Source organism: Mesocricetus auratus, unplaced genomic scaffold (genome assembly GCF_017639785.1).
Source record: "Mesocricetus auratus isolate SY011 unplaced genomic scaffold, BCM_Maur_2.0 Super-Scaffold_100003, whole genome shotgun sequence".
NCBI classification, from domain to species: domain Eukaryota; kingdom Metazoa; phylum Chordata; class Mammalia; order Rodentia; family Cricetidae; genus Mesocricetus; species Mesocricetus auratus.
Genome location: NW_024429188.1, coordinates 90,347,294 through 90,491,472, shown reverse-complemented (window position 1 = coordinate 90,491,472; position 144,179 = coordinate 90,347,294).

The window sequence follows — 144,179 nt, the reverse complement described above, 5'->3', positions numbered from 1 at the left end:
ATCCAGTGATTGATGGAAGCAGAGGCAGACACACACAACTAAACACTGAAATGAACTCCTGGAATCCAGTGACAGAAAGGGAGGACTGATGAGTAAAGGGGTCAAGACTGGGCTGATTTAACCCACAGAAGCAGCTGACTTGTACTCTGCTTTTTAACTGGATTATTTTGGTGTTTTGTAGACTAGCTTCTTGAGTTCTTTATATATTTTGGAAATTAGTCCACTGTCAAATGTGGGGTTAGTGAATATCTTTTTCCATTCTGTGGGCTCCCATTGTGTCTTGGTGACTGTGTCTTTTGCCTTACAAAAGCTTCTCAGTTTCAGGAGGTGCCATTTATTAATTTTTAATCTCAGTGTCTGTGCTACTGGTATTATATCCAGGAAGCTATCTCCTGCACCAATTCATTCGAGGATACCACCTACTTTCTCTTCTTAGAGGTTCAGTGTGGCTGGATTTACGTTGAGTTCTTTAATCCATTTGGACTTCAGTTTTGTGCATGGCGATATACATGGATCTATCTGCAGTCATCTACATGCCAATATCCAGTTATGCCAGAACCATTTGTTGAAGATGCTTTCTTTTTTCCAATGTATAATTTTAGCTTCTTTGTCAAAGATCAGATGTTCAAAGGTGTGTGGGCCCATATCAGGGTTTTCAATTCTATTCCATTGGTCTACCTGTCTGTTTTTGTGCCAATTCAAACAGGATTCTTTTCTAATGTGCATTCGTGTTTTGACTGCAGGTATATCTTTGTGAGTGTGTTGGATCCCCTGGAACAGGAGTTACAGAAAATTGTGGGCTGCCATGTGGGTACTTGGAATTGAAACTGGGTCCTCTGGAGGAGTAGCCAGTGCTCTTATCTATTGAGTCATCTCTCCAGTGCTTGGTGTATATTTTATAATCACAGATATGGGAGAGATTCAAAGTATTCTTCCAAAAATGTCTCCAAATATACATAATGGAACAGAGACAATACTGAAAAGTCCCACATTTTGCATCATCAGATTCTCAAGTAAGGTTCAGGTTCTTGTAGTATCTAGTTAAGAAATGTAGTTAGCCATGCTAACCACAGAAGAACCTGGATAATCTTTGTCAACTGAGACATGAAGGATGGTTATGTTTCCCTCTCCTCCAACATCTAGAGAAATTATAGCACTAGATAAAGAAGAGAATAACAATCAACAAAAATGATAAACACCATGAGGTATGATAGAAATATCTGGCTTTGCATCTTACTCATTACTGATATGTAGCATGACCTTGCACGGTTTTACTTAAGCTTCTAGCACTTCATTTATAAAAATAGAGATAAAAAATCAATTTCATGGGAATGTTGTGAGGACTCAATGAGATTATGTGAGAGAGCCTTACAGAAATAATCATCACAGAGTTTTCTCAACAAATTACAGTGTTATTTCATAAAAGAACATCTGTCTTTCAGCAATATGATGCAGTTACAGAAATAAGCTTAACGTCCTTGAAATAAATAGAGGGCATTAGAAAGCAATGTGAAGTGTTACACAGAATAATGTCAGGTTTCAAAATCTGCAGCTTTAAGAAATAAATACTTTGTGGATTAGTCATTTAATTACTAAACCATCAATTCTCATATCCTGTGTACCTGTGTACCACATAAAATAAGAGACATAACTAAATATACAATATAATGTAACTATGAGACTTGTATTAAAGATCGATAGATGAGTAGCTTCTCTTGGATTGCCTGTGCAAATGTTCTCCAATGAGTAGAGATAATATATTAAATTGGCTGGTTTATCTCTGTGCCTAGACCAGCAGTCTCAGCCTGCTAATATGTGATTTTTCAGGTGCTAGCCAAAGTGTTAGGTGTCTGTTAGCATCTTTATGATTTATGATATGATTTACAGTTTCTAATGTGATATGACTTGCATCTAAATTTCCATTGAACACTGTAAGTAGGACTTACATATTTGGTTGGTATTAGATGAATGAAGAGATATTTGTGCAATTTCATCCCCTCCACAAACACAAGATATTAACTCAGCATGTTCTACATACAAATTTGAATAAAACACACACTAAACATCTTGGACCATTAATAGGACACAGCAAACTCATATTTTAATATGCTGGTTCTTAGCAAACTGAGGATCCTAATATACTAAGAAACAAGAAATCATGTAACAATAACTTGTATTAAGATACAGAAACATGTTTTAGTCCAATAGAAATTTGTAGTTAAGAAAAATGATGCCAAGCAGTACCTTTCAAGTGGGAAATAGTAATGGTAATCATCTATTATGCACAATCAAAACTAGCAAGTGGAAAATTAGGTTTTCAACACTGCTACAAAAGACTCAGGGCTTGTGACCTATCTCTTTCTCTATATCAGTACCTACACTAAAGCATCATATCTGTCTCAATCCACCCTCTAGTTCTCTTGTAGATTTGTTTCTGTCAAGATGCAATGTTGATATTCAAACTCTTCTATGGCCTTTATTTTCTTCCAAGTATCTATGTTTAGTTAAATACTTGCCAATTTTCAGATATCACAGATTGAACATGTTTCTTCTGGAAATATACTTGCTTCTTAACAGGTCTTGATCCAAAGTATAACATTATTTCCAGTCTCTCTCTTATAGCAACAGTCCAAATGACCCACTAGTTTCTTATAATCATAAGTACCAGGACCTATTACTGAAGTCACCGTGGAAATATGTTCCTTTTCCTTCAATGAAAGATCACCCAGTCTCTGTATTATTTATTTTGTCTCACTGTGATAAAACACATAACACAAATAACTCAAAGGGTTAGTCTTTTGAATTCACAGTTTGAAAAGATTCGGTCTTTGGTTACTTGATCAGAATATTCTGACAAAGGGACCATGTAACAAGAAGAATGCTGCTCACCACCTAGTAGGAGCGTAGTAGAGACAAAGGGCAGAAAGTGGACCACAGTAAGATACCACCAAAGACCTGGAACCAGTGACCATTATTAATTACTGCAGCTCAGTTCTATCTCCTCAGGTTTCCAGAATGTCCTAAAATAGTTCTACCTGCTTGGGACCAATTATTCAAAACATGTGCCTGTGGAGAATTTTGCACATTCAAACAAGTCCTTTTCAAAGCAATCGCCTAAAAATTCTGAATATCTCATTTTTGTTTTGATGTTAAGTAAGGCCCAAGGTGGAACATATCCCGTTCATGATATTTTACAGAGCTTTATTTTGGGTAGACAGTCTGCCTTGATCACAAAGAAAGAATATCTAATAATGGGGACTTTAGTTGCTTGTGACAGGTGAATAGGAAAACAATTTTAGGTAGTATTTTCACCTATCTCTAAATTCTTTGCCACTTGTGTACTTTGGCTTGTCATGTTATACATGTTCCTCCTAAATTTTAAGTCCTAACTTTTCCCTATATACTTAGGTTAAATATATTCATTATATATTTAGCCTGATTATTTAATATGTATTGTTTCTGGTGTCTAGTCCAAGACTGGCCCCCTCAAAACATATATTTCAACCACAACCTCAAGCTATGTCTGCCTACCCCTATCTTACCCATAACATGAGTAATTCCTTTCTCCAGCATATCACTCATAGTCTTTCTTATATAATAGTATCACAGTGTACATGTACAAGATAGCTCTATGTATTATCCTAATCCTGTCACAATGTCTACATCATTCCCTGTATTTCATTTAATCATATAAATACTATACAATCTTATCACAATAAAATGGGTGATTATAGTAAATATGATATACCAAAGACTGGATAGCCCAGAGACCTAGGATAGAACCCTATATGACTGGCAAGAAAAATATTAACAAAATTATTCCTAATGATATTATGCTATACTCATAGATTATAGCATAACCCAGTTGTCATCAGAGAGGCTTCATGCAACAACTAATGGAAACAGATGCAGAGACACACAGTCAAACATTAGGAGAGCTCAGGGAATCTTGCAGAAGAGGAGGAGGAGGAAGGATAGTAGGAGCCAGAGGAGTCAAGGACATCACAAGAAACCCACATAATCAACTAAGTATGGCTCACAGGGACTCACAGAGACTGAATTGACATACATGTAATTGATATAGCACATATCTAATCCCAGAACCCCTAGGCTGAGATGAGGTTCAGAGACAGGAGAATCTCCAGAGTCTTAGAGTGCAACTAGCCTGGAAAATATAGGTGTGAATAAAATGCCCTGTCTCAAACAAGGCGGAAGGGGTAGATAAACATTTGTGGTTGTCCTATTATCTCCATACATGTGCTATGACATGCACACACCTGCATTCTCATAGTTACCCCATATCCCAAATCCCATATAGAAAGACAAAAATCCCCTAGGCATAAGGAGAGACTACAGTAATGAAATAGCAAAGGGTCTTAGTAAACCATTCTAAGGAATATGAACTATATTCTGAATACATTAGGAAAATATTTGAGATTGATAAGTTTAACCAGGAAAAGGTTATTAAATTTTATTACTATACAAACTGTACAAAGATTCTCAACCTGATACATTAAACCTTCAAAACTAATCACACCTCTGCCTGGGTCTTCTGCCTCCCTAGACAAATCACAAACTTTAGAAAGTAGAACTTGTGCCAGTATACACTAAAAACTACCCAGGGTGTTCCAATGTGTAACTAAGAGACCACTGCTCTAAAATAGAGCTTCTCAAAGTGTGACCTCCAAAATAGCAATGTTTTCTGGGAACTTTTTTAAATATCCAAGTTTTCAGTGCTCATCCTGAACTCATTAAGAAACTCTGAATAGTGATTGAGTCTTCTGTGTCTTAATAAGATTTCAGATGTTCTTGGGGTGTGGTAAAGTTTGAGACCACTCACCTATAGGAACTTCAGGGTGTTGGGATTGATTAGAAGGAACAGGGAGAAAACTTTGATGGAAACGCCCATGTGTTACAGATTTTAGGTCAGGGAACAGATAGAGTGAGTATCCGGGATGTGAAATGAGGGTTCATAATTATCATGGACGATCTCAAGGAAATCATCCTTAGGAAAACAAGTAGAATTCATTCATATTTAACTAACTTAAAGCCATAGAAAGTATGGGACTAGAAGTCACATGTATACCAACATGCTTTCTATGTTTTAAACATGGTTACATTGATTACTCTCCATGTGGATCAAGTTGAAAAGGATGGCATGCAAATAATATGCTACAGCCAGCATAAAAATAGCTGTTCAAAGAGGACTTATGCTAAATTTTGAAGTCCTGCATACAGCCTAAGGTGTAATCAATCCTCCCCACATTCAATGCTGTCTGCCTAAAAAAACCTTTGCTTTTCTATGGGCTGACTGACAACTTTCCTGATAATACATCACCCTATAAATGAGGGAAAGGTAACCTTCCAAATAAATAAACAAATGCCTTTGTTATGGTTGTCAGATATCATGACTAAATTCCCATGTGATTTCTCCAGTCACACGCAGTGATGGTATATTTACAAGACTTCTGCCTTAGAAGAATGGTTCTCTCTAGGGGTTAAGTCTTAAATTACCTCAGAAGAAGCTTAACAGCAAGGCTTCAAACACACTAGCTGTCTGCACTTCAATGTGTATGTGTTGTCATCAATCAATTTGACTGACAAAGACATTTGCAATCAGTTTGCTAGGGAAAACTTCAACAGTCTTTTGGTCTTTGAAGTTCCTGCTGTACTTATGATTTGTTTGAAAAAAATTAGAGTATATCTTAATAAAGTTTTTTTTCTTTCCTAACACAAGATTGACAGTCTTTTTTTCCTGCAGCATTTTAGAGTTTCCTCTTGGTAAGTAAATGTAAGCTCCATAGAAATTAATTAATATGATATCATCAAAATGACTTAAACATATATTGAGTATTACTACAGGCTTAGCTTCATACCATCAATCGGAACACAAATTAAGCCCTGGGAAATTTTATGTAATCAAACATTAGTTGTACTCTCTGAGATTCTCATAAGCTCAACAAAGGCAGAAATGTGGTACTGAAATTTTTAGATGCCCTCCCAGGTAATTGTTACATAAAGCTATGGTTCTTAAATGATTTGTTCTTTTGAAGGCTTTGGGATACAGCTTGGCACTAGAATATTTTCTTATCATGTTCAATGCACTAGCTTTAAGCCCCAGGACTGAGGCCATTTTCTTGTTTTTTTCTAATGCGAACTAGTTGGTTTCTTTATATATATAATATATAAGAAACCATTATCTTATTTATCCCCACTGACATGTCTTTTGTAAGCAATAGTCTAAGCCAGTATTCTACAAATAACATTGGATTTATACAAAGTTATACATGAATAAAAGCAATAAGCAGTTTTAGAATTTTGATTGAATTCATGTTAAGAAAGGATGACTTCCCAAAGATTTTAACAACCCTACTTTGTCAACCAATATTTCCTAATGCAGACTTGTTCACTGGACCATGTGTTTCAGATGGTTCTGTTCTCAGTATTACTTTTCATTTTTGTTTATAAATAAAAGTTACTGAACCACCACCTTCTGTTCCATGTTCTAATTGGCTTTCTTTTGCTTCAGCTGGAGCACAAACCTTCAAAGATCATATGAAATACTGAACAGAATATGAATTTTAAAGTTAGGATATAATTTTTGACACAATATCTGTCAATCCAACATAAAATAGCCCTCAAAAACATTCTTGAGGTTTTTCCCTCATCACCACACGCATGGTCTCTACTATTGTATTTCAAAAGACAAACTGGTAATCACTTAAAAACATAAATGCCATCATAGAGCCTTCATCCAGTAGCTGATGGAAAACAGAAGCAGGGATCCACAGCCAACCACTGAGCCAAACTCCTGGAATCCAGTTGTAAGAGAGGGAGGAGTAAAGGGGTCAAGACCACACTGGGGAAACCCATAGAATCAGCTGACCTGAACAAAGGGGAGCTCATGGATTCCAGACTGATAGCTGGGGAAGCAGCATAGGAATGAACCAGGCACCCTGAATGTGGGTATCAGGCCTGGGAAATCTATGGGGCCTCTGGCAGTGGAACCAGTATTTATCCCTAGTACATGAATGGACTTTGAGAGCCTATTCCCTATGGAGGGATACTCTCTCAGCCTAGATACATGTGGAAGGGCCTAGGTCCTGCCATAAATGATATGACAGACTTTCATAATCCCCATGAGAGAGCTCACTCTCCCTGGGGAGTGGATGGGGGTAGGATGGGGGCATTGGTGTGGGGAGGACAGGAGGGAACTAGGATTGGTATGTAAAATAAGATTATTTTAATTTAAATAAAAACTTATTTAAAAACATAAAACATCACTTAGCCATTGAAACTTATCCATTACTTCACACTTAGGCTGGTTTAAAGAAGATGTAACTGCTGAGCAGTTAAAGGGAGATACCTCTATTTTTAGCCCTACATATTTCATCAAAAACTAAGTCCTATTGGCACTCCAATGGAAAAAGGTGACTTTCAGATCTTACTTAGTTTGCCTGGAAAAACTGTTTCTAGTTGAGTTGGCATGCGAAGTTTTACCCCAGGGATGGTTTTATATTTTAAAAGTTGAGATAGAAATAACCAACAAGAGTTGTATCATTGACACCTCCATTGGCAGCAGCTGCCGAGAGGTAAAGTCGGGTGAATGTTCTCAGAACCAAGATTTGATTTGATTCTCCTACAGAGGGAGGCACGGGGGACAATGGAAGACATTTTATGACCTTCACTTAAGTGAAAAGGTTCAAACAGGAACATATGCTACAGAAACTCCTTTATTTCTTGATGGATTTTTTAGATTAACATGTCTATTAAAAGATAAGCTATATGTCATCATTTTTACTAGAACCTTTCCTCACCTTTTAGATATACCAACTTATAAAAACTTGTTTAGTGAGTAGTAAGTGGTTAGGTATAAAAGCAAAAGCCATTTCAGGTATGATTCTGTCTAACTTTATTTATATGATTAAAAGCAAGTCACTTTTCCATCAGAGGTCTCAAATTATAATTTCTAAAGCATATAATAAGTGTAAAAGGCTTTTGAAAATACATTATAAACTTTTGTGTACCAAGTTTTAATAATTTCCAATATAGGTCATACATACAATGGGGGAAATTCACCCCGAAAAAAAAACAGACAAAAAAACAAAACAAAACAAAATCTTGGATATTCAAATAAAATCCTCTTTCTGGAGTAGAAATATGGGTGGACATAATAGAATCTACAAAGACCAATGGTGGCTTGTCTTCCTTTTTCTCTTTCTTTGTTGTCTCTGTGGTCTCTTATCTCTAAATACCCATTTTACTGTTCTACCTAAGCAACTTATGCATATTCTGATCCAACAGTCAAATTGAATCAGCCTTTGTAATTGTAACTCAAGCATTCTTGGTGAATCTGTTATCCACGTAGAAGTTTTCAGTCATAGCAAGGAGGAAAAGACCACACGAGATTGTCCTGGGGTGCTCACTTTTAGTATGAACAAATAAAGTACTCTAAAAGATATACTAATGGGGAAGAAAATGTTTGGCAGTTTAGAGAAGAAATGTGATGACCATAAAATTACATAATTCTTCACTTCATTAGTTTCATTAACAGCAAAATTACTCTTCCCAGAAGCTAAAATGAGATTGTCTACTTGTACCAGGCAGAGGAATATCTTTGCATCAAAAAAGGGGACAGATGGTGGATAATGGTGGCACACGCCTTTAATCCCAGCACTCAAGAGGCAGAGGCAGGAAGTTCTCTGTGAGTTCGAGGACAGTCTGGTCTACAGAACTAGTTCCAGGACAACCAGAGCTGTTATAAAGAGAAACACTCTCTTGTAAAACCAAAACCAAACAAAAAAGAGGACAGACATAGTTCCTCATACATTACTAGAATTAAAAAAGAAAAAATTGATTACTGTCAAAACCTTTCTATTTCTCTGGCTCCATTATTCATAGCAAAAGCATCAACGCAATAATTTACCTTCTTTTTCAAATTTGCTTCTGAAAAATAATAAAGTTAATAAAGGTGATGCTTTTCACATGTTTGTAGAAACTTTCTTATGAAGTTAGACTTTTTAAATGCAACAAGTAAAATCAAGAAAGCATTTCTACATGATGTTACATTGTTAAGCCTTAAATGAAATTGTTCTATGTAGAGGTATCTAGAAGCATTGATAAAAGGCAAAGAAAAATACACATAAAAGTTTCCCACCTGATCTTTGACAGGCATATATAACTGCTTCATACTTTTGTGTCAATCACAGTAATCATCAGTTGTACCCCTTTATTCAAAATCAGTATGGTGAGGTATACAAAGTCAGTGATTGATTTGATGAGCAAGGAAGAAAAAAGAATGAGTGCCCACATGTTTGCAATTATACAGTGGACCAAAGTGTGCCATTGATCACCCTTGCATAAACCCCAGCATGGCCAAGAAGCTCTACAGCTTACAGTGAGAGCAGTGAGCTCTGCAGAATACAAGGAGAGCAACAATACATTGCTAAACCAGCTTGGCTTCTCTGAAAGCTGAGAATCTACTGCATGAACATGAATATGAATAAGTTATCATACCAACTCTCTGAACAGGCAGCAGCTGCAAAGTAGAATTTAAGTCACATTTTTATTTGTTAGGTATCTCGTCACTGAATCTAGATACCTGAGTTTGAAAACAACTACCCATGTGAAAAGATTACACTGGTAACCAAATGAAAATGTCTCTATAACCTACTCTGGTTTCCTTCTTTCTGTTTTACTTTTCATGATACCCATGCAACACGAATCTCTCCTGAGAGCAGAATAAATCTACTATATAGAAAATATGTCGTACTTTAAAGACTCTTATTTACCTAAAAATCTCGCCTCCCTTTCATCTTTCAAGCGATACCTGTTTTTTAAATAATTGAATTCTGTTTTAAATTACATATATTTATTGAATTATTTATGTTATATATTTAATATTTATATTATATATATATTTATATTTTAATGCTTAATATTAATCATCATTGTTAATTAACTGAAGCAAGTTTGCCTTTTAAATTGTATTGTGTGTGTGTGTGTGTGTGTGTGTGTGTGTGTGTGTGTTATTTTGGTTTTTCAACACAGGGTTTCTCTCTACTTTGGAGGCTGTCCTGGAACTCATTTAGTAGACCAGGCTTGCCCCAACTCACCTGTCTCTGTCTCCTGAGTGCTGGGATTAAAGGTGTGTGACACCACTATCTGTCTGTATTATTTTTATATGTTTGTATTATATTTGTGTAGATGCCTATGGATGCCAGAAGAAGGAATTGGATATCCTGGAAGTGTTATATTTGGTTGTGAGATGGCTGCTGGTAACTGAATTCAGGTAATTCTGGATAAAATCATGACACACTCCTGACTGCTAAGACATCTCTTTAACCTTGAGTTCCCAGTTTTTGTGATGAAATACAGTATTTTCTGCCATGTATAACTTACAGTATACAGGCACAGACACACACACACACACACACACACATATATATCTTCGAACACAAAAGACAATCAACCAACAGTTCTTGGAAGATAAATCTGGACTCTGATCAAAATTCTGATGGACTGGATACATTTGGTGACGTAGAAAGGAGGAACAACTATCACACACACACACACATACAATTTTAAAGGCAAACTTGCTTCAGTTAATCAAAAATGACGATTGTTCCACCTATCATGTTTGCATATCTGCAACTAATTTTTCATTCTAAGCACTACAAAAATATTTTTTAAATTTTCTTTTATATATTTTAATTTAAATAGAGTTACATCATTTCCCCTCTCCCACAGGATACACACACACACACACACACACACACACACACACACACACATATGCACACACACACACACATATATATCCTATGTCATATATAGGTTGTATGTAACCTATATATTGTATGTATTATATAACCTATATATAGCATAGGAGATTATATTCACTTTTGTAGTTTGTGTTTATTTGGTTTCAGGACTGACTGCTCTGCATTGGACAATCTGGAAGGAGGCTTTCCCTGGGAAAGTTTAATTCTCTTTCTCCTAGAAGTCACTAGCTGCCCATAGTTCTTAATCCGGGTGTGGGAACCTACAATATTTTATTCTTTGCATGTACATTGATATTGCCATTATTTTGGTATTGTTCATACAGCCATTTCTAGAAGAGAGTGTTTCATAGAAAATGTTCTGGTATTTTGACTTCAACCTTTCTGCCCCATCTTCCAAAATGTTCCCAGACCCATAGATGTAGGAGCTGTGATTTAGATGTATCTATTAGGGCTGGAAAGGGGCATTTTAAATACTCATGCTTTCAATACTTAGAGTCATTTAAGAATTTTATTGAAATTCATATTCACAAAACTTTCCTTCTGAACATCTAATAAAAAGTAGTGTGGTAAACCCTAATAATGCATATTTTATCTCAAGCACTTTAAGTAATTGAGATGCGTTCAGGTAAGCTGTTGCCTCTAGGAGGCCACTGTTAACAATCATGATATAAACATATAGGTCTATGATTACTTTACCCCCCAAATTTGGACAACTAGAATAGGCCTACTGTTGTGCAGGATTCTGCATGAACAATAATAAAAAGGAAGACTTTCTGGTCTTAAGGTGCAAGGAAGAGAACAATAGCAAATAAAACTCAAATCAAGTCAGTAGATAAATGTACATAACCAGAGATGGGAGTAATTAAATCACAATGAAGACAGCAGTAACTGGGAGCAAATGATAGTGAATTGAAATTCACCTGGACATCCTTTGCATTAAGCATATCTATAAGAGAAAGTACCTAAACATCAGGGGCTGTCAAGTCAATAAATTACCCTAGCCACAATAAATTATCCTTGCTGTCATTTCTGCTATTGGTATTCTGTGCCTCCTAAGTAATGGGACTGGCAGCTTCATGAGTCAAATTAGATAGGAACCTAGCCTGGCATCATCAGAATCATTCCCATGAAGGTTTTCAGCAGGATGCTGTCACATAATCCATGGAGCCTTGAGTTCCAGATCTGGCTTACCATTCATTAGTCTATATTATTTTCTTGATGATCATTCATAGTTATTTCCATCAGGGGCCATAATTCAGTCTCAACAAGCAGGACAGCTGAGGCAGCTGATGCTACTGAGGCTGCTGAGGGCTGTGGCAAACAAACAGCACACTGAAAGCAATAGGGTTTAATACATACTCCTTTCAGCGGTGGGCAAGAATAGAACAGTGCTTTTCATCACTCAGCCTGCTGACTGACCTCAGTTGGAAACTGCAAGATGGGAAACAAAGAAGGAAATAGACACACAGGCAGATTCTTTAATACTTGAATGTGCCACAAGGAGTGCAGCCAAATTTATCAATGTCCAGCCTTTAGAGAGAAGTATGCAAAAAACCATACTGCCAAGAAAGCATTTGTGCAGAAGGCTGAAAAAGCAGAAATGCAAACTAGAGAAAAATGGATGGGCACAACTGCCTCTGGAAGGAACTTTCAAGGCTAGATCAGTGTCTGAATGTGAAGAGGGTTACAGGTTCCAGCCATATGGACAGTCATGCCTTGGGCAGCACCTTCCAATTGCTAAGTAGAGAACCTGGTCTTCAACTACTCACTTGTCTTCAACTACTCACTTCCTCCTATTCTGAATCTTTTTACTGCTTTGGTTACCCCCTCCCTCCAGTACTCACTGTCCTCCTGTTGCCCACTCCTAGCAGCACGCAAAGGGCCTCAGCACCTGCCAGAATCAGATTAATAGCTTACTTAACTCAGAAGATGAGTGTATCCTACATAGGAAAAATGTACATGTTTCCAAACATCTCCAATAATTATAATAGGTCATTATTTCATGGTTCCTTTGAAAGGTAGTTAAAAGCAGATGGTGTATACCTGACTGCCCAGTGCAGAAGGTATTTAATTTGTTAGTTAATCCTTTCTGCACTGCTATCCTTCCTATATGCATACTTCTAAAATCAACCTTTACCTAATGAAGGAACCAGTCAGCTCCTCAACTCTCCCTTTCTTTTCATCAAAATCTGTCCTCATTAAACAAAACTGAAATGTGCCAATTTAAGTAGTATACTTTGTTCTTTTCCTAACAGTGGTTAAAATCAAAGGCCTCTCTATATCTTTAGAATGACAAACTTGATTGTATTTATTTTATTTTATTGAGGCAGTCCCCTTATTATAAAGGAATTTCTGACTTCAGTGAGCAAATGGGTATTGATGGAATTAATTACAACTGTTCTTATGGTAACATGAAGTAACTGTGTCTAACATTAGCACTGGATTTAAGTATGATCCAATAGGTAAGATATATCTTCATTTTTTAAATGTTATAAGCAATTAAATTTTAGAATACCTAAATCACTTATCAAGTTTCTTATTTCTAGGTTATTTATAATTGTATAATAAAACTGTTCTATAGAATTAAGAACCTTATAGTAATAAGTTGCATGTAAACTACTTTCAAGTGTTAGATCAGAAAAATAGTAGACCAAGTAATTATTTATTGTAAAAGAAATTTGATGATATCTTTGTGACCAAATTGAAGAAATTAAGGATTTATGGATAACAATGTGGTTAGGTAAAATCTCTCTGTGTTCAATTGAAAAAACAATTAAATTATGAATTTACAGGTAAATAATGGAAGTAGAAAACATTGCAGTGAGGTAAGCCACACCAAGAAAGACAAATGCCACATGTTCTCTCACATGAATAGATCCTGTGCCCAATGTTTAGATGTGAGTATATAACCAAGAGTCACTGCAGATACTAGGAAAGCATCCAAGGAGGGGGAAGAAAAGGAGCTCTAGAAACTAGAGTATACAGATGCTATTACAGAGGGAAAGGGGAAAATTGGGGTGGGAAGATTTACTTGTGAAGGGGTACAATATAATGACAAGGGAGAAGAGTTAACCATATGGATGTTTGAAAAAGCTATAGGTAATCATATTATGTGGTGATACGCTATTTGTACAAATATGTCTGACAATCACAGGGTAGAAATTGCCACTAGCCAGCCATACATATCTGCACATCTGTACAGACAGACAGAAGTGAGATGGCTGGGCAGAGAAAGGAATACAGGCAGGAGGAAACAGGAATTTGCTCTCTTTTCTGCTGGGAAGCTACTCAGGTTAAGGTGGCTTTGGCTTGTTCCTTCTTCTCTCTGATCTCTCAGAATTTCCTCCTATATCTGACTCTGGGATTTTAATATTAAGGTCTATTAGAACATGTATTATAATATTATTAATGTTTACTTGAATATATGTTTAATGTTATTTTATATATTTAAATGTATTTAATACTTACATTAATATATATATAATGACGTTATACCACTTGGGATGATAACACTCTTCCCAAAAGCCATAGACTATCTAATAACATGAAAATTTCTTTCCTATTGTTAGTCAGGGGAGTCCAAGAGCCCTCCAAAGTACTGCAGGCTATTATCCTTATATTGGATAACCTACAAGAAATTGAAGTTCATACCTTATTGCTGAAGACACCACACATCTCAGACACAGGACTTGGAGGAATGTAGCTGGCACTCTCCTGGAAGCCTTTTTCCTGAGGTATTATGTAAGCTGTCAAAATAGAAAAGCAATTAACAGCCCTAACCAATAGTAATGCCTAGAAACCGTAACAATGAACAGAATGGCAAGATATTCCAAAAACTGCAATAAGGGCACTGATAGTTATGGTGGGGGTAAGCAACTTTCGTCTAATTAGATGTAAGGTGCACTCTTTGGGGGCATTCTTCTCTGACACTTTAAACCTAGTCCACTTCCTGTAACTGATAATGCCATCAACCCCAAAAGAACCTACTACTGACACTTCACTAAACCTGTATAATTTCTAATTGCATTCTAAATATCCATAGAAAATTATATGTCTCATTACTTGTTAAAGAGGCTTTCACAGCAGCAGAAGACGAGTACAGAAAGCCACAGCTGCTCAAAATGCAGAGAACAGCTCATTGTAGGGTGCCTACAAGACATGTATCTATAATACAGCCCCTGTAGGAGACATAATAGAAGAGGGAGTGAAAAGAATATAAAAAGTCAGAGAATCATGGCATCAGCTCTGGGATAGTATCTTCTTCACATGACAGGGCAGCTGTACCTATGTGTTAGTAAAAATATAATGGCTTAAACAAGATCTGCAAAGAAAATGACAACACTAGTTGGCATGTCAACTTGAATGCCCCCTTCTCAAATTCATTCCTCTATTCTTTAATTATTATTATCACATACACATACATTTATAAATATAACTTTATGTGCTATTGGGGAATATTTTCTCACACTGTGAACCCCAATCTTGCATTTTTATTATTTAAATAAAGTTAAGTTTGGCTAAGGAGGCTGAGTCAGCAACTAGTTGACATAACATAATTAGAGAGCATCTGGAAGAGATAGAGAGACATACCAGAAGTAGTAGGGAGGAATTTTGAGTATGCTAATATTTCCATATTGGTTCACTGAAGAAGAAAGAATGATTCATATTTTTTGAATGATTCCTATTTTTGCCTATAGGGAAATGAACCAGAATAAATTACTTGTTTAAGGACATACTGCTCAAAGATGGCTGAACTCAACCCAATAAGTCTGAGTCCATATTTCATACATTTAAAACTATATTATATTTGGGTAATTCTGGGTGGATTTATTGCCTTGTAACAATTTGCATTTTGTAATAGATTGAAGTGATTAGTTTTATCAATGATCCATGTATGTATATACCTGGAAAATTCACATAGTAGTAATCATGACTATATTCTCTGAGTTCAATAGCCTAATCTTTATTTTCTGTACATACTATGAAACTGTGCCATGACTCTTGAGTTCTGAATCCCATTTGTATACTTATTGACCAACTAATATATGCCACCAATGTCTATTATGCAACTACAGGGCATTTAATCTAACCAAAATAAGATGTATTCAGAAATGCTAGTTTTATATACTTTATTTCATAGGTTTTCTCTAAAAAAGACACAAATTATAAGGAGGAAAGGTGGATTAGTGTGTGTAATAGGGAAGCTAAACACTATCTCCTTCCACCCATTTTTCTACAAATGATACTTTGGTTCCTCTTAAGGGTTGACTAATACATAGTTGTGTATATGTTACACTTTCTTTATCCATTATCAATTGATGGGTACATAGGCTGATTCCTTAACTTTGCCACTTCGGATAGTATCACAATCAGCTTAAGTGTACAATGTGTGCAGGTATCCCTATCGCATTCTGCCTTTGATTCCTGTCAGAATACCTGACAACAACAACACAGCAAAATAAAATGAAATGAAATAAAATAAACAAAGGGTTATAGAGACTGACCCATAATTAAGACCATTGGCTGCTCTCCTAGAGAACCTGGTTCAGTGCCCAGTGTGTACAGTGTAGCTTGCTATTGGTTGTAACTCCAGTTGCAGGGGATCCATACCCTCCATGAACAGCAGGCATGTTGGTGACACATCAACATACATGTAGACAAATAACCAATGCACATAAAATAAAATTTTACTTAAATACTAAAAACAGAGAAAAATAACTGAAGATGTAGGGAAACAGGAAACCCTTAAACACTGTTGGGAGAAATGTAAAATAATATAGTCCCTGTGGAAATCATTGTAGATGTTAGAGCAAGCAAGGGGCGGGGAAGAATGAGAATGAGGAAGGGAAGGAAGGAAGGATGGAAAAGAAAATAGCCATATTACTCTGCTATTCAGTAATCCTTGTTACCAAAACTTTTCAGGTTCTTATCTCTCATAGAATTGATGCTTACCTGAAGAGATATATTAAAGTTTGTCTGAGGATTCAGAAATCAAAGTCAGCCACAAGCCTTAGTAGCCAGGCACACACCCTTAATCCCAGCAGCCAGAAGCTAGGAGGTGGTAGTACACAACTTTTTTTTAATTTTTATTTTTAAATTTAAATTTAGATTAGAAACAAGGTTGCTTCACATGTCAATTCCAGCTCCCTCTCCCTTTCTCTCCCCTTTTCCCACGCCCTCCCACAAACTGCCCAAATAATCCCTGAACTCCCCATGGAGGGTGAGGCCCTCCATGGGGGTATCCAGAGTTTGTCATTTCATCCAGGGCAGGGCCTAGACCCTTCCCCAAGAGTCCAGGGTGAGAGTGTATCTCTCATTGTTGGATGGGCACCCAAAGTCCATTTGTATTCCAGGGATAAATACTGATCTACTACTCAAGGTCCAATAGATTATCTAGGCCTCCTCCTTGTATAGATGTCTGTTAATCTCCAACGGGTCATAACTTCTATTAGCCCCTTTGCTTCTTTGTTAAGTTTCTCTCTGGTATTCCTGTATAGTGGTGAGAGTGGGGTGTTGAAGTTTCCAACTATATGTGTGTGGGGCTTTATATGCGATTTGAGATTTAGTAATGTTTCTTTTACAAACATGAATGCCTTTGTATTTGGGGCATAGATGTTCAGATTTGAATGTTCATCTTGGTGGATTTCTCCTGTGATAAGTATGTAATGACCTCCTTCATCTCTTTTTTTTGTTAGATATTAGTATTGCTACCCCTGCTTGTTTCTTGGAGAACTACCAGAGTATTGGACTTGCTTGCACCCACCAAAAAGGAACTCTAGTCCCCTAACCACCAGACAAGGAAGGGGCTCTTTCTGCACCCACTAGAAGAAGGGATGGGAAAGAGACAATACTAAAGCACACTCTGAAACAGAAAAACAAATATGACACTGCCAGATTCTAGATACTCCACACCAGCAAGATTCCAACATTCGAATGCAAATGAAGCAGAAGAGAATGACCTTAAAAACAACTTCAAAAAATGATCGAGCCCCTAAAAGAGGATGTAGGAAAATCCGTCAAAGAAATGGAAGAAAAAAACACAAAAATATGCAAGAAATGGAAGAAAAAACAAGCCAAAAACAGCAAAAGCAACAAATTGACGAAAAGTCAATACAAAAATTGACACAATTCAAACAGTGCAAGCGTTGAAAACTGAAATAGAGACAATAAAAAATACAGTCTGAAGGAAGGTCTGGAAATAGAAAAGCTGGGCAAATGATCAGGTACTACAGATGCAAGCATAACCAACAGAATACAAGAGATGGAAGAGAGAATCTTAGGTGTTGAAGATACACTAGGAAAAATTGATTCATCAATCAAAGAAAATCTTAAATCCAACAAATCCCTAACACAAACATCCAGGAAATATGGGACACAATGAAAAGACCAAATGTAAGAATAATAGGTATAGAAGAAGGCGAAGACACCTCAAAGGGGCAGAAAATATATTCAACAAAATCACAGAGGAAAACTTTTCCAACCTAAAGAAAGACATGCCAGTGAAGGTACATGAAGCTTACAGAACTCCAAATAGAGTGGACCACAAAAAATGTCCCCTCGCCACATAATAATCAAGACCCCAAAAATACAGAATAAAGAAAGAATATTAAGAGCAGCTAAGGAAAAAGGTCAATTAACATGTAAAGACAAACCTATAAGAATTATACCTGACTTCTCCATGGAGACTCTGAAAGCCAGAAGGTCCTGGATAGATATTCTACCAATACTAAGAGACCATGGATGCCAGCGCAGACTATACCCAGGAAAGCTCTCACTCATTATAGATGGAGAAAACAAGATATTCCATGACAAAACTAGATTCAAGCAATACATATCCACTAACATAGCCCTACAGAAAGTTCTGGAAGGAAAACTCCAACCCAAGGAAGATAACTAACTACAACCAGAAAAACATAGGCATTAGATAATGCCACCTTACCGACAGCCAAAAGAAAAAAGGGGTGGAATTCCACACATAATTCCACCAACAACAACCATTCCAAATCAAAGAAGAATGAGCAATCAATGGTCATTAATATTCCTTAATATTAATGGTCTTAACTCACCCATAAAAATACACAGGCTAACAGAATGGATTCAAAGACAGAACCCATCCTTCGGCTGCATACAAGAAACATACCTCAGCCTCAAAGACAGCCTCAGAGTTAAGGGTTGGGAAAAGATTTTCCGATCAAATGGTGGTACACACCTTTAATCCCAGGATTTAGGATTAAGAGGTAGACAGATCTCTGTAAATTCAAGGTCATTCAGATCTAAACCAGAGTTAGTCAGTCTTAAAGAGAATTATACCTCACATCTTTAATCACAACATTATGGAACTATATAAGACAGAAGCAAGGTCTCAGAGAGGCATTCATTCTCCAGCCACACTGAGGAAAGACAAGCTCTTACGTGGATCAGTCCTTTCAGCCTGAACTAGAGGTGACAGTTAGTGGCCAGCTGCTTTGTTTTTCTGATATTCAGTTTGAAATGTGAACACCACTATCATACTCTGGGTCTTTTTTATTAATTTTACACTTGTCTTATGAAAAAGAGATTCAAAAAAACAGTGGCTAATTTTTGCCCTTTAAAAAAATTAAATGTTTGTTTCATTACTAATTCTGGATTGTATTCTTATTTTCCCAACATAACATTTTTATTGATTATTTATAATTTTGTGCAGTGTACCCTATCACACTTGCTTCCCATTGATCTCAGGTCCACCATCCTATCCTCATGTCCCCCCCCCAAAGAAAAACCACACCAAGTCCGATTTGTGTTGCCTATATACTCACTGGAGCATTGTCAAATTCTTAATAGCAAGCCTCTCAAAGATAACTGAGTCTTTCCCTACCCCATCTCACCCCACCTCTGCTAGTATCCATCAACTGTGAAGAGCTATCCTTCAGAATCTTTATCACAATTTTAATGACTCTCTTTAAGGACTCTCAGACTATTTGATCTGTCTCTTTTGGGGGGGTTGCCACAGAAGCCTTCAATGTATTGTATTCTTAACAATGAGTCCACAGACGCTGATATCACAATATCACTGCAAAGAAGCTTCCTTGCCCTTAACAAGCCAGCAGCACCACAGGTCATAGACTTCCACAGGATTTCTGGCAGCAGCACAGACTACAGACATCCACATAGCCTCCAGAAGAACATGGACCTCACCATAAACCTTAATGTGGCTTGTGGCTTCTGGTGGCAGCATGTACCACAAACATCAATATTGCTTCCAGCCACAGCAGGAATCACAAACATCAACAAGGTCTTCTGCAGTAGCCCTGGTCACAGACATTAACATGGCCCCTGGTGGTCTCTGAAGGCAACATAGATCATAGACACTAGAATGATGCCCCCCTCCACTGAGCACAGAGCAGGGCTGGGGATAAGGCAGCAGCCAGATCCTTTGTGATTTCCAGGCTGCTGCATACCATCCTGCTGGCCCTACTTGACAATGACATGCTCATTTGCCCACCACAGCCATGCTATGCTCCAATATCTGTTGCTGCTGTACCATTGGCTCATTGGACATGACTATCATAATTGCAGCCCAAAGATGGCAGTGCCACTGTGCCCTTCTTCTCCAAGCAGGAAGAGAAGTAAGAGCTATAGCAGCAGCAGCCATGTGCCACAGGCCTGGCCACACTGGCCTGAACCTCCCAGCAGACCAAGGACAGGCCCTACTCAGCAAAAACATGGTCTTTTGTTCAGTTTGACCATGTTCCCATAGACATCATCACCACTAACACATCTCTACTTTGCTTTTCTAAACTGTACAAGGCAGCTAAACTCAACCATCTCTTCTTCCAATCCCATGAGACCACTTTTGAAAGTCAGTTCTGCACCTCCACAGGTACAGGAAGACACCATCATCTTGAATCAATGTCACAGTAGCTAATTTTTAAAAACTGTGTATCTTTTAGGTTATCTCTTGTAATGATTGAGACATATACAGACTAGGTCTGGTATGATAACTATATAGTGTCAAGTCTTATCAATTGCTCTAATGTCATAGGAGTTGTCAAATATCAATGATGTTCCATTATAACTTCCATATCTTCACTAATGGAAAGAGCAAATAAAGGGATCTCCTTCCATTTAAAAGCAAAGCAAAGAATCACACATGTCTTCATATCTCACTGACCAAAGTTAGTCATATAACCACACTTCACTACATTATAATCATTTTTAGGTTGGCATAACTTCTAGATTTTCTTAAAGACAAGAAAATTATTTTTAAACACAAGAGCAATGATCATGTAGAGATATCTAGTAGCCTATACATCCATCTCAGAGTTCATTGTGTGATATCTTGGGGAGGCAATAAGGCAAGGATGTATTTCAAAGGCCACAACTAATTAAACAAACTATACAATAGTACCTAAAGGAAGCTATTATATCCCTTTTCTAAACAATTTGGATTGAGAGTCAGATTCTCATTAATGTTTATTCATATTTAGACCAGAAGATCTGTTGGATCCTTGGCAGTTACCTCTTCCCACTAGAAAAGGGCAATGCAAAGCCTGTATTTAGAGATGAGACCATGTAACTGCAGATATACAAAAGTAATTCCTATAAAGGAAACCATTTAAATGTGGGTGTCTTATAGTTTCAGAGGCTCAGTCCATTATTGTCATAGCAAGAAGCATGGTGGCAAGCAGGCAGGCATGGTGTGCTGGAAAGGAGCTAAGAGTTCTACATCTTGACTCACAAGCAATAGGAAACTATGTCCCTCACTGGGCATAGCGTAAGCATATGAGAACTCAAAGCCTGCCCCCACAGTGACACACTTCCTCCAACAAGACCACCCCTACTCCAACAAGGGCATACCTCCTAGTAGTCCCAATGCCTATAGGCCAAGCATTCAAACACATGAGTAAAATTGGGGCCATCCTATTCAAATGACCACAGCATACATGACAAGATAGGCGCTGTTTGATGTGTCAAATCTATGTCCTATCACTCATAAATCTGGTGATACCTAGCCTTTACACATCAAGGGAGACTTCTGTACAATTATATTACATTATTTCATGTAAGATTATCTGTAAGAGATACACTGTTCCTTGTAGCAAAATAATTCCTGAAATTAAGATAAAAATGAACATGAACATGTTCATCAGACATAGGGTGAGCAGAGTCATTTTATGTATCTACTTGTATTATTTTTGTATTGCTGAGCATAGCACATGGTAGACAAGTGCATTCCTAGTAAGCCACACATCAAATCTACCAGAGTTTTTGAAGAATTTATCTAGGAAATTAGAAAATCATACTAATACTGTAAGTTGAATTTGAGAGAAGTTTAGCAGAGGAACACAGGGAGGGCATCTCAGGCAAAGGTAACTGAAATGCCTAAAAATACACAGATTTGAGATATCATAACATTTTTATACTGTCCCAGTCTCCAAGATGATCCAAGTAAGATGCCTTTAAGATTTGGAAGTTATAATAAGAAGCCTACATTACATAACTTAGAAAGTCCATGTTTTCTTAATTTTCATGCATATCAAAACAATTCCCTTACAGACACTGAAGCCCTGGAGGGTGCTTGAATTACATATGGCTTTGAATACCAGATTTGATATTATTTGAAATTCACCTATTTTTAATAATGTTCTCAGCTTTTATATGTGTATAACTCTGTGTGTTATACAGATGCGATAGTACCCATGGATATCAGAAGATGGCATTAGATGCCAGAGAGCTGGAGATTAAGGTCATTGTGAGTTGCCTGATGTGGGTGCTTAGAACCAAATTCTGGTGCTTTCCAAGAACAGTATGTGCTCTTAACTGTTGATAAGACCTTCACAACCCTGTTTCCGTTCTTGGCTTACAATTATTTACCTTTAAAATCACACTACTCTCTTCTTGGCTTTTCTTACTCTACCTGTTCTTGGTTTTCATGATAGTTCTGAAACAGACATCTCTTATCTGAAGCCCAAGAAAAGACAGGCCCTAAGAAATTTAATGAGCATTGTTTTGAGGTCACATTTTTAACCCCCCTGACATGCTTTTTCTTACCTCCTTGTCTCCAGACAGCTTCAAAATTCCCATTCCCCTATATAACCTGAATACTTTCCTAACTTCTGTCACTAGACAGCACAACTACATTAGCAAAGAACTGTTAAGCAATGTGCAGTCAGGGATACTGATTGTATGTGAGGTGGAGAGAAAGAAATTTAATAGCGGTAATTTTGGTTATCCAAGTAAGCCAACTACTTACAAATTAATAGACATCTCCAGAGAATGCTAACTATGGACCACATAAATAGACATGAATTTTTCAAGGACCATACTGAGTTACTCAGGTTCTTCAACATATACTCAAGTCTACCTTCATATGTTCCTGATTTAAGGTTAATACAAATACACCGACTGGGTCTTATGTTTGTATATATAATTTATGTATGTCACAGTTCTCCTTTACTGTCATTACCTTTATTCCCATTCATGATTTCTCTCTCTGAATTATCACCTAGTGTTGCCATAAGTCAGTGACAGGAAACTACACATGTGTTTATGTGCGCATTCAACAAATAGAATTAGAAACACTAATCCAGGTAAAGTCTTAAAACAAAACGATGGAGCAGATGGCAGCAGCCAAACCATCACTAAATATATCATACTGAGAGGTGAGATCAATTTCGCTCAACAATCTTCTTATAGAGATGGATTTATCAGGCTTAGTAGATGTAATGAAGCAAAGCACAAATAGAATGGGTAGCAGAGCCCCCTATTGCTGGAGGTGTTTTATTTATAATCTGTTCATCCATAGAAAAGATTCTAAAGCCTGGGGAGGCCGCTAGTCACATTTCCATATTCATAGAAAACTCAGAGATAAAGAAAAGTCAAGTCAAGGACATCAATCCCAGCACTGAAATTACATCCGTCTTTCAGGAAGATGACATACAAGCCAGGCAAACAGACAGAGATGGTCAAAATGTTTCTTAAAGAAGTTGATACAGGCTTGACATCTGAGCACATCTCTGGAAGACAGAAGTAATTTCCCTGGAAGATAGAAAATGAATTTGGGGGTTTAAGGTGATTACAACCTTAGAAGACAGTAACAACAAAACATATCTCTGCCAAAATTTGCCTAAAGTCATTTTACGCTGATTAACAAATATAACTTGAATAATGTTCTACTCTTTATTAGACACTCACATATGGATACTAAGCTGTGCGATTTTTATGACCATTATCTTCTTTAATCTTCACATGGCCTAGGGAATCCCATCCTTCTCATTTTTTAGAGGAGAATATCAGAATCCCAAGAGGCTAAATGCATTTCTTGGGAACACAGACCTGCTATTGAAACTGAGATAGCTCTTAATATCTGTCAATCACTTGTGATGTGCGGGAGATATCTCTAGAGGAAAAAACTGACTGCCATATTCAGAGGAAGGTAACCAAAGCTATGGGGAAAACATCAATTCATTCCATGCATGGCAAAAATTCAAGAAACTTAAGATATTCAACATGAAGGAACAAAAGCCTCACACAGACAAAAGATCTGTGAATACTATCATTTAGTTACACATGTGCCCCTAATTTCTACCATAATGTCAAAATATAGTAGGTTCTCAAGAAAATTAACCAAAATCAGGTGAATAAATTAACAGAAGAAAGTATGAATTCATTGCTTCCACATAACTTGATTTAGGCAAAAGGAAATCAAATAGAAGAAACTATATTATAATATTCTGTGTGTTGCCTTAGGGACAGAAATTACAAAGTGCCAAGAACTAAAAATGAGAAAGATTTTTTTCAGACTTATTGTGGCCAAGCTGAAGAATTAGGCTACATGGAAAAATATAATACATTTTATAATTGAATTATTCTCCTTTAATTTTTGCTTTTGTTTTTTTGAGACAGGGTTTCTCTGTGGCTTTAGAGGATGTCCTGGAACTAGCTCTTGTAGACCAGACTTGTCTTGAATTCACAGAGATATTATTTTCCTTTACTGACATTGTTTTTACAAATAAAGAATAGACAGAGAGATGATAGTCTTACTAAAGGTCATCAATATGAACTCAGGTTATCATTCTTACATTTCTGAGCTTAATCAAATGCTGATCTTAAAATACACATCAGACTTTAATGTAAAGGAGTTGATTATCTGCATTTCTAAATGAAGGTTTTGGTTATTTTTTCTAATTTATCTCTGTCTGAAAGCCTAACTAATGCACAGAATTTTTGAATACTACAGCACTGACTAATGCATTTGAAAACCATGGGATTAATGTGGTTTGAGAAATTTTGATACCCCATGCAAGAGACTTCTAAATTTAGCTCTAATGATGAACAAGGGTCCTTTTGCTATATATTTAGTGCCATATTTTCAGTAGCATAAGATTTTTAAAAAATAATTTCTGTATTTTATATATCCCTCAAGTATAGTGTTGAAGTACAATCTACTGTTTCTACATGCAAAATGTCTTGCCTTGTGGACAAAATATGCTCAGATAATCTTAACTCAGGCATTCAAGTTGTTATTGGCTATGAGTACAGTGTTAATGACTCAACAAGATAGGCTAAATGAGGTGTCTTTAAGCAGAAGCACACATAAAATCAAAATTATATATTAATAGGTTGAACAATTTGGCCATAGTAACTCAAACTAATTCAACTGTCTTACTGTAAATAATGATAGAGTTGTATATATGTCTAAGGTAAACGTTGCTCAACTAACTAATATTTCACTCTGAACCCCTAGAACTATGGGAAAACAGCTGTGGGTATCTCAATCAGCATATGTGAACAAAGAAAAGGTCCCAAATTCATCCTTAGGATACAGTGTTTATAATTCTGAAAATCTATTAAAAAGGGGTGCCAGTAAAACCAACTTTTGTTCAACCTTATCAATTTGAACCAAGCAGCCAACAATTATCCCAAGGATGGCACTATCTAGTGAGTGAAACTTTTCTTTCTTCCTGCACAAGCCAGAAAGTAGGCTCCTTACATAAAAGAAATACTCTTCAATGATTTCTACTAATATATTGAGAATGAAGCTCTTCCATAGATGGGCTTTGCCGTGTAGGGCAAGGTGCAGAGACACAGTGTGCAATTTATTCCTGTTTGACACAGGGCATTTTGCTATGGCAGTCCAACCTCAGTCATGGTAAATATGCCATTCCCCAAAGTTGGAAAGGAACCTGACAGAGCTGACCACTAGGTCTTAGGAGCCTCCTCTCTGAAAAGGAAACCACTAAGACTTAAAGAATTGTTCCCTATTGATTAACTCAGCAAAATAACTCCTACAGTAGGTGAGGCCAAAATTCCTTCCATCACAGGCAGGAAACTGCATACCTGCCAAGGTATCCAGCTAATAGCAATTATTCACCAAGCTTCTGAAAACTTCAGATTAGGGTACTTGCCACAAAAATATGACACTCACTACTAAGAAAGAAGTTTCTAAAGAAATGAAGCTTTTTGCTGTTGTTGTTTTTATTGTTTTAAGTAGCACTTGACTAAAGGCACTAAAACACTTAGAAAAAAATCTCAAGTCTTCTGTCAAAGACATCAGGATAAACACTCTAACCACATGCATAAATTTGCTATGTCTTCAAATCAGACCACACTGCCACCTACTGAACCTTGGCCTTGTCTATACTGAATGTTTCCTAAATATTCATTCTGAGAATGTGTCCCATTCTCAGGGCACTTTGGCAGAACAACAGCAACCTCCTCGGTGAGCTCCCAGCACTATCTTTTCTCGCACCCACCCACCAGAGGAAATCGAAAGCCAACACCATTAGATACTGACTCATTTGTTCCATGACAGAAGTTGGGGGAGGTAGATCCCAAATGAATGTGAGGAGTTACATACCACACCAAAACAATTGAATCACAGGGCAACCACAGAGAAGAAACTGCTGACAAGTGTTTGAAGCAAGGTACCCATAACTATGAATCATGCAACATAACAGCTGGGTACCAAATGATTCGTAAATCTAGAAGATTCAGAAATAGCTTTGCAGGAACTACCCATATGAGATGCAGTTCTGAGCCCAAATACCATGGACTGAAGCAGCTCAAAAGCAGGACTGTGCACGGGATTAATGTCTTTCTAAACCGTTACTTGTCATCAAGTATCCATAAATAATACCCCAGCTTTCAAGGTTGAAATACCAATTTACCTGGAGCACAAAGTCCAAGAGAAATCTAGATACTTAGACCGAGATGTGACTATTCCATTTGCCAGCCAGCTATTTTATATAAATAGACTCAATTGATTTTGTAAAAATGAAGACAAATTGCTGGGTAGGTAGGGAATAGGCATGGATATAGGAGGAGGTGAATATGATCCAAATACATTGTATGAAATCCTCAAAGAAGTAATTTAAAAAGAATGCTGGTTAAGAATGTTTATCTTTTAAAGACAGAAATAGGAGGCTGTTACACATTACAAAGCTGAAAACACTGTAGCCATATTCAACTGTGTACTAAGGGAGAGTGGGAAGTGACTTGCATGGTATATCTTGGTGGGTACCAAGACAATAACCTGCCTCAACTTATCACTCCCAAACTCCTTGAGATGCTTGCTATCCCTCTGTTATAAACCGTGCTCAAATTATCCTAAAATTTCAGCAATGAAAACAGATATTGGTTTCAAATGCAGATCACTATGAAGTGTTACCAGTATCATATTCCTATAAAAAGATTATTTTACCTCTGTAGTCAAGTTTGAATCAAGAGTATTATGGGAAGTTGGTGAATGATAGTTCACTTCTTCCTGCGAAGTGTCTAGATGAGCTATATCAGCAGTTTGGTAGAAATTGAGAGAACATGAAAATATTAGAGGCACAAGAAGCAGAAGAATGGAAAATAAGTAAGGGTATAGAAACAGTGTCAAAGGCCTCACCCTCCCTGGGATGGAGGGTCGGTGGTGGGCATGGGAGAATGGAAGGGAGAGGGAACTGGAAATGGTATGTAAAATAAGATTGTTTCTAATTTAAATAAAATTTATACAAAATAAAAAATTGTGTCAAAGACAGAATTCACTAAAACTAAATTTTCTTAGTACACATCATGCTGTAAAGCATATTGATAATACACCACACTGCATTAAGTGGTATGATATGCCAACTAACTGGCAGAGCACGTGAGAAAAGAAATAAAACTCCGTTTCTAGTTGGACTATTAAGAGAATATCTCACAAGGAAATAGGAGTACACTTAACTTTAAAGCAGAGGTTAACCCTTTGGGGGTTGAATGACCCGTTCCTAGGAGTTGCATATCAGATATTTATATTAAATTCATAACAGTAGCAAAATCACAGTTATGAAATAGCAACAAAATAATTTTATGGTTGGGGGTCACCACAACATGAGTAAGTGTATTAGAGGGTTGTAGAATTAGGAAGTTTGAGAATCACTGCCTCAAAGTATAGGCAGAATTGAGAAAAGTGAGCAAAGTGTGTTGAAGTTTTGCAGTAAATCATTGTGATAAACATGACCATGTGTTTTGTAAAGCTTTGGGACTGTATTGTTGGAAGATTGTGGAAGATTTAGGAACACTGGGCTAGAAAAGCTCTTGAATATTGCAAACAATTTAATGAATAATTATGGTATGCATTAGTAACATGAGAACACTGAGAGAAATTTGGACAATGGAGGCCCAGCTTAAAAGTTTTCAGAGGGGAAAAAGAACTCTCTAGGATCTGACTGGAGGTCATTTATATGATATTCTGACATGGAATCTAGCTACATTCTACCCATGTCCTAAGAACTTAAGAGGATCAAATAGAGGAGGAGTAGACTAATTTGCTTTGTGGATATATTTCAAGGTAGGATAATATGCAAGCCATGCACATATTTTCCAGTGACAGAGACAAAAATAGAAGTAGAAAGACGTTTAAAAGATGATCTGTTGATGAAAAGATGGTTTAAAAAAGGTTTAATCTTACAAACAATGTAGATTTAAAAGCAACTATAACTCTTAAAGAAGTTAGCATCATTAAATATACACCTGGCACTTTGCACCAAGACAACAGGAAGGGTGTCCCATAAGTAATACCCACCTGTTCCCCCTAAAAAAATCCATCTTGGGAAAATAAAAAATAATGAAAGGAGAGTGCCTAAACTCAGAATGCTACTGCTGGTGGTGGCATTGGGGGGAATTTCTCTAATTTTCAAAAACCACTCATCAGGGAGCCTGCATGGGACTGACCTAGGCCATCTGCATATATGTGACAGTTGTGTATTTTGGTGTTCTTGTGGTACTCCTAGCATTGGGAGTAGGGGTTGTCTCTCTTTTGCCTGCTTTTGGGCCCGTTTCCTCCTACTGGGTTGCTTCATCCAGCCTTGATAGGCCTTGATAGGAGGGTTTGTGTCTAGTCTTATTGTAACTTGTTATGCTATGTTTGTTTGATATCCCTGGGAGGTCTGCTCTTTTCTGAAGGGAAACAGAGGGGCAGTGGATCTAGGGGAGAGGAGTCGTGTGACAGGGAACTGGAGGGAGTGGAGAGAGAGGAGACTGCAATTGGGATGTCATATATGAGAGAAGAATTTTACAAAGCCACTCAGTGGAAGTTGGTGACACCATTCACAAGGAACTGGTTTTACAGGGATGGAAGATGTAGGATTATAGTCAGATAGTCTCACACTGATCTACAGAGGCTAGGCAATATCTGAAAAGGTCAGAGCTGCTGCAAAGCAGCCAGAAAAGTCCACTGGATAAGAGTTTTTAGTCACAGTCTAAATTTCAACAGACACCAGTACAATTGGAGCGGCACTGAGTAAAGCTGAAGGCATGAATGGAGTGAGTCTAAAATAAAAGCTATATATGATACAGGTAGCTGATCTGGAAGAGTCAGGATACTCAAGTTCTTTGGAACCAGATGACTCCTCATGATCCCCCTAGATATAGAACTTCAGGATTTCTTGTTTGCCCTGCTAGGTTTTGGATTTGTTTTAGTGAGTAATTCCTTTCAATATCTTATTCCTATCTTTCTGAATGAGAATATTCATTCTGTACTACTGTGTATTGGAAGGATTTTACTTGACTTTGAGTTACGATATTGCTTTGAGTTTTAAAGGAGACATAGACTTTAGATTTTAAAGTGTTGTAACTGTTAAAGACTATGGGGAATTTTCAAGTTAGACTGAAAGCCCCTGGTATTATGAGATGGCCATGAACCTATGGTAACTGAAGTGGGAAGAACTGTCCTAAATATAGATGGTACACTGGGTAGACTGAATGCTAAAGGGAAAATGAGCTAAGCACAAATATTCATCACCCTCTGCTTCTTATCTGTAGATATAATGCAACCAGCTCCCTGTTTTTCTAGCACCATACATCCCATGTGATGATGGACGGTATTACATGAAGTTGTTTTTCAAAAGAAACCTCTCCTGCCTTCATTTGCTTCTGTGAGCTATTTTGTCAAACATTGAGAAAAGTAACTCATACAGGAAGTTGGCAATGAGGCCATGGAGATATTAACATAAAAACTCCAAACTGCAGGTTTGCATTATTTATCGATTCGAGGCATGGGTTTTTAATATCTGAAATTGAGATAGCAGCATGACTGCATTAGATAGTTGTTTGAATTAAATAAGTTATTCTCCATCAAGTACATTGGCACAATGCCTAGCACACAATAGTTTTAAATTGCAACTTCTTATGCTATACCATCATTATTATTATCACAAAAAACAATACTAGAATACCAGAGGGAATAATTTTGAGGTTCAGTCTAATATTTAGGTTATATTAGTAACCTAATATTTATACGAAGAAGGCCCTACATTAAGTTATATGCTAAGGTCACATAAAAACGCGAGTGGCTCCTAAAGATATTACAAAGAGAAATTAAAATAGATTTGTGAATATCCTAAACATTAAAATACAGAAGAATGAGAAAGACCATCCTAATGCACAGGGATTTTAGATGACAGAAGATAACCAAAGAAGAAAACTGAAAGAGCAGATGGTTTGGGTAGCAAAACAAATGATTAATTTCTTGTGTAATACATTTATTTTTAAGTATTTATAATATTCCCAAGTGATTATACATTATGAATATTTAACAATATCATACAGTCCATGAGATAGAAATGAAAATGTTTACTTATGAAGAAAGTTAAGGAAATCATGGTTGAAGCCCAATAGTAGGTAAATTTGCCATACTGTTGAATGTACAAGGAAAGCAAAGTGCAAATAACAGAAGCTGTATGAATAGCCACAATCATGGAATAAGACAAGGAGGGGTAGGAAATGTTTAAGAAATGGAGAAAAAAAATTAGCATTGCTTTCTTTTAAAAACATTTATGTTCATTGGGTGTGGTAGTACACACATTTAATCCCAGGTGGGAGGAAGAGTCAGGCACATCTTTGAGTTTGAGGCCAGCCTGGTCTACAGAGCAAGTTACAGTACCTCCAGAACTACACATAGAAACTATGTCTCAAAAAAGATAATATTTATATTAATGTTATTTGTGTACATTATAAAGGATGGAAATTAGCCATAAGATATTTCCAAATCTAAATTTGGAATGGTCTTTTAAAATTTTGCTAATGTACCTGGAATAATTTAGGATCCACTGATAATTTAAAAGGGAATTACAGCCTGGCGGTGGTGGCACATGCCTTTAATCCCAGCACTCAGGAGGCAGTGGCAGGCGGATCTCTGTGAGTTCGAGGCCAAACAATACAGAGAAACCCTGTATCGTAAAAACAAAAAAAAAAAGGAATTACAATTTAATACACTCAAAAAGCATCTACTGGGGTCCTACAAAGTAGGATGCCAAGAATTATAGAGAAAATGCTATGGTATACAAACTATGTCCTAAAGAAGTTGGTGAGACACAATGATAGATGCATACAGAAACATTTAAATCACAGTATCTAAATAAATTAGAAAATTGAAGCAGTATTTATCAAGGCTAACATGCAACTAAGTGCAAAGGAATTGCTAAGAGTTCAGAAAAGATTAAAATTTATTCATTTAGAGTCTAGAGGCTATAAACCTCAACTGGAATTTTTTTAAGCCATGGCTTAGTAAAAATGCAGTTAGGACAAAATTCTGATAAATAAATAATTAAGCTTGACCACCAAGCAAATGTAAATGGGTTCACACTGAATTGTAAGTACCCGAAAGTAAGAAATCATAGGCATGTTCAAACTGGTGTTCAGCTCTTTCTCAGTGTGGCTAACACCCTCTCCCCAACTCTACCTCACAGGGCTCTCTATCTTAGGCACTTAGTATGCCAAAATATTGCAAGGTATATGGCTTCATATTTCCCAAACCTTGAAAATGTGCTCAGAAGAAAAATAAAATCTCATAAACAAAAGAAAGTGCTAGCCTTGGTCCACAAATTTCTCAAGTTTCATATTTCTATACACAAAGCAAAACTAGGATTCATTAAATGCTTCCAAAAATGACCAGGGAAATAGAATTAAGTAATGACCTAAAAAGGCTGAAGAGGGACAGGAAATTGCCAAAACTAAAACAGTAATAAAATTTGTTTAATCCTGATCCTCTAGGATAACTGAGAGAGAGGAATGAAGAGGCAAAATGAAAAACGTCTGGGTGAGTTTGGCCTCTAGGAATATTGGCTTTGAAAGGCAAACAGGTCAGGAAAAAATGGAGAAGAGGGACTCTGCTTTTCAAATAAAGGTTGATATTAAGATGCAAGAAATAGCTTTTAAATTATGCACATGTCTCATTATTTAGAGCACAGGACTGTGTGTCTGAAATAGAAAGGTGACCATAACCCCAAGAAAGTATTGCCCTTTAAAAAGAATATTATGTTGCTGCTCTTTTGAATTTCCCAAAGACAACCCACTGGAATTTCCCAGAACAATAAGAAGAAGAACAGCAGGGAAGTCTGTGCTGACAGGAAGAGCTTGTTTTAAGGAAGTCTAATCTGTGATTTTTTCTTTATGTAAGAGATCATCCAAGGTAATTATAAGACTTACATGTCATTCTTTGCTGGAAATGATAACTATATTTTATTATTATATCCTTCAAAATAATAACCTCTCCCTGAATTCCCCCAAAGCAATTACAGCACAGTAAAATCTGGAGATGACCACAAAAGCATTATTTACAAGACTTATGGGCCTTTTTAGTATAAATTAAAGAAAAACGCTGCACGTTTAGTGACGAAAACCAGTCATCACTAAAACCAATGGCACTGTATAGTTTGGAAGGAACCCCAAGTAGCAGCAAATTTAAGTTCACTGGGAGCAAGAAAATGTTATGGCAGAAACACAGTGAAGGAGAACATGGAATCATGTGGTCCAAGGTCAAACTGACAAAGCATCAGCAGAGTTAACATGGTAAGTGGATTTTCCTATATTTTGTCATGAAGCCCTTATTCCCATCACATCTTCCTTTCCTTTAGAGGTTATGGGGTGGTAATTATGGCATCCATAAAGACATGTAAGATAATTTAATAAGTAACTGTATCTAGAAAATATCTCTGACTTTTAAAACAGGAATGGTAGATACCATATCAACCTTTATTTTCTGACTGAAATGAGTGCTCAATGTGTTTAACAAATTAATAAAGACCAGGAACACTGAACATAAGTGAGAATATCATAGGCAAAGACTTGGTGATTGTGGGGATCAGTCTGTGGTTCTGCAAAGCATATCTTATACACCTTGATTTCTTCCATCTAATGAACTTGAGTTCCACATAATCTAACACCTCTATCCTTATCAACACAGTACAATCTTTTCATATCACTGGTGAAAGATTATAAAACATTCTGATATTTCAGTGTTTGTTTCTATTACTGTTAATTCATTTTATGTTTTTTTAATGTCTGGGCTTCTGAACAAGGGTTTCTAGGCAACCCAACTTCTTTTCTCATCCAACGAGTAATTTTTAAGGAGGCACTAGCTCACTCTACTCTGAAAGAAAAAGATGCACGGGAGGCTAAAACCAGAGGTAGAATGAGAGTAAGAGTCACAACACAATGTATTATAATTCAGTTAATAACATCCTCTTCCCAGAGGCTAGGGATGTAGTTCTTGGAGGAGCATTTGACTAGCATGAATGAGATCCTGGAGTCTATCTCCAGCACCACATACAAAACCTAAACATATCTGCACCTAAACCACTCAAAGCCTTTTTAAACATCAAAATTCCTACATGCTTTCTGGCATTTTATTTCATTATTTCATCTTACATTGATTATTCTAGATAAACCAGTACTACAGAGAATCAAGAGATGTTTCTCCATTTCAATGATATCCAATGCAGAACTTAGCATAGCACTTAACAAAAATAGTCACTCTTAACATTTACTTCCTCAGGAATATGGAAGGGTGAGACCCAGTCACCTGTAGATAAAACAAAGGATTTCATTTGCCTTTGTAGTTCTTCTGAAATATGGGTTGGCCACTGTAGGCTCATGAACACTACCTAAAAGCTCCCCTCTCCCCAATATAAAAGTAAACACAAATACAAATGGTATAATTATATTGGTGATTATCTACTAGGTTAGAAAATTAAGGCTATAGGAACAAGAAAGACAGCTGGGATAATCAAGTTGTCCAGAGAAAGAAGAAAATAGGTAGTTCATGAAAAGAAATTCCAAAGTATTTTTATCTATTTTTCAGTCACACTAATTAATTTTAGAATGTAAAATAACATTAAAGAAATGACATTTTTCATAATTATAAATGAAGAATATGGGTTAGATAATAAATACTTGGATTTCCTTGGGAAAATAGAGCATATTTTACTCTACATTCCATTCTCAGAACCTAGTGACTAGCTTGGTATATAAGACTGTGGTTAGACAGGGAAGTAGCTGTCCCTCCGGCAGCATCAGGTAAACAGGCTGGCTTCCCGGCCTGTGTTCCAGAGCCTGCAGATCGCCTGGGAACTGCACAGAGCTCCCAATCCAGGCAGGAGCCAAGCACCCCAGACTCCAGATCTTCTCTTCCACCAACGAGACCAGGAAACTAGAGGAGGCTGGGAGTACAGGGAAGTAGCTGTCCCTCCAGCAGCATCAGGTAAACAGGCCAGCTTCCCGGCCTGTGTTCCAGTGCCTGCAGATCACCTGGGAACTACACAGAGCTCCCAATCCCGGCGGAAGCCAAGCAACCCAGACTCCAGATCTTCTCTCCCACCAACGAGACCAGGAAAATAGAGGAGCCAGGGAGACCAGGGGAGTAGCTGTTCCGGGTCAGGTACAACAGGACCCAGCATAGGGTCCAGGGGACCAGGTAGGAGGCTAAGCGCCCCAGATTCCTGTTCTTCTTCTCCACCCACGGACCACCATTTGGACAAGGTATAGAAGAACCAACAGATTATTGGACTTGCTAGCATCCATCAAAAGGGAACTCTGGTCCCCAGACCAGTAAGGGGCTCTTTCTGCACCCACTAGAAGAAGAGATGGGAAAGAGACAATACAAAAACACAGTCAGCAACAGAAAAACAAATATGACACTGCCAGATTCTGGAGACTACACACCAGCAAGACCCCAACATACCAATCCGAAGGAAGCAGAAGAGAACGACCTTAAAAGCACTTTCATGAAAATGATAGAGGCCCTAAAAGAGGATATTGGAAAATCCCTCAAAGGAATGGAAGAAAAAACAAACCAAAAAATGCAAGAAATGGAAGAAAAAACAAACCAAAAAATGCAAGAATTGGAAGAAAAAACAAACCAAAAAAGGCACGAAATGGAAGAAGAAATGAAGCAAAAAATGCAAGAAATGGAAGAAAAAACAAAGCAAAAATGCAAGAATTAGAAGAAGAAACATACCAAAAAAGGCAGGAAATGGAAGAAAATACAAAGCAAAAAATGCAAGAAATGGTAGAAAAAACAAAGCAAAAAATGAAAAAAATGGAAAAAGAAACAAACCAAAAAAGGCAGGAAATGGAAGAAGAAATAAAGCACAAAATCCAAGAAATGGAACATAAAGCAAACCAAAAAATGCAAGAAATGGAAGAAAGAACAAACCAAAAAGTTCATAAAAGGCATCAAACGGACGAACAGATAAACAGAAAATTGCAAGAAGCAATGCAAACGCTGCAAGGGTTGAAAACTGAAATAGAGACATTAAAAAAACACAATCTGAAGAAAGGCAGAAAATAGAAAAGCTGGACAAACAGTCAGGCACTACCAATACAAGCATTACCAACAGAATAGAAGAGATGGAAGAGAGAATCTCAAGTGTTGAAGATACACTAGGAGAAATGGATTTATCAACCAAAGAAAACCTTAAATCCAACAAATCCTTAACACAAAACATCCAGGAATTATGGGACACCATGAAAAGACCAAACCTAAGAATAATAGGTATAGAAGAAGGAGAAGAAATCCACCTCAAAGGGGCAGAAGGCATATTCAACAAAATCATAGAAGAAAACTTTCCCAACCTTAAGAAAGACATGCCAATGAAGGTACAAGAAGCCTACAGAACACCAAATAGAGTGGACCACAAAAAAAATCCCCTTGCCACATAATAATCAAGACCCCAAACATACAGAATAAAGAAAGAATATTAAGAGCAGCTAAGGAAAAAGATCAAGTACCATATAAAGGCAGACCTATCAGAATTACACCTGATTTCTCCATGGAAACTCTGAAAGCCAGAAGGTCCTGGATAGATATTTTACCTACACTAAGAGACCATGGATGCGAGCCCAGACTACTCTACCCGGCAAAGCTCTCAATCACTATAGATGGAGAAAACAAGATATTCCATGACAAAACTAGATTCAAGCAATATGTGTCCACTAACCCAGCCCTTCAGAAAATTTTGGAAGGAAAACTCCAACCCAAGGAAGCTAACTACAACCAGAAAAACATAGGCATTAGAGAATCCGTATCTACCAACAGCCAAAAGAACAAAGGGGTGAAATTCCACCCATAATTCCACCAACAACAACCATCGCAAATCGAAGAAGGATGAGCAATCAATGGTCATTAATTTCCCTCAATATTAATGGCCTTAACTCACCCATAAAAAGACACAGACTAGCAGAATGGATTCGAAGACAGAACCCTTCCTTCTGCTGCATACAAGAAACACACCTCACCCTCAAAGACAGACATTACCTGAGAGTTAAAGGTTGGGAAAAAATTTTTCAATCAAATGGACCCAAGAAACAAGCTGGGGTAGCAATCCTAATATCTAACAAACTAGACTTTAAAATAAAATCAATCAAAAGAGATAAAGGAGGTCATTACATACTCATCACAGGTGAAACCCACCAAGATGAAGTGTCTATCCTGAACATCTATGCCCCCAATACAAAGGCATCCACATTCGTTAAAGAAACATTATTAGAACTTAAATCTCATCTAAAGCCCCACACAGTTATAGTGGGAGATTTCAACACACCACTCTCACCACTAGACAAGAATACCAGACAGAAACTCAACAAAGAAGCAAAGGGTCTAATAGAAGTAATGACCCAACTGGGATTAACAGATATCTATAGAACATTTCATCCACATAAAAAAGAATATACCTTCTACTCACCACCACATGGAACCTTCTCAAAAATCGACCACATACTTGGCAACATATCAAACCTCAGCAGCTACAAAAAAATTGAAATAACTCCATGCATCTTATCAGACCACCATGCCTTAAAATTAGAATTCAACAACAACACAAATTGCAGAAAACCTACAAACTCATGGAAATTGAATAATGCTCAACTGCACCATCCCTGGGTCAAAGAGGAAATAAAAAAACAAATTAAAGACTTCCTCGAATTCAATGAGAATGAAGACACAACATACCCAAACCTATGGGACACCTTGAAAGCAGTGCTACGGGGGAAGTTCATAGCACTAAGTGCTCACATGAAGAAACAGGAAAACAGTTATACCAGAGAATTAACATCACAGCTAAAAGCTCTAGAACACAAAGAAGTAAACTCCCCCAGGAGGAGTAGACGCCAGGAAATAATCAAATTGAGGGCTGAAATCAACAAAGTAGAAACCAGGAAAACAATACAAAGAATCAATGCAACGAAGAGTTGGTTCTTTGAGAAAATCAACAAGATAGACAAACCTTTGTCCAAACTTACCAAACAGCAGAGAGTGAACACGCAAATTAACAAAATCAGAAATGAAACGGGGGACATAACAACAGACTCTGAGGAAATCCAGAGAATCATTAGGTCATACTTTGAAAACCTGTACTCCACAAAATTCGAAAATTTAAAGGAAATGGATGACTTCCTGGACAGCTATCATTTGCCAAAACTAAATCAAGAACAGATAAGCAATTTAAATAGACCTATAACCCCTATGGAAATAGAAGCTGTCATCAAAAGTCTCCCAACCAAAAAAAGTCCAGGTCCAGATGGCCTCAGTGCAGAATTCTACCACAAATTCAAAGAACAGCTTATACCAATTCTTCTCAAAGTGTTCCACACAATAGAAGCAGAAGGGTCTTTGCCAAACTCTTTCTATGAGTCTTCAATGACCTTGATCCCCAAGCCACACAAAGATACAACCAAGAAAGAGAACTTCAGACCAATATCCCTCATGAACATTGATGCAAAAATACTCAATAAAATACTGGCAAATCGGATCCAAGAACACATCAAAACAATCATTCACCACGATCAAGTAGGTTTCATCCCAGGGATGCAGGGATGGTTCAGCATACGAAAATCCATCAACGTAATCCACCACATAAACAAGCTGAAAAACAAATATCACATGATCATCTCACTAGATGCTGAAAAAGCCTTTGACAAAATCCAACACCCCTTCATGATAAAGGTCTTGGAGAGATCTGGGATAACAGGGACATACTTAGACATAATAAAAGCCATATACAGTAAACAAACAGCCAACATCAAACTAAATGGACAGAAACTCAACGCAATTCCTCTAAAATCAGGAACAAAACAAGGCTGTCCACTCTCTCCATACCTTTTCAACATGGTACTTGAAGTTCTAGCTATTGCCATACGACAACAACGGGGGATCAAGGGATACAAATTGGGAAGGAAGAGGTCAAACTTTCACTGTTTGCAGACGATATGATAGTTTACATCAATGACCCAAAGAACTCTACCAGGGAACACTTACAGCTGATTAACACCTTCAGCAAAGTGGCAGGCTACAAGATCAACTCAAGAAAGTCAGTAGCCCTATTATATACAGATGATAAAAGGGCTGAAAGAGAAATCAGAGAAACATCACCCCTTACAATTGCCAGAAACAACATAAAATACCTTGGGGTAACGCTAACCAAACAAGTGAAAGACCTGTATCGTAAGAACTTTGAATCTTTAATGAAAGAAATTAAAGAAGCCCTCACAAAATGGAAAGATCTCCCATGCTCTTGGATAGGTAGGATCAATGTAGTAAAAATGGCAATCCTGCCAAAAGCAATCTACAGATTCAATGCTATCCCCATTAAAATCTCAGCACAATTCTTCCCAGACCTTGAAAGAACAATAATCAATTTTGTATGGAAAAACAAAAGACCCAGGATAGCCAAAACAACCCTGTTCAACAAGGCAACGTCCGGAGGCATCACCATCCCTGACCTCAAGCTCTATTACAGAGCTATAGTCCTGAAAACAGCTTGGTATTGGCACAAAAATAGACAGGTAGACCAATGGAATCGAATTGAAAATCCGGGTATTAACCCACACACGTACGAACATCTGATCTTTGACAAAGAAGCTAAAAATATACAATGGAATAAAGAAAGCATCTTCAACAAATGGTGCTGGCATAATTGGAGACTGGCATGTAGAAGAATGCAGATCGATCCATGTCTATCGCCATGCACAAAACTTAAGTCCAAATGGATCAAAGACTTCAACATAAATCCAGCCACACTGAACCTCTTAGAAGAGAAAGTGGGTGGTACCCTTGAACGAATTGGTACAGGAGACAGCTTCCTGAACATAACACCAGTAGCACAGACAGTGAGATCAACAATTAATAAATGGGACCTACTGAAACTGAGAAGCTTCTGCAAGGCAAAGGACACAGTCAGCAAGACAAAAAGGCAGCCCACAGAATGGGAAAAAATATTCACTAATCCCACATCTGACAGAGGGTTGATCTCCAAAATTTACAAAGAACTCAAGAAGCAAGTCTCCAAAACAGCAAAGGACCCAATTAAAAAGTGGGCTGCAGAACCAAATAGAGAGTTTTCAATAGAGGAGTCTAAAATGGCTGAGAGGCACTTGAGAAAGTGCTCAACATCCTTAGCCATCCGGGAAATGCAAATCAAAACAACTCTGAGATACCATCTCACTCCTGTCAGAATGGCTAAAATCAAAAACACCAATGACAATTTATGCTGGAGAGGATGTGGTGAAAGGGGGACACTCCTCCATTGCTGGTGGGAGTGCCAACTGGTTCAGCCACTTTGGAAATCAGTGTGGAGATTCCTCAGAAAAATGGGAATAAACCTACCACAAGACCCAGCAACTCCACTCTTAGGCATATATACAAAAGATGCCCATTCATACAACAAAGATGTCTGTTCCACTATGTTCATAGCAGCATTATTTGTAATAGCCAGACCTTGGAAGCAACCTAGATGTCCCTCACCCGAAGAGTGGATAGAGAAAATGTGGTACATCTACACAATGGAGTACTATTCAGCAGAAAAAAATAATGGAATCATGAGATTCGCAGGCAAATGGATGACACTAGAAGAAACCATCCTGAGTGAGGTAACCTAGTCACAAAAAGAGAAACATGGCATGTACTCTCTCATATATGGATTTTAGACATAGATCTGGGGAGTGCCAGCCTACAATCCTATGGCCAGAGAGTCTGGGAAACAGAAACTACATTTAGTGGCTGGTTAAGTACTGAGCTGAACTCAAGAAAGCCAGTATCAGAGAGGGAGGACTGATGATCAAAGGGATTAAGACTGGGCTGGTTTAACCCCCAGAAACAGCTGACCAGACAAAGGTTAACTCTTGAATCCCAGGCATCAGCCTGGGAATCCAGCATGGGACTGATCAAGACCCCCTGAATCTGGGTGTCAGTGAGGAGGCCTAGGGAATCTATTGAGCCTTGGGCAGCAGATCAGTACCCATACCAAGTATACACACGGACTTTGGACTCCCATAGAACAATGTGAGGTGCACTCTCACCCTGAACTCTTGGGGAAGGGTCTAGGCCCTGCCCTATATGAAATGACAGACTATGGACACCCCCATGGAGGGCCTCACCCTCCCTGGGGGAATGAGGGGATAACGGGGGGGGATGGGGGGAGGGCACGGGAGGAGGGGAGGGTATGGGAGAGGGACCTGGAACTGACTTGTGAAGCAACCTTGTTTCTTATCTAAATTTTAAAAAAAGAATAAAAAAATCATAAAAAATAAATCACAAGGCAATAAACTTTTTCTGCATAAAAAAAGACTGTGGTTAATAAATATCTCACGTTGGATGAATAGATATGAATTAATGAATACAGGAAAGTTGAAGCCTAAAGAAAAGAGTTCATATGAACAAAACTGAGTTCCATTTTATGCCACCAACACATAATTTTTTCACTGAACATTTAAAATAAATACAGAAGGCTGGAAATTACCAGATCCTATTTTAGGACTCACAACTTGACATAACTGAAAGCAAAGAACTTCAGTGAGAAATTTCTCCTGTATATATCAAGAAATTTGACTTGACAAGCCAGATCTCAGAGACAGATACAATAGTGGCTAACACAAATAAAGAGTAACCACAACAAAACTGAGAAATGATTCTAACATCTTTCTAGATCAGAATCTTCACAATATGATCAACTTCCTTAAACTTATTTTGCTCACTAATACTGTCAAAATATTTAGGTTTTTGTTTCTCCCTAGTGCTAACAAGAGGGAGCTTTTGGACTCCAGACTGGTGGCTGAGAGGCAAGCATGGGACTTATCCAGACTCCCTGAATTTGGGTGTCAATTTGGAGGCCTTGGTAATCTCTGGGGCCTTGGGTAGTAGATCAGTGTTTACCATAGTGTACAAATGAACTTTGGGAGCCCATTCCACATGTGTCAGCCTGGACACATGAGGAAGGGCCTAGGGCCTAGGCCCTGCCCCAGATGAAATGACAGACTCTAGAGATCACCCATGGATGGCCTCGCCCTCCCTGGGGAATGGAATGGGATTGGTTGGAGGTTTGGGGGTTCTGGTGGAGGCACAAGGGCAGAGGGGAGGGAGAGGAAGCTGGGATTGACATGTGAAGCAAGCATGTTTCTAATTTAAATAAAAATATATTGGAAAAAATTATGTTTCCTCGTGCATATATGGTTCTTCATAACCAATTCTGGTCAATGAGTTAAAACTGGGAATTTTGTATGTTGAGTTTAACAGGGGAATTGTCACTGGGATGACCTTCATATCTTGCTTTCCCCTCTGTTGCAGAGTCTGACAATGTGCCTAACAGTGCTTTTCTACACACCCGAGTCACAGATTGAGGGTGATGACAATGTGTAATTGAGCTCCCAGAAGACCTGTGGCAAGAATATATTGAGCGGACAGAAAATAAATCAACCCTTTGTTTTAATCACTGATATTTCAGCATTCTTATTCCTTGAGCATAATCCAAATCTACTGACTAAGACTATAGTCAAGGCAGTTTAGGGCTTTTCCAGTGCTATAATATGATCTTTAAATGGTAGGATCTAATTGCTAATAGCAAGAATGGATTGGGGAGACTAGCCATGGAAGTTATGAATACAGAAAATAACATGTGAGTCACAACATACAAAGCAGAGACAATTTTTGAAATTATTTTATATGACAAGAGTATACTCTCACTATTCTTCCCTGTAATGGAAATGTATTAACTGCAAAGAGAAATGTCTTGAAAAACTGAGATAGCAGACCACACTGGAGATGGCCTATTATCCTTGGGATAGTGATAGGAATTCCTTAGAGAGGGGAGTTTGAGAAGATGGGAATTCAATAAAGACATGTTCCTGAGTCATTCTGAAGTTAACACATCAACCCTTTTCTGTATAGCACTGTACATTACAAGACCCCTTTTATGGTTTACTCATTTGAGCCCCACAGTTTACCTAAGACAGGGAATATTATCTACAGTTAATTGATGAAAAAGTGAAGAGTAACTAGTTTATGATTTTATCTAAGATTGAAATAGCTAACACATAACAAAGGTAGAGTTGTAATATGTGTCTCCTATTCCTTGTAACCATGCTGTTTGAATCCTATATGTTTCTAATACAACCTATGCTGTAACTTACTTTATATAAACCATTTTACCAGGACTAAAGTCATCTTTTGTGATCTAAGTTTTACTTGTGTAACTACCACCCAAACAATGGGTGCACTAATAATGTTTCTATTTTATGTGAAGAGAAAATGCTGTATAAGATGCATTAAACATATCATCTAGTTAAATCATTTCTCAGCTGCTGATGACTCTGGATGTAAATTAGCACTGTGCTTTTTCAGACCCAACAGATGTTTCTGAATGTTTATTTTTATATGTTTCTCATCTGTGAAATTACATGAAGAAAACAGGCAATGTACACTTTCACAGACTCTTCTTATTGAAGATCATAATGGATTAGAACCTATGGGCCTGCAGCTGGGGCTCTCAATATCAACTCTTTCTTCTATGTTATATATCTCTTTATTGGAGATATTCCATGAACCTCATACTGCTGTTCTTTTGTTTAAATTAAAGAGTGTAATGGAACACGAACCAAGAGATTCATTAACCACATGGAGTTTATTAAAAGAGGACATGGAGAAAAAGAAGTGAAGAAGAGGGGCAGAGAAAGAAAGTGAGAGGGGGGCTAAGGGAGAGAGAGAGAGGACATGTGGAGGTGCTCACTTAAAAGGGGAAGCTTGCACATGCGTACTGAGTCCTTACACAGTCCCATAACAAGTGACATAACCATCACGTGGCCATGCAATATGTGTGCCCCGCCCATTGTCAGGGGGCGGGTCAGCATAATGCCAAGGTTCCAAAAATCGCACCTCCTATTATTATTTAAAAGGTGGGGAGTTATTGGAGATACTCCACTTCATACTTGACATGTATACACTAGGATCATAAGAGCAATGTGAATGAGTTTTCTTTCCCCAAGCAAGAATCAGTTACAAGCATAAGAGTCTAGACTTAGTACTCAATGACTTCTTAAATAAATGTATATAACCAGATTTAACATCACATTGAAGGACTTTACATGGAAGAAGTACAGGAACTGTTGCGAGTCATTACCCTAAGACAGTTAAAAAGCAAAAGAAAAAAAGAAAAACACACTTCATACTGTACTCAGAAATATGGTAAAATATGTAGGTTATTCATTTATTCTATTACAAATCCAATATTCCTCATATACCTTCACCTATCTGTGAAAAAAGGAAGTTTTATCAGGTTAAATCTATTCATTCTAGCTCAACCCAATAATTTAAACTATGTAAGTAACTGTCTCTTTAGATAAATTCACAGTCTTTACAGTGGTCTCTTCATTCTCCTGCTTACACCCAATATAGCATTTGGGCTTTTTAAAAAGACTTTCATGACAGTAAGAAAATACTAAGTTATGGTTATTTCAATGTACTTAATCAGATAGAATAAAAGTATAAGATTTCGTTAAGTTGGCCAGCATGCCTAAATTCTAAAATGAATCTCTGGAACCACCCATGCAAGAATTTTAAAAGAAGGTTTAAGCCTGTTTTGCAATTCTACTGTAATATTCACCTCTGGCATAAAGGAATTGAGTTTGAAGAGGAGTTGGAAATTGGGAAAAAAACTTACTTTCAGAAATAGTAGTCTTTCTTTATCCACAGCAGAAGGGAATTAGTATTTCTCCTTTAGCCTAAACTAAGTGGGAGACACCTCAAGATGAGAACACCGAGGTTATTTATCTGGCTGCTACCATTTGGAGGTCATAGAAAGCTAGCGTCTAACTTGCAATTCAATACAGCAAGAGTTTTGAGTGGCCAGCTGTTCCGATAATGAAGATGGTGCACCGATGTAGACAAATTCTTGGGCATTACTATCTTCTTTGGACATGTATTAGTTACATATAGGGTCCCTTAACTAATTGTCACAAACACTAGTATATTAATTATTTGTCTGGGAGTTTAAAGTTCAAACTGAAACTCATGGGGTTAATATCAGTCAAAGTTTGTTAGGAATGCTTCCTCATGAGAATTCCATGAGGAATTCTGTGCTTCATATAGTCTTACTTCTAGAGACTAATGGAACCCCTTGGCTTCTCACAGATCACTCTGATCTCTATTTACATGCTCACAGTACCTTCTTTTATCAATGATCTTTGACCCTGTTTTTGGTTTTGTAGATAGGGTCATATATGGATTCCCTGTCCACAAATTTGTTATATAGTATGGAGGGTTTGCCTTTTAACTTCTGATCTCCTGACCTCCATATCTGAAGTATTGGAATACATACATATGCCATCATAGCCAACCATTCTGCCTCTACTTGAAAAGGTCCCTCGTTTTGTTCATTTGGTTGGTTTGTTGGTTTGTTGGTTGGTTGGTTGGTTGGTTGGTTGCTTGCTTGCTTGCTTGCTTGCTTGCTTGCTTGCTTGCTTGAAACATAGTATCTCTGTGGAGCCCTGGCTATCCTGGAGCTCACTCTGTAGACCAGGCTGGCCTGGAATACACAGGAATCCACCTGCCTCTACCTACCAAGTGCTAGGATTTAAGGAATGTGTCACCACTATCCAGGTTGGCCCCTGTTATATCAACCCTTCACACATAATCTAAGATACTAAAATCCTCCATCATACCAGCAAATTCTCATATAGAGTAAAATATTCACAGGTTCTAGATTTGAACATCAACATCTTTGCTAGGCCATTATTCAACTTACCAAAGAGCGTAAAGTGAGCTTCCTTGAGTATTTGGTTCCATTGTGAAGCAACAGTACCTCAAAAGACTTGAGATACAATATCTGAATCATAAATCAGCAGAAATGAGAGATTGTTCTTTAATGCCCATTCAAAGGAGTCACTTCACTTAGATAAAGAATTTTAAGGTAAAATATCAACAAATAGTATTTGAAAACAACTCAAATGTTGTATTAAATAATTATCAAGTAGGAAACTAATACATTACAGATGAGGATGTTTTTGATTCTTACTTTTCACCCTTATATTTCATAAAACTTGAAGAAAGGGCATGAAAGGGTACACATATGGGAAGCAGGAAATGGGGTAAATAGATCAGTCTCAAGAGAAAGGAAAAGCTTCAACTTCAATTGAAGTTAAGAATATTGATGATTGTACAGGACTTAACATTTTAACTATGAAAATGAGATAATTTGGTGGCAAAGAGTGACCAGTCAAATTTTAACTATCCAAGAACTTTAGGCTCTGCTGAAGTTTCCTCCAGTTTTAACCAAACAAGCAAAGGCAAGTTTCAGCAGGCAGCGAAGGAGTTGGAAAGAATACAGATGCATTATTATTTCAGTGAGCTCTATTTCCTTCTGTGAAACCTGTGACCCAATACAATATGGAGGAAGCTTGTCAGAATGGCACATTTCTGCACTGTCCTCTGATTCCTCAGACTCCTAGATTCTTTGAGTCTCTGTGCTAATGTGCCTTCTCTTCTTGGACTCTGCTTGCTTTGCTGCTATTTGAGATAAAATCAGAGGTTGGTATGCTCTTCATTGTTTTCTCTCAGTATGGGCAGGGCCTGATGATCTTTGTTATTAATTAGCATCCACAGTGCCATTTGTTAGAACAAGAAACAGCCAGATGTTTGCCTGTGATACATAGTTGGTCCCCAGCCCAGGATAATCAACTCAAAATGTTCATATAGATATTCACTTCATTCCTGCCCCTGAAAATCTCTGGCAGACTCCTGAAACAGACTCCCATCTAACTTCCATATGTTCTTCCCCCTGGAGTGATAATGGAGCTTCTGGTTTCCATGACTTTATACAGAGACAGGCAATAGTCCAACAACAGCACCAGCTATAGAATTTTGAGGTAAGAGAAGGACCAAGTCTACAACAGTATATATACATAACATATGCATACTTACCACAGTAAAATAGGGGGCATATATTGCTTGAAAAGGCAACTTGGAGTGTAACCAGTAAGGGCTCCTAACCTAACTTTTACTCAACTGTGTATTTCTAGAACTACTATGGCTACTCCTAAATTCATTAAATGTAAAATGAAGTTTTATGTACCTACTGTTTGAAGATGGTACTAAGTACAAATTAAATAATACATACAAAAGAACTTTGTAAAACTAAAAACTTTTCAAAATTTGAGATTGTTTTAATTTGATATATCTGCCTTATAATATCCAATTGATTTAACATATCATTTACCCGAAACTTCACTGCCTTTTGAACCATTAGCTGGGAATGCCACACAAGTGTGAAAGTGACAACATCATATGTTATATAAATAGTTTAGTGTTTCTGGATATTCACAGTAGTTCCCATAGTCAGAAAGGCCTGGCACTTGGTGTAGTGCTGTACCTGCACAATTCTGAAGTTAATTTTTGAACAAGGAGTTTGATGGTTTCATTTTGTTTCCTCTTTACATTTCCAATTTTCCTTCTCCTATCTCTCTACAGCTCATCTCCAAATAACAAGGATACTAGTCACAACTAAATGCATTAAAAATATTAAGAAGATACTATACATCCATTAGGGAGTGCAGAAAAATAGAATCATCTAATAAATTGTCCTTTCTATGAGCCAGATTTGTTTAAAATATCTCATGAAATTATTTGAGCTTGTGGGCTTATTCATTTACCTTGTATTTTTGGGGGGAGGGTGTTTTTTGTTATTTTGCCTTTTTTACCCCTGGAGCTGAGGAGGGAACCCAGGGCCTTATGCTTGCTAGGCAAGAGCTCTACCACTGAGCTAAATGCCCAACCCCAGTGGGCTTATTCAAATGTAAATGTTTTAAGTCTTGGAATTATTCAAATATTACAAAGAAGATGGTTTCATTGCTCCTTAAGACCAGATTTGTGCATCCTTTGGTTATATGCCCGAGTGATATTGCTGGTATTGAAGTAGACTGATTCCCAGTTTTCTGAGAACCATACTGATTTCCAAAGTGGCTGTACAAGTTTTCATTCCCACTAGCAATGGAGGATTGTTCCCCTTACTCTACATCCTCTCCAGCATAAGCTGTCATCAGTATTTTTTATCTTAGCCATTCTGATAGTTGTAAGATGGTATCTAGAATCATTTTGACATGCATATCCCTGATGATTAAGGATGTTGAGAAATTCCTTAAGTGTCTTTCAGCCATTGAATTTCTTCTGTTGAGAATTCTCTGTTTAAAACTATACTACATTTTTAATTGGATTATTTGGTATTTTGGTATCTAGATTCTTAAATTCCTTATACATTTTTGAGATAAGCCTTCTATAAGATGTGGGGTTTGTGAAGCTCTTTTTCCATTCTGTAGACTGGACTAAGCTCCTGAAGTTCAGTTGAAATAAAGGATGAGGGAACATATGAAGAAAGGGGGTCAAGATCATGATGGTGAAAACAACAGAGACAGCTGACCCGAGCTAGTGGGAGATCACTGACTATGGGCTGACAGCTGGTGAGCCTGTATGAGACCAAACTAGACCCTCTGAATGTGAGTGACAGCTATGTGGCTTGATCTGTTGGAGGGACGCTGGCAGTGGGACCAGGACCTATGCCAGGTGCATGAACTGGCTTCTTAGAGCCCATTCCCTATGGAGGGATACCTTGTTCAGCCTTGATATAGAAGGAGGGACTTGGTTCTGCCTTGGTTTTGTATGCCAGACTTTGTTAATTCCCCAAGGAAGGCCTTACTCCTCACTGAGGTGTGAATGGGTGTGGGAGGGGAGGAGATAGGAGGCAGGAGGAGAGAACAAGGGGGAGCTAGGGTTGGTACATAAAACTAAAATTAAAATTTTTAAATAAAAATGTTTCTAATGTTTCTAATAAAAAAGAACAGATCTGATCATTATATAGAAAAACAACTGAAAATGTATTATCCTGTATCTGTCCCCTCTGATAACATTTTGTCCTCACTCATCACATAGATCTCAAGTTATAAGAACACTGATATTTAGGAAGCCAGCATCCTGCATTGTGTGTGTGTTTTAAAATGAGTTTTTTCTTTATTATTGATTTCCTTCTTCTTACATGAAAAGGGAAGTCTATAAACTTGGCATCCCCGGGTGATTAGGACAATTTCAAGGGCACTCTCTCTGGAAGTTCCACTTAGTGTTTCTTAACATTTGTTATGGGGTTAAAACTCTGAATGGGAATCCCAGTTCTATAGGAATGAAGAAAAATCAATAGTGGTTTAAAAATATAAAGCCAAAATTACACATAAGAGGCTCTTTGTAAGGCTATGTTTTTAAAGATAAATATATACTCAAGAAGAAGAACATTCCAACCCATATCAAGTTAGAGTTACAGTTTGTTCAGATGGTGGGAAAATTGAAACAGTATGGTCTAAGACTGTGAACCTCCAGATTTATAATGCAGTATCACTGAATTAATAAATCCAGATATCATTAGTATTCCAGAAGCCTCAATAAAAACGTGATTTACAACTAAAGCAGGTAAGAATATGCTTAATGGCTAAAACATTTTAAACACTTTCCCCAAGAATAACTGCCAGAGTACAAAGCATGTCAGCATTAAGCTGTTTGAAAAAAGATGCCAAAAGGCACTTTCACTGCTGTGTGGAGCCATATTTGGCTAAATACCACTTTAGCCTCCAGTTTTTAACAAACTACCACCTACACAATTCTCCTCCTCAGAAAACAATTACCCTTTCTCCTCTCCTGACACTAATCTTGAGTATCTGCAGCATATAGTTCAGGGATAAAAGCAATCCAGCTCTGCAGGTAAAGTCAGTATCTCAACAGAGAGAGGCACCAGGGGACAAGCAGATAAGAGAAGTCAGTGTCCTTATCTGCAGCAGGAAGTCTTGTAAAGCCAGAGATTTCAGAAAAGTGCCTGAGCCACATAGTTCTATTCTTTGAGACAGCATCCAGGAGTACCTAGCATAAAAATAGACACACTCATCAATTCCCAGAGTTGCAGGCGAAGCATCCTGAAGACTGACTGATTCATAACTATCAACAAAACCGAAATAGGCAATTTTAGAGCTGAGTTGTAAGGTTTTTTCCTCTCAGAAGTTAAGGTCAGTAGTAATATAAATAGCCCCCCTTTTCTATTGAACTCTTCAAAATACAACTTGATTTGAGTTTTCCTGAGGTTACCGACGAAGTTTCATTCATTACTTAGGAGTTAACACCAAACAGTAGGTAAGTCAACTAATGCTTGAAGAGTCCAACCTTAGTATCAAGGTGTCTCATGATTACCTGTCTCTACAACCACATTTTGGCTGGGAGTAGAGGGAGATGTTACCATGTAAGATAGTTTCAAGATATCTTCATGGTATTTTTGATGGGTAGATATATTAGTATGTAAAAACACTAAATCCTGGAAACTGAGGTTTTAAACTTTAGAGTTGAAAATTTCGTATAAATCCACAGAAGCTACAAGTGGAAATTAAATGATTGTGCAGACTCCAATGAGAATAGTAGTGCTAGTCCATATGACTCAAAGATTACAGAGACCTCCCTAGGATAATTGCACAATACAGAATATAGAAGGGAGAAATATCAAAATTTGAAGCTCAGAAGTGTCTAATCAGCATGGTAAGTTGAGGGCCCAGTTTAGATTAAATTCAACTTTAAGGAATTATATAAAATACCACTCATGCATCACATTCTGTGATATAAAATTTATCAACAGTGCACAAACTTGGCAGCCCCATCCCACCGAAATTCATACAAACAAATATAGTGTGTAATAAACATAGAGGCTTCATTATATTAGGAATTAGACAATATGTCTCCTTTATCCAAAGCATATTCCTACAAGAAAAAATGAGCACTACAAAATAGTTACTCTATCAGATAAAAATCAGCATTTGAAATAAGACAGGTAAAATATAGATCCTTTGCAATCTTTACCAGAATATATACTGTATGTCTATATCTACCAATATCTAAATCAAGTACCATTTTTTCTGTTGCTATGATAAATACAAATGAGGAAAGGATGTATTTCAACTTACTAGTTATAGTTCATCATTGAGGGAAGTCAGGGCAAAAGCTCAAGGCAAGGACCACAGGGGGATGTTTCTTACTGGCTTGCTTTCTCTGGCCTGCTCAGCTGCCTTCCTTATAAAACCCAGGATCACCTTCCAGATAAGGCACTGGCTAGACTAGGTCTTCCTACATTAATTTGTAAGCAATCAATAAAAAGTCCCATACACACGATGGCAGACCAATGTGATGGAGGCAATTTCTCAGCTGAGGTTCTGTCTTTCTAGGCATGTCAAGTTGAAAACAAAAACTAGCCATTTCAAGTACCAAAGTAGGGCTATAAATACAGGTGCTTTCTCCAAGTGAACAATAGACAGAAACAGCTGACGTAACTTAGGATTTCCTGGGGCATAGGGCTAAATGTAAAACCCTCAGCTGGGAGACTATGCAGACTTTGTACAATCACTGGCATGTTAGCTGCACTCTTCAGTCTGCTAAAGAAATCACAGGCAGTCAAATTAACACATGTATCATGCTATGCACCAATGAATTCCCAGGCTTTCAGCACAGCATGATTAGTATCAATAGCAAACCAAGGGACTATGAATAAAAGGATAAACTACTCAGTCATCAAAGTGTGAATTAATTCAGTTTAATAGTAACAACAACTTAGCTTATATTGTGTCCTACGTAAACTAACTTTCTCTCTGGCTGCATTTATCTTTCAAATCTTAACCCCAACCCTATCTTCTAAGTGAATTTTGAGGGGCTATTTGGTGGTTGTGTCATCCAAAGACTTATAGAACAATATGATTCTACATTTCACTAATTGTTTCAACCATGTTAAATATCATTTCCTGGTGAGCTTTTATTTCTTTTGTATTCCTTTAATTAGAAGTTATTAAGTTACTACATTTCATTCATAGTTAATCTCACCACAAAAAACTGGTGGTCTCATAAACTGCCAATTTTCACTTGAGCAATTAAGAGGACTTTTAAACAACTAGGAAATTGCCATTCTGTGTAAAAATGAGCTAGGTAATAAGGACCAACTTTTTACATGAAACAACTTAACTATTTGGCATAGATATCTGAACTATCAATGAAAGCATTAGAGAAGAAACAAGTTAGAAAATTTGTGGGGCTCAGACACAAAAGGAGAGGGAAATTAAGAGAAGTAAAATCGACTTCTAGATCTGAAATATGCAGTGGAGAAGTTAGGAGTTTGGTAGGGAAAAGAAAATCCAAAATTTAAGAAGTAAAAGCTTGGGACCACAAAAGTTTATGTACTATAACAAAGAATGGACAAGAAATAGATCAATTCTTTCAAGGAACAAAGTGTAACATCTGCTGAAATCATACTAATAACTCTGAGTAGCCATCATTGCTTTTTTCTTAGTCTTTACAGCCCATGTGGCTCTTTGAATAGAAATGGCCCCCATAGATCCATATGTTTGAATGCTTAATCACTGGGAGTGACACTGTGAGGAGGTGTGGCCTTGATGGTGTAGGTATGGCTTTTTTGGAGGAATATATCACTGGGGATGGGTTTTGAGGTCTCAGATGCTCAAGCCTGGACAGTGTATCTGTTGTGGAATATTTAACTAAGTAAAGATATGTTACATTGGTTTATTCTATGGAATATTTCTTTAACTGAATAAAGGTGTGTTACTTTTGATTATGCTGCATTTGTTTAATTATGTAAAGGTGTGTTGCGTTTGTTTCACCTTGCATGCCTAAGGCACCCGATTGTTCTAGTAAAAAGCTGAATGGACAATAGCTAGGCAGTAAAGGGATAGGCAAGACTGCCAGACAGAGACAATATGTGAGAAGGCAAAGAGAATGAGAAGAAAGGGACATGCCTGGGTCCAGAATCCAGACATAGAGACAGCAAAAGAGTAAGAAACGGTAAAAAGCCCTGGGGCAAAAGGTAGATAAAGAAAAGCAGGTTAACTTAAGTTGAAACAGCTAGCCAAAATGTGCCTAAGCTAGGCTGGGCACCCAAAACTAATAAAAAGTCTCTGTGTCATCATTTGGGAGCTGGTTTGTGGCCTAAAAAAGAAAGCCAAGTACACTTACTTTCTACCTGTGAGGACCAGGGGTTAATTTAAGAAAATAGTCTGTACTATTTTGAGAATTTCTTGGACAACACTGACAAACAACACAAAATAGGGCTTCTCATACTTGATGTTGGAGTTTTGTTAAATAATTTTTGGCTATTGTATAAAGTATTGTCAGCCTGGATGAGGAAATTTCAAGTTACATATGTATTTTTATACACAGACTTACATGTATTACAGGGTTTTTTTCTTATGTAGTTTAGAACATTAATCCTTGTGGCTTTTCAGACATTCTTACTGTTATTTTACCCATTTTCTCCTTCTGTATTTGTCCCCTGCACCTTACTCGTTAGAGATCCCCTTTCCCATTTCTCCAATGAGATCATTTGTAATTGCCATTACCCTCTCTATTGGTTTCCTATCTCCTATTCTGGAAATGGTCCTTTTTTTTTTACTTTTCTGGTTTCTGCAGCTACTTCGGTATATTTACTCACATTTGGTTATTGCCTTTTTAATTCTAGATTTTTTTCACTACAGTTAGTTTTTTCCAGATATTTTTATTATTTAACTTGATTTTTCTTAACCATGTTACCATTTTTACTATGGAATGTTTCTTTTGTATTGTTTGTCATGATATCTTCTCATCTATATACTTGTTTTGTATTTAGTGCTGAATGTCATAAAAATCACATAAAGTATATGGGCTGTCTTAGGATTTCTGCATCTGTGAAGAAAGACCATGACTACAGCAACTCTTATAAAGGAAAACATTTAATTATGGCTGACTTACAGTTTTAGAAGTCCAGTCCAAAATCATCATGGTGGGAAACATGGTGGCATGCAGGCAGACATGGTGCTGAAGAAGGTGCTGAGTCCACAGGCAGCCAGAAGACAACATAACACATGCACCAGGCTTTCTCTTTTGTGAGTCACCAACCACCTCCCAAATCATGACATCGAGACTTCTTATTAATTATGAATGCTCAGGCTAGTGTAGGCTCATTCTAGCTAGTTTTCTCCTCATTCTTCTCTCATTCCTCCTCTTTTTTTTCAAGCCTAATTTTCTCCTATTTATTTTCTATGCCTGGCAGCCCTGCCGATCCCTCTCCTTTCTAGCTATTGGCAGTTCAGCTTATTATAACAATTAGGTACCTTAGGTAGTCAAGGTTAAACAGATGCAATGTATCATTACATAATTAAACGCACATCTTTATATCATTAAGCAAATGCAGCATAAACACAAGAGTAACACACCTTTACACAGTAAAATATTCTTCAGCATAAAAAATGTAACATGTCTTTGCCTAGTTAAAATAATATTCCACAATAGCTGAATACACCATGTGCTTCAGACAGGGTCAGAAGCTACTGAGCTTGAACTGACTTGAAGGCCTGCTCCCTGAAGATTAACTTCCACAGTACCAGAAGGGACCATGCAAGCTTCCAAAGGACGGAAGAAATCAATAGTCCTACCCAGCCCAGCTATGATGCCTAGAAACCCAACAACAACTAGCACACCATGATAACCCAAGGGTTGTAATTAAACATGTAAACATCTGCCTTTCTATCCACAAATTAGTCCTTGTCACTCATCAAGTAGCTTTCTCTGGAACAGATAGAGACTATTACAATCAAAGTCTAGAGTTATGGAGCTCAGTTCCAATGGATACAGCTACAAAATATTCCTGATCATAAGTCTCAGACAATATTGCAAAGAGGGGGAGGAAAGATTGTGAGAGCCAGAGGACCAAAGAGTTTTCTGTGAGATTGTGTTTCCTAGGAATGTCAGAAGATACCCACAGATGTCCTACAAACGCTAAGGGAACAAGGATGCCAGCCCAGACTACTATATCCAGCAAAGCTCTCCATTACTATAGATGGAGAGAACAAAATATTCCATGACAAAGCCAGATTTAAACAATACGTATCCATGAATCCAGCTCTACAGAAAATGCTAGAAGGAAAACCTAGAGTCAAGGAAGATAACTACATTCACAAAGACACAGGCAATATATAATCACAGTTTACAAAACACCAAAAGAAAAAGGGAGGAGAAACTACACAAAATAACTTCACTAACAATAAATCAAGCACAAACAAGGATCACCAATCAATGGTCATTAATATTCCTCAATGTCAACGGCCTCAACTTGCCTATAAAAAGACACAGACTAGCAGAATGGATACGAAGACAGAACCCTTCCTTCTGCTGCATACAAGAAACACATCTCAACATCAAAGACAGACGTTATCTCAGAGTAAAGGGTTGGGAAAAGATCTTCCAATCAAACAGTCCCAAGAAACAAGCAGGTGTAGCAATCCTAATATCTAACAAATTAGACTTCAAATTAAAATCAATCAAAAGAGATGAAGAAGGACACTTCATATTCATCAAAGGAAAAATACATCAAGACGAAGTCTCAATTTTAAACATCTACGCCGCAAATACAAAGGCATCTACATTCGTGAAAGAAACATTACTAAAGCTCAAAATGCACATACACACACTAATAGTAGGAGACTTCAACACTCCGCTCTCACCGCTAGACAGGACCTCCAGACAGAAACTTAACAAAGAAACAAAAGAATTAATAGAAGTTATGACCCAACTGGGTTTAACAGACATCTATAGAACATTCCACCCAAATACAAAGGGATATACCTTCTTCTCGGCACCACGTGGAACCTTCTCTAAAATTGACCACATAATAGGAAACATAGCGAATCTCCACAGATACAAAAAAATTGGAATAAGCTGTTTTGTGTAGGAAGAATCACTGGTGTAAGCTGGTCAGCCACTCTAGCAAAATTGCAAGGTCCAGATTTAGTGAGAAACCTGTCTCAAAAAATAAATTGAAATTAGTTCAGGAAGATACCTGATATTAACTTCTAGTGTCTACAGACATACACATGCATGTACACACTCATAAATACATATGCACACACATAAACAGACAAACATACATGTGCATATACACCACACTTGAACAAAGACAAAAGCAAGAAAAACAAAATTTAGTACCAACTGTAGTGTATTAGTACAGTATAAATGTTGACTTTTATCTAAAAAATAGAAATCAAAGAATAAAGTACATTGTGTTACGATATTAATAATTATCCTAGCAATTTACCTTAATAAAGATAATAAAATCCAAAATCCAATGAATGTTTAAGTGAAAATTTCTAAATGCTGAAACAAAACAATGCCCAACTCAGAAATAAAAAAAAAAGAAAATTGGGAAAGAAACTTTTACAGAAAACCAAAACCAAAGTAAAGTTTCACAACTCAGTCACATGGAAATAAAAGATTAAAAGGAGTTATTTAAAAAAGAAGAAAATAATTCCATACACAAACAAGTAAATTCATGAAAAGAGAAAGCAAACATAAAAAATAATTTTATGAGTAACTCAAAATGGATTCTTAGTTTTAGTAATAATAATAGTAATGTCTCACAAAATTTAATATATAATGTGATTCAAAATAAATAGGATATTATATAAATGGAGAAAATGTTTATTTAAAATAAAAGTTTGGTGTTTGAAGATCGAAAAAAAGCTGAGAATTCATGTTTATTGTCTCCCTTAAAATATATAATCACTATGGTAATACAAAGTGAAAATAACTAAAATCTGTTAAGACAAAAGACAATAGCAAAAACTCATGTTAAAAGATATAGAAAAGATTTATCAATATGGTAAATTTAAACACAATTATATTTATAGATCATGTTCCTAAATCTTCCCAAATGTTTGTTTCCAGTGTTCTTTACAGAAATATAAAGCAAATGATTTTTTGTAGGTCCAATTCAATTAAAAATTAAAGCAGGCTTTAGAGTTGGAGCAGGATGTCTCTGTCTCATGTCAGAAAAGCCAGCTGGTACAGGACAAAAGAAAAACCAAACTTAAGGGACTATTCTATTGTCACTAAATTCATAATCCTTTGGTTCTATTTTGACTCTTTAAAACTTTATTTTGACTCTTTAAAACTTTTTAAGGTATAAATATCATCTCAAAATTTATAGGATGAATACATGTGTATATATATATAATTTCTGTCATAATATTAATATTAATTTTCATATAGTGCAGTAACTAATTCTAATAGTCTTCATCTAGCTTCCTGTATATAAGTTTGGGCTTGAGTCTGAAGCAGGTACTAGGAATTAAGTTTGTGTACCCCAGGTGTACTTAGCAAATTGTTATCCTTTATCCTCTCTAAGATCTGCTGCATATGACATTTAAAATGTTTTCACTTTTCTACAGTTAACTGTGATCATTCCTAACAGCAACCCTTGAAATCTCCAAAATGATCATGGGACCCCCAAAGATGATTCCATATGATTGGACTATTGCTTGTTTCTCTCCCTTGGAAGTTTACATGGCACCTCTGGTTCCATGAAAGATAGTCCTCAGAATAGAAATATTTATTCCAATTTCAGCCTGAAGTGTATGATATCTTCAGCAATAGGAACTCATCATCAGGAGAAATGGTTTAGCTGTTCAGAACACCGGCTGCTCTTACAAAGGACCTGGGTTCAGTTCCCATTGCCTGCATTAGGTGACTCACAACTGTGTATAACTCCAGTTCCAAGAGATCCCAAACCCTCTTCTGACCTTCACAGGCATCAAGAATTCATGTGATACGCTGACATACATTCCGGTAAAACACTCATACATATAAAAACTAAAATGAATAAATCTAAAAACAATTTTATACAAAAAATCAGATGACAATGTCTTTGCTCCTGCTTCTTCTATCTAGCATTGCACTGGAGTTCTTCATGTGTATTTAGAAAGAAGAAATCAAGACCTAAAAGGAAAGAGAAGTTACATGTTTTTAAGTATCTGTCACAATTATGACCATAGAAGAGCAAACTTGAAAGTTAATTATAATGTTATCAAACCATAATGTTTAAGAGATGAGAGAAATGAAAGAATACTGCAATTATTAAATCTATCATCTTCATAGATTAACAAGTCTCAACTTTTCTCAATTGTAACAATATTTAATCCAAACTCAAAGGATTTACATTGGCAAAATACAGTAAGATACAGCTATTGATATAGTATACAAGCAACAATATGCAATATGCTAAATAGAAAGACCAGAAACAAAACTACCTACATATGGCCAAGTTATTTTCAACAAACACACCAAACTAATTTAATTGGGCAAAATAATAGCTTTCTAATATATATCATAATTAATTATAAGTTATTGTCATTAAAAGTGAACTCTTCCAGAAAAGTTAGTAGAGCAACTTTTAAGTGAATCTAAACACAAACCTTGGAATTTTCACCAAGTATATTAACTCTACAATGAAGATATGCCCAATATAAAATTCAAAACTAGAAAATAATAAAAGGGAAAATCTATGTACTTTCATAATACTTTAATGATTTTTTAGATGCAACTGAGGCATGATTTGCAAAATATATATCTATTGACATGATTTTAACATGGGTAAAAGATCCAAACAGAATACTACTAAGAAGATATGCAGATGACAAGTAAACATGTGAAAATATACTAAACTTCATGTTACTATAGAATGGATTTCACAACTCTCCTTCTAAACTACCAAAACACTGACATAAGCCTGTGCAGAGTATGGAAAACATTAACTCATTCATGTTTAAGTGATATTTTGGTGACTTTTACTAAGACTAGACATATTTTTATCATAAGATGCATTAATTACATTGCTGGTATTTGCCAACATGAATGGATAATTGGTGTTCACATAAAAAGGAGCTAGTAGGAAGCCTGGTACCACATACATGTAGATTCAGGTTCTTGAAAGTCTGGATTTTAGAAGTATCACTGCAGCCAGATCAGGACTGATCAGAGCAAAAAGTGCATGGATATTTACAGAAGCCTTTTTTATGAATTCCAAAAGATAGAAGCAATCAACATACTTCCCAGAAAGCAAATGAAGAAGCTTATCATGATCCACCCACATTATTATTATTTGGCATTTAAAAGAAATGAGCTATCCTAGCTAGAAGGCTGAGAAGATAGCTCAGTGAGTTAAGTACATCTTACCACACCAATCCAATTATAAGCTTAATCTGCATCCCCATAGTTCAGGTAAGATGCTGGATGTAGTATACATGTATTAGCAATCCCAGAGTACCAATAATGAGAGATTGGATGTACAAACAGAATTGTGAGATGCTCTGAGCCACAAGCCAGATGCTAGTCTGGTGAAGGAAAAACGGAGCAGTGTATGAGTCCCTGCCTCAAATAAAGTAAAAACCAAGTATTTCTTGAACATACACATACATATACACACACATGAGAAATAGATAGTGAAGGAGGAGAGAAGAGAGGGAAAAGGATAGAGAAAAAAGAAAAAATAACTGAACTAACAAGTCATGAAACAACAGGACAAAAATCTAATGGCTTGTATGAAAAGGTGGCATATGTATAATGCCAAATATATGCCATTTAGAGAAAACATGAAAAACTAAGAAGATAGAGAAAAGATCAGTCATTACTACTTATTACGGGAGAGGGAGGGATGAGTAAGTAAAGCACAAATGCACAGAGGATTTTTAATGATAATGAAGTTGGAAACATATATTATTATATATAAAGATATATAATTATAATATAACTTATAATTATATAGTAGTTAATGTATAATTTATAATACAATATATAATATATTATATACCATGAAAACTAATAGGATTACAACAATAAGAATGAATGTTAATATAAACTATGAATGTTGGTGGATAATAATGTGTCAATAATGTTCCATGGATAGCAATGCAAACACCCCTGCATATTGGTAATAGGAAAAGTGCTACGTGTGTATGATCAAGTGTTACATGGTAACAGTTCCCTCAACTCAAGTTTCCTGTAAGATTTAAAATAGTTTCTAGTAAAATGAAAGAAATATGAACCTCTATCTCTGTTGACCATAGCACACCAAATTTAATTTTGATGGCTAATAGATTTATACACCTAAATTAAACTTTAAACCTCCTAGATAAAGAATATTATTAATAAAATCCATCACATTAGCTATTTTCACAAGTGAATGAAAAATTCCTGAATAAAAAAGAGATTTTGATCAGTTATTCTTCCTTAAATTCAAGAATTGCAGTGGTTCAAAGGATGATTCAGTGGTTATGAGCACCTGCTGCTCTTGCAGAGAACATGAGTTTGGTTCCCAGTACCCACACTATAGCTCACACCTGCCTGTAACTCCAGTTCCAGTGGATCCAACACCATCTACTGTTACCCATGGAACCCCCAAAATTTGCGTTATACGTACTCATATGCAAGTACTCACTCATGCACATAAAAGTTAAATAATTTTATTTCAGGAGAATACACTATTAGCAAATAAAACTCAATCATGAGATCAAAAACTTAAAATATTTAAAATTCTAGAATTTTTTTCTGACAATATCTTTGGTAGGATACCCTGATGATGTGATGCCAAGGTGACATCTAGAGCCTTGTGTTGTACTGGTATCAGTTTAGTGAGTTAGGGTAGAATGCTGTGATAAAGACCGTACAGCTAGGATCAGTCTTAGAGAAGATTTGTCTCTGTGGCTCCTAATAAAAACCTGGCTACCAAGCCTCAGATGGGTCATTCTGCTTGGTAACAGTTCCACATTATCCCACATTGTTTCTGGAAAAAAATGTGAGTCTTAACAGTACAAATAGACTGGAAAGCAATTGGATCGTTGTGTCTATTTTTCCTGATCTCTGCCATATGCAATTTTCCCTCTGATGATTTTAGTTTGTATCCCTTTGTTCTAATGAACCATGATAATAATATTTCTAGTGTCCATGAGTGCTTTAAGCAAATCATTCAACTGGAGAGTAGTCCTGGGGACCCCCAACAGAATCAGGTTTTCTTTTTTTATTCACATAAGATATAAAACAGTATTTGGTTGATGAGATGAGATGATTGATAGATAGATAGATAGATAGATATGTCAGATTTGAAATTAATTTACTGTTATAACAAACCATTTTGACAAACTACAAGAAAAGACAAGTGAGAAAATGAGAGCTATTTATATTCAGACAAATGGGAGACAAGTCTACACAACAGTCCAATGGCAAAATACCAGGAGAGAGACAAATTAGCTTGGCAATTGTTTTTTAATTAAAATTGTGCTTCTTAGAAACAGGCACCCACAGCTCAGCACTGAGCCATAATCCGGGAATCCATTTGTGGAGAGAGAGGAGATGACCAAATGAACCATGATGGAACTGCAGATAACCACAGAAACAGTTTACCTTACCTAATGAGAGCACGCAAACACTAGTTGTAAAGCAGAGGAACCAGCATTGGACCAAACCAAGCCCTCTGAACGTGGGTACCAGCTAGGAGGCCAAGGCAGTCTATTGAACCTCTAACAGTAGAGCCAAGGTTTATTCCTAGGCCACAAATGGTCTTTGGGGAGCCCATTCTCAACGGAGGGATACTCTTGCAGCCCAGATAATGAAAGGAGGGCCTGGGTCCTCCCCGAAATGATGTGATGGACTTTGATGATCCCCCGTGGAGGGTCTCACTATCTCTGGGGAGTGGGTGGTTGGTGAGTTTGGGGGGTTGGTGGGAAGCATGGGTGGATGAGAGGGCAAGGGAATGTGGGGGCAGATATGTAATTTTCTATAAAATAAAAAAATGTGACAAAAATTTGTGCTTCTTCCTAGAATGCTTAGATGTTTTTCTCTCCTCTCTCAACAAAGACAAGGGCTACAAATTTTTAGTGTTTCAAAAAATTTTAAGTATACTTTAAATTTGAACATCTATTGAAGTGTATTACTTTTCTTTTATTGGATTTTCCTTTACATTACATTATAATTGGAATTTTCATAACTAAAATGCTCACTTGTAAAAATAAAAGTCGATGACAGAAACATAAATTTTAAAGTAAGTTTTGACTTCATGGCATTTTTAAAAACGTATTTTATTGTCATCATTCAAAGTTATTATAAATTGTTCTGCCCCATACACACAGACATAAAGAAAACATATTATCCAAGAAATGAAAAACATAAAGTGGAAGTCAATTCACTACAATCATTTGAAACCCATCCCTTTCCTAAACTTCAATATCCTAGTATACTGTGCCAGCTGGAGGAAAGTGATAAATAGTTTTGCCCTCTCAGAAGAGTGCTGTACATCTACATAACACATCTGCATGTACACAGTGAATTTGAATACTCTATGCACAGAAAATAAATCAAGTGGCAAATGTAGATCATTGAAGTAGATGTTAAGATGTACCTCTAAAGAAACATCTTTTATATATTCTCTAGCATCATTTAAATATCTCTCCCTTTTCATATTGATTTCTTAGAGTTGCAAAATTCTCCTTGTATTAAATGTGGCCTCTGAGTTGTCTCACTGGAGTCTTAGAATAAAGACTTTCAGATAGTTTTAAATGGCACAATAACATTTATAAGTCTAATTATAAGCAATCACAATGAAACTAAATAGTAATTAGCACTTAAAAAGAATGAAAGTTGGAAAGAAAGCAAGTTTTTCTCAAAATTTATTCATATAAAATGAAGTTAATGTGTGAAAACATTTGAAAGAATGTTCATGCAGATAATACCATTATTTCTAGATAATAGGAATACAAGACACTTAGAAAGCTTCTGCTTCAGTATATTACATCCATTAACCATCTTTCAATTCAAAACAATAAAAATCCATATATGAATCCTAAAGAATGCTTAAAATAGTGATTTTGAAATTGTTGACAGTTTCAAATATCACATAAAGGTATGGTAAGCATCCAATGCAATGCCTAACATCTAGAAATGAAATAATAAACGCTGGTAGGGTCAGAATAAAATTATATTTCTCTTTTACAAAGGATAATCTTTAATTCTAGATGTATTTAATTTGCAAGGCTAGAATGATTACATATTTATTAAAATTTAATATTTACATAAATTATAGCTTAGGTACTAAAATACCACAAAGTTTTATTTTTTGCTGTTTGCTCCCTGGAGTGGAACTCTTTGAGCATTCTAGAATCCTTAGGATGTGAGATTTTTATAAGAAATTATTAGGTCATTGGGGCACACCCTCAAAGAATATTGTGAAAACAAGTATTTTCTTATTTTGCTCTGCATTCTGGCACAAGACAAAGGAAAAATTGTTGGTCTACTATGTTTCTGCCACCATGTATATCTAGCACTTTCTCCAAAGCCAAAGGTCTTGGGTCCACTCACTTTCCTCAAATACACTATCTACCACAGTGTAGAACAGAGCAGGAGCAATGCATAGTAGGAAACTAGATGCTAAGTAAGTGTGGTCAGAAAAAGCATAGCTCATAGCACAAACTATGAGGTTTCACATGTATCTGGACACTAGGTGGACTAGTAATAAAGGAATGGGGTAGAGCATAATTAGGAGATGGGTTTTCAGAAGAACTAGCAGTCTTGTACCAATAAGTAGAGGGGAAGTTCCGTGAAATTTGACATATCACTGTGAATTTTTTTGTTTCTTCCTGGAGTTAGTCAGAAAAATATGTCAAAGGATTGTTATAGCAATAAAATGGAACGTATAAAACATTTAACATACTACCAGACTACATACAGTAAGTGCTATACACATGTAATTTCTGGTGCAAAACAGGCTGCTTATTTGGTGTTGATTACATATTTTTCACTGAGGCTTAGGCCTTAGTTTAAAATATACTTAATTTTTCTTTTACCTAATAATATATAATGCAGGTATCTAGTGCTTAGCTATAGCCAAATATTCCAATTTGTAATTAAATCTCCAACAGAAACATGTGTACTCAAACACAAATAACATAAATGTACAACATTTGTTAATTAATTTTAAATTCTATGCAAAAATTTATCCGTATTTTATAATTCCCCTCTTTTATAGTCAATTAAATGCTATCATTGGTAGCAATACTTTTTCTCATATTCATATACATGTAGACTAAAAGATAATGACTCATCATTTATTTGCAGTACTATAATTAAAATTTGGATAACTTCCATCAAGTATACATTTGATTACTAGTTGGTATTTTGTGTACAAACTGGCTACTCAAACCCCAGGCTTTGGAAATTGATTCATCTTCATTTAATACATGAATCCCATATTATTCCTTCTTCTTTAAAGATGTAGGCACAATAAAGCAACTTGTCTATGTACAAAAGAATAACTGTATATGACATGAAACATACAAGAAATAAAATATTTTAGTTAATGACGATGTCTCAGCTAATTTTCTAATTCTATGACAACACAGCAAACTGAAGTAACTTATTAAAGAAAACATTTATTCGGGGGACTCACCATTCCAGAATGTTAGACTCTATGACCATCATGTTGGGAAATATGGCAGCAGGTAGGAAGGTACGGTCCTGGAGCAATAGCTGAGAGTTTACATCAGACCCACAAGCATAAGGTAAAGGGAGGGCTAATTGTAAATGCTGACACAGCTCCTCCAACAAGGCCCTACTTACTAATCCTTTCCAAACAGTTCCACCAACTGGGAACCAAGAATTCAAATATATAAACCTTTGGAGATTGTTCTCATTCAAACTTCCACAACTACTTTGGCTACCATCATTTCTTTTTTCCCATTTTTTATTTAAATCAGAAAACAATCTTATTTTATATATCAATTACAGTTCCTTCTCCCTCCCATTCTGCCATCTTCCCCACTGACCCCCATCCCATCCCTCTTCTGCCCCATAGAAAAGGTGAAGCCTACTATGAGGATCATCAAATTCTGTCAAATCATTTGGGGCAGGGCCTAGGCCCTCCACCACGTGTCTAGGCTGATAGAAAAAATTCGTATACTAGAGATAAATACTGATCCACTACCAGAGGACCCATAGACTTCCCAGGCCTCCTAACTGCCACCCACATTCAGTGGGTCTGGTTCCATCCTATACTGGTTTCCAAGTTGTCAGTCTGGAGTTCATGAGCTCTAAAGTATCCTCATTCCTTTGTAGAAGGCGGAAAAAGATGATCCTCTGCTTACTCTGAATGTTTTTCCTAGAATCAGTAACATCTTCAAGTTCTTTAATGTTTCTGGGGTTTAATTGCTGTAACTTGGAACTAAAAGTCAGCCTTCATAAGGAATACTTTTCATTATAGAATTTTCTTGCACACAAGATTGACTTTTTGCTTGACTTTATATTGTTTCTAAAAGGTAACTTCACCTGTTTCCACCTATACACTAACCTCCCAACTTGTGTTTTCTCTCCTTGATGGCTAACCAAGAATATTAAAAGAAAACCACGGGCATGAGAAATTACAGTCTCTAGTAAAAACCGGGTTCCCAGTTTGTGCAAGTAGATGAGTAAAGTTACCCTATACTAAGACTGATAATATTGGAAGAAGACCAGTTCTTTTGGCAATGTTCTAAATACATCTTTTCCTTTCCAGTACTTTTTAGCACCAAGCACCCAGAAAAGTCATAGAGTCATATGTCTACCCAGGCCAAGGTCCTCCTCCTATGCATTCATGATTACTGTAGGAACAATCTTATATTTTTGGTTGTGAGCCTAGCCTTTAACAGCTGAGCCATCTCTTCAGTCCCTGTAGGAACAATCTAACAACTTGAAGATCCAAATTTGTGCCCTATTCCTCTAGAATCATTCTCATCATGATTTCAATTAAAACCACAACTAGAATATTAATGAAAGTAAAATAGTTTTGAATATTCATCCAGCACTAAAAGCAAATTCCCTAAAACAATTTATAATTGGAATTTGGAGTCCAAAAGCTAAAAGTTAGGTAAACAAGGTGAATAATTCCTGCCATATAACTAGGAAGCCCCATTGACTAAAATGTAAACAGATGCAAACCCAGATATCCATCTGAAGAATTTCTTTTAAAACTACTCTTAACAACTTATCACTATAGCAATGCATTAGTGAATCTCTCAGCCTTCATCCAAGACACTACTTGTAGTAGATAGCAATTAATGCAAAGACCTACAACTGGTCAAGGGGCAGAGAATAAGAAACTGTGAGTTCTTACATATAAATGAAACATTTATATCAGCCCCTGCTCTCAAAGGCTCAGGATTTTTTGCAGATGGGCCAAAATGATTGTAAGAGCCAATTGTGGTTGATAATTTCAAAACACTGGAAACAACTTTCCAGACTCAGCAAGACAATTACGCATATGAATTCACAGCAATTTCAGCAGCCTGCACAAGACCTATACAATCTCTAACCAGAAAAAATCCCAGCATGGAGAGGGGTATGGGGCACAAAGTCCAACCCATAGAGGAGTTTTTCACAATATTTTTAACTTCTAGAAGACTGACAATATAAGTAATGCAAACTGGATTCAATGGGTTAAAAAAGGGGGGGAACACAAAGGTGGATGGGCAGTAATCTGGGAGTGGATCTAGGAGGGAGTGGAGGAAGTAGTGAATATGATCAGAATACATTGTATAATCTCCCCTGAGGAAAAATATTTGTACAACTTTCAACACTCCTTAGTTGCATGTAGTCATGTGTCTAGAATTGAGGCATCATTATAGACCCCTGCCCAAGCATGTCTATTGCTATTATCCTTGTTCAGGTCATGTTTAGGCAGCCATGTCCATACCAAATGGTCATCCCTGAGAACATATAGATACAAGTAACATACAGATAGAGCTGGCTGTATTTAAGTATTTAGAAAAATACAGCCTTATATACACATATACATATGCATATGCATATACATATACAATAGAAATTAAAGAACAAAAAGCCATGAATTTTAAATATAGTAATGGCAGGTACATGGGAATGAGAAATTTTATTATAATCTAAAAAGATTAAATTTATGCAATTTTCAAAAAGTTAATAAGAATACTATTTAAAAATTTAAAAAATTTTCACAATTTATTTTGATACTTTATTTTATTTATCCATGCATACACATTTCAGTTCACACAGCTTCTTTATCCCCCTCTCATTTTTATTTTCCTATTATACACATATTCTTTTCCCTGTCTATTTCTATTCTTCTAATTTTCTATCCCTTTGTACCTCTTCCTCTCTTTCTTTCTCTTACCTCTTCTCCTCTCCCCTCCCCTTCCCTCTCTGTTACTTCTCTCCCCTTGTCTCTGCTTTCCCCTTCCTTCATTTATCTTCTCCTCCCATCTCTCTTTTCTCATCTCATCTCTTCTGTTCTTTCTATCTCTCTTCTCTAGTATTCTCGCCTCTCTTCCTCTCTTTCCTTCACCTTCCCTCTCCTCCCCTATTCTCTTCCATTCCCCTACCTCCCTGCTTCACTGTACTCTACAGACCCCTTTGCAAATAGGTCATGTTCAATCACTGGCTACAAAGTAAATTTATAGACTCTAGAATAAACATTGTAGCATAATTTGTACATGAAGAAAGGTAGTCTCTTTTGGAGCACATGTGAAAATCAATACAATCATTTATTTTTCTCTTTGGCTTATGTTTATAATATGTTATTTACCAAAATCTTATCACTTTTGCTTTTATTTTTTTTACTTCTTCAGCAATTTATAGGAAATGCTTCCTATTTTCAAGTTCTGATTCTTTATGTAATGCCAAACTGAAAAGGTAAAATTTCTCCACAAGATAGCAGGGGACAGAGATTGGTCAGTAAAAGGATGTCTTCAAACTATAATGCTGTATTTGTGATCTTTGAAAACGTTTGGCATATAAAATAAGGGAGACAAACTTTCAACAAGCATATTTATAATGCTTATTCACATTTTTGAAGTCCATTGTTTGTCAGTAACAGATGAAAATAGTTATGAAAATACAGACATTTTACTCACTAGTTCTCCTAAGTAGCCCTATTAAGCTGTAATTGCCTGATATTTTAATTCTATATTTTATTTCTGTTATTTTTCTGTTCTTCTCCTCTACTATAATAAAAGCCTGATGATTGAAGAGCTTTGTCTGCATCATTGCTGTATTTCTAGCATTTACATCAGTGCCTGGTCATAGATGATTAATTAAAAGTTTTTAAATAAGTGAAAATGAATTACACAATAAAATGTGCTTTAAGTGTAAGAAATTCACCTTTTAAAATTGCATCATTAAAATGTTCAATAAAACAGTTCCCAGTTTTTATGATAAATCTGACTCATTATCTTTATGTCCAATGTTTTCCAGTTTTGAAAACCATCAATACAGATTGGAAGAAAACATTTGTCTTCTACAAGGCTATAAAAGTGGGTTCCCTTTTAGAATTGCAACATAATGTCAGACACAAATAATTTAATTGCCCTGGCTGGACTGCTCTACTAGGGTTCTAACCATCTCATTGACCAAAACAACACACAGTTGTTTTGTAGATACAGCAGAGCATGCTATGTATTAAGGAAGTTTCTTCAAAAGAAAATAACTCAGAAAGCCTTAAGCATTTTTTTACCCATCTCTGTTATTTTGCCTCCTACACCACCTAGCCCATACTTTTAACACTTTTGAGAGTCGGTGCTCATTTCTGTAGATTCCACACAAGCAAACAGGCTGGGGAACTTGTGGTGCTTTAAAAGGACCATTTTAAAAGAAAGGAACAACAATACCTAATATCGACTTTAGACAGAAATTTTAATGTCAAAAGCATGTGCTCAAGCTTCTTCAGCTCATAAACTTTAATGTTCCTTTTGTCACTTGTTTGTTTGGTTCTTTGATCTTTTCTGATAGCATTGTTATCAACTTCCTCTGTGTTAATGCCATTCTGTGACATGTGGGTGATATAGCAGAAGACAAAGTAAAAAGCCAGCTAGTCAAAATGCTTTGGGTTTTGCAAGTGGCATCTGATCTTCCCCATGGTTTTTGCCAGTTTCTAGGTCTTCTTTTACATTATAATTCAGCATACTTTTTATAAGCCTTATAACAAAATATGAAAATGGTTTAAAATGTTGCTATAGGTCATCAGACCTTTATCATTCCCAAAATTCTCAAACACTGACCTTCTAAGTCTGAATGCTAGAAAAAGAATACAACATAAAACATGCTATATTATGTAAGTTACAAATACTTGACTCTTTAAACTTAGCTAGATACCTAGATACATTCTTTGTCCATCCTACAGGTTAGCAACATGCAAACTGATCATTTTTTAGTAGTATGAATATGCACCTATGCTAAGTAAACACTGTGAAGAATTTTACATCACATCTCAATCTGCAAAATGTGCAGTGGTAATAAAGTGAGTGTGGACCATCAGGAAACACATAATTTGAATACTTGAAGTCAAGCTACAGTCACCAGTAAATTAGGCCTAGAGGCAACTCAATAATGAGTCGGGAAGTTAGGTGTAAAATTAGAGCAAGGAGTATTAAATCTTGGCATTCATGGATTCCAGTAAGGATATGGGTGTGCAGTGGAAGAGAAAATACTGGTCCACAGCCAGACTGTAAATATGGAGCTTCAAACACCCTTCACTTACTGCTTTCTCCCAGACGAGACATGGCAGAGCAATCTTGCTAAGCATAATGAGCATTTTGCTTTATGTACTGTGACATTCTAGAGAAGGTGGGATAAGATAGCTATGTGACAACAATATTCAGCAGTCTGACAGATGCTAAAGCCAAAGGGCTCCCAGGAGAATAATGATCTGCCCTCCTTAAGCTCTATAGTTGATGCTAAAGGATGTTCAGCAAGCTAATATGAACATCCATGCATCATCCCCCAAGAAAAAAATGCATTTATACATACAGTCTATAGCTGAGTCCAATCAAAGAAATTTTATAGAATGTGGACCAACAGAAAGATACGATCAGAGATACTGAAGTAGATGTGAACTGTGCAGACCCCAATGAGCACTGAGCCTCAATTCTGACACTCAAAGATTGTTTAAATGCAGGTAATAAAAACTGATTTCTATTGACTGAGAAATCTGTAGATTATATTGTGATTAGGAGACTGGATTACATTTTCCAGTCTCTGTCTTCATAAAGAGGATGCCAAAGAACAATGATAAAAGCACATTATTGCCTCCACAGTCTTAAAAAATAATTTTAAAAGGCTATTTTACTTTTATTTATGTATGTGTGTATTGACAAAGGGGGTATGTACATGAGTGCAGTTGCCCATGCAGGCCAGAGGCATTAACTGCCCCTGGAGCTGTAGTTATAGGTAGTTATTGGATCTCAAATTGAACTCAGGTCCTCTGAAGGATCAGTAAAAGAGTGAGCCATCTTTCCAACCCCCCAAAAAAATTGCAGACCGAAAGACAAACATAAGGAAAATTAAATGAAAGGTATGGGGGATACTAGTTCTTACACTAAGGGTACTAAGTGAATCTCCTCTTAAAATGAGATGAGTCTGTTCTCTTTGGTCATTTCTTTCCCTCTTTCTGATCCTCCAGGTTCCCAACTGTATGCTGATCACCAGTATGAATAGTCTATTTGATGTCTTGCAGCTTTTCAGTCTTTGATGCTGTAAGTCTTCTATGAACTAGATTTTAGCTGTGGGTATAGATCACAGAAGGACAACATAAGTCTTGCTTTCCTTGAGTTTTTCTTTCATCTTCTAATAATATTCTCATTTTCCATTTGACAAAACACTAATTATGTGCTCTAAAACCAGGTAATCTCTTTGTTTGGCAATAAATAATGAATTATGCCATTTCTAAAGGCAAAAGAAGAGTTCTGTCTAATGTAGTAGTGAGTGCCATCCTTGGTACCTGTCTATTATCCTCAAAGTAGCCTTCAAGGATGTCTTCCCACCCAGAAGGAATACTTCATCACAGTACATTTATAATTTTGGTGTAACCATGACAATAATGGTTTTGGTATCATCATTTTCTAAATTCACTACAGTTTCTATGCTGACTTAACATGAAGAAGTAAAGCATAGAAGAAACACTCCTATAATATGAGAAGAGTTAATGAGCATTCAAGGTAGTCTGGTTAATGCTTATCAAAGATCTCTAAGTCCTAACCCAAGAATCTTGTTGATATATTACCACATATGGAAAGGGGAACTTTTCAGATGTAATGAATGTTATTATCATGATATTGACAAAGTTACCCTGATGTTTTGTGTAGGACCTCAATAAAATCACAAATATAGGAAAGAGGCAAAAAGAGGTTTTACAATAGAGAAGAGGAATAGAGAATCTTACAGAGGAGACATAAAAAGAAGAAATACAGATACAAACTCAAGATGGTAGCCACTGCCACAGGTAAGAAAAAAATAGATTCATTTCTTGGGGCTTAACACAGAAAAAAAATGGCTATGCTGTCACCTTAAATTTAATTTCATAAGACTCATCCCAGACTTTGGAAATTCAGAATTATGAAAGAATAAATGTGTGTTGTTTAACTTTGTGGTACCAAAATATGGAAATCTGGTGTGTACCAGACATTACACTGATCTTCTCATTTCATGCCTACAGCGGCCTTGTTAAATACTATCACACAGGTTTCAAAACTAAGGAAGTTGACACTCTGACAGATAAGAACTAATTAGTGAGAGAGCCTAAAATGGAAGTCAGATATCTGACTTTAGAAACTATTTTCTTTCCATTATAATATCTAATAAAAATAACTGATGAAGAGATCTTACATTCATCTGGATCCTACACCAAAAAAATTTATAGGCAAAATTTATTCTATTCCTCCCCAAGTGTAAAAGAAACTTAGATTTATATTTAGATTAAAACTCCACTTTTATTAGCTTCTGGAAGAGAGAGAGTCCTTTAGTTAAAGAGGTGATGTGGTCCCTGTAGGTTGACCACACTTCAGTAGAATGTAACATATCCAAAAGTATATGGATAGCACAAATTTGACTTGATAGGTTTTAAAAATAGAAGAGGACAATAGGATGGGTAGGATGGGATCCAGGAAAACCTGTGGTAAGGGATGTATACAGTCAAACCCATAGTATGTAACTTTCAAATAACAAATAAGAATTACAGACATAAATAAATAAACAACCCATTTAATACTTTTGTGCAAATGGGAAAATAATTTTATTCTTTGGGATTCAGTTTTCCTTTCTAAAATCTTCATTGCTACCTGACATCAAAACCCAGGTCTTCAACTGTGCTAAGTTCTTCCTCTACAAATCAGTAACAACCCAGCCTGATTTGGTTTTATCAGCTGTACAATGAAACTGAAAAATATTAACATAGGCTTCATAATACATTATAAAAATAAGTGATTTGTTATTTTTCCACAGCATAAAACATCACTTGGAGCACAGTGTCATATGATAATAATAACTATGATAATATATCCTCTCCAGAATTGTGTTTTGAGAATTAATTCTCAAGAATTAACCTTGTCTGCTAATTAACCAGGTGATCTTCAGCTAGTTCCATGATTATAGACTAGAAAGGATCCCAGAATTAATATTTCATGAGTTGAGGCTCTCTGGGCCTAAAGCACACAATTCTCCATAAGTGTGAAATGAGGCCTTTGGAAAATAATGAGCACTGTCATTACATGATTGCATGAGAAGTCTGGTGACCACTAAGAATCTGCAGGTTTATTTAGCCACTCTGTTTCCTCCAAGCAAGCACTAATTGTCTTCATACACGGTGAGTTTGAGTAACATAGATTAACGAGAATTTAAGGAAACCAAATCATTCCATGCCACAAAGCAGTTTATGTGTGGATGAGAGTGTATTTCTTCAAAATCTTCTTAATTAACTGTTTTTGCTTCCTCCAGAAAGGCAGATCATTAAAGTGACTTTTGAAAAATGCAAACCTTCTGAAATTTAAAAAGCAATGTGCACAGTGGCACTCAACTTTATATTAACCTTAGAACTCCTTAAAAATGCACTGGGTATTCATCATCAGGCATCTCCATTAGCATGACAGAAAATTGATAGACAGAGGTAATTATCCAGCTAAAATGACTTATCTGTGAACTAAAGTTTCCCTGTAAAACACATGTCCTTTGGCAACAACAGAGAACACAGTCCTCTACCAGTGGGAGCATGGCTGTGTACCTCAAAGAAGAGGTATGCTGGAAGGCAAGCACAAATAGTAGGATCTCTGTTGCATGATCTCAGACTAGAAAACAAACTTTTGTCCTCACCAGGGCCAAGCCAAGTACTGCTATTTACCTTTACTGCAAAAGAACTTCACACGTCAACAGTTAATTGACCAGCAACGGTTTCTTTCAAACTTTGCATTCCACAATGTTCTCTCAAATGCTGTGCATACAGTGATACCTCATAGGTAGATCAATACTTTATCTTTGTGGTTGAAAAGAAGCAATCTTAAGTTGCCAAAGTGGGGTCAAGTAACAGACGACTTGTGACATGAAAACAGAAAGGGGATCATTGGGGGGGATGAAAGGACACAAACAGGAAATGGATAGTGAATGTGAATGGAAGGTTGGAAGGGAAACAACTAAGAACAGAATATATGAAAATGCTAATGAAACCCATGATTTTGTATGCCAGCTTTAAATTATGATACACACCTATCTTTGACACTTTCTCAAATCTGTACAAAGTGCCAAACACTGAATCTAAGGATTTACACATTTGAAAAATGAAACAAAATGTGAAAATAATACATTTAAAATGATTTCTGCAAGTTTTGTGACATCGTTAAAAATAGTTCTATCCCCCCCTACTCCATCCCTGAATCTGTTGTCAAGTGGGCATTTTGTCTTTGAGTCCTCCCACTTTCTTCTCCTGATATGGCCACCAAACCTCCTCTTCACACATGGTTGCTATGGGACTGGGATTCACTACTCTGATCAAGTGGGCACATTTTCTTTTGCTGTTAGCTTATTCAGCTTCTCTCCCATGTGAAAAACACAAGTGTGAAGACTGGGGGTAAAAATTCCCTATGAAAATAAGGGTTAGGGGGTGGACAACAGTTAAAAGCACTTGCTTCTCTTTCAGAGGACTGGGTTTCCATTCCCTGAAGCCATGCTCAATTACTCACAACCCACTTGAATTCCAATTCCAGGGAATCCAATGCGATCTTCTGGTCACCCTGGCACCAAGCAAATGTGTAGTTCATATGCATACATGCAGGCACTCACATACACACATGAAATAAAACTTAAGTGTATGTTAAAGGGTTCCGCATCTAATTTTTTCTGAGTCAGTCCATTTCAGTTTCCACAACTCCTCCTACATCTCAGTTCTGATGCCCTTGTGTTCTCCATATCATGCATGCCCAGAAGGTCTTACCTACTTACCGAGAATATTACCAAAGGGACTTCAGTGAGGAGATACTCTTCGATCTGCATCTTTAGAGGTGGACAAAGGTAAAGATAAGGAAAAGAACAGTATAAAATTAGAAATACATATGAAATACTAAGCAGTGTTTATTGGAATATGAACATTAATTATTAAAATAGTGATTTGTACTCAATGTATCCAGAGTACAAACCAGAACTTTACATTTTCACAAATGACCATGTTACTCTCATATTAGTGGTTATCAGATGACACTTAGAGAAGTAAATTGATCCCAAAATATATTTTAATGAGTCAGTTAGAATGTGTTCATTTGTATCAATACAAAGAGGAAACGTGTTAAAGGTCTGTGGTGAGCGGGTCTATTTGAAATTACTGCCACATGGATACACTAAGATAGAATCCTGATCCCTTAGCAATGAGGAGTAATGATATGCTGAGAACATCCTGCCTATGAAGGAATAAGTATTTCCTTTATATGCCTTTCTAACGCCAAAAAAGCAAAATTCCTCAAGTGCATAATGTGCATTGCTGTTTTGCAAATCACAGAACAGAAGAAATTTCTTCTGTTCACCTAAACACCCTCTGTCAAAATGTTATTACACTTCATGTTTTAAGCTGCCACTTCATGGGGTTTGGCCTCAAAGCTTTTGATGCCTGAAAGAGGGAAATTTCCACACATGATGGAAATGTACTTAAGAGTCAGAAATTGAGAGTAGGATGAATGGTGTGTATATATATGAGCAAGCCTATAACCCTAATGACTAACCCATTACATGATCACATAAAACTCATGAAGCTAAGATATTGTGTTCAATCTACAAATGTTCTAGATAGCTGCTGCTTATCATTTAACAGCTTCTATTTTACCGCCAAGCCAGCACTGAACAAACACAACTGATATTGGAATAAGAATATGACTAGGTCTGCAAAATAAAAATCCCAGCTACACATAAAGTATAAAGATGTAGAATATATATTTTAACAGGAATGAGGTAAGAGTATCACTTCATTTTATGAAGTAAAGCTGTATGTTTTACCTTAGACAATTCAGACATAATACTTTTATATGCTATTTTTATAACCTTTAGATAAGATTGCAAAGCTGTCCTTTTAACTGAAAAACAAAGGAGAAGAAAGCATACTTAGTAATGCTGTGGAAAAGACTTTAAGCTGGAGAAGAGTACTCAACCAAGGTAGCTTTAAAATGTAATCACTGGGTCTGTCGCCTAAAGGGAAAACTTTCATATGATTCACTGGGCTTCTGAATCTTCCCCTTGACACCCACTAAAACACATGCAAGAAGCTAAAATCCCCACCAGGAACAACGTAAGTGTTTGTTTTATGTTTGAACAACTAATTACTGTCACAACTGAAATAGGCTTAGAGCCCAAACCATGTTGGGACCTTGCTAAGAAGGTGGCAATATGAATTGGGAATATGATAGGATGAATATAAAGACAGTAATACTATTTTTGAAATAAGTTTGTGAGGGAGTAAAGAAAATAGTGGTTTCTATCTTAAACCTTAAAACATTCAGGTACATGGAATATGCCTCATTCATAGAGTACTTGCCTAGCTAGAATGCATGAAGCTCTAGGTTAAATTCCTAGAACTCCTAAAACTGAGGTGGGGGTTGTGGAGACGATGGCATCTATAAAATGCTTGCTACCATCAAAGTATGGCAACCACCAAACCAGGACTCATATAAAAAGCTAAATAGCCAATGGCTAGGCAGGAAGTATAGGTAAGACTTTCAATAAAAGTGCTCTGGGAAGAAGAAAGGGGGAATCACCAGTCAGACACAGAGGAAGCAGGACATGCAGGAGAAGATGTAAAAAGCCATGAGACATGTGTCAGCATGTAGGTCAATAGAAATTGATTAATTTAAATTATAAGTGCTAGTTAGAAACAAGTTTAAGCTAAGGACAAACTTTCATAATATAGTAAGTCTCCATGTCATTATTTGGGAGCTGGTGGGACAGAGAAGGACATAGTGCATGTGTGTGTGTGTGTGTGTGTGTGTGTGTGTGTGTGTGTGCGCGCGCATGTGTGTGTACAGACTTTTATGTATTACAGGTGTGTTTATGTAGAAAGTTGTAGTGGTTTACAAGAAAATGACTCCCAAATGGAGTGGCACTATTAAGAGGTGTGGCTTTGTTAGAGTAGATGTGGCCATGTTGGAGGAAGTGTGTCACTGTGAGGGTGGGCTTTGGGTTCTCCTATGCTCAAGCTATTCCCAGTGTCACTGTTTACTTCCTGATGCCTGCATATCACAGGTCATCTGAAACTGAAAGGCAGTTCCAATTAAATGTTTTCTTTTGTAAGAGCTGTTTGCTCTTTTCACAGCAATAGAAATCCTAACCAATACAGAAGTCAATAGTACAATTCTTTTAGTCATCCTTACTTTTATTTTACCCTGCTCCCTTCAAGGATCTGAACTGGGTCTAACATAAAAGCCTCCTCCCTGAGAATGAAATCTTATGATACTAGAACATATCATAAAATCTTCCAAGAGAAGGAAGCAACCAATAGTCCTCCCCAGCTATGTGCCCAATCGCCAGCATGGCACAAGAATCATAACAGTGTAATAGTAGTACACATACCTTAATGTAACCGACAACTCTCTAATTGGATTTAAGACGTGTTCAACAGGAAGGATATCATTTCTGGTATTATAATTTTAGCCAATGACCCAGGATTAGTGAATTCATAATCTTGGAGAAGAACCTACAAGCACCACTTTACTAAGTCATCATAATCCCCAACTATATTCTAAATATTTATTCTTATATCCACATATAAGTGTAGTTCTCACCCCTCATCAAGAAAACATGTCTTTGCAACAGAAAGAGACCATTATAGAAAACCAAAACTAATAAAAATCAGTATTATATGGTCTAGTCCCAATGGACACATCTACAACATACTGTACCTACAGTTTAGTGTTCATTCCAGAATAAGGGGTGAAGAGATTGAAAAGTCAAAGAAACAGAAAGTTTGCCATAGGACTGTCTCCTAGAAATGTCAAAGAAGCTACATCCATGAAGTCTCACTAATATGACTCTGTATACACGACCTGAACAATGATTACACATGGAAAGGGCAAAGATTATGAGGCCTTAGCCTCACAGTTTTTCTTCCCTGGTGTCTTATTTAGGGGTTTCTATTGTTGTGAAGAGATATCACAAATACAGAAACTCATAAAGAAAAAGCATTAAATTGGGGTGGCTCACTTACAGTCCAGAGGTGCAATCCATTATCATCATGGAGGGATGTGTTGGCATTCAGGCAAACATAGTGTTGGAGAAGGAGCTGAGAGTCATATCTCTTTTAGGAAACAAAGAGTAATCTGTGTGTCACACTGAGAAAAGCTTTAGCAAAGGAGAGCTCAAAGCCTGTCCCCAAAGTGACACACTTCCTCCAACAAGGCCATACCTACTCCAACAAAGCCACACCTCCTAATAGCACCACTCCCTATAGGCTTATGGAGGTCAATAACACTCAAACTACCATGTCTGTTATACAGTACCAAACAGTCATCCCTGAAAACAGATACATACAATTAACAGTATATCAATTGAGCAGGTTGTATTTATATATTTAGAAGTGTGTGTGTGTGTGTGTGCATGCATGTGTGCACGCGCACACGCGCATGTAACAATGGTTAGAGAAAAAGAGGCCATGTATTTAAGAAATATTTAGGAGGCTACAGAAAAGGGTTTTGGAGGAGGAAGGAGAAGGAGGAAATGATTTACATGTAGTCAAATTAAGGTAGAAATACTAGCACTTCCATACTTTCATAACAGGAGACAAATTATTTAAATCCTCTCTGCCTTCATTTTCCATTCCATAAGATAGGTATAAAAATGCCCTAATAGGTTGTTAAAAGGATTAAACTGTTATAGAATATATAAATCACTTAGTGTGCCATTTGATATGCACTTATCACTCATTAGATGAAAACAATTATGCTTTTACTTTTCTGATTTAACTAATTCAAGATTCATAACTAATTTATAATTTTTATATCTGTGGGCTAAGTTGGAAATAGCCAATAGATTTAGACAATAAAAGAAGCATAGTAAGAGCTAGCAAGATTATAATGACCGAATGTGACATTGATGACAGAAAATAGAAGTTTTAATATAATTTTTTCATTTCTTAACCGTATGATGACTTTAATGGAAGTTTCAAATACTATAACATATCTAAGTGGAGAAATATAATGATGACAGATTGTTAGTATAGTTTGTCACCACCAAACCCTTAGTTCATGCAGGAGTTCAATTTTCAGAGTTGTGTGTTAATATTACAAAGAAAGAAAAAACTTGCTGGGTGTGATGTTATACATCTTTAATCAGAACACTTGAGACGCAGAGGCAGATAAATATCTGTGAGTTTGGAGTCAGCCTGGTCTATGTAGCTAGATCCAGGCAAGCCAGGAATACATATTAATGAGGATTAAAAACTTAATTTAGCTATAATGTTTAAAGATGGGATCATTGGAGACGTTGTTGAGAATGGATAAAATCATTAAGGCAAGACTCCAGGGATTGAGTCCTGGTGGGTTTATATAAACAGGAAAAAAAGACATACATACATACATACATACATACATACATACATACATGTATTCATCCTTGTTTAAAGACACACAATGTTTCTTATACCATATTACTCTGCCAGCAAGAAGGCAATTGCCACAAGAAAACCTTACATATTGTGCTTCCAGAATCATAAGCCCCAATCAAACCTCACTTCTTTACAAAACAGAGTTTCTCAAGCATTTCATTTTTGTAATTCAAAGTTCATCAACATACTTGGATAACAAGAATTTTTAATGCCTCCCCCTTACTATGCAGAATGGAGACAACTGTTTCGTTTACCTAGGCATTGACTCAAAAATTATTTTGGTCAAAATTCCAGCAAAACATTAGGTTGCTTGTACATCCCTTCCCTATATAAGAGTGTCCCAAGATGGTTTGGTTGGGATTTTTTTTCATTTTTGTCTATTTATACTAGCAATATTTTCATTGTAGTGCTTAATTCAACGCTAAAACCATGGCCAGCTAAAATGGCAATTATTCTATTTGACTTAATGAAAAGCAAACTAATGAATACAAACTAAGGTAATTAGAGAAAATAAATCACCAATTTGGGGAGGAATGCTGGCTCACACCAGGCACTATTCACTTCCAGGTGTGAGATACAAATTGTAGCTTCTGTACTGCTAGAATGAAAACCTCAGGGAAGAAGAAAGTCTTTCCAGTGGAGGAGTTCCTAGGAGCTTATGTTGTACCCAGAAAACAATCCTTTCCTGATCTATTCCCTTTCAGAACATGGCTATTTAACTCTAAGGCAGTGGTTCTTGACCTTCCTAATGCTGTGACACTTTAATACAGTTCCTCATGTTGTGGTGAACCCCAATTAAAATATTATCTCATTACTGCTTCATAATTGTAATTTTGTGACTGTTGTGAATCATAATGTAAATATCTGATGCACATGACGGTCTTAGGTATTCTTGTGAAAGGGTCATTCAACCGCAAAAGGGTTGTGATCCCCAGGTTGAGAACCACTGCTCTGAGGGGAAATTTTCACAAAATTTTTGCATTACGGAAAGCAGAAAACTACCTAAGAGCTTCAGAGTCAGATATTTTAGGGTTGTTTGAATACTACCTGTAAGCTAGACCAAGTTATTTAACTTCAATGAGATCAGTTTCCCTCACCTGATGATGAAGATCAAGTTGATAACTAGCCTGTAAGGTTTGATATTATACAAAAACTTAATGAGTTCATTACAGTAGCCTGCCCCAGCCCTACTCTCAGAGGACATGTTCTAAGTCCTACTTTGGATGCCTAAAACTGAATAATACTGAAGTCTATGTATGTTGTTTTATTATACTTATTCAAATAATAAAATTTAGTTTATATGTCAGGCATAGTAAGCGATTATTTAGCCTAAAAATAGGACAATTATAACTACTTACTGGAATAAAAGTTATATAAAAGTATATCTTCACCATCTCTCATTTTCATGTGTTTTTTCTCTCTATGTATATATCTCTCTGTCTGTTTGTCTCCCTATTTCTCTCACTTCTTCCCATCCTCTCTTTCCTGCTACAGGTTGGATGTGTGCACACTCCAGGTTGGAAGTGTACACAGGATAAATGTGCTCTACAAGAGGATGCTTCACATTTTAAGTAGACAGCATATGATTTCAACATGCTATACGAAAACACAATTTAAAATTTACAGATCTGAAATAGTCATTTCTGGACATTGTTAAACTGCAGTTGTGTAAGAGTAACTGAAATACTGGAAAGTGAAATCTACTTCTCAATAGTTATAGTGATCTAAGTCAGTATTTTGTATATGTATGGTAAGAATTCTACCGTAGAGCTATATACCCTTAGATTTTTGTCCATATTTACCAAAAAGAAGATCACCTGTTTGAGATTCTATTTGTATTTATTCTCACCTTATTAGTTCTTTGAGAATTTTATATAATGTGTTTTGATCATATTCATCTTCTTCCCAACTCCTTCCAAATCCATCTCCACATTCCTTCTGAGCCTACTTCCTGTCCTCCTTTTTTAAAAGTCCTCCAAGCAGAAATTGTGCTTGGTCTAAACTGGAACGTTGCCAACTTACCAGGGGCTGTAGCCTTAAAACCTCTTCTCCCTCTCCTCCCAGCTATCAGTTGCCAATTGTTACTAAGCTAGGGATAAACCTTCATTTATACCCCACCCCACTTGTGCATGTGGTATTTTGTCTGTCATGTGCATGTCAGGAAGGAATCATGTACAGTACTTAATTTCCATATGACTTTAAAAACCATCTCTAAGTGTTCATTAACCCTCCCTGGATGGCCATCTTATCAAAAGCAATTTTCAGATTCAAACACTCCACTTCTTACAAGTAGCCTCTGCACAAGTCATCGCCCTGTTGTACATTGCCTACCTGTTAGAACATCACTACTGATGTCCTATCGCATGGGACTGCATATTGGTGAAAGTGAGAAAAGATAGTGAGACTTGAAGACAGTGAGACAGGCAAAGAATGGGTTGAGCTCTAGAATCTAGGAGAAATATGAACCTTTTAAGACATATTAAATCAATATAAAATATTACATCAAGTGCTTTTGTGTACCTATCTCTTCCAGATTAAAGCATTCCATTAGAAGCAGGCATCAAAAGTCTTCCAACTAAAAAAAAGCCCAGGGCCAGAAGGCCTCAGTGCAGAATTCTACCAGAAATTCAAAGAACAGCTTATACCAATTCTTCTCAAAGTATTCCACACAATAGAAGCAGAAGGGTCTTTGCCAAACTCTTTCTACGAGGCTTCAATAACCTTGATCCCAAAACACACAAATACACAACTAAGAAAGAGAGCGTCAGACCAATATCATAAAACTCATTCACCATGATCAAGTAGGCTTCATCCCAGCATGCAGGGTTGGTTCAAAATACAAAAATCCATCAATGTAATCCACCATATAAACAAGCTGAGAAACAAAAATCACATGATCATCTCGCTGGATGCTGAAACAGCCTTTGATAAAATTCAACACCCCTACATGATAAAGGTCTTGGAAAGATCCAAGAAAACAGGAACATACTTAACATAATAAAAGCTATATACAGCAAACCAACAGTCAACATCAAAGTAAATGGAGTGAAACTCAATGTGATTTCTCAAAAATCAGGAACAAGACAAGGCTGTCCACTCTCTCCATACCTCTTCAATATTGTACTTGAAGTTCTAGCTAGGACAATAAGACAACAAAAGGAGATCAAGGGGACACACCTAGAAAGGAAGAGGTCAAATTTTCACTATTTGCAGATGATATGATAGTTTACATAAGTGACCCAAAAAAGTCCACCAGTGAACTCCTGAAGCTGATAAATACTTTCAGCAAAGTGGCAGGACACAAGATCAACTAAAGAAAATCAGTAGCCCTACTATACACAGTCGATAAAAGGGCTGAGAAAGAAATCAGAAAAACATCACCCTTTACAATAGCCACAAACAACATAAAATACCTAGGGGTAACGCTAACCAAACAAGTGAAAGACCTGTATAGCAAAAAATATTGAGTCATTAAAGAAAGAAATTAAAGAAGACACCAGAAGGTAGAAAGATGTCCCATGCTCTTGGAAAGGTAGGATCAATGTAGTAAAAATGGCAATCTTACAGAAAGCAATCTACAGATTTAACGCAATCCCTATTAAATTCCCAGCACAATTCTTCACAGACATTGACAGAACAATAATCAACTTTGTATAGAAAAACAAAAGACCCAGGATAGCCAAAACAAGCTTATTCACCAAACAACATCTGGAGGAATTGTCATCTCTGACTTCAAGCTCTATTATAGAGCGTAGTCCTGAAAACAGTTTCGTATTGGCAAAAAAAAAAAAAAATAGACAAGTAGACCAATGGAATCCAATTGAACACCCTGATATTAACCCATACATGTATGAACATCTGATTTTAAACGAAGAAGCTAAAAATATACAATGCAAAAAAGGAAAGCATCTTCAACAAATAGTGCTGCCATAACGGGATGCTGGCATGCAGAAGAATGGGGATAGATCCATGTCTATCACAATACACAAAACTTAAGTCCAAATAGATCAAAGACCTCAACATAAATCCAGCCACACAGAACCTGTTAGAAGAGAAATTGGGAGGCACCCTTGAACGAATTAGGTCAGGATAAAGCTTCCTAAACATAACTCCAGTAGCACAGACACTGAGATCGACTATTAATAAATGGGACCTCCTGAAACTGAGAAGCTTCTGTAAGGCAAAGTACACAGTCAACAGTACAAAAAGGCAGCCCACAAGGTGGGGAAAAATATTCACTAACCCCACATCTTACAGAGAGCTGATCTCCAAAATTTATAAAGAACTCAAGAAGCAAGTCTCCAAAACACCAAAGGACCCTATTAAAAAGTGGGCTGCAGAACTAAATAGAGAGTTTTCAATAGAGGAGTCTAAAATGGCTGAGAGGCACTTGAGAAAGTGCTCAACATCCTTAGCCATCCAGGAAATGCAAATCAAAACAACTCTGAGATACCATCTCACTCCTGTCAGAATGGCTAAAATCAAAAACACCAATAACAGTTTATGCTGGAGAAGAGGTGGGGAGAAGGGAACACTCCTCCACTGCTGGTGGGAGTGCCGACTTGTTCAGCCACTTTGGAAATCAGTATGGAGTTTCCTCAGGAAAACTGGAATCAGTGTACCACTAGATGCAGCAATTTCACTATTAGGCATATACCCAAAAGATGCACAATCATACAACAAGGATGTCTGTTCCACTATGTTCATAACAGCATTGTTTGCAATAGCCAGAACCTGGAAGCAACCTAGATGCCCCTCAACTGAATAGTGGATAGAGAAAATGTGGTACATTTACACAATGGAGTACTATTCAGTGGAAAAAACAATGGAATCTTGAAATTTGCAGACAAATAGATGGCACTAGAAGAAACCATACTGAGTGAGGTAACCCAGGCAAAAAAAGAGAAACATGGTATCTACTCATTTATGGTGCCATGAATCAGGGGAGTGCCAGCATACAATCCCACTGCCAGAGAGTCTAGGAAACAGAACCATCATCCATCGACTTATGAAAGCAGAGGCAGATACCCACAGACAAACACTGAACTGAACTAGAATCCAGTGTCAGAAAGAGAGAACTGATGTGCAAAGGAGTTAAGAGTGGGCTGGTTTAACCAATAGAAACAGTTGACCTGAACAAGGAGGAGCTCTTGGACTCCAGATTGATGGCTGTGTGGAAAGCATGGGACTGACCCAGACCCCCTGAATGTGGGTGTCAATGAGGAGGTCTTGGTAATCTATGGAGCCTTGGGTAGTATTTTCCTGTGGCATACAAATAGACATTGAGTGCCCATGCCACAATATGGGAGACTGTCTCAGCCGGGACTCTTGGGGGAGGGCCTAGGCCCTGCCCTGGATGAAATGACATTCACTGGAGATCCACCATGGAGGGCCTCACCCTCCTTGGTGATGGGAGTGGAAACTGGGTGGGGGACTGTGGGACCTGCTGGGGAGGGCAGGGGAGGAGTGGAGGGAGTGGGAGCTGGGACTGACATGTAAAACAAGATTGTTTCTAACCTAAATAAAAAAAATAGAAAAGAAGTGTTATTTCTTTGGCCTCAGTTCACATGTGTTTGTGGCCAAAAACCTAAGTTCATATTCCAAATGTTAGGCCCTCTAGTCTCCAGTATTTTTCGTTTATTTCATTGTTTTACTTCTCTGTTTCCTGTTGGACAGCTCAAAAACAATAAAGCAGCAACATAGCCAAAAGGGTCCAAGGGTTGATGATACAAAGATATGAAAAAGGTAAAAAGAACCCTGATGTACTAAAACTGTAAAAAAAAAAACAGGGAGTAGCTCCATCAAGCTAGATTGTAACTTCACTGGACCTTCCACAGGCTGCCTCTAGTGAGATGCTTTCATAATACTGGAACTGCCTCTAGACTTTTTCCCTTCTGTGTCTATCACTAAGGATTCTGTTGTATAACAATCAGCTATCAAGATAAGGAATCATCCAAAAGAATCCAATAGCAAACATGCCCCCTTACTTATATGTCAGAAAACATGAATTAAACCTCAGGCAGTCATTTGAGTGCTTAAAACCTCAGTTCAAAGGATAATGGAATTGTAAGCATAGAAACAAGCATGAAAGATCATTCTAGAATGAGGTTCCTTTCAGTCTCACAACTTCTGCCACATAGAGTGTTGACAGGATGGTCATAGCCTTATTTAATTCCCTTTACTTATAATTTCAGCTTTAATGTTTAAAATGAAATTCATTTAGCTTATTGGTTCCAATATTTTACATATTCATTATAGGATACTTGAAAAGCCAGTAAATAGTCATATACAGAAACATATAAAAAAGCTCATTTTATTGCACTTTACAGATATTATACTTTTACACACTGAAGATGTATGGCAATACCCCAATGGACATTTTTGTATCTAGATGCCACTTTTCTAACAGTTCATATAATTACCATTTGCTAGCAGGAAGTATATTAAAATATGTAATATATTAAACATTAAGTATTCCTTTATCCATGACAATTTGCCACTAATACATATTCTAGTAGTAGAACAAAATGCAAATTAACTGTCATCTTAAAAAAATATATTGTGTTTACACAACATTATCTAGTATTCATTGTATCACATCTAAAAAACTTTGTTCACCTGGTTTTCTGAGTTTTTATTTGGTATAGGATCCTGCCCATGGAATGGTATCACTGACATTTATTTATTTTGGGTCTTTTAACATTAATTGACCTGATCTAAAAACTGCCTTGCATGCAGATCTAGAGGCTTGTCTCCTGGATACTTCTAGATCCTGCCAAGTTGACTAGCACTATCAACCATCAAATTGACATCCAAACATACGTCTAACAATGACCATCCAAAAATTCTCACTATTACCTCTGGCCATCTCATAATATAAACACATTTATTTCAATTTCAAATTTCCCCAGTCTTTAAAAGTTCCAGCAACCATTTAGAAATTCGAAATCCAAGTCAGACCCAATGTAATCTCTTAACTGTAACCTTGTACAAAATAAAAAGCATGTTACAGAGGGCCAATATACAAGGGCACAGAATGATTTCCACTATAAAAGGGTAGAATGATGGCAAATCAAGGAATGATAATACTAATCTAGACAGTTAGCAAAGAAATCATTAAACCCTGAAGCTACATGTCAGGAATCTAGGACTTCTAAAGGAATTAGCTGGACTTTAAAGGCTTGAATATTGATAGACTTCCACCTCTGCCACCTCAACAGTCATTTTTCTCTTGGTACATGTGGTGGTTAGAACAAGAATGCCCCCCATAGACTCATATATTTAAATACTTAGTCCCCAGTTCATAGAATTGTTTGGGAAGGATTAGGTGGCAGAGACTTGTTAGAGGAGATAAGTCACTGGGAGCAAATTTGGGGTTTCAAAAGGCCCCTGTGATTCACATTGCTCTCTGTCTCCAACTTATGGATACTAACTCTCTGAAACCATAAGCCCCAAATTAAATGATTTGTCTTACAAGATGCCTTGGTCATAGTTTTATCAAAGCAACAGAAAAAGTAACTAAAAGCAGGCCAGCTCCACCCCATATCTGCAGCTTCTTTTGGCATATATCCTATGTTCTTGGTATCTACAATAACCTAAGAGGCTCCATAGAAGCTTAAATTTTACTTTTACAGATTCATGGAATAACCTCTTAGGACCCACTTTTGAAGTATATGATCCTGTCCTATGTTGCCTTTCCTAAGCAGTTCTTTGAACATTGGTACCAGATACCCCAAACTCTTCAATTTTTTATTTTTCATGCCTCCCAAACCAGTATCACATGAAAAATACTTCCAAGTTCTAATGCATGCTCTAGATAGAACCTGGTCCTTTTGGATCACAGATGCATGCTGACAACTTTAAAAGACCCTTTTATTCAGTTTAGGATCCTAGCCCATAGAATAACACTACCTCCGTCTAGATGGGGCCTTTCCACATTAGTTATCTCCATATAGAAAATCCCTCACATGCATGTCCAGAAACTTGCTACTGGATAGTGCTATAGTCTGTCAAGTTGACAATCAACATTAACCATCACTCTAACAGAGCATACTTTTCTACCCCTAAACTCTGTATCAACTTTCTTATTTATTGGTGATATGTAATAAAAATGTAAACAATATATTTAAATGTATTTAATAAAAATAAAAATTATGAATGAACCATTCACAAGTAAATGACGTACTAAGGATGCAGCATAGTGTACAGCATTTGTCTAGGATGTTCAAGGCCCTGATTGTCATCTTCAGAATAACAAAAAATAAGGAAAAAAGAAAAGATGAAATATTTAAATCTGTTCCCAAAGAAAAGTGTAGGTACACAAATATGCTATGAGGCTTCAACTCTCTGTTAAATGTGTATACCAAATGAAAAATCCTTGATTTAATTTCAATGGAAATGCAATCTTGAGGATGGGCAGATTAGTAGAAAAGAGGAAGGACATTATCAGAAAAATTGACTTTGACTTTATCTTCTCAACTGAACGGCAAGTTGTTGAAAAGCTGAGAATAAGAAATGCACTTTCATCATCATGCTAAGGATTCAGTGCATGTTTATAATTAGCAACTTGTAAGTCTGTATTCTTTCTGGTGATGAGCTTCATCTTGAAGCCCTTCCAGACAATTTAGGACATAAATGGAAGGGTTATTACAGGCCAGATGCTGGGAATGCATGACTGAACAAGAACAATAAACACAACTCCTGACTTCCCAAAACATCGAGTCTAGTTTTCAGACAAGTAAAGAAGAATTTACAAAACTGGAGAGCAAGTGCTATAATCACAAAATCACTAGAAGCTCTAAGAGTTGCAGTTGGAGATTTGAGTATTAAAAACATTACAAGGGAAATTATATCTAAATTTATACCATAAAAGGTGACGGGAAGTTATAAAGAAATATTCGCTAAATTACAAGTGGGTTAAGAAAGTGGTTGCTAATAGAACACGTGCATAACACAAATGAAGCCCTGAGTTTACTCCCCGGTACAAAAAAAAGGAAAATTGTTAAATAATATTTTGTATAATGATTTGATTGCATGAACTATCAATAAAATAATAAAAACTACTCATTAGGGCTAGAGAAATTACTCAGAGGTTAAGAGTACTCACTGCTCTTACAGAGGACCTATGTTAAGTTCTCAGGACATATATGGTGCCTCAGAGCCATCCACAGCTCCAGTTTCAAAAGATCCAGAATCTTTTCTGACTTCTGTATGCAATGCACAAATGCATGGTACATAGACATGCATTCAGGCAAAACATTCATACATAAAAGATACATATAATGCATGTACATATGTATAGTATATAAAATTATGTATGTATATGTACTTGTATATACTGCTTACTTGAACTAAAAATGGAAAAATAACAATAGAAAATTGCAATTTCAGAAATAAAGCTCAGTGAGAAAATTATACTAGAAGATAATATATAGGATCTTAAAACTGTAAAAGTGAGAAAATGGAGTTTTAAAGGATTCAATAATAGATATAAAGTATAGACAAAGGAAATCTGAATATAAACATAATTGAGGAAGATACAGACATGAACAAGACTGGAGCTGGAGCTCAGTGGTATAGCACTTCACCTAGTGCTATAGGCCAAGGCCTGGCTCCAGCACCACAATATAATAAAGTAAAGGAATAAAACAACAGGAAGCTCCAACATTTAAATCTTCCAATAAATAAAAAATGAGAAATGTTTAACACTAGAAGAAAGTAAAGCAACGTTTATCCAAAATCTTCAAAAAAATTAAGATGGGCAGCAGATTCTGCCATAATTCTTTCATAAAAAAGAAAAAGATTGGATCATGTAAGAATTTAGAAACTATTCTATTATGTGTTTCTTGATGAAACTGCTGAAAGACAAAAGGTAGCATCCTCAAAGAGTAATGGAGAGGATCTGGCAAGAAAATGAGCATTAATCATGGAAACCACCCAGCTACAAGAATAAGACAAAATAACCCTGGAAATTATGGTTAAAGAATAGAATATATACCTAAATTAATATAATTAATACCTTCTGAATATCACCAACTGATAATATAGCCAATACGAAGTGGTTAGTTTTGAAAATATGGACACATAAGCAACACTAAATTGACTTAGTAAATTGTTTTTATATATTTATTAACTGTAAAGAGAAGCTTTTTCTTTGCTAGCCGCTTTGGTTTATCCCCTGCCAGCCGCCAAGGCTCTGCCGCATTGTAGTCCCCAAATAAACACACAAGACGCTGTATTAATTATGAAGCTGTTGGCCTTGCTTGTTTTTTACTGGCTAGCTCTGACTTAAGTAATTACCCCATAATTGTTAATCTAAGTATGTCTCTTACCGGAGAATAGTTCCGGGCTTCCTACCCCATGGCGTCACATGTCGACTCTCTTGTGTTTCTCCTTCCCAGAATCCTCCTGGACTCCTAGTCCCACCTATCTAGATTCCTATTGGCTCAACAGTACTTTATTGACAAATGTACAGGACTTCCCCCATCAATTAACATTATATATGTGTGTGGAGTTTTGATGGCCCCATTACACTCATGTGATTGGATGCTTGGCCTATAAGGAGTGGCACTATTAGAAGTTGTGGCCATGTTGGAATAGGTATAGCCTTGTTTGAAGAAGTATGTCACCATGGAGTGGGCTTTAAGGTCTCAGAAGTACAAGTCAGACTCCTTTTGCTGCCTGCAGATCAAGATATAGAACTCTCTGCTCCTTCAGTACTATGTCTACCTGCATATTTCCATGCTTCTCACCATAGTGATGATGGACTAAAACTCTGAAATTATAAGCCACCCCCAATTAAATGTTTTCTTTTATAGGAGTCAACATGGTCATGGTGTCTCATCAAAGCAATAGAAACCCTAATTAATACAATGTATAATCATAATAATTAAATAGGCTATGAATCAGAGATGGAGGGAACATGGGAGTAACTAGAGGGAGGAGAGAAAGTGAGAAGTGACTCCCTTTGTAGACTGGACTCTTCCAACTGAGTACTGGGATTAAAGGCATGTACCACTACTACTCAACCTTTTATTTTCTTAATTGTATGGAAGCTTTGCATTTAATATTTTAAATAAGCTATAAATACTACAAAATCATGTAGTGTGCCTGCTTTCTGATGCATTTTAAAATATACATATATATATAAATATATAGTTTATTTAACTTTTTACACATATTACTCTCAGTTCCCTTTCACTCCCCTCCTCTGCCGGTCCCCATTCCTCCAAATCCCCCATCCCACTCCATCACCCTTCTGCTCCCCAGGAGAGGGGTAAGGCCTTCCATGAGGGATTTCCAGAGTCTATCATATAATCCTGGGCAGGACCTAGGTCCTCCATCATGTGTCCAGGCTAAGAGACCATCCCTCCATGTGGAATGGGCTCCCAGATTCCATTTGTATGACAAAAATAAACACTGATCTACTCTCCAAGGTCTCATAAATTGCCAATGCCTCTTCTCTGAGACCAAGATTTGGGGGAGGGGGTGTGGATCAGTCCCATTGCTGGTCTCTCAGTCATCAGTCTGGGGTCCATGAGTTCCCCCTTGTTTAGGTCAGCTGCCTCTATGGGTTTTTCCAGTCTGGTCTTGGTTGTTTTGCTTATCACTCCTCTAAGCAACTGAGTTCCAGCAGTTCAGTTTGATTTTTAGATGTGGGTGTCTGACTCAGCTTCCATCAGCCACTGGATGAGGATTCTAGAATAGCATATAAGGTAGTCATCAATCTCGTTATCAAGGGAGAGCATTTAAAGTAGACTGAATGCCATTTGGTGTCATTTTTGTAGATCTGTGAAGATCTCACTAGTGCCAGATCTCTCCTCCAACTTATGATGGCTCCCTCTATTATGGTATCTCTCATCCTTATCTCTTCTCTTCTTGACCTGGCTCAACTTTCCTGCTCTCCCATGCCCTCCTCTTATCCCTCTCTCTTTTTTCACATCTCCCTCTCCCCTCCCATCCCCCCTGCTCCCAGTCCACTTAGGAGAACTCCTCCCATAACCCTGCTCCAGGTTACCATGCATATCTCTTTTGGGGTCCTCCCTGCTAATCCCCTGCTCCATGTCTAAAATCCATATATGAGTGAGTACATACCATGATTGTCTTTTTGTGACTGGGTTGCCTCACTCAGGATGGTTTCTTTTAGTGCCATCCATTTTCTGCTGAGTAGTACTTCATTGTGGAGACATACCACATTTTCTCTATCCACTCTTCAGTTGAGGGGCATCTAGATTGCTTCCAGGTTCTGGCTATTGCAAATAATGCTGATATGAACATAGTTGCACAGACATCCTTGTTATATGAATATGCATCTTTTGGGTATACACCTAAGAGTGGAATTGCTGGACCTTGTGGTAGGCTGATTTCCATTTTCCTGAGGAATCTCCACAGTGGCTGCAGAAGTTGGCATTCCCACCAGAAGTAGAGGAGTATTCTCCTTTCTCCACATCCTCTCCAGCATAAACTGTCATTAGTGGTTTTGGTTTTATCCATTCTGACAGGACTGAGATGGTATCTCAGAGTTGTTTTGATTTGCATTTCCCTGATGGCTAAGGATGGTGAGCACTTTCTTAAGTGTCTCTTGGCCATTTTAGCCTCCTCTATTGATGCTGAGTATTTTCTCAAGTGTCTCTCTATAGTTCTGTGCCCAACTTTTTAATTCTATCCTTTGGTGTTTTGGAGACTAGCTTCTTGAGTTCTTTGTAAATTTTGGAGGTGGGGTTAGTACAATGAAGTACTACTCAGCAGAAAATGGATGTGGGGTTAGTAAATATCTATTCCTACCTTGTGGCTACCTTTTTGTACTGTTGACTGTGTCCCTTGACTTACAGAAGCTTCTCAGTTTCAGGAGGTCCCATTTATTAATTGTTAATCTCAGTTCTGTGCTACTGGTTTTACATTCGGTAAGGGGTCTCCTGTACCAATTCATTCAAGGGTACCACCCACATTCTCTTCTCTTGGATAGGTAGGATCAATGTAGTAAAAATGGAAATCCTGCCAAAAGCAATCTACAGATTCAATGCAATCCCCATTAAAATCCCAGCACAATTCTTCACAGACCTTGAAAGAACAATAATCAATTTTGTATGGAAAAACAAAAGACCCAGGATAGCCAAAACAACCCTGTTCAACAAGGCAACGTCCGGAGGCATCAACATCCCTGACCTCAAGCTCTATTATAGAGCTATAGTCCGGAAAACAGCTTGGTATTGACACAAAAATAGACAGGTAGACCAATGGAATCGAATCGAAAACCCGGGTATTAACCCACACACGTACGAACATCTGATCTTTGACAAAGAAGCTAAAAATATACAATGGAATAAAGAAAGCATCTTCAACAAATGGTGCTGGCATAATTGGAGACTGGCATGTAGAAGAATGCAGATCGATCCATGTTTATCGCCATGCACAAAACTTAAGTCCAAATGGATCAAAGACCTCAACATAAATCCAGCCACACTGAACCTCTTAGAAGAGAAAGTGGGTGGTACCCTTGAACGAATTGGGTCAGGATAAAGCTTCCTGAACATAACACCAGTAGCACAGACAGTGAGATCAACAATTAATAAATGGGACCTACTGAAACTGAGAAGCTTCTGTAAGGCAAAGGACACAGTCAGCAAGACAAAAAGGCAGCCCACAGAATGGGAAAAAATATTCACTAATCCCACATCTGACAGAGGGTTGATCTCCAAAATTTACAAAGAACTCAAGAAGCAAGTCTCCAAAACACCAAAGGACCCTATTAAAAAGTGGGCTGGCCAGACAAAGGTTAACTCTTGAATCCCAGGCATCAGCCTGGGAATCCAGCATGGGACTGATCAAGACCCCCTGAATCTGGGTGTCAGTGAGGAGGCCTAGGGAATCTATTGAGCCTTGGGCAGCAGATCAGTACCCATCCCAAGTATACACACGGACTTTGGACTCCCATGGAACAATGTGAGGTGCACTCTCACCCTGAACTCTTGGGGAAGGGTCTAGGCCCTGCCCTATATGAAATGACAGACTATGGACACCCCCATGGAGGGCCTCACCCTCCCTGGGGGAATGAGGGGAAAACGGGGGGGGGGGTTGGGGGGAGGGTACGGGAGGAGGGGAGGGAATGGGAGAGGGACCTGGAACTGACTTGTGAAGCAACCTCGTTTCTTATCTAAATTTAAACTGGAAAATAAAATATAAAAAAAAACAGTCAAGCCCACCCTGTGTTTGTGATATCAATTAAATACCCATGGAAACTCTAATGTTATGCCATTGAAATGTTGTGGTTGGCTGTGACCATCATTATGGACTACACAACGGAAACATTAAGAAAAAAAAGACAACAAAAGGAGATCAAGGGGATACAAATTGGAAAGGAAGTAGTCAAACTTTCAATATTTTCAGATGATATGATTGTCTATGTAAGCCACCCAAAGAATTCTAAAAAGGAACTCCTACAGATGATAAACACCTTCAGCAAAGTGGCAGGATACAAAATTAACTCAAATAATACCAGTAGTCCTACAATATATAGACAATAAAGGGGGTAATAAAGAAATCAGAGAAACATCACCCTTTACAAGAGACACAAACAGCATAAAATATCGTGGGGTAACTCTAACCAAACAGGTGAAAGACCTATATAACAAGAACTTTGAGTCTTTAATGAAAGAAATTAAAGAAGATACCAGAAAATGGAAAGATCTCTCATGGTCTTGGATAGGTCAGATGAACATAGTAAAAATGGCAATTTTACCAAAAGTAATTCTCAGATTCAATGCAATCTCTATCAAAATACAAGTACAAATTTTCACAGACCTCAAAAGGATAATCCTCAAGTTTAGACACATTTCATAGTATGGCTAAACGCAATGACTTTTTTTTTTAATGTATCAAGTGTACTACGAAATATTGTTCATTATGTCAAAAATTCTGTTAATAAATTAAACTTTATTAATTGAAATACTTTATTGATTTATATATATATGTAAGTTTCTATTTTTCAAAAAGAGAAAGATATCCAAATGTATTCCCTTATCTTCTTTCTGTCAAATTCCTTTGTATTTGCTAATACTGACTTCATATGTGAATGTATCTTTTGCTATACTTTTATTTTTAGAGTAGTGTTTACTCAGGCTGTTAAACTGAACATAGATGATAGAATGTTCTGTTTCTGCTATCCAATATAACAGCAATGAAGCACTTGTGGCTACTGAGTATTTAAAGTGGTACTAAGATTTAATTGAACCTAACTATTAAATTGAATCTGGCCTGAGCTTTCATTTTTTAATTGTATGAGTAATGTGGGTATTTGTTGGAAATTATCACAGTCCTTCTCAAGGAATCTATAGAAGATATTTTTCTGAGGTTTTTCAAATCTGGGAATATTTTTATATTATATTGGCAGGTTATAAAACTACCTGATCGAAATACTTTTCCACTAAAATTGCAATTGCTGCTGCACTTTCTGCTGGCATAGAGTATTATAGAAAGGTCTAAGACTATCTGTTTTTAAAAGATAACCCATTTTCCATTTTTGTTGTTTGTCTCTTCTTATTTTTTTTAGAATGAATAACTGTATAATTTTACCCCGATCCTTGAAATTCTGAACATTCACAAGTATTTTACAGATATAACTTCCACCATTTTTACTTTGACAACAATAAAGTAGCTCTTTTTCATCTAGAAACTTGGCTATTTCTTTACCTGAGAAATATTTTTACTATTGCTTGGATACATATTAATTTATTTGGATATATAGATTGGTAACATGTTCCTCTATTTTCTTATTAGGTTTATTTTAATTTTCTTTTTGTCTATATTCTGAGAGAGTTTAAAGATGCACCATAGTACTTTTTATCTTGGCATTATCAAACCTGATCCCTATTACTGTTATTATAGTTTCTACATGCATTAATGTGATTTTTGTTTATAAGTAACCATTTTAACTTACAAAACTGCAATTTATTGTGATTTTTTAACTGCTACTAAAATGATTATTGCAACATAAGCAATTATGGCCAAAACTTGGTACACAGTGCATCCACATTACATATGGTTCAATAAATTGTATTATATCTTTTTCTTGGCTACTATGCTGCCATTCAAAAAGAAGGGGAAATTTTTTCAAATGCACTAGGAACTGAATAATTGAAAATGAGACAGAAAAGTAGCTTTCTGAAGGTACTGTGAGTTTAGTTTCTTCTTCTTCTTCTTCTTCTTCTTCTTCTTCTTCTTCTACTACTACTACTACTACTACTACTACTACTACAACTACTACTACTACTACTACTACTACTACTGCTGCTACTTTTGGTTTTTGGTTTTTCAAGACAGGGTTTCTCTGTGGCTTTGGAGGATGTCCTGAACTAGCTCTTGTGGCCCAGTCTGGTCTCTAACTCCCCTGCCTCTGTCTTTCAAGTGCTGGGATTAAAAGTGCAAGACACCACTGCACAGCAGAGTTTAGTTACTTATAATTTTCTTTTATCACATTCACACTTCCAATACATAGCTTAAGGTAGTTTATAGTTCTGCAGCCAAAAAGACTAATGGTAATGAATGCGATCCCAGAGTCATAAGCACCGCTGGAAAAGGAGTTTTGTCTTCATTTCCTCTCTCTAGTCAATGAAATTCTTACATCTCTGACCAGAGCTAAGCATGGTCATGACTGTCCACTGTATCATGGTGGTATGGTCTCTTCCCAGGTAACCCTGGCCCTTCCCAATTTGAGGAAGTTTGGTGGTGTTGTTGTTTCTTTGGGATTTTTGTTTGTTTTGTTGGTTGGTTTTGGGCGTTTGGGTGGTTTTTGTTTGTTTGGGAGGTTGTTTGGGTTTTTGTTTATTTGGTTTTTTGCTGTAAGCTTTCTTCTATTTACTATCAGACTGAAATTTTTGGAATGTAATTATAAAATGTCATTGTTTCCATTGTTCTTCCCATGTGTACTCTTCTTTTACAACTGGAAAATTCTTTTCTTCTTTACATTCTAAGCTTAGTCTTCATTTCCTATTTCTAATCTAATCTCCTAGGCATTTTAAGACTATTCCTATTTCTTCAATGCAGTATTTTTTAGGATTGATTGTTGATTATCTGGTTAGTCAACTAGTTGGTGTTCTAAGACAAGATCTCATCACATACTTCAGTTCAGCCTCAGTATCACTATATGTCCCAAGTTTGTGTTCCTAAGCATTAAATTCCACAACAAAGATTATGAATTATGCATTTCAAAGAACAGAATAAGTAATCTACATCTTCACATTGTCCTAGCACACAAATCACGTTTAAACTAGTAACACAGCTTTAAAAGCTTTGGATCATCTTTAATACTGTCTCCTTGGGACCTCCACATTTTGCCCTCCTACACCATCAATGTTTTATGGAATCTAAATTAAAGGCTGTTTTCATACTCTTAATTGTCAAGCCTTACTTACAATTTTCATAATGACTGAGGCCAAATTTAGCTTGTGTGCATTGCTAAGGCTATACAGAGTGGCAAAGAGTCAAAAACTCTTTAAACCTATAATCTTAATTTCAATCGGCACTCTGTAATTTTCAGCACTGACAGTTCTGACAGGAAAATTCCAGGAACGACAGAAACCCGAGGTTCTCATAACTATGAAAAAGGCATTTGTTGTCAGGTTTTGACCAAAAAAGGTTTCAATGAGAACAAAATAGTGAAAGAGTCCACATGAGCTGTACCCTCTCTGGTTTGGCCTCAGCTTTCTCAAATACAGGCCTCTGTGAACTCTATAACCCTCCCATTTCACCTCATGAACATTGGTTCCCTAGTCACAGACTATCAGCACTTTATGCTAATTTAACAGCATGGGTTCAGAAGAGAATGCTAGAATGGGAAACTCTGAAAGTGAGCCAAATGGACTCTACCTAGCTTGGATGAGTACAAATCATATCAGTGAATCCAGACAATATAAGTTGTTGGTATACCCTACTTACATATAATATTGTACATTGAGCAGTTACATAAATTGAAAAATACATACTTAAGACAAGCCATGAATTTTGGGGTAACTCTAACCAAACGGTGAAAGACCTGTATAACAAGAACTTTGAGTCTTTAAAGAAAGAAATTAAAGAAGATACCATAAAATAGAAATATCTTCCATGCTCTTGGATCAATATAGTAATAATGAAAATCATACCGAAAGCAATCTACAGATTCAGTGCAATCCCTATCAAACTCCCAGCACAATTCTTCACATACCTTGAAAGGACAATCCTCAACTTTATATGGAAAAACAAAAGGTGCAGGATAGCTAAAATCAACCTAGTACAATAAAAGAACTTAAGGAGACATCACCATCCCTGACTTCAAGCTATACTATAGAGCTATAGTAATGAAAACACCTTGGTATTGGCACAAAAATAGACAGGTAGAACAATGGAATAGAATTAAAGACCCTGATATTAACCCACACACCTATGAACACCTGATCTTTAAAAAAGAAGTTAAACTATGCAAAGGAAAAAAGAAAGCATCTTCAACAAATGGTGCTGGCATAACTGGATGCTGACATGTAGAAGACTGCAGATAGATCCATATCAATCACCATGCACAAAACTTAAGTCCAAATGAATCAACAACCTTAAAATAAATGCAGCCACACTGAACATCTTAGAAGAGAAAGTGGGAAGTATCCTTGAATGAACTTGTACAGGAGAAGGCTTCTTGAACATAACACCAGTAGCACAGACTCTGAGATCGACAATTAATAAATGTGACCTCCTGTAATTGAGAAGCTTCTGTAAGGTAAATGACACATCAACAAGATAAAATGGCAGCCCACAGAACGGGAAAAATCTTCACCAACCCCACGTCTGACAGAGGACTGATCTTCAAAATGTACAAAGAACTCAAGAAGCTAGTCTCCAAAACACCAAATGATTCAAATAAAAATAGGGTACAGAATTAAATAGAGAATTCTCAATAGAGGAGTTTAAAATACACTTGAGAAAGTGCTCAACATCCTTAGCCATCAGTGAAATGCAAATCAAAACAACCCTGAGATACCATCTCACTCCTGTCATTATAGTTTTGAGGAGAGATCTGGCACTAGTGAGATTTTCAGAGAACTACAAGGATGACGCCAACTGGCATCAAGGCTGCCTTAAACACCCTGCCCTCATAATGAGATTGATGACTACCTTATATACCATCCTAGAGCCTTCATTCAGTGGCTGATGGAAGCAAAGCCAGACACCCACAGCTGAACACTGAAATGAACTCCTGAAAACAACAGAGTTACAGAGAGGGAGGTGTGATGAACAAAGTGGTCAATACCCAGCTGGTGAAACCCACAGAGGCAGCTGACCTGAACATGGGGGAACTCATGGACCCTAGACTTGTGGCTGAGAAACCAGCATGGGAGTGATCTATACCCCCTGAGCATGGGGAGGCCTTGGAAATCTATGGAGCCTCGGAAAGTAGATCAGTATTTATCCCTGGTGTACAAATGGTCTTTGGGAGGCCATTCTACATGGAGGGATATTCTCTCAGCCTGGACACAGGGGGGAGGGCCTAGGCCCTGACTGATATAATATGACAGACTTTGAAGATCCCCCATGGAAGGCCTCACCCTCCTTGGGGAGTGGAGGGGGAATGAGGTGGGGGGGTTGGGGGAACTCATGGGGGGGCGAGTGAGGGGATAGGGAGAGGGATTTATATGTCAAGCAAGATTGTTTCTAATTTAAATTAAAAATTGTCAGAAAAATAAAGACAAGCCATGCTTCAAAGTAAATTTCAGAGCTCCAAAAATCTCTCTTCCTGATCTAAAATTATAATCTCTCTTACAGATCTGCTAAGACTTTTAAAATTCCCACCTGGGAATTATGTTTTGGTTAAAGATATGTAACACTGTTGATAAAATTTAACTGGGAAATAATGAAATAGACAATTCAAAGTATTATTTAAGAACACATTAAGATGCTAGAAATTTGTTTTTATATTAAGAATTTTTCTACAAAAAACAATACCTCCACTTTATCACACAGAATATTTTATAATCTAAACATTCTTTTTCATGTTTGTACTACACATACGATACAGGTAATAAGAACATATTATCCTGGCTATCTGTGGAAGTTTAAAAAGCTAAGGTTTTCATCCAGCTAGCAAGATATCTATCTTCCTTAACAATTAGTGAGGAGAAACTGTAGTGAGAGAATGAGGGTATGCAAAGATGATCAACCTTGAGGGACCTCACTGCAGAGACAATAAATGTGTGATCAACCTGAACTTTTACTCAATTAATAAACTATGTGCTATACAAACAAGGGAGACAAACTTTTCCTATTTCACAACTTTGTGAAAATATTACATATGATAGTACCCTTCAGCATATGCATAGCACCCTTTGAGGATTTTCCTAAAGTATGGTACACCATTGTCCTGGATTGGCCAGTGTACAAAAATAAAGTATCATGAAGCTAATTTACTTGAAAGTAAGAAAACTAGGGCCAGATCCTCATATTCCACTAATTACTAGCTATGTGATAACTTTATTTATGTGTTTGAATACTAGAAAATTAAGATTATCTGTAGGAAATTTAAAAGATAACAGAAATTTAGACAAGAAAATAGATCTCACTGGACAGAGGTGGCACACCCCTCTAATCCTAGTACTTGGGAGGCAGAGGCAAGCTGACCTCAGAGTTCCAGCATGATCTACAAAGTGAATTCCTGGATGGCCAAGGTTACTCAGAGAAAACCTGTGTCAAAAGGCAAAGAAAGAAATAGAGAGAGGTGGAGGGAGGAGAGAGAGAGAGAGAGAGAGAGAGAGAGAGAGAGAGAGAGAGCTTATTCAAGATGCAACAGATGTAATTATTATATGGAATATACTAGTCTAGTCTCCAGGAATTCCAGTGCTAAACATAAAAAATAAGGCTCTATACATATCAACTTGCACTTTACCAGTAGAGAAGGCAGATAAAGACTTCAAGATGTGACTATATTAGTAAACATGGCACATCTGACCTCCCTGTATCTCAGTCTCCTTATCTATAAAGCAATACAAATAACTCACATCAAACATGATATTCAGCATTTCTATAGGGATAAAAGAATGGATTGGAAAGTTCATTGTAAACTACCAAGTGTTTATATAATCTTTCTCACTGCTGTGAGAAAGCAAAGAAACTGAGTACGTTACAGATTCTGTTGTTTCTAAAGACAGGACCAAAAGAAAGTATCCAGTAAAAGCATATAAAAGTAGACAAATAAATGCACAACAAAATTTTCTCCCTAATAAATAATGAGAACATGGAAGACTAAATGAATTGAGAATAAAGCTGAATCAGAGAATTTTTTCATTTCATATATTTGGGTTTTATTGCTGGAATTGAGAGAACATGCAAAACTAAAACTGAGAAAATAGTGAATATCTACAAAGTCCCCAACTACAGAAAGTGTCAAAATTCACATATTCAAATCAAATCTATATCAGGAAGAAACAGAGAGCACTCTCTTGAGCTGTTTGAAGAACTAAGTCCAGAATACAAAGTGACACAAGCAGGAGAATTTGGGTGTTTAGAAGATGGTACACCTCACGGGTCTATGTTCTTAAAGCACGTTAACCCTTAATTGAGCAGACAAGTAGAGAAAGACCTAGAAATTAACTCTAGGCCTACCTTGTAAAGGACTTTTTAGAAAAAATAAGTTATATTATTTATTTACCAAGTCTTTCGATCTCTGGCTTCTAGGATGTTTCTTTCCTTTTCTGTCTTGGGGATTGTTTTTAACATTAACTGGAGCTGAATTTATAGATATTTCATAATGTATTCAATGTCCTTTAAATATTTTCTACTCCTCTTCCTTTCTTCTTTCCCCTTTCTCATCCCTACCCCATCTGATTAGTGGTTTGTTCCCCTAGTTTGCATTACTTTAATGTCATATATACAAACAAAGTATACATATATGTGTATATGTATGTGTACACATGTGTGCATAAAATCTGTATGAATGAATGAAAGAGAACATTGTCTAAGTATGATGTAATTCACTTACTATGATTATCTTGCATTCCATTCATTTCTCTACAAAGAGTATAACATCATTCTTCTTCATACTAAAAAGTGAATTCTTTATATATACTGCATTTTCACTATGTATTACTGTGTTAATAGAAAATTGGTTTGTTCCATCCTTTATTTCTTTATGCTTTCTCTGCACTTTCTGTCTCTGCCAAAACAGGCATCCCATATATCACTTGTAAATGAGGTAAATACAATTTTCTACTCCCAACCACATACTTGTTCTGAGCTTACTTGGTTCCAACAAAGCTATCAACTGTATATATCAGAATCAAAATAGAATAATTTTACCACTTTTAGAACCAATTAGCACCATTGTCTTATATTGACACTAATATTGGAGAAAGGACAGAAATTGGGATAAAAAGGAAAGAATGATTAAATTGTGAATACTGGAGGCGCAAATATTATTTGTTCCCACTGCAAACCAGAAGAGTGATTAAAGTAAACACCAGCAGAGAAAAGTTTATTGCTGGGTTAAGATCTAGGAAATCATCAACTCCCCCTTCCCCAGGAATGACCATCAACCATAATATAGTCTTTTCACATACTTCTGTATATGAAGTTTTTGAACCTCATTTAACCTTACTGAATCAAAGGATAAGGAAACAGGGGATAGGAACAAATCTTGCATTTTTGTAAAATTCTTTTTTATGGTTCTTAAGCACCCTAAGGTTCAAGAAGACATATTGTAAATTCTCTCATCTTTCAGTAAGGAAACTCAGAACCAAAGAAAGTATGTTTAACTTGTCCTAAGATGAAACTTAAAACTAAGTTCTCAGCTCCCATCCTGGTGTATCTCTAGATATGTATCAAATAAAAAGAGAACCTAGGCTCCTTTGAAATCAAGGAACAAAGATGCATTCAACATATTCTAGAAGTCTGCAAGGTGTCACAGTTCCTAAGAACTCTTAAGTATGTTTTCAAAAGTATGTCACTGATTAAATACAATACCAATTAAAGCAACCTCTATGCACAGGCAACCATGAATAATACTACTGTAGTGTTTACCCTTCTCACACTATTTACAAAGTCACTGAATCCCCCAAAGAGGCAACACCATAACTATCCAATGTATAACTAAAATTGTGGAAACATGAACAGCAAATCAACCCTAAAGCAGACATATAGGGACCAAGAGCTTATTTTTCCTCATTTTCCCAACTTTTGTTATTCATAAAGACGGTTCTGATTAACAATCATTTTAAGGATACTCAACTTAAATTTATCACTATTATCATCTTGGGTCATACAGTTGACAGCTTCAAAGTGGCATGTATTACTCTCTGGTCTTCTTGGAATAAGTTTCTCCCTTTCCTTTCCTGAAGTATCCCTTTAGTTCTGAGAAAGCAGTTCAAACAAAATTTATGACTCTTGAACTCAGTAGATTCAGCCAACTGATTACAATTTCATATTATGCAAGCCTGGATAGCTTTGAGCTCTGCTGGCTTACGAATTTCTAATTGGCATCTGTTGAGATTGACATTCCATTACCTGCTGGGGCACACATATCTGAATAACCTTCATGCATTGACATAAACTGAGAGTCAAGGACTGGCTGTGGCATTTAGATACATGAGAAACATACAATGATTTAGAGTATTTGCAGACTATAGCAGAGGACTAGCAAGTTTACTAACACAGATCACTCTTATACCATGCCTTTCTATAGAAGGTCAAATATTGTATCAGCCTACAGGACGACAAAATTTTAGATACAACCACAAAATTAAACTACATAAAATGCATTGATAAATGAATCAGTCTGTAACTGTAAAATTATCTTTATTTGTACTGTAATTACAAACTTTTATAATTGAAATTTGGAAGAGAATATTATGTGCTCAGAGAGAATACTGCCTCTATTCAAAACTCAGTCATCCTCCAGTATATTAAAATGATTCCTATTGACTTATTGTTACACCCCAAAACTAATTTATCTCTCAGTCCTTTTAGGCATGTTTCTTCTTGTAATAGTTGGCAGTTAACAAAGAGAACCACAACTGACTGAAATTCAGAAAAAAGACAATATCTTCAGATATAGCAAGTTAAATGTGCTTGTGAACTCACAGCAATTGTAATACCATGCCAAAATTTTGCACTACCTCAAGCCAGACAAAATCCCAGCATGGAGGGGAAAGGTGGGCACAAAGTTCAATCCCTATCTAAGGAGCTATTAGCAACTGATAGCTTCTAAGAGGAAGAGACAGTTTTCTTTAAGGCTTTGATGTCTTTGATGTTGTTTGTCCATTTTGCTTTGTTTTTACATCCCAGTCAGTTTCTCTCCCCTCTTCACAATCCCTCCCTACCTGCTTTGTTCTCTCCCCCATTTCCCCCATTCATTCCTACATCTTTGTTCTCTTCAGATACTGGTGGGGTTCCCTGTATCTGTCAGCAATGATATATCAAGTTACAATGAGACTAGGCAACTCCTCTTCTATTAAGGCTGGATGAGGCAATCTTGGAGGAGGAAAGGGTCTCAAAAGAAGGCAACACAGGTGGAGACAGCCTCTGCTCTCACTGTTAGGAGTATCACACAAAGGCCAAGTTACATAACTACAGCATATATTCAAGAGGACCTAGGTATGTAGCTGGATACATTTGTCTGTCTTTTCTGGTCCCCTGGACCAGATTCTCTCCTGTCTGCCCACCAGTCCCTGAAGCTGCTTATAAAACAATCACTCTGAGGCTTAATATGAATTACAAACTGCTTGGTGTATTAGCTCAGGCTTATTATTAACTAGCTCTTGCATCTTAAATTAACCCATTTCTATTATTTTATATAATGCCACATGGCCATGGTGTTAGCTCACATCTTGCTTCTCGGGCGGCTGTTGCCATCTCCCTGGCCCAACTTTCTTTTTCCCTATGTCTTTGCTTGGATTTCCTACCTGTCTCTATTCTGTCTAATATCAGCTTTTTATTAACCAATAGTAATAAAACATATTCACATCATACAGAAGGACCTCCCACATCATTTCCCACTCCCTGTATAATTAAAAAGGTAGGTTTCAATTTTAACATTGTAAAAGTACATAAAACAAAAAAGGTATCAAGCAAAAATGATAATTGTAATATTTAGTGTATTTGTATTTGACAAAATTAAAGAAAATACTCTATCATCTTTCCTATCTTTGTGAGTCTAAAGTTTAATATCTAATTTATCTTTTATTATAAAAGAGGAAAACTATAATTATAACTATCTAGTCTTCTTCAACTACATGAAAGACCCTAGAAGGGTGAAATGTTACCTAATGACAAGGGATATCAAACTGCCTGGACAGTCACCTAAAGTTCCTATGGATGCACCCACTGGAGCATCCATATTTAGCCTACTGGCCTACCATATCTTACAGACTTGTCTGTGAAGCAGGATTTTCTAAAGGGTTATCCTATCTTATCTTGGCATAGTTCCACAGTCCTTTCATTTACATCTTGCTTATCACATTTGTATAGCATACTGTCAACAACAGTTGAAGCAAGGGCATTTTTCTGCCCAGTAGCTAACTTTTGCCTTAAAAAAAGTAAAATCCATATAGAGTTTTCTTCAATGCCCATAATCTTCTTTGAAGTATATTGGTGCTGCCAGGAGCAGACATGTCTGAGTGTCAACAAAGTCTAAGTTCTTAAAACATTTTAAATGCAATATTCTGTAGGTTTTGAAGTGTTTGAAGATTGCCAATCTATCTGAAATAAATCTTTGTATACCTAGAAAATCTAACTAACATTAGTATAATTTTGACTAGTATAGATAACTATCTGTTAATACTATCTGTTAATCTGTATTTCTTAGTTATACATTACATTTTAATTGAGCTATATAAACACAATGAATCCCTTAAACAAGAGGAGAAATATAATACAGTGTAACAAAATTAACTTTAAATCTCTATCAATAAACAAAAATCTATACAACTGTAAAATATGTAAGATTAAGAGTTGTTTTTTGGATTAAAATGAATTTAATAATCTACCATTTTCCCCATCATTTCTATATCATACTCCATTTCTTCTTTATAAAGAATTTGGCTATTACCAATAAAAAATTGTAATTAAACCCCCTAACCAAACACAAACATCCATAATCCATTTTGGGGGAATGTGGTTATAATTTTCTAGGCTAATTCCTGATAATTGGGGGAACTGGTCATCTTATGGGGACCCTGAGAAAATTTAGGATTATGTTCAAGTCCTGACTAGAGTATTCTGTTAGGCTGGATCATCTCAGTCAATCACTTTGAAGTCATTGTGGATCTGGAACTCAGAGGAAACTACAACAGAGGCATTCTGAGATGTAGGACTATCTGGGCCATCTGAACCCCATAGGAGATTTTTCAGGGGGTCTTCCTCAACCAAACCTGATTCTTTTTAATCTGGAATGAATACAAACCCTCTTGTTTCCTGTAGAAACAAAAGCATAGTCTCTTCTCATAAGTAACATATGTTTTGACTTAAATTTTGAAGTCAAGGCAGTTTCAAAATATACATGTTGGACTAATCCAGCAGCATTTATAATCAAATGCCTTTTAGCAGATATTTCTCTGTCATCAGCTGTCAAAAAATTCAATGACAACAAAATAGCATACAGTATCCAGGCTCTCTGTGTGTTTCTCTATCTTTATGTGGCTTTTTAAGGACTTTACTTAATTACTTTAAAACTACATATTTCTTTTTGTGACTATCTACTTTTACCTTTTCTTTGCTCCCCCAAGCCTATGAATATGTTTAAACCATTTAGAGGTTTTTAAATCTGGATCTGTCTTACTGTACATCTCTATCTTTTGCTAAACACATGAGCATTTAAGTGGGCATGACTAGAATTAAAGTGACTGACTCCACCCCAATACTCAGCTTCCTGAATGTCTAGCTTCATGGCAAAGGTTCTGGCAGAAGCCCTGTGTATCAACCCCAACTCTGGGGAGATTTTAGGTCTATTCCACCAGTTAATAATAAACTTCATAAAAGTATTTGGTAGTAGGGCCTCTTGAAAGAGTCACACTGCTAGCACTGAGTCAGTAAACCATCTCTTAAAGGAGACATGCCTCTGCTTGCCTCTAACAAACAGAGCCCACCCAAGAAAGTGTTGCTACCAAGAAGTCATTCTTGACTCCCTTCTTTTGTGTTTAGAATCCTTTTTAAAGCTTTTTCCAGGTTTTACATGGAAATTTTTGCCAAAGTTTTGGTTGCCACATGTAGTTGGAGGTGAGTTTCTGGCCAGTTTCATTCCACATCTATTTCCCAAATTACCACACAGAGGGCTTATATTAGTTATAAATGTTTGAATGGTAGTTCAGGCTTATTACTGACTAGCACTTATGCTTAAATTAACTCATAGTTCTTATCTATGTTTAGCTACATAGCTTGGTAACTTTTCTCAGTGAAGAGTTCTTATCTTGTTTCCTCTGCAGCTGGCTGGCAACTCCTAACTCTGCCGTTCCTCTTCCCAGAATTCTCCTAGTCTGCTTGCCCCATGTATAATTACTGCTTGGCTACTGGCCAATAGACATTTTATTAAACCAATTTGAGTGACAAATCTTGGCAGTGTACAAGAACATTATCCCACAGCATTTCTCCCCTTTTTGTCCAATAAAAAGGAAGGTTTTAACCTTAATATAATAAAAATATAAAACAAAAACAGTTATTAAGTAATGATTACAGTAACAATATCCAATTTATTTGCATTTGATAAAATTAGAGAAAACAAATTACCTATCTTATCTTGGTGAGTTTTGTATCTAATTTACTTTCCATTATAAATAATGAAAAAACCACATCATAGGTCAGTTCCATGCAGGCTCCCTGGTTGTTGGTTCAGTTTAGTCGCTATAAACCCCTATTATCCCAGGTTAGTTTATTCTATATGTTTTCTCTTGTAGGTCAACCACACTCCAGAGTAGACCCCACATCCAAAAGTATTTGTATAGCACAAATTGGACTTGATGGGTTTATAAGTAAAAGAAGACATGAAGGTAGATGCACAGGAAGTTGGGAGGGATATGAAAAGGATTGGAGAAGGAGATAAATATAAGATACATTGTATGAAATTATCAAACAATTAATAAAACTTAATTAAGAAGATACTTCTCAAGGGTCTACACATGAGAATTCACCAGATTCGCCCCCTTTAATGTACTTTCCCCAATACCCCAGATCAATCCTAGGTCTCACATCCAGTTCCCTGCCCTAGACTGGTCAGCCCTATATATGCTATCTCCAATATCTGGGCTTCCCTCTAGGTTCACCCTACCTGACCCCAACCTAAGGGACCATCTCATTCCACATGCAAGCTCTCCACCCATTCAGATCCTGCACCATCCAGAGTCAAAGTAGCTCAGTCTACTAGCATTTCCCTCACCATACCCACCTCAACCCCAAGACATACCCCCAAACTACAGGCTTGGACCAGAACACATGTATGGTACAGCCTAGTCCTCTGTGTTTAACTGACTTAATTCTACCTAAACCATATCTGACCTCTAGGTCCAACCTGATCCACAATTACTATCTTTTGCCCCAAACTGCAGTACTTATTAGATACAAAACTAACAAAGGAGTTCATACATCCAGATATAATTGAAAAAGTACAAATACTATGATAGATCAAGACAATAGTTCTTCCCTAAAATTCAATAGTCTTATAGAAAAGTTTCCCAATGAGAACTATGTAGATGAACCCTATAACACTGAATTTAAAAGAACAAGCACCCCAAACAGTGGGAATAGGGGTAACCCTGACTCTTTTGCCTGGTCTTAGGATCATTTTCCATCTACTGGGTTGGTTTTCCCAGTCTTGATATCACAGAAGTCAACAAGCCTATGAGGATAGGCAGTAAATCAGTGACTTCTAAGAGAGAAAAAACATTTTCTCCAGGTATGAGCCCCCTGATAAGTTACCTAATCCCAAGTGGCCAACCATAAACACATACACATAGGATCAACACTAATTTGAGTCAGTAGAGGATTTATATATATTTGAAGAAGGAGATATCATGAATTGCAAGGGAATGGGGGGACCAGAGAGAAGCTGGAGTGAGAGCAGGGATGGTAGAAATGATGTGCATACAGTACTGAAAAAAATTTAAATGCTAAAATACTGAAAAATTTAATTAAAAAAGAAAGAAAATAGCAAATTATCTACACAATATGGTGTGTGGATAAATTATTCCAGGGAACTCAAATAACTCCCCTGTGTCATAGCCAAATTATTTGTAAAATGAGGCTAACAATGGAACTCATCCTACACATTTACTGTGAGAACTAAATAAGTCAATATGAGGAATGTATAAACTAGAAAAATTGTAGATACTGAGAAAATAAAAGTGGGCTATTGGCAGGGGTGTGGGAAAAGGGAAGTCTAGGACACACACCATTGCTACAACAGAGGAAATGGGGAAAATGGGTAGGGAAGATTCACCTTAAATGGAGAGGGAGAACAACACAGAGAAGGGGAGGGTCAAAAAACACTAAGGATGTTTGAAAAGGTAATAGAGAACCATATTATTTTATATCTGTTCAAAATTATACACATGAATATAGATAGATAATAAGTATAGACATACAGCCAGACAGTGGTGGTGTCCCAGCACTTGGGAGGCAGGGGCAGATGGATATCTGGAGTTCAAGGCCAGTCTGGTGTACAGAGCCAGTTCCAGGAAACCCGGCTTGCATACAGAAACCCTTTCTCAAAAAATATCTATATCTATAGTATAGATATACATATAATTTAATTCAAGTTATGTCTCTTGGGATGACAAGAAGGCTTTCCTCAACAATCCACAGGTTGTCTAACAAAAAGCATATTACCAGGCATGGGAAAACTCCCTTTGAGTTGTCGGTAAAGGGAGCTCAAGAGATGCCTAAAACATTATAGTCTGTTGATGTTGCTCTTGGTTGCCTTCCAGTATAAAAGGGTAAGACCCTATTGATGGAAAAATCCCTCAAACCGAAGACATAGAACTTGAATGAATCTAGCTGGAAATGACCTAGAATCTTCCTATCTGAGGTCTAGTTCACACAGTATTTGAAGTAGCTATGGAAACTGCCAATGAAGAACAATAGTAATAACCAAAAGGGCAAGATAACCCATGGTTGCAATAGTGATGCATAATTGGGCCTAAGGCATAATAGAAAATTCACATCAGGTACTATAAACTTAGCCAAATATCTATAACTAGTGAGGCTATGGAAACTACTGGAAAACCTACTTCTGTCATTTTCCTAAACCAGTATAATTTCTATGTATATTCTAAATATTTATTCTTACACCCACAGATAAGTTAGCTCTCACCCGTCATTAAAGAAAAGTAGCAGAGATGATTACATTAAGTCACAACTAGTCAAAATGTAGATAATAACTGATCTTAGAATGCCCATTCCCAATTAATACATTAACAACACAGCCCCCACAACTAAAACTCAGGGAATATTACTGAAGAGGATGTAGGAAGATTGTAAGGACCAGATGGTAAGAATATTTGCTTCAAGGTAGTGTTTTTTAAAAGGTTGCATAGCAGGGGGAAGTACGGAAGAGGGATTGGATCTCAAGGAGTTGAGAGGAGTAAATGATGTCAATATGATCAAAATACACTATATGAAATTCTCAAAGAATTAATAAAATACTTATGACCAATGAAGTACACTGAATTCAATGGTAACATGTATACAATGATGAAATAGTAAATTTTATTTGGAAGGTTACCAACTGATGTCCACTCAAGAGGGGGAAAACCACGCCTGGTAATAGAAAGCTAGCCAATTACTCATAGTTAGTAAGGTCACAGATTTTAAAGGAAAACCACATTTTCATTTTCCTAAATCAATAAAATTCATAACTTTATTACAATACTTTTCCTTAAACCCACAGATAAGTATAAATTGTACCACTCATCAAAGAAGTTTCTCTTTGCAGCATATGGAGACCATTACAGAAAGTCATAAGTGGTCAAAATGCAGAGGACAATCCACTGTGGTGTCCATCCCCACTTGATACAACTACAACACAACTCCTATACCTACAGCACAGGGAATGTCTCAGGAAAGGACATGGAAAGACTATCATCGCCAGAGGACCAGGAAGTCTGTTGTCAGATTGTGTCTTGCAGCTATGGCAGGGTGAAGTAAGCTGAGGTAGGGTAGAGTGAGGTAGGGTATGAATGGATGCAATGGGATGCATGACACATTGTGTAGAGATGTTAGGAAAATCATGGGTCCTAAGCACAAATAAAAAGTTCATGATTTATAATAGAATACAATCTCTCCTTTTTTTTTGGTTTTTCGAGACAGGGTTTCTCTGTATTTTTTGGAGGCTGTCCTGGAGCTCACTCTGTAGACCAGGCTGGCCTCAAACTCACAGAGATCCGCCTGCCTCTGCCCCCCCCCCCGAGTGCTGGGATTAAAGGCGTGCACCACCAACACCCGGGAGAATACAGTCTCTTTAAGGTGTTCCCCAAGTATGTCTTTTAGTTCACCCTTTTCGGTTGTTGTTCACTGGTAACAAAACTTGCTGATTAATTACTCTGTCTGTTCATATAGCTGAGTTTATGTTCCTGTTTGATGCTAGTACCCGGAATCTGAGAAAGTTCTCCGTAAGTCCTCAAAAGAATATACATACACTGCTTTCTAAACAGAAATTTCTGCTAGAAAAGAGCCATAATTTTCCAAGAAGCAAAAAGTTATTAGAGACCAAGAGTGGTAAATTTTTATGAATTTAGAGGTGTATTGAATGGTTGTCTTTTTGAGGGATTCTGCTTATTTCAAGTTCAAGGTTTAAATAAAGCCCTAAATTAAGCTTTACAGACGTTGACAGTGCTATGTGAGTCTTTGGATATTTTCTTTCTGCCTTATTATGCTGACTGAGAAAGGAGGCACAGACAGTTTTCTTTCAGCAACTGAAAACATTTCTATAAAATATTCATCAACCTTCAGTTTGTTTCAATGACACATTTACTTTTTCAATTCCAGTGGTTGCACCTGCTACCATATTGTGAGGAAAACACTTTAAGGTGCTTTTTCTCTGCCCAATAAAGGGCAAGCATGGTCTGAGATAACCACCGAGGCACTTCATAACAAGTTTCAAATGTCTACAGTATTCAAAATGAATACAAAGAGCTCAAGAAATGCCTTAGTGGGTAGAGTTCTTTATGGCCAAAACTGACCTGAATTCAATCTACAATCCTACATGATTCCAAGAAGTTGTCCTCTGACCATATATGTGTCCTGCCATGTGTTCCTCACCCCTCACACATAAAATAAAAAATTTTAATAATTCATATGTTTAAACATGCTTAAAAACCATAAAGCCCATAATCCTTCACCAGGAAATATGTGTATCACCAGTATGCATGCCAAACTAATGGAAGTTCTGAGTTTGAGTGGCAATGTAGAATTGATAATGAAGCAAGAAGGATAAATGTCATAGACCTCAGAAAGAAAGAAGTGAGGGAGGGAGGAGAGACGGAGGGAGGGAGGCAGGGAGGAAGAAAAGAAAACTGCTGATTCTGGCATATAGTTACATAGTTACAGTCAATCACAACGAAAGCATGATGGCAGGGGCAAGAAGCAGCTAGTCTCGTTGTGCTTATAGTCAGGAACTGCAGATCAGTCACTGTGCCCAGTTCGCTTTTTCTATTTTATTCAGTAAAGGCTTTCAGATCCTGGGATGTTATCTCTCACATTTAAGCTGAGTCTTCCCACCTCAGTTAACCTAATTTAGGTAATCCCTCATAGATATGTCCAAAGATGTTTTGTTCTCTTCATGGTGACTACAAATTCAATCAATTTCACAATGAAGATTAAGCATATTACTCCAGGAACAGATGTTCCTATTATACTGGAGGATCTGCAAAAAAAAGCATTGGGGAAATGTGCAGTATAAGAGGGAAACTGTGTCCTGCTCAGATAGTCTTCCATTAAAATACTTCTTCTAGCAGCTAGATCCATTATAACCTCAATTTTCAGATGATGACCTCAACTGTATAGATAATTATGATCTTTCTTGAAGTCTTCATTCAATAACTAATTCAGGCTAGTATGGCCCAACTCAGAAACAAAATAGGATATAAAATAAAGATAACTGATAAATAAGTAGAATAATATAATAGAACTTCAACAGGCAGGGGAAATTTAGATTGTCTGATCATGAATGGTATCAATGAATAAATGACTTTTGAGGTAGTCTGCCATACAAACACATATTTTAACAGCATCTTCAGCCAAAGAATCTACATATACAAAATGTTTAATGTTATGTGTTTACTGCTCTAGAGGTGGTGGGACCTGGGATAATGGAGCCAAAGAATAAGGCAAACTAAAGTTTCCCATGATAGCCAACTTTATTAATAGAATCATGCAATTTATACTCTGATGGTTAAGAATAATCAAATGGGTAAGGTAAAACGTATTTTTCCATGAAGGCATATAAAGGATAGTTTAAAAATTTATTTGAATAAAAGCAGCAAGCAATATGATTAATATGAAGTAAACTCACTCCTATCTGCACCTGCAGGAGTATGAAAGCACATTCCAAGAACAATTCTGTGCTTTGAAGATACAGGGGTCACAATCCTCTTGAGTGTTTCTTTTAGTGTTTGCACAAACACTAAGAATTCTCATACAGCTCCATCTCTGGACCATGTTCCAACATTATGGTTCTAAATTGAAAGACAGTTAACAAACCAGTAGTGCAAATGAAGGAAAGCAGTAAGAGATGAGATGAGATTGAAGAAAGAACCCAAGGTCAAATCATGATAATGAGTTTTGGTTTCACTCTCTGCATATCAGAAATTTGAAAAAGCATTTCATCAAGTATAGAGGAATCATCTGGGGAATACATTTTAAAGATAATTCTAGCTACCATGATAAAAATAATACTTCTTTTATCATGAATGAAAATGGTAAAAAATAATGATGACATTATTGCAGAAGCCCAGGTTAGGGATAATTGTGACACGGACTAGGGTGATAAAAATGTGACCAACCTCAACTGGAACAATTGCCAATCAATCCCTGCATATAAATATCAGGGAAAATTACAGAGTAAGGGTCATAAATATTATAAAAGCCAAAGATGTCTGCTGCTAGATAGTATTTACAACAAAGAAGCTGAATCCATGAAATCTCCACAGTATGGTTGCCTGAAAAGTCCAGAATAATGGCAACACAAGTTGTCATGTCAACATGGTCATGTGAAATCCCACACAGTCCTACCCCTAGATGAAGACCTACAAGTGTTCAATATCTGTTGAGAGAAAGAATCTCCTCCAGACATGAACTTCCACCTTGGTTACCCAATCCAAAATAGTCAACCATGGACACATATACATACAAGCAAAAGCTAAATGTATTATGTCATGTTTTTCCATTGATTTATTTGTGTTGTGGGATATTTGAGCAAACTTTGTAAAGATGTGTCACTGGTTTACCTTGCCTGCTTGAGTCACCAGATTGGTTTAATAAAGAACTGAATAGCCTATAGCTAGGCAGAAGAAGTTAGGTAGGAGTTCTGGGCAGAGTGAGGAACTTGGGATGAATCGAGGCATGCAAGTGTGACACCAGTGAGTCACAGGAAGTCAGATATACCGAATGGAGGAGAGATAGAAAGCCACGTGGCAGAACATAGATTAATGTAAGAAGGTTAATTAAGTCATAAGAGCTAGTTGGGAACAACCCTAAGTCAAATGCCAAGCTTTCATTATTAATAATGTCTCTATGCCATTATTCAGGAGCTGGTAGTCCCCAAAAGAAAGTCCAACAAGAAAACCCTACTACATATTATGTTAGTACCTCACTTTATATATTGCTGTCCCTTTGTAAATATATTTTAAATATATATTTTATTTATTCTTTGAGAATTTCATATACTTGTACAACGTTTTTGTTCATGTCCACCCCATCAAGTTCCCCTATAATTTGCAGAAAAAGAATAGCAAATACTTTTCATATGCAATGCATAATGCTTGATAATAAACCATGGTTACTAATTTTTGCTTAAATTGTTGATTTAGAATGCATGTATGCTTTTCAAAAATAAGTGAACTCTAAAACAATATCTGGTAGGTGATGCAGGAATTATTCCTGATGAAGGCATGGTTATCAGAACTGATGACCCATCACTACACATAGTTATTTCCCAGGCAACCTTCCACAAGGAACCTGCAGTGGGGAAAGACAATGTGGTATTTACCACTTCAGACCTACATGCTCCAGTCCTAGTATGTATACTCTACAGGCAGACTATTTTGAATCTTTTATATTTATTTATTATTATTTAGATGTATGACTATTTTCCTGCAGGTATATATGTGTAAAAAGCATGTGCAGTGTCCATTGAAGCCTGATGAGGACATTAGGCTCTCCAGAACTGGAGTTATACAAAGTCATGTGCCATCATGTGAGTACTGAACTCAAGCACTCTGGTAGAGCAGTAAGTGCTCCTCATTGCTGAACCATTTCTCTAGCCCCCACATATTTTAACTCTTAAAAATCTGTAGATTTACTTGTGTAAATTACAACCATTTAGAAGACAGGAATAAAGAAATGGGCCAATACAATAAGAAAGAAAGAGTTTAGGGGAGAACAATAATAAAACAGGTGATATCAGGAAGAAAGGATAATGGTAGGAAAACCCATAAATTGAGAGGGTAATAGGAGGACATGGCAGAAAGCCTAGATAATGGAGAGACAGTTAACACTAAAGACATTTTAAAAAGCCATATGGAAATATAATTTATGAGTTTCCATATATATGAAGGTAGCCTTTATGGAGGTGGGCAGACAACACTTATCCCATATGTCAAAGTTTAGCAAACAAATAGTACAGTGCCAGGTGTAGAATACCTAGCCTCCAGTTGTTGGTTGGGGGTAGAGTCTATTCCAGAGACCCACAAAATTAAATGAGCCATACAGAAATTCTGACTCAAAAATTAAATGGTGTACTGACAAATTCTACAACATAAATGAGGCTTAAAACTGTATGGTATGGCCATATTGCTTAAAATAGCATATATTTCAGTTATGGGACATACAGAAATCAAACTGGTTCTTACATGGAAGTTTCCTCACTGCTGGCTAGATTTCATAGTGCCAGAATGTGCTGTGCAAGATGTGAACTCTGTGAACTGGAATAATAAGTGCAATAATGGTTGTAATAGTGGCACAAATATGAGGATAACTGCTTTCTGCTTGGATTGCAGGCTTACTCCACAGCACAGATCTTATACCTGGTACTGGGAACCAGACCAAGAAACTGTGGCTAGGAGTTTATAGGCCCTAGAAGAGAACCCACTATTTATATTTTGCTAAATGAACATATTATCAAACTGTTTTCTAAACAGTTAACTTTATACCCACAGATCAGTGCAGCTCCCAACCATTCAGTTTCAATTTACTATGAATGGTGGTTAACATGGATACCCACAACTGGCCATAATACAGATAACAAGTGACCATGGAATGCTCATGTCAAAATGAGCTAATCCATATGACTTTCCTCCCACTAAGGCTGCAAGAACAACCTGGAAGACTGGACCTAAACATCATAAGACCCAGAATTTGTGGAGGACTGCAGCAAAACAGTGTCTTTTGGATATAAGAGGACTGCTACACTCATGAACATGTTGCAGCTGTGGTTATCTGTACAAAGCCCTGCAGAAAATCAAAGCAGCTAAAACTCCAGTGTGAATGGAGGAGGGGCTCACAAAGTTGCACCACTATTTGACGAGCTATTAGTAGCTGATAGCTATGAGGGGAGAGAGAGAGTCACTTTTCTGTGGGGGTGTGTCCCATGGTAGGATGCCCAGGTCTCAGTGGATGGCTCCCATTCACATACAATCAGCACTAATTGTATTCAATAATTTACATTTTTCTTTTTTCTTTTTGGTTTTACGAGACAGGGTTTCTCTGTATTGTTTTGGAGGCTGTTGGTCCAGCCTGGCCTCAAACTCACAGAGATCTTCCTACCTCTGCCTCCCGAGTACTGGGATTAAAGGCATGCACCACCACCGCCCGGCATAATTTACATTTTTCAAAGAGAAATCCAGGGAATGGGGGAAGATACTATCAAAATTCATTATATACATTTGAAAATTTTAAAAATAAATCATTTCAAAAAGTAGAAAGACCCAAATGTCTGTAAAACCGACGAGTGGATGGACAAAGGTATAATACTAAGGGTGTATCATTATTTAGCTATTAAAGAAATAGAATGTGACCACCAGAGAAGCTAAGAAACAAGGAGTCACAAACATATGGTCCCCTGGAGAAGGGGAAGGGGACAAGATCTCCTGAGCTAATTGGGAGCATGTGGGGAGGGGAGAGAGAGTTAGGAGAAAGAGAAGAGGAGAAGAGGAGGGGAGAGGAGGACATGAGGGAGCAAGAAGGTTGAGTCTGGGGAAGAATAGAGGAGAGCAAGAAAAGAGATACCATAATAGAAGGAGCCATTATAGGTTTAAAGAGAAATCTGGCCCTAGGGAAATTTACATAGATCTACAATGATAACCCCAACAAGGAATCTAAACAATAGTTGTGAGTCTACCTTAAATGCCCTTCCCCAATAATAAGATTGATGACTACATATATGCCATCCTATAGCCTTCATCCAGCAGTTGATGAAAGTAGAAGCAGATACCCACAGTTAAACTGAACTCTTGGAATCCAGTTGCAGAGAGGGAGGAGTGTTGAGCACAGGGATCATGATCAGGCTGGTGAAACCCACAGAAACAGCTGACCTGACAAGGGGGAGCTCATGGACCCCTGACTCATACCTGGGAAACCAGCATAGGACTGATCCAGACACCCTGAACATGGGTGTCAGTGAGGAGGCCTCGGCAATATATGAGGCCTCTGGTAGTGGATCAGTATTTATCCCTAGTGTACAAATGGACTTGGGGAACCTTCTCTACATAGAGGGATACTCTGTCAGCCTAGACACATGGGGGAGGGTCTAGGCCCTGTTCCAAATGAATGACAGACTTTGAAGATCCCCCATGGAAGGCCTCACCCTCCCTGGGGAGCAGAAAGGGGATGGGATGGGGTTTGGTGAGGGCCAGGGGAGAAGGGGAGGAAGAGGGAACTGGGATTGACATGTGAAACAAGCTTATTTCTAATTTAAATAAAAAGTCTGAAAAAATAAAAATGAGTGAAATGGAGTATGAGCTTGTAATCCCAGCACTTGGCTCAGGCAGGAGGGCTATTACCTAAAAGCTAGACTGGCCTATATACTGAGATTATGTCTCAATAAGGAAATGGAGTACTGATAAATACTAACTATATAAATGAAGCTTTGAAAGACTATTCCAATACTCATCATGAAAGTAGCCTCTCACAACTGACTATGTATTCTAACATTACATTTACAGACAATGATTAAAATAGGCCTTGGGAAAGGAAAATAAAACAAGTTAGTCTTAGACTGTGGTGTAGAATTTGAAGAAAAATGGGTAGTAAATGTTTATCATTATGGAATTTCTTTGAGTTGTGATTACAATGCTATAAAACATGGTGTGTCTGAAAAATTCATGTTTTTTGGAAATTTAATCTCCATTTCAACAGTGTTGGTCAGTGGTTCTAACAGTGTGTTTAGTTTATGAGGCTATAATGAATTATAAAAATTATGTCATTACAAAAAAAAGATATGGTTCAGTCTTTCTTGGCTTTGGGATCACAGCTAGAAAGCCTTCATCAGATGCCAGAAACTTGTTCTTGGACTTGTCAGCCACTGTAATTATAAGAAACAGACTTCTCATTTTCATCAAGTATCTAGTTTATGGAAGTCTGTCATAGTAGCACAGAAGAAACTAAACCAATTTTGGTTTTGGTTGCATGAGTCTGTGAATATACTATAAATCAATTAATCATACAGAAATGTTGGGGTCTCTGGTCATAATTAACACTGAACATAACAAGATTTATAGTGCTATCTAAAAATTGGAAGGAAGAAGCCTTAACTAACACATATCCATAGTGCTATTTGATTTTTATTTTAAAATTACCAGGATATTAATGTATTTGTTTTTAGGAAAAATAAGTAGCTTTCTATATACATACTTCCATATTTTTATAATAATATATTACTTTCATATCCTAAATATGGTGAGAAAAATAAATACATATTGAAAATGAAAAGCAAGGGAGATTACACTCCAGCATTCAACAACTCTTGAGTGTGCAGTGCAATACCAGAAAAGTCATCAACATTGAAGGATAAGCAACACATCTGTCCAACTGGATATTTGGACTGAAAGAAACTGCCCAAAATTACAATTTTGGGAGCCTGGAGTCTATTTCAACACTTTTGGCTTCTAAACAGAACTTCCTGGTAATTTGTAGTTCAGTTGATTTTAGCTATAAGTCAGGTACCAGCTGTTAATCTCCCATCCCCAGCCCATGGACAACAGTGGCTACTGGTGAATGTATAGAAAATAAGTTCCTTGATTTATAAATATTAAAGATTTCTCTTTTGATTATGAGTTTTTACTCTGATTGACCAGGCACTATAATGGAAACTAGCCACTACTATCTCAGCCCATGCTTGCTGAGCCATTTTTGGAAGATTGAGAGGAGTCAAATTGTGATGAATATTTTTTTCACTGTAAAGGCACCACTGTGCTTGACACTGAAGGAAAAATGAAAAACTGGCAGGATCCTTAGAGAACTGGAAAAAAAAGTTTTCACAACAGGCTAATTCCTGGGATAAAAATAGCTGGCACACCTCGTACAATTATTAAAAAAGACCTCAAAAACCCAAGTAAGGCAATTTCACAGATACTTTATAAGATTAAAATGACCAGTTTTCAACAATAAAAATTCATCAAACACACAAAGGAAAAGGAAAGAATAATCCTTTCAACAGAGGAACACCAATGAAAAGAAATCATACCAAAAGAAGCTTAGATGTTACAAACATACTATATGAAGACATTTTTTAGATTTTTTAAATTTTCTTATTATTTAAATTACAAAAAGCTTGCTTCACATGTCAATCCCAGCTCCCTCTCACTTCCCTCCTCCCCCGCCCCGCACCAGCCCCCTCAACCCCCCACCCAATCTTCACACCACTCTCCAGGGAGGGTGAGGCCCTTCATGGGGGATCTCCAAAGTCTGTCATATCATCCTGGGCAGAGCCTAGGTCCTCCCCCATTTTCCAGGCTGAGAGAACATCCCTCGATGTGGAACGGGCTGCCAAAGTCCATTCAGATGCCAGGGATGAATACTGATCTAGTATCCGAGGCCCTAAAGATTGCCGAGGTCTCCTCACTGACACCCACATCCAGGGGGTCTGCATCAGTCCCAGGCTGGCCTCTCAGTCACCAGTCTGGGGTGCATGAGCTCCCCCTTGTTCGGGTCAGCAGTTTTTGTGGGTTTCACCAGCCTGGTCTTGACCCCTTTGATCATCACTTCTCCCTCTCTGCAACTGGGTTCCAGGAGTTCAGTCCAGTGTTTAGCTGTGGGCGTCTGCCTCTGCTTCCATCAGGCACTGGTTCAAGGCATACAAGGTAGTCATCAATCTCATTATTGGGGAAGAGCGTTGAAGGCAGCCTTTCCACTATTGCTTAGATTGCCAGTTGGTGTCATTCTTGTGGATCTCTGGGAATATCACTAGTGCCAGATCTCTCCTCAAACCAACAATGGCTCCCTCTTTTATGGAATCTCTCATCCTGCACTCTTCTATCTTCCCCCGACTCAACCTTCCTGTTCCCCCATGTCCTCCTCTCCCCTTCTCTTCTACCCCTCACTTTCTCCAGCTCATTGTCCCCTATCATCATGCTCCCATTCAACTCAGGAGATCCTGTCCCATTTCCCTTCTCTGGGGTATCATACATATCTCTCTCAGGGTCCTCCCTGATTCCCAGACTCTCTGGTGGTAGGATTGTAGATCGGTAATCCCCTGCTTCATGTCTAAAATCCATATATGAGTGAGTATATACCATGTTTGTCTTTTTGTGACTGGGCTACCTCACTCAGGATGGTTTCTTCTAGTGTTATCCATTTGCCTACAAATGTCAAGATTCCCCTGTTATTTTCCCCCCACTGAGTAGTACTGCATTGTGTAGGCCCTCCACGGGGTCCATTAAAGTCCTTCACATCATTTGCAGGAGTGCCTAGGCCCTCTTCCGTGTATATGGGCTGCATAGTATCTCTCCATAGGGAATGGGCTCCCAAAGTCCATTTGTGCACTGGAGATAAACACTGGCTCCACTGTTAGAGTTCCCATAGACTGCCCAGGCCTCCTAGCTGGCACCCACAATCAGAGAGCTTGTTTGGATCCAGTGCTGATTCCTCAGCTTTACGACTAGTATCTCCGTGCTCTCACTAGGTCAGGTCAACTGTTTTTGTAGGTTTCTACAGCACAGTCATGGCTCCTTTGCTCATCCCTTCTCCCCCTCCACATCTGGATTCCAAGAGTATGGCTTGTAAAGAAAAGCTTTTCTTTGAGAGGAGCCTTCCCGCCAACCTGGTTCTAGAACCGCATCAGTCCCAAATAAACACACAGGAGGCTATATTAATTATAAAGTTGTTGGCCTTGCTTGTTTCTTTTTTTTTTCTTTTTTTTAATATTTTATTTTCCAGTTTAAATTTAGATAAGAAACGAGGTTGCTTCACAAGTCAGTTCCAGGTCCCTCTCCCATTCCCTCCCCTCCTCCTGTGCCCTCCCCCAAACCCCCCCCCGTTATCCCCTCATTCCCCCAGGGAGGGTGAGGCCCTCCATGGGGGTGTCCATAGTCTGTCATTTCATATAGGGCAGGGCCTAGACCCTTCCCCAAGAGTTCAGGGTGAGAGTGCACCTCACATTGTTCTATGGGAGTCCAAAGTCCGTGTGTATACTTGGGATGGGTACTGATCTGCTGCCCAATGGCCTTGCTTGTTTCTTACTGGCTAGCTCTGACTTAAGTAATTACCCCATAATTGTTAATCTAAGTATGTCTCTTACCGGAGAATAATTCCGGGCTTCCTACCCCATGGCGTTACATGTCGAACTCTTGTGTTTCTCCTTCTCAGAGTCCTTCTGGACTCCTAGTCCCTCCTATCTAGATTCCCTATTGGCCAGACAGTGCTTTATTGACAAATGCACAGGACTTCCCCAAAAATGGCTCAGTGTTTAGTTGTGGGTGCCTACTTCTTCGATCAGCTACTGAATGAAGGCTCTAGGAATGACAACCAAGGTAGTCATCAATATCAGCCTCTCCATCACTGTCTAGGTTCTTAATTGGGGTCATCCCTGTGGATCCCTGAGCATTTCCCCAGTGCCATACCTCTCTCCAATCCTGTACTGGCTCCTGTTATCAAGGCATCTCCTTTCTTGCCTTCTTCTATTCCTCTCCTGTCTCAGTACGGCTTATCATTCCTGTTCCCTTCACCCTCCCCTTCTCCCCTTCTCCCCTTCCCAACTACCTCCTCTCTCCCCTCATGCTCCAATTTGCTCAGGGGTTCATGTCCCTATTTGCTGCATTCTCTTGGGTACATCCTTGTCTCCTAGTTTCTCTGGTGGTGTGTATCATGGGCTGGTAGTCCTTTGCTCTATTTCTAAAATCCATATATGAGTGAGTACATACTCTGCTTGTCTTCCTGTGATTGGGTTACCTCACTCAGGATGTTTTTTTGTTACCTCACTCAGGATGTTTTTTTTTTCAGTTCTATACATTTGCCTATAACTTTCAAGATTCCATTGTTTTTTTTTCCACTGAGTAGTACTCCATTGTGTACATGTATGTCATTTTCTCCATCCATTCTTCAGTTGAGGGGCATCTAGGTTGCTTCTATGTTCTGGCTATTGGAAACAATGCTGCTATGAACATAGTTGAACATATGTCCATGTTGTATGAATGTGCATACTTTGGGTATATCCTGAAGAGATTGATAGATCTTGAGGTAGACTGATTCCCATTTTCCTGAGAAATCACCGTACTGATTTCCAAAGTGGTTGTACAAGTTCTCACTCCTAAAGCAATGGAGGAGAGTTTATACTTCACCACATTCTCTCCAGCATAGACTGTCATTGGTGTTTTCTAATTTTGGCCATTCTGAACAATGTAAGATGTTTTCTCAGAGTTATTTTGATTTGTACTTCCCTGATGGCTAAGGGTGTTGAGCACTTTCTTAAGTGTTTTTCAGGCATTTTAGATTCCTATATTGATAATTCTCTATACAGTTCTGCAACTGCTTTTTAATTGGATTGTTTAGTGTTTTAGTGGCTAGCTTCATGAGTTCTTTGTAAATTTTGGAGATCAGCCCTCTGCCAGCTGTTGGGTTAGTGAATATCTTTTCCCATTCTGTGGACTGTCTTTTTGTCTTGCTGACTGTGTCCTTTGCCTTACAGAAGCTTCTCAGTTTCAGGATGTCCCATTTATTAATTGTCAATCTCAGTGTCTGTGCTACTGGTGTTATGTTCAGGAAGCCGTCTCCTGAACCAATTCAATTCAAGGGTACCTCCCATTTTCTCTTCTAAGAAGTTCAGTGTGGCTGGATTTATGTTGAGGACTTTGATCCATTTGGACTTAAGTTTAGTGCATGGCAATAGATATGGGTCTATCTGCAGTCTTCTACACGTCAATGTCCAGTTAAGCCAGCACCATTTGTTGAAGATGCTTTCTTTTTTTCCATTGTATAACTTTAGCTTCTTTCTCAAAAATCAGGTGTTCGTAGGTGTGTGGGTTAATATTAGGGTTTTCAGTTTGATTCCATTTTTTGCCAATACCAAGCTATTTTTAGTACTATAGTTCTATAATAGAGTTCGAAATCAGGAATGGTGATGCCTGCAAAAGTTGCTTTAATGTACGGGGTTGTTTTGACTATCCTGGGTTTTTTTGGTATTCCATATAAAGTTGAGTATTGTTCTTTCAAGTTCTGTGAAGAATTGTTTTGGGATTTTTGAAGGAGACTGCATTTAATTTGTAGATTGTTTTTGACAATATTACCGTTTTTATTCTGTTGACCCTACCTATCCAAGAGCATGGGAGATCTTTCCATTTTCTGGAGTATTCTTCAATTTCTTACTTTAAAGACTCAAAGTTCTTACTATAAAGGTCTTTCACTTGTTTTGTTAGCATTACCCCCAAGAACTTTTATGTTCTTTATAGCTATTGTAAAGGGTGATGTTTCTCTGATTTCATACTCAGCCCATGTATTATCCTTATACAGTAGGACTACTGATTTTTTTAGTTAATCTGGTATACTGCCACTTTGCTGAAGGTGTTTATCAGCTCTCAGAGTTTCCTTGCAGAGTTTTTCAGGTCACTTATGTAAGCTATCATCTCATCTGCAAATAGTGAAAGTTTGACTTCTTTCTTTCCAATTTGTATCCCCTTGATCTCCTGTTGTCTTATTACTCTAGCTAGAACTTCAAGTACAATATTGAAAAGATATGATGATAGGAGAGAGTGGACAGCCTTGTCTTGTTCCTCATTTTAGAGGAATCAGGTTGAGTTTCCCTCCATTTAGTTTGATGTTGGCTTTTGGTTTACTGTATATTGCTTTTATTAGGTTTAAGTATGCTCCTGTTATTCCTGATCTCTCCATGACCTTTATAATAAAAGGGTGTTGGATTTTGTTCAAGTCTTTGTCAGCATCTAGTGATATGATCATGTGATTTTTCTTTCACAGTTTGTTTTTATGGTGGATTATATTGATGGGTTTTCATATGTTAAACCATCTCTGCATCCCCTGGGCTGAGTTTTCTGATGTTTTCTTGGATTCAATTTGCCAGTATCTTATATATATTTTTGCATCAATGTTCATGAAGGATATCATTCTCTAGTAATCTTTCTTAGTTATGTCTTTGTATGGCTTGGGTAGCAAGGTAATTGTATCCTAGTAAAAGGAGTTTGGTAATGAACCTTTTGCTTCCATTGTGTGGAACAATTTGAAGAGTGCTGTTATTAGCTGTTACGTGAATTTCTGGTAGAATTCTGCACTGAAGCCATCTGGGCCTGGGATTTTTTTTTGTTGGGACACTATTGATGACTGACTCTATTTCATTAGGGATTATAGGTCTATTTAAATTTCTTATCTGTTCTTGATTTAATTTTGGTGAGTGATATCTATCCATTAAATTGTTTATTAACTTTAGATTTTCAAATTTGTGGAGCACAGGTTTTTAAAGTATGACCTGTTGATTCTCTGAATTTCCTCAATGCCCTTTGTTATGTCCCCATTTTCATTTCTGATTTTGCAAATTAGCATGCTTTCTCTGATTTTTGGTTAATTTGAATAAAGGTTTGTATATCCTGTTGATTTTCTCGAAGAACCAACTCTTTGTTTCATTTATTCTTTGTATTGTTTCCCTAGTTTCTACTTTATTGATTTTAGCCCTCAGTTTGATTATTTCTGGAGTCTACTGCTCCAGGGTGAGTTTGTTTCTTTTTTTAGTAGAGTTTTCAGTTGTGCTGTTAATTCTCTAGTGTGGTTATTCTCCAGTTTCTACATGTGGCACTTAATGCTATGAACTTCCCTCTTAGCACTGCTTTCAAAGTGTCCCATAGTTTTGGGTATGTTATGTCTTCATTCTCATTGAATTCTAAGAAGCCTTTAATTTCTTTTTTATTTATTCCTTGACCCAGGAATGATGGAATTGCCCATTATTCAATTTCCATGAGTTTGTAGGTTTTCTGTAATTTGTGGTGTTGAATGCTAATTTTAAAGCATAGTGGCCTGATAAGATGCAGGGGGTTATTCCAATTTTTTCTAACTGTTGAAGTTTGATATGCTGCTGAGTATGTGGTTGATTTTAGAGGTTTCATGTGGAACTGAGAAGAAGGTATATTCTTTTGTGTTTGGATGGAATGTTCTATAGATGTCTATTAACCCCAACTGGGTCATAACTTCTGTTAGTTCCTTTGTTTCTTTGTTAAGTTTCTGTCTGGTGTTCCTGTCAAGTTGTGAGAGTGGGGTGTTGAAGTCTCCCACTATAAGTGTGTGAGGTTTTATGTGTGATTTTAGTTTTAGTAATGCTTCTTTTGCAAACATGGGTGCCTTTGTGTTTGGGGCAAGGATGTTCAGAATTGAGACTTCATCTTAATGGACTATTCCTGTGATGAAAACAAAATGACTGTCTTCATCTGTTTTGACTGATTTTAGTTTGAAGTCTAATTTTTTAAATATTAGGATAGCTACACCAGCTTGTTTTTTGGGTCCAATTGATTAGAAAATCTTTTCCCAACCCTTTACTCTGAGATAAAATCTGTCTTTGACATTGAGATGTGTTTCTTGTATGCAGGAGAAGGATGGATTCTGTCCTCATATCCATTCTGTTAGACCCTGTCCTTTTATAGGCGAGTTAAGACCATTAACAATGAAGAATATTAATGACCATTGATTGGTAATTCTTGTTTGTTTTATATTTGTAGGTGTGGTGTTACTGTGTGTAGATTTCCTCTGAAAAAAACATTGCAGAAAATCTTCATGGGGATTACTTCCTGATATTAGGCAAGAACAGAAAAGGTGTAAATGAAAACTGTTGTCCATACAACATACTATCTATAGAACAGTCTCCTGATTGACAGTAATTTCTGTCGGTGATATCTTTGATAATGATTAATATTTGGAAGATAAAGAACACTTAAATCAACCATAAAAACATTGGTTCAAAAATAGGCAAAAGATTTAAGCATTTTCTTCAAAGTAAGTATAAAGATAGTTGGGAGCATATGAAAACATGCTCAACATCATTAGTCATCAGTAAAATGCAAATCAGAATCTGTGTGATGATTCAGCAGGTAAAGGTGCTTGCTGCCTAGCCTAGCAATCTGAGTTTAATCCCCAAATCCACCTGGTAAAAGGAGAGAACTGGTTTCTGAAATTTTTGTTCTAACTTCCATTCACATATCAAAAAAATTAAACTAATTTAAAAGTTTAAAGCTAGAAGGAAAGAAGAATGGAAGGGAAGGAAGAATGCAGGAAGGGACAAACAGAAAAGGAAAGATGGAAATAAAAGCATTGTGAAATATAATTTTCCACTCGTAAGATGGCCCTAACTTTAAAACTGAAAATAAGTATAGTTGAGGATACAGAGAATTTGTAACTCATGCTTTGCTGAGTTACAAATATAATGCAACATGTAATCACAATCGAGAACAATTTTTTACACAGCTTAACAGTGTTAATATATGAACTTACAAGTTTACTCCTAGGTACATAGCTAAAAGAATTAGAAGCAGATAATTTTAAAAAATATGTATAGCAATACTCATAACTCACAATAGCAAAAAGATAGAAGCAACCTCAGTGTTCATTTAGAGATGAGTAAACAAACAGGTATGTTCCATAAAATATTCCAAGACCATAAAAGTACTTGCACTTGATTATTTATTGAATTCATATTTCATAGGACCATGAGAGCAAATATATATTTCTTGCTGTGTGTATGTGTGATGGATATGAAGGGAAATGTGAGGATGTCAGGGTGTATATTTGGAAGTCAGAAAATGAATTTTAAGAGTTTGTTCTCTCCTTATACTTCGATTTCCACTTATATGAGGTACTTAAATAAATACATAGGCACAGAAAGAGAATAATGTTAATGAGTGAGTATAAGGAAAAGAAATTATGATTTGGCAAGTGTTTTCCTGGAACTGACTTAATTTCTAAGTTATAGCCAGTAGTAATGACAGTAACACATTATATATTTAATGCCACTGCATTTTATACTTGTGAAATATTATATACATTTTAACACAAAAAAAATTTTTAAATCTTTGTTTGAGTTTCAACTCTAACTCTAATTCTATGAATCTATACGTGTCTATTGAGTGTTTTAGTGTTCCTTATGAAAACACTGAATGCGTTCTCTAAATTATAATTCTTCATATATGTCTTTATTCATAGTATGAAATCCTTAATGCATTCTCATGGGACATTAAATAATAGTGAGTGTAAACAATTCAGTGACATATATGGGACTTGGTAAGTCTTGAAAAAGATAAGCATTATGACTGTAAATTAGTATAGCTTATTAATAAGAGAAATAATGCATTCATTAATTACACAGCAAATGATACTATATTAACATGAAACTTTTGATGAAAGACTATATAAGCAGTTATCTGGAAAGTTTTGCTGTAAAGAGTAAATAAATATTCTATACCCTGTAGACCCTAGTTGGCTCTATGACTATAGCTAAAAAATAGCTGTTAATAGATAAACTGGAATATACAAAAAATACTTCTGAGAATTCACACACAGATATTGACTTTTATAAATGAAATATTTGGGGGTTAAGTTCAAATACTTTTATTATTAGTTGTTTTCTTTAGAGTAACAAAAATCTATCTCTCTTAAAACATGGCTAACTTGGATAGAAAATGTACTTGTTATTAGGGAAAATGTATATCTAGATCATTTGGTTACAATCAAATGAGACTATAGCATTTTGTAATAATTTCACAACAAAATAATGCAGTTGAGATATCAAGTTGTGTTCATCATTTAACTTCTTAAGAACATCTCTGGCATATCACACATTGTACTTTTGCAGGGCATTATGTAGGATTGTGGAGACAGCGCATTCTCATGGTTCTATCTATAGATAGCTTGTTAGTGATTCTGCTTTAATTTATACACAAAAAGCCCTGAAATTATGCTTAAGTGGCTGGTAAACCTTCAAAATTAGAACTTGCAAGCTTACAAAGTAAGTGTCAGATCTTCATGCAGATTTATTTGTATGTGTAATGCATATACAGTGATTTTCTTAAACAAAATCTTAATGCATGTAAGTATATTCTGTCACTTAATGTACAATGTTTCCAAGTACAACAATTTTGACCCCTCTTTTAGGAAGCAACCATCACTCAATGGAAAATATATGTGAGGAGACATGGTCTGGGAAGACATATGGAGAACAATAACCCAAGTACTTAGGTGCTGCTTCACAACAAAATGGAGTCCTGGGACCTGGCCTGACCCTCAAATGCTAAAGAGGACAGAGAAAGTGTCAAAACCTTTGGTTTCAAATCCTTGTTGTTTTATTTCTCTATAATTTAGTCTTGGAAAATGTACTTAAGCCCTCTGAATTTCAGGTTGCTCATACATAATATGATCAACATAATATAGGGTAGCTGTAGGTAAGCACTGACTCAATAGGGTCTGAATACAAAATACTTTCCTAACGTTTGAGAAATTTTTTCAACTAAAGACAACAAAAAGAACAAATGTTAGAAGTAACCCTGAAAAATTCAACTAATCTGAACCCCACCACCACCACACTACCCTTCTCCTAGACCTCAGCATGCAGATACGCACACATGCCCTTATCACACATGCAGAAGAAACAAAGTCATTCAGAAGCAGCTTGCTTCCCTCATCAACTCATGTAAAAACTAGGGTATCACTTCCAGCAGCTGTTGTAACTTCACCTCTCCTATTTTTCAGTCACCTGTTTGCAATGAATGCTAAGATAAATATAGCCATCTCTCCCTTAATGTGGATCTCAGTTGGTTCTTCAATTATTTCTCATGTGTTTGTGAAAGTCAATGTGAATCAGGGTTTAATAGTGGCGTGCATGCCTTTGTGGTAGCTAACAGCTAACAGCTCTCTAATTGGACTTAAGACCTGTTCAACATAAGGGAAACCATACCTGGCACAAGAAGCTGTCCATGTACCTAGGGATAGTGAAATCTTGGTAATTGGAGACAAATTACAACCACCACCTTATTAAACCATAATGTTTCCTATGATTTTTAAAAGGTCTTTAGTGCTATCTGTCAACAAGACACTAAATATATGGAATAGACATGTATGCAAATTACCTAGTAGTTTTGCACATAACATAAGCAATATCATCCACATTTTGAAACTATGTATCTACTACTTTGCATTACAATCTCAAAATCAATATCACTCCCATAGCATAGAAGAAGACACAGATGTACTAAATAATTTACATTAAACTGACCTCTTGTCAGGCCTAGAGGTGCAGAACTATAATAATCCCAGCTACTTTGGAGTATGAGACAGAAGTAGTACAAGTTCAAGGCCAGTCTGAGCTACACAGCAAGCTCAAGATAAGCTTGAGCTTCGACAAGGCTCTGCCTCAAAAAATTTAAAACTTGAATGCTGAGAAAAGATAGGAGTGGGGATGTGGTTTCATGATGGATGGCTTGCCTAGGATGTAAAAGGCCCGAGGTTTTTAATCAGGTTTTATTCCAAACACTGAAAAATAAAACTGAAAGGAAGAGAAAAACTAGCAGTAGGTCAGCTTAGGGCATAAGCTCAACCCAAAACTTCCCACTGTCCAGCCTGATCACTTAAAACTTGTAGCAGGTTCTGCCAAATTCTTAAATTGTCTCCCTTCTTCTTAAGTCTGCTTTTCTCACCCAAAGAAAAAGTGAGCACTTGTAGCCAATGTCAGATGAAGATGAGACAGATTTCCCAAGTGACAGGATGATCCTCTCACATCTTCTGGTGGAGATCAGTTCCTGCCAGCCAACTGGCAGGGAGAAAAAGTGACAGTAAGCCACATAAGTACAAGTTTCCGTGGGTGGGGAAATGTCAGAAACAAAGAAAACTGCTTCAAATATTAAATGCAAACTCATTTACTGGTGGCCGCAGATAAAATAGAAGAGTTTGCCATCAACAGGGACTGTGACAGTGATGAATGGAACCATTCTGGAACTGTGAATGCAAGTGGCCACTGAAAAGGGGGCAGACATCTGGGGGGAGGGAGCAGGAAGATGCTGTGGGCGGTGGGGGAAACAGGAAGAGAATGAGAACCCGTTATGTGTGGGCTGAGGCATTTCAACGGCAGAACAAAAAAATATAGAACTAATGTTGCTGCTGGTACTTAAAAAGCCCAGGCAGGCATCAATTCCCACCCACTCCAGTCCCCCATGCTCCAAAATCAGAGAAGCCAAGGTTTCAAAGGAAGACTGAGGGGCAGGTATAGATGGTTAAGATGTATTTTGACAAATGTGATTAAACAGGGGTTAGTTATCAAATTCCCAAAGGATGAAAAAAATCCAAGCAGAGGACCAGTGTAATGAGGGATAGAATCACTGTGCATACAAATGACTGGCACCCAGCCCTTCAGAAGGACCTATTAGAGAATTGCTGAGGAAGTTAAAAAATCATTATTGCAAGTTTCTTTCGCTTCCTAGTCAAAAGATGACAATGCTCCAGAAATAAAGAGAGCCTGAGCCATGGCTATAATTGAAAGAATGTGCTGAAAATGAAAGGTGAGTTACGGAAATAAGATGTTTGTTAGATCAATGAAAACAAAGAAATTTGGTGCACCACAATTCTCAAAAACTATTGGGTGGATGAAGTACCATTGTTTACAGGTTTGACTATTTTAGTTAATATAAGCACACATAACTTTATCTCTCCATATAGCTTTGATACATCATGTCCTCTGAAATCTTTTCACAGACTCTGAAAGCATCTATTATGTTCCTACAGGGGAACAAACATGCTACTCGGTGCTACAGAAGTGAGGAAAATGTTAAAAGATTTATGACACAGTATTCTACCACAAGGGACTTAGAGACTAGTTCTAGAGATGATATCAATAGATGTGAAGCAAGGGAGACCTAATCAAGTCTCACATTAGCAAGCTGACACCTAAGTAAGTCCCAATCATAAATGACAAATGAGGGAGTGAAGGCAACTCTGACTCCCCACTCTGTCTCCCCCTCAAAGAAAATCTTGTTCACTAACAGACTGGAGTTGTTATGGAACACAGGAGAAGAGATGGACACTGTGACATCACTGAAGAATGGCTAGATTTACACCAGGATTGGTAAAAGAATGTTTCAAATACAGTAGGTCCTTCTATCACAAATTTTTATTCTTTTGACATGAAAATTCCTGCCACACTAAATCAAAATATTGGAAAGTCCAAGTATTTAGGATTTTAAAAAGATTTTTATTATTTGTTCATGTATATAATTCTATGAGTTTATGTTTGCCTCAAGTGCATGTGCTTGCAGAGGCTAGAACAGGGTACCCTGTTCCCTGGAACTGGAGTTACAAGCATTAATTCAGAATATACTGGAGAACATAAAAGGATATTTCAGATATAATTCCATGTTCTCTTCACCATTTATTCACACGTGTGTGTGTGTGTGTGTGTGTGTGTGTGTGTGTGTGTGTTGGTGGTGGTGGTGGTTTGAGTGATAATGGTCTCCATAAGATCATATATTTGATTGATTTGATCCCCAGTTTATGGAACACTTTGGTAAAGATTATGAAGTATGAACTTGTTGGTGGAGTTATGTTACCAGGGGTGGGCTTTGAGGCTTCAAATGCCCAAGCCATTGCAATTGTTTATCTCTGTCTCTATCTCTGTCTCTGTCTCTGTCTCATTCCTGAGGATCAGGCATAAGCTTCCAGTGTCACGCCTTCCTGCCTGTTGCAACGCTTCCTGCTATGATGTCATGGACTAACACTTGTAAATGGCAAGCAAGCCTTAATAAAATACTTTTTCATAAGTTGCCTTAGTCAGTGTCCCTTCACTGCAATAGAAAAGTAATTAAAATAATGTGATATAGAAAACATGAATTATACAGAAAAGAATACCATAAACATAATTATAAAGTACCTAATATACTATAAACAAATGGGAAAGATCTGAGGAACTGTCATAAAGACAGTACTCTCCCCAAATGAAAAGGCATCTCTCCCCTCTCTCTCTCTCTCTCTCTCTCTCTCTCTCTCTCTCTCTCTCTCTCTCTCTCTCTCTCTCTCTCTCTCTCTCCACACACACACACATGTGTGTGTATGTGTGCATAAATATATACATACAAAAAAAGAACACCAAGCTAGCACTGAAAAGTTGGCCCAGATTTTACACAAGTCCCACAAAGTTCACAGAGATTCAAAAATCTAGAAGAAAAATGTACCCTCACATCCCAGTAAGGCTAGATTTCTTGGCCTCAGCCATGACCTGAGGGCTATCAATCTAGTAGCAACCAATAAAAGAAAAATATAGCTCCAAGTCTGCAAAGCCCAATACATTACTTCTTGAGTAACGGAAGCAATGGATCCATTTCTACCTCCCCTGGGGTTAGAGAAAATAGCTCAGCACTTAACCTATATTGGCAAGGATGCTCCAAATATCCTCCTCAAGCACACCTACAAGCAAGACACGGACAACTTATACTCTACTGGATAAAGAAAAATTCTTAACCCCTTTATCTGACCATCAAATGTGTCCTTTGTCTAGTTTGAAAACAATCTATCCAATATTCTCTTTTTATTTCCCCACCCTGTGTGCCTTTCACACCAGACTATTCTCATCTACAAACTACCCTGGACTTGTCTTCCTGCGTGATATTCAACATGTTTTCCTATATTCTGCACACCCACAATTTGTACCCTTTCATCTTGCCGTCAGACACCCCCAGGAGCATGTCTCTGACTCCTAACCAAAAGTAACATCTACCTGACTGGTGCTTCCACCAGCCACATCTGGTCTCTCTATCGCTGCACACTACACTCTGCTTTCCTTTATACATTATAATGTATCTCTTGCCTCTCCTATTAAAATGGAAACCCGTTGAATGCAGGTGCACCTTCTTAAAAACCACTGTCCCTCATGCAGTGACCTATTAGATTAATCAACGATTACATCCTGGCACAGAGGGGTTAAGTATAGTCTGCTTTAATAACAGATGGTCTGAACAAAACTGTAGCATCAGTATTCTTAACTGGCATTTCTCCAATAAGGACATTGCTACTTAGAGCACATTTTCCTCTGCATAATAGATGTCATTCTTTTACTTTTTTCATTTTTTCAGTAAGAATCATCTAAAATTTCTGAGAAACGAAAGTGACCAAATTTGTTCTCAATCCATGCTTTACTTTGTTAGCATTTGCTTTAGTATTAGCCTTAGATTTATACCTGAGACAAGACTCCGGAATTTGAGGCACAAGACAAATCTTAGATAAATTATATTAAGACGTTAGCCACTACTCTGGTTTAACCAAATGCCAAAAGAGAAATCTCTCATCGATCATGAGAACTAGTCTAGAGTTCTGCCACATCCCTGGGGTTTCTCCAATTTTATAGTCTTCTTCAAACCATAGCTATGTTGGAAAAACCCTCTGTCTTCAAGAAATCTACACTCTAGCTAAAGCCTGAGTCAAAACACACCCACTCACATTTTATTTTCTTAAATGCTAATTCAATGCTAATATTGCATTGGTGATCAATGGGCAATGGGATATGTGTTCACCCTAACTAAACTCAATTTAAATGAACTGCTACCCTAACTAAATAGTACAAGAGGCAAGGAAACTGTGTCTCTAGGTATTCCCTGCTTCAGTGCCTAAAATTCATTGTTCCCCAAGGGTAAAACAATATGGGCATGTATTCCAAATGCAAGCATTCCACAGATACATAGTTTGAAAAATGGATTTTTCAGAAATGTGTGAAACCTTGGAAAATCAGGCACATATTCAACAGGAAGAAAGTCTAAGCAATATTTGTGTCTTGGCAGGCACTTTAAAACTTCTGCTTCTGAGACAGATACCCACAGCTAAACACAGAACTGCACTCCTGGAACCTAGTGACACAGATGAAGGAGTGATGATCAAAGGGGTCGAGACCATGATGGTGAAGCCCACTAAGACAGCTAACTGGACAAGGCGAGCTCTTGAATCCCAGACTGATGGCTGAGAGGCCAACAGGGGACTGATCCAGGCTCCATGAATGTAGTGCCAGAGAGGAGGCCACAGAAATCACTGGGGCCTTGGGTAGTAGATCAGTGTTTAGCATGGTGTATGAATGATCTTTGGGAGCCCATTCCAAATAGAGGAATGCTCTCTCAGCCTGGACACATGGGGAAGGGCCTAGGACCTGGCCTGAATGAAATGACAGACTTTGGAGATCCCCCCCCCCAAGTTGGGCTTCACCCTCCCTGGGTAATGATGTGGGGATTGGGTGAGGGGCTGGGGGGGGGGCTGGTGGAGGGACAAGGGAGGAGGGGTGGGAGAGGGAGCTGGGACTGACATGTGAAGCATGCATGTTTCTAAATTAAATAAAAATAAAAAGAAAGGAAGGAAGGAAGGAAGGAAGGAAGGAAGACTCTAAAAAAGGATGGGAAGGCACTGTCTATGAGGAATGTGCCCTTGCAGACAATGAATCTGCTGACATCCCAACCTTGAACTGTCTAGCTTCCAGAACTAACTATGAGCAATAAATTTCCCTTGCTCATAGTTAAATTAAAAAACAAAAAAACTTCTGCTTCCTTTTCCCTCTCTATGTAATTCACCTATCTTTGAAATATTTTCAGTACCTTTATCCCCATCATCAAAAAAAGAGATCAGCAAAATAGGTAATTTCAATATGATGAGATAAATGATGACACAGAAGTAGATGTCAGTGCCATGGAACTCAGAGGAAAAATTAAGTGTTGTGTGAAAGTATCAATAAAAGGGAGTTTCAGATGATGCGTTATTTGAGTAGTGTCTGAGAAATATGGACAGAAACTAGTAAAAAAGAGTGGAAAGAGCATTCTAATAAAGAGATTGCAAGAGCAAGACCATTGGACAGTCTTTTGTGTTTTTAAGAATATAATATGTGAGTAGGGTCACTCAAGGTGTGTAAAGATCAGTGTGTCATTCAATATTACTATAGCACATAGTGAGAGGCCAAAATGAGGCATGGCACTGAGATTCACTGTGGCAAGACACAGATCATTATGACCAGGTGTCTGTACTTCATGGTGAAGTCAACAGGGAACATTAAATGTTTTGTAGCATGATTAACAAAAGACCCAGAGACTGATATTTCGGGTTCAAGCATCAAGATGAAGAGCAGAAAAGCAAAGCAGTGGGCCACTAGCTCTTACTCTACCTCAGACTGAAAGGTGATCCTGGCTCCTTGGAATGTAATCCCTGACAGTTATGCTCTCCTCAGCATGGCTGGAGAATCCTGAGACTTCATTGTCTTCCTGTCCTCAGTGTGGCCGGAGAATGAATGAATGCCAACTCAGAGACCCTGTTCCTGTCTTAAATATCTCTCATGAATCCTGGGACTAAAGGCATGTGATCCCAAGTGCTAAGATTGTCTTTCTGTGAGCTGTTTCTCTTTAGGATTGCATACATTTCTTTTTTAATTTAAATTAGAAACATGCATGCTTGAAGTGCCAATCCCTTGTCCCTCCATCAGCCCCACCCAGAACCCTCACTCCCAGCCCAATCATTCCCCAGGGAGGGTGAGGCCTTCCTTGGGGGGATCTCCAGAGTCTGTCATTTCATCCAGGGCAGGACCTAGACCCTTCCCAATGTGTCCAGGCTGAGACAGCATCCCTCTATGTGAATGGGCTCCCAAGGTTCATTTGTATGCCACGGTGAACACTAATCTACTACCCAAGGCTCCAGAGATTTCTGAGGCGTTCTTACTGACACTACATTCATGGAGTCTAGATCAGTCCCCTGTTGGCCTCTTAGTCATCAGTGTGGGGTTCAAGAGCTCCCCCTTGTCCAGTCAGATGTCTTTGTGAGTTTCACCAGCACGGTCTTGACCGCCTTGCCCATCACTCCTCCATCTCTGTCACTGGGTTCCAGGGTGTCAGTTCAGTGTTTAGCTGCGAGTACCTGTCTCTGCTTCCATCAGTCACAGGATGAAGGTTCTAGGATGGCATATAAGGAAGTCATCAACCTTATCATCAGGTAGTGGCTATTAATGTAGTTTCTCAATTATTACTTATTTTTCCAGTTGGTGTTATCCTTGTAGATCTCTGGAAATCTTACTAGTGTCATCCCTCTCCTCAAAGCTATAATGACTCCAACTATTATGGTATCTCTAATTCTGGTCTCTATTCTTAGCCCGACTCAACCTTCCTGCTCCCCCATGTCTTCTTCTACCCTCCTTTTATCCCACTCTCTTTTTACTGGTCCCCTCTCCCCTCCCCCCATGTTCCCAATTGGCTCAGGAAATCTTGCCTCTTTCCACTTCTCTGGGGTATAATGCATCTTTCTTGGGAACCTCCCTGTTTCCCAGACTCACTGGCCCGGGGACTGTAGGCTGATACTCCCCTGATCCATGTCTAAAATCCACATATGAGTGAGTACATACCATGTTTGTCTTTTTGTGACTGGGTTACCTCACTCACAATGGTTTCTTCCAGTGCCATCCATTTGCCTGAAAATTTCAAGATTCCATTGTTTTTTTTTCTGCTGAATACTACTCCATTGTGTAAATGTACCATATTTTCTCTATCCACTCTTCAGTTGTGGGGCATCTAGGTTGCTTGCAGGATCTAGCTATTACAAATAATGCTGCTGTGAACATAGTGGAACAGACATCTTTGTTGTATGAATGGGCATCTTTTGGGTATATGCCTAAGAGTGGAATTGCTGGGTCTTGTGGTGAACTGATTTCTATTTTCCTGAGGAATCTCCATATTGATTTCCAAAGTGGCTGTACATGTTTGCACTTCCACCAACAATGGACAAGTGTTCCCCTTTCTCCACATCCTCTCCAGCATAAACTGTCATTGTTTTTTTTTATTTTAGCCATTCTGACAGGAGCAAGACGATATGTCAGGGTTGTTTTGATTTGCATTTCCCTAATGGCTAAGGATGTTGAGCACTTTATTATCTTGTAGTTCAATGTGGGCTTGAACTAACAGAGGCCAATCTACTTCTACCTTCCAATCAGTGGGATTAAAGGTGTCTAGCTTCTATGACTTGTGGTTGACTTTGCTTTCTGAATCCTCAGGCAAGCTTTAATAATTCATAAATAATATATCACCACAGGTTTTAAGAGGGGGAAATTACAATCAGATTTACCAACACGAAGATTAATGGTGGCTTTGTGAAGAAAGTATCAAAGACTAGAAGCAAAAGGTAGAAGCAAAATTCAGGATAAAGGACAACAAATTGACTTTACCACCAAGCACGAAGAGTAGCTTCAACTTCCAGGACCCACATGATGGAAGAGAGAACTGATTCCCATACACTGTCCTCTGACCTCCACATGTAGTATATGCCTCCCCAAAAAGAATAGATGAAAAAGGGTTGGATCAATAAGCATAGTCATTTTCCTCTTTGCTTTCATCTTTGTCTTTGCTCCTTTTCATAATCCACTTCTTCCTACAGTCTCTGCTGCCTTTTTATTAGACTGTGTCTCTGACTTGGTATCTGGTATGACTGAAAGAGGCTCTCCACATGAATGAAGTTTCCAAGAGTCTCTCACTTTTCTTTGTAGAGGAAATTCACCACAAGGCCTTCCACAAAGATCACTAGAGGGGGGGCTACAGAGAGTATAGCTTGCCTTCTCTCTACCTAAATAAGTCTCTAAAAGCCACTCCTTAGATGTCTGCTTCTTCAGTGTGGCAAAACCCACTTCAGTTCAGAGAATTGCTACTTGTGTATAAAGGAGTATGGAACTGAGGCAGATTTATGATCCGTGTTCACCACCCACTGAAGACCTACTTTCCTAGCCCCATCCCCTTTGCAAAACAATGGCAAACAAGTGGGTTTTTTCTTCTTAATTCCTTATTGTCTTCCCTTCTGCTATAGCAGATTCCCTGAAAAGAAAGAAGCTTACTAATTTAGGAACATCCCCATTACTGGTTTTTCGTCTTTAACTGCAAATATCTAATAAAATTCACCCAGGCTTAAGGTTATAACCATTGACTGTGTTACTATCCAATACTTTTTGTCAATGGATGATTTTAACATGAAGCTGACCTCAGTCCCAACTCAGTCTTCATGATGGCAATGCTAGCTCACACTCAAAAGTGTCTTTGTCTGCCCTTGAGGAAAGCTAACTAAACACGGTATTATCTCCAAAGGAAATGAACTTTGGACACAGGAGCACTAAGAGAAGCAAAAACCTTAGTTTGTGTGAATTCTTGAATTTTCATCAATCCTTATAGAATCTATTACATTGGGACCATTTGATATTGTATTAGTTATTTTTTCTCACTGTGATTAAAATACCCCAAGGAACGAAGAACCTTTTATTATTGCTGTTCTCTCAGTAGAATAAAAGCAAAATACACACTAGATAAATTACTGAATCCCAGAGCCCACTCTTTACTCTCACGAATACATTTAATTAGCATTTCCTGGGTACACAATATTGTATTAGGCAAGAGCCCACCAGGCCCCTCCAGGCAATAACAACATAGTTGTGCAACAAGACTGGTGTTCTAATAAAAGAAAATTGTCTACCAACTCAAAAGTACCAACCAATATAAAATCACAGCAGGCAACATGAGATGGAGTTGAAGACAAGACCTTAAAGGGAATGATCCAGTAGGAGAGATTGGTGAGGTGCAAGGCAGGAAATGACATCAATTTTATTATTGCTAACTGAAACCGAGTCTCATACTGCATCCCAGACTCACTTTAAATATACCATGTGCCAGAAACCCTGTCTACATCTCCCCATTACTGGGGTTACAGTATGAGTCCCTACCCCTTGCAGGAGTGTCCTAAGACCTATCAATTGACTGCTTGCAATGTTGCATGCATTATTCCATGGATGAACAGTTCATTTATTCTTCATAATATTCCTCTGAAGCAAGTCTCAGCATTAACTTCCTTTTTGCAGAAAAGGATCAGAATTTTTAAAACTCTGCTTAGTAATCAGGAATGCCTTCAAACCTGACACTGGGGATGCAGAGGCAGGTGTATCTCCATGAATTCAATGTCACTCTATTCTACAAAGAGAGTTCCAGGCCAGCCAGGACTACAACACAGTGAGATCCTGTGTCAAAGAAAGAGAGACAGAGAGACAGACATATGAGAGAGAGAGAGAGAGAGAGAGAGAGAATAAAATAAGTCTGCCATATCTCACATAAGCTCATATGTAGCAAGGCTAGAAATTCAACCTAAATCTGCCTAACTGTGTAGTCCATACTTTTAAGTACTTTTATGCTTTGAAAATAATCCTAAACCCTAGGTCCAGATAGGTGAGCTGAATAAGAAGCCTGTGGTGGGAAAGGGAGGTGGAAGGCATTTCCTACACCCAAATAACACTTCCTTTACCAATGCCAACTTACTGTATATCTGATACTAAAATTTCCTGTGTGTCCTCTTTTTACTGTGACTATACAGACTCTATACATTGCCCAATAGAATGGAAAGACAGGAACCTGTTTAGTTTTAGTAATACTAACACAAGCTTCTGACAACATAAAAAAGAAACGAAGATCTAATTTTTTTTCAGTTCAACCTACTATTCTGTTTCTATGGAAACAGGTAAGGCAAACTGTAGGAAGTACAGCTTAGGCAGGATTCACCTCTACCCCATAAGCTGTTAAGCTCCTTTTCCCTTTCAAATAAAGGAACCCTTCATAAACAAGCCATTAAGACTCGGGGGCTGGTGGGTTGTTGGAAAGAAAGGATTTAACAATAATGGAATTATAAGAGCAGCTTCAATTCAACAACGCTCCCCGCACTGTGAATTATTTTGTTATCTCAGGTACAAGTTTCTTTGGTGTATTAATATTAGCCTACTTAATCTCTAGCAACCAGCTACCATGAGGTGTGATTATTTGGCGAAAATTCAGAGGCTAATGTGCCTGAACTGAGTCATCTGCAACCTCCCTGTGAAAAAAGTCCAATTTCAATTAAACAGAACCCAATGGAGTGGAATCCTCAACTAATGGCATCCACTTTTTCCTCAGAGTGCTGAATGATAAGAAAAATTTCTAAAACGCTATCAAAGGAAATCTAGTACAGTGCATATATGCACTACTATTGCAACATGAATTTTGAAAGTTTATATTTGTTATTCTTCCAATTCCTTAACTGTAAAATGCTTATTAGGAGGATTAATTAAGACAACAGATGTGGGGTTTTCACACAGTACCTGGAATGAATTTTAACATATATTAACAATCTTTAACTTTACAATGTCTTCCAAAAATCATCTTTTAGAAATGTTTTAGTGTCATCCTCATCTATCTCAGCATCTCTCTTGCTGTTACCAAGAATAGTTCATGATTTCTGTTGTCTACAATGTCCCAAATTCTTGGCAAGGGCTATACTCATCTCCAAAGAGTCTGAGGCAATACTTTCAAAAAGCATGAAAGAACCAAACATTTCCAAATATTTGAACGATAAAACCTAAACAATGTTCAAGCCCCTCTTCTCTTGGTATCTTTTAATGTCACCATCCTTTATCTCCCCTATGCAGGCACATTTAGTTATGTTTTATACAGCCCACACAATCTCTAAGATACAGTATGTCTCAGACTCAATGCAGAAAAAAGCTAGTCTACGGAGTTCTCTAAGCACAGCATCATGCCCAATTAGATGCTAAATTGGGCACCACTTCCTGATGATGATGATTATCATTATTATTGCCAATTTCAGACTAAGTCAAAATTGCTCAAAAGGCAAGCTGTTTTCTTTTCTCTAATACCCATTGCATAGTTTCCTTTGGTAGCATTTTCCTTTGTATATGCAGAATCCAGAAACTACCTTCTCTCACACTGATTTACTCTGAAGCATGGAGAACCAATGGCAGCTAAAACTGCATCAAAGGAGACAGAGAGAAGGTGAGTTTGTAACACCACTAAAATGTTCTAGAAGATGATAAAATATCCCAGAACTCTTGGTATAACACTTCAGAGTTCCTCCACAATAAATGGAAACATGAACCCCGCACTTCAAGTGAGAGGAATGGTACATAGCAGGCTCAGAAGTTCTTAGTGTGTCATTATTACCAAGACATAGGGTAAACTAGTAAGGAGATGATGATACCAGTTTACATGATCTAATTAAGGAATCTCAAAATATCTACTCCACAGGTACTCAGAGTAGTTTTAAGTGTAGAAGTCCGTTTGTCATATGGTATGTCATTCCGAAGCATGAAAAGCATGGTTTAGTTTTTCCTAAATTTCACAGAGAAAGTTACAGTAAGATACACTAGATAGATACATTTTGATAGCAGAGACAGAAAAGAATGTTTTTATTTGTTTGTGGGGGGTTTTGCAGCTATAACAAAATACCTTGTGTTGAATAATTTATAGAGAACAAAAAATTTTGTAAGCTAGGTATGGTGGTGCCAACCTATAATTTTAGCACTCAAGAAGTTTAATGCAGGAAGATTATGAGTTTGACAAAAGTCTGGAATACATAGGGAATTTGAGGGCAGCCTGGGGCTCATAGAAAGATTCTATTTAAAAAATAAACTAACAACAACAAAAACAATTTTTTTCAAAAAGTTCTGGAACCCAAGGAAACCTAAGATGAAGACATTGGTAGGTTGAGTGGCTGTACAAGATGAAGCCTTGTTTCCCCAATGTAAAGGAATTGCACCATGGCCTCACGTAACAGGAATAAGAGCATGGCAAAACAGGGAGAGGGGAATTAATCCAGTTATCAGAAGCTTTTTTTAAAGGCATCCATTTATTCCGTGAAAGTGAAATCCTCATGATTCAATCACTTCCCAGTAGATGTCACATCTTAATAGCACTCCAATGGGCTTCAAGAACACTCAGACCACAGCAGAAGGTGAATCTGAAAGAGTCTTGCTGAAAGCACACATTGTATTAGAAATAGTAGCCTTCTTTATCATTCCTTTGTTTCCCCTGCCCCTTTTCTATCCTCTATTCCTGGCAACAACTGGGAAACCAGCACAAGAACATAACAAAACAGAGGATGACTTCACAATTTTCTCCATATAGCTCTTCTCTAGACTCAGTTCTCCTCAAATAAATGGTCTGCCCACATGCCTTCCTTACAAATACTCCCAAATCCACTTAATACAGTTAAAAATCTCAAGCTAAGTTTCTATCAGAATTCTCTGTGGTAAAAAGATACCAAAAGAAAATAAAACTGCACATTTGGCCCCATGAAGGGTGAACTATTTGGATAACATATTGGACATTTCCAATACCTTGCCATTTTCTGCTGAGGTAGCTGAGAACACGTTCTTTGAGAAGCAAAAAGTTAAGTGCTGTATCCCAAATCCTCAGTGGAGCAGTGAGTTTGACAGAACATCAACTAGAGGCAGCCAATTAATGTAGTTTTTACTATGACAACCATTGCATAGTCCTAAAAAATATCAGTGGGGTTCATGCATGCAAGGGGAAAAAGGGAGGTGTGTCAGCGAATGTGCTGACCTTGAAATGCTCCTTTTTGAAATGAGCCTATATTATTCATTTCCTCCAAATGTCTAGAAAAGGGAAAATTATTCCTGTCAGTGGCATGACATTCATTTAACTCATGCATGCGTAGTCTCTGGATGGTGTAAAACATCAGAGAAAGAAGGAATTTCAGAAAGTACCACAATTATACTGTTGGTAAATAAGCTGGAACAGGGGCATATGCCAAAACTGATCCAATCACGTCTCTGCAAATATCACTCAAATGAGGAGGTGCAGATGTGACCGGAATTTTCATCTAGGGATGAAAAGGGGTTCTCTTTCTTTCTTCACTCACCAGCCAACAATTTTTCAGTTTTGTTATAGAGATTCCCACACTTCAAATGTTCATTCTGCCTTCCTCCATACCAATCCAAAACTGACCTCAAGTTCCTGGTTCTCTATGAAGCCCTCTTTCCAAGAATCCTTTTTTCAGAATTCTTATTAGAAAGTTAATTATCTACAGTTGAACAATTGGTTTCATACTATTTTAAAACAATAACAGTTGACCTATTGATTTTATTTCCCCAGTGTGACCATAATTTCTTGAATACCATACTATATTGACTTATAGTAGATACCTAGTACAAATCTACATAGCACTTAATTACCTGGTGAGTCCATCATATTGAAGCTTGACTATAACACCTTGAACTAATTGCCTTTCCTATTGTACAAGCCTATAAAATTCCCTTTCTATGTTCTCCATTGCAAACGGAGGGGAAAAGGCACCAGTAGATATGAATTAGTTTCCTTCCATCTTGTGGATTTCCTCTCTGCATATTGCTAAGATGATTTAAAAAACAAGATGCACCGTCATTTTCAATCTAATACTGGCAGATATTTTAGCTTATCCCAGAAATATTCTCACATTGTACCTTAATTTAATCCTTCCTTCAAATTTCAGGTAACTTTGTCTGATTCTTTCCATGCTCTTTCATCCAGACGGACAACCCTCATTACATTTTTGAACAATCAAGGTATTTTATCATTCCTCTTTCCACAACATGTCATTTTCTGCTTTCTAAATTACGTCTGTGTTTACACAGGCCTAGTAGACATACATTGACATGGTAGGCACATAACATTAGGAATAGCTTAGGAGACTAGCAGTCATTTATACTCATTGAACATGTAATAATTATTGCATGCATATTATTTTGCTTAATCCCCAAAGCCATTTTGTTGACTAAATATTGTTTACAATGGGAAAATTGAAAATTGCAAACTAAGACCCTAAAAGTGTAAATAATTTCTACAGGTGATATGGTCAACAGTAAGTACTATATGTAGAATATAAGAATCAATAGTCTTAACAATTACACTACACTAATTTTCTATAATCAATCAAGAAAACAATATAAGGCATTAAAATTTCCTTGTTACAAATTTTCTAGCCACGTATTTTCATTTAGATTACAAGTGATCAAGGGCTAGGTTCTACTCGCTCATAAATAACAATAAAATATAACATCAAATGGAAGTGGGCAAATTATAGGCTTTCAGTGTCAGCTTCTGTTTAGTTAAAATAATCCCAGTTTTATGTTTTCAGTTTACCCTTCATCTGCAAACAACCTAAAGCTCATGTGTAGTAATTATGTATAATTGCCCACCAAACGTGTAGTTTGAACTACCCTTATTCTTTAAGCTGGGTGAACAGGTTCTGAGCAATCTGAGCAATGAAGCTCACCTAAAAATACACAATTTCTTAATAAAACCACTGTTAAAGAATCAAGCACCAGTGTTCAAGCCTAGAACAACTATCAGGACTTCCTCTGCCTATGCCATGGTTTCAAGTTTTGGGATGTGGTGGAGCAGTGCTATTGATGAGGTCCTGGGTTTGATCCCTAGTGAAAATTTTCAACAAACATTAATTTAAGATAAGCAAATTCAAAGTATCAACTGTATAATATAGCATTATCCTCAAACAATGTTTTTGATGTCCAAACCTTGATAAAAGTTAGGAGAAAACATTATTTGAACAGTGTATGTGGTATACATGTATTGAACTATCATAGTAGACACCATAAATATATCAGAATACATGTCCATCTGAAAGAAAAAATTAAATCATTATATTTTTTATTTAGGGAATTTTGTATTTATATCATTTCTTCCCTCCTTTTGCTGCCTTCAACTCCTTATGCATCTCCCTCACTCCATCTCAACTGTGTGGTTCCTTATTCTTTAATTATTACTGTTACTTATATACACATATTTGGTAATTTAGTGTTGCTAACATGCATATGTGTTTAGGAATGACTGCTGGAAACTGAATGAACTATCAGGGTCATCTCTATAGAACTTTCCATATTTCAAAATATCATATTTTATATATTATAAATACATATAATTTTGTCAGTTAACAAAAATGAAGAAGTGATTAGTAACTAACAGTAGAGCTAGAAATATACATTTTTAAATGATGAAAGTTGATTCAAATATCTTGAAATCATCTTTATTATCAAAAAGAAAAACATAATACTTTAGCCATCATCTGAAGACTTCCACAGTGATAAGGAGAC